The 127,536-nt window shown below is 38.2% G+C and overlaps 1 protein-coding gene across 1 annotated transcript; it reads right to left on the bottom strand.

Annotated features, from left to right (window-relative positions):
* Positions 1-41,291: 41,291 nt before the first annotated feature.
* On the bottom strand, positions 41,292-114,807 carry ablim1a (actin binding LIM protein 1a). Its single transcript, XM_036575087.1, is given in 24 exon segments — positions 41,292-41,466; positions 43,376-43,456; positions 45,550-45,624; positions 46,137-46,144; positions 46,610-46,670; positions 47,479-47,540; positions 49,095-49,200; positions 49,632-49,670; positions 49,672-49,718; positions 51,795-51,923; positions 55,917-55,964; positions 58,149-58,232; positions 59,624-59,753; positions 60,451-60,486; positions 64,151-64,309; positions 67,197-67,274; positions 71,406-71,464; positions 72,614-72,701; positions 77,916-78,009; positions 78,522-78,648; positions 79,488-79,600; positions 81,465-81,648; positions 91,229-91,363; positions 114,485-114,807. Coding segments are annotated over 24 exon segments (2,145 nt in total). The 5' UTR covers positions 114,573-114,807; the 3' UTR covers positions 41,292-41,352.
* Positions 114,808-127,536: the final 12,729 nt, after the last annotated feature.

The raw sequence follows: 127,536 nt of genomic DNA, 5'->3' as shown, positions 1-127,536 counted from the left end.
TTTTTTTACAATACCTTTCCTTTTAGTATTAATTTAGGCTACTCTACCCATTTCTGTATTCAATATGCTATTTACCATGTCGTGTAATATTCACGTCTCATTCAAGTCTCATTGGTTTGATAGAATTCCCGAATTGCTTTTTCATGCATCAGTGTTTTCTCACTACAGTACCCAACATACATTGATCAAACACACCAAACAACCACTCACATACATATTGCTTTCTGAACTGACACTGAGGTACGAGCCTTCATATTGCCGGGTATCGGACTGGAAAGAAAATGATTTGTTCCACTCTGTAAAAAATGATGCAGCTTTTAAATAAGTCAGAAACCAAAAACGTTGAGTTTACTAAACTTTCAAATAATAAGTTAGCAAATGTAAAACACAAATTATTCTTCTGTTAACTTAATATTACAAGCTCTATGACCTCACAAGTTCAAGGTAACAGACTTTTAGTTTAAAAGCTGCATCATTTTTATAGTGTAATATTCTAGCTTCATTTCTGTTTTTCCAATTTGGTTAAAACAGCAGCTGGAAACCCAACTGTAACTGTAATGTTGGCGCAGACGGCTCCAACACCGGCAACAGGATACACCTCCCCTCACACACTCACACACACACTCACACCCTGTTGCTCTTCACAGTGGGCTGAAGCTGTGGTCAGCTGGAGAGGTCAAAAGTCCAAGAAGGGACTTACAGGAGGCCTGTGGGATTCTGAGTCTAAGCAATACTTTAGTATCCACTATGTAACCCAATACAGAAGTGAGAGTGCTGAAGGGTACAGCCAACAGGTGATGAGCGACATTTAAGGTTATTTAGGGGTGAAGGAGAGAGTTTCCATCTGCTGATACACAAAGCAAAGCAATGGATTCTACACTGGGTTCGAAAACATGGCAATAAGGGTCTCCAAAAGGGGTCCTTCGGCATCACAGAGCAACCAGTTTGAGGTGACTGGGTGGTTGGATGGTTCTTTGAAGAACCTGTTTTGTAAATTAAAATTTTCAAAGCAAGGTTCTACACACATGACCAGCAAACACAGCTTTAAACAGCTGTACACACATGAAATCATAATATTTTTATTAAACTGCACAAAAGTTGCTTAATTGCAGAAAATAAGAGTTTCGGTAGTGAGAAGTCAATGTTTCATACTGATTTCCAGACTTTGGGATACATATACTTTAAAACAATGCTCACTGCTCACCATGTGGCCATGAGGGACAGGGATGCAGCCTCAATTCCTGCTCTAAAATGCAGGGGTGTGGCTAAAATAAGGCTCTGCCTATGGATTAAAACTGTTTCGGTAGTGAAAATATGGAACGGCATTTTTTGAATAAAGATTTTTTATTTAAAAACTAAACTCATTATAAATCTAAATCCACTTCCACTTTAAAACAAGTCAAAAGCATTTTAAAAAATACAAAGACGAAAACGTAAATATTATTTACACAAGTGTAAACTTAGGGGTTAATGTTTGAGACAGACACCCCCAAAGTGAAAATACCCCATAAATGATGGTATTGTATATATTTATCTTAACACTACCTCATTGTCTTGCCTTGAGTTTAAATAGATCATAACATAATCCTAGAAAAATATCCATATTTTCTCCCAAAACAGAACAAGTACCAAGAATAGTGTTTCAGTATTCAAACGCTGGCACCTCGAACAGTTAAGCAAACACTCGAGTTCCTGTGCACTGAGCATGGAGCTGAAAATAGCAGCCAAGAGTCATTTGCTCTGGCACTTCAGAATGAAGAATATGCTTCATGTAGGTAGATTCTATTAGTTTGTGCTGAATATAGAGCTGCCACTACACATTATGTTTGTAATCAAGTTGTCTTGATTAATTTGATGATTAATTTGATTGAGTAATCAGACTTTGTATAAAAGCCCAAACAATACAAATGGGCCTAATTAAACAATAATAAACCATACACAGCCTTTCAAAGATTCTAATTTTGTTGAAAAGTGGTGCTTTGAATTATTTACATAATTAAAGTGTGTCAAAAGATTATGCACGAACACAATACCTGCCAAAAGAAGCAAACTGAAAGACAAAAATAGGCCCTTTTCACAAGAAATCGAGGTGTGTAAACGCTGGATAAAACAAGTTCCACTACTGCCTTATAGACAGCTATTAACCCCAGAAATACAGACCTTCGTATCACTTCAGCTCACCACAGAAAGGTGTGTCACTTCATCTTTGTCATAGTTGCCAAGATTTGAATTCAAGGTTGTGTCCAGAACTGTTGGAGAACGAAACACACAACAGTGTGGGAGTCCAAACTAAATAAAGGATATAAAAGCTTTGTGGAAAAATTCGTGCACAGCTTTTTGAATAAATAACCTCACCTAACGACTAGAGTGATAAATCAACGGATAGATGAAAATAACTACAACCAAAACTCTAGATAAGCCATGTTAGCTAGAGATGTTGAAGCTTGCTAACAACCAGTGGGCAAAAAAGTAACACGCACACATGCCAGCAGTTGGGTGCTCTGGGTCGCCAGGGTCTGAGGCGCCACTGTAGGTGTTTTACACAAACACCAGCTCCAGTGAACGAACACCTACTCCCCACTGAGGACTCGCTTTCTCAGATGCCGACAGCTTTTGAGGGAGAAAATGAAAACTGTTTATCTGAAAGCGGCTGTAGCAGCAACTTTGAAGCACAAATCAATGCTAGCAGCGGTGAAATGCTAACACAGAGGTTCTTTTCCTCTATATGACAAAGTTTATTCGTTTGTTATTTGCACAAACTCATTTTTCCTCTGCTCATCATCAGCTGACAAACCACAGAAACTGATAAGTTTGTTTTTCTTCAAACTCAAACACTTGAGTAAGCTGTTCATGCTCGACTCGTCATCGTTGTTGCTTTAGCGGAAGCAGTGTTACCCTGCAACGACTACTTCCAGCAGAAAAAATTGCGGAAATGTGAAAAGGGCCTATTTTGTCAATATAATTTTGTTCACCTGCCACCGTTCAACACTTTTTTTAGTGCAGGAAGGCTTTAAAAAGACTTTATTAAAAAAAAGCGATGCATATAAATTAGAGCTTCCATCATTTTATTACTACAAGAGAACTGTGGAAGGTAAATGGTGCATTATCATCATGCAAACTGCCAACTAATCACCGCAAATTCTTTGAAGAGAAGTTTTAATCAGTGCGTTGAGCTCTCCAGTTTAGTTGATTATTCCTAAGGCCCAAGCTGAGTATAATAGATCCACATTTAAATGCTGGACTCAGCAAGTTAAACAGGTTGCAGTGCTCCAGCGGCATTTGAAGCAAACTAAACGGCCACATAAAACCATCAACAATATCAGCGATCACATTTGCGTTTGAAGGCGTATCTTTAGTGTCAGATTCACCTGTCGTTACTGCCTCATAAATTCTAACAGAGATAGCATTTTTCAGATACTTTGCTCTTGTCATAAATCCCATAAGGCATTGCCATTAGCCTGGTGTTGACATGAAGCATGTGACGCTGATGGAAGGGGCTTTAAAGCGTGACACCGAGCAACAGTTGGGCCGGTTGAAAGATGAGAGAAAGAGCAAAGGAGAAACCCAATCCTGCATATGCACCCTTAAAAGCAAAGGTGGCCCTCAGGAACCTTTCAGTGGATGGTCCTTTAAAGAAGCAGTTTTGTAGAATCACACGTCAATAATGGTTTTAATGTAAACTTTATTTTTAAAAGGAAATTCTGTCATTTTTTTCTGCCTAATTCACTTGCATTGAGATGCAAACAAAGTCATTCAGAGAGGTTTGATGTGAAATGGTTCATTGTAAGAAACTTGACTCAGATTTCCTTTCTTGATGATGGCGATAGAAACAAATATAGACATTTTATTTACTAAAGATCCAATAAGCCTACAATGACTCCTGCATTCATATATGTAATGCTAGTAAAGGTAAAAGAGTGGTATTTCCAAAAAATGTGTTTTTTTTGTGCAGTATTTTGTCTAGTAATGCCCTCCATGTACCTCTCTAACATAAATCTATTCACAAATATAAGTTTTAGGCTAAATTTTTTTATAAAACAATCTCACGTTTTGGGATCATTTCATGTAGTAAGTTGCTGAGTGGGAGAAACTTTTTGATTAGTATTTAAAGCTTTTCAGACATCTGGTTCCTATCACCACCACTGTGATCAATTCTAACTTGGTAAGTTTCTCTAGAATGGCACATTTCATATCAAACCACTCTGAATGACTTTCTTTACAGCTTAACCTTTTAATCATGCAGAATTTTTGAAAATTTTGGTGGAATTCCCTTTCAAGAGAGTCTCTTACAGCAGATAAGGACTACGTCATTGTCCCCTGATGCTGCTGATGCATATAAAAGGCAGAATTCCTCAGTGGGCCTTAACAAAAACACACAGCTCTCTTTATCTGCTCGGTGCTACCCCCTCATTATCATGCTGTAATCTCTGCTCTTATATGCTAAAGTGGCCCAGACAGGACTTATATTTATGGCCTCAGTGATAAAGGAAGCACTTGTCAAAGGAAATGGATTGTAAATTGTGAAGAGAAGAGAGATACAGTGTTGTGATACTTCAACAGATGCTTCGTAAAGATTGGGCCAGATGCTGGAACAGAGGTGCCACTGATATTTAACTACATTTTATCTCAGTTTTTTCTTTGGATCCTCCTGCTGCTCTTTACATTGATGGGAAATGTGATGAAGACATGGTTCAAAATAAAATCCTTTTGCATTAACTTCCATTGAAATTTCAGAAAGTTTTTTCCTTCTCTAAAGTGACTGTTTTGGTCATACTAGGTTATCATTATGGTAAGTTTGGATGCACGTACACATAGAGGAGTTTTTTCCTTATTTTTTCTATTTGTATAATTTTAGAATTATACCTCAAAACCTCGAAATAACACTTTTTTAATAACTCAGTGGCCAAAAGATTCCTTAAGAGGTTCCAAATTAACCCCCTCTTTGCTTTGCAGCTTCATGAGTGGATGCTTCTCCAAAAGGCTTGAAGAACACTCTTTAAAAAAATGAGCCACACATGGTTCTTTGAGCAATGCAACAGAACCATGTCTGGTTCCCTAAAGAACTAAATTCACCAACCGTTCTTAAGAAGAAATTTCTTCTTAAAACTCACTTATGCAGGTTTCACGAAGGTTCTGACGTTCACCAGTGTTCTCTTATTTGGGATTTGTTCTTAAGTAAGAACAGAATCTGCACACACTCAAGAGCACAAAGGTGAGAACAGTTCTGTGATTTAAGAACACGTGAATCTGACGTAGATGTTTTCTTAGGACCTTTCTAAAGAACACATTTAAGAAAAAACTTAGAAAGATGTTGGTGAATGAGGCCCAATGTTTAAAAAAGTGCTATATCTCTGTGAGGAACCTTTTAAAAGTTTAAAGAACATCCATTTCATGTAAAGGCTCCATACCAGTTTAAGCGTGCTTCTTAGAACCTTTACACAATTTGTTCTTTAGGGGAACAAAAGTGGTTCTTCTATGGCAGCGCCTCGGCCCTCAGAGCCCCTTAATAGTCCACATTTTTGCTCCAACATAACTTGCCAAACATGTGGATGAAGGAACAATGTGGACCATCTTGGAGACCCTGAAGATCGGATTGGGAACGACTGTTTTATGGTATCAAGAAATGAACCTTCATTTTTAATGTATCAGGTTATTCTTGTGTATAATGTAAACAGAATTCTTTCCGTTTTACTGTCACTATTCTGTATTTCCATGCACACGTTGCATGCTGGGTAGTTTACCTGTTGCTCCACCGCTTACAGCTGCAGCAGAGAGAGCACCAGTCAAATAAGATTAGAGGAGAAAACTGCTTCTTCCTCATGAAAGAGTAACTAGTTACTCAACCATAGTGATCAATTCATACGTGTTGTTAATAAGATTGTAACTATAAGATAATGTAAGGCAGAGTATTGACTTCAGCATTGAACATTACCTGAAGTTAGAATGATTAAAGCAGCTGCTAAGTTAGCAAACAAGCTAACATAGCTATATTTTTAGATTATTTTCCTGTGACTTTTAATAGCAATGTTAACTATTTAATCACTGCTTTGCCCATAAAGTAGTCATGAAAGTTCAGTCGCCTGAAAGCTAGCTAATGTTAACAGTAGGTAGTTGGCCTCTCTGATAAACATTGAATCTTTCCTGTAAAAGGTGAAGAATGTGGTGAATAGTGGCAGATATACAGGGGCAAATGCTGAAATGAGAAAACTAAGTATTTTATTGTAATGAATCTGTTTTATCTTTGATTTTTAATGATGGAGATTTCACCTCAGGTCCTTTTTTCAATGTATCACTGTGGCCAGGGTTACCCAGGGTTACCCAGGGTTACCTAGAATTCTTTGAGATTTTAGTTTCACTTAATTACCCCTTGTTTTCTTATTTTTCATACATTTTCTTCACATTAAATGTCTTTTGTGTTACAGCATGTTATCTCCATGCTAAAGTGGAGGACTGGACGCATTTACTGTGTTTGTTTTGTTCACTATGATGGTGTTTTATGTTGAAATGTTCCAGCACAGCCTGTCTTGCTGTGATAAAAGTAAACAGTTGTTCTCTCACTGGGCTCTCAGTAGGCAACCTTGTAAGGTTTTGCTCTATTGTCATGATATCACATGTTTGAACCCTGACGATGCCACAGTCCAGTTTGTTGATATCACTAAATCTGCAGGTTGTCAGTAATGGCTGATACCAGCCAATCGATACATTGGTTGGGCTCTAGTGGAGGATATAAAAGATTTTTCTTTTGTTGAAGGAAATGTATAAAGATTTTTTTTCTTCTGTAACATTATGGAATGCTCCATATATGATATGAAGGAATAGTCCTGTATGTACACAGAATATGTACCATAATTTAGCAGAATTTTCCATTAAATGAGTGATTGAATGGCCTGTTATTTTACAAAAAATGCACAGATTTTTGACTAATTGTATGTTTTCTACATTTTCTGTTTTTTTTAATTATTTATTTATTTATTTTACAGTGGGGCATTCCACATATGCTGAGACCTTTGACTTTTGGTAACAACAAAGAGACCTTGTTGACTTTTTTTTGGATGTAGACGCTTTGTAGATGCTTATCTTACTTTTAACTTATTTTTCAACTAAATATCTATTAAATTCACCTTAATTTTCCCTTAATTTAACCCTAACCTCAATCTCAGCCCAAAAACTAAGCTTAACCCTGGCCTTAAACTTAACCCTAGTACTAATCCTAACCCTTAGCCTAACACTGTTGGGAATTAACAATGAACAATGAGTTTCACCAAATAGTTTATTAATAATTTTAGCATAATAATTTTATAAATACATCAACACAAAGGCACCATCTTTACTGTTCATATTTGTCTTAGGAGTATGTAACAAGCCTTTACATCAAAATGTATTTCAATCAGGTCCAGTCAGGTCCAGACCTTTGAATCTTATTGTATATGCCATTTTACTTTTGGTTCCCTAAAAAAACTTTCAATTGATGGCTCCCTAAAAACCTTTCTATAGATGGTTCTTTAAAGAACTATTTTTGTGAATGGCATGCACATGTGATAAACCTTTCTAAAGTTGAATCAAGTTCCACACAAAGTAAATGTCCTACACCAGTTAAAGGCAAATTTTCCAACCTATGAACCAGAAATCATTCTAACTAAACTGGTTAAAGTCCTCTCACAAATGACTGCGTGTCTTATAGAATATAGAACCTTGCAGATCATTGTAAATCGCTGTATTGCTCTTGTTACTTTATGTTTATGGCCGTAGAGTTGGTGATTATAAAGTGAGAGTGAGTGAGAGAGTTGGCCTCATTACAGTCGAACCTGTCTGTTAGGTCACTCCTTTTGTTGGGGCTGGAAATCCCTGGGGCTGTGTTGGTTGGGGATTTGCACATGAAGGCCCCAGAAAAGGGGAAGGAAAAAGGGTGGGACATTCTTTGAAGTGACCGGAGCACAGAGGGGAATCACTTACATTCCAGATGGTTTAAGATGTAGGTATTTTTCTCCAAGAAACCCAGTTTAACAGCGGACACTTCATTCTAGAAGCTCAAAGATTCCACTTTGTACACAGCCTTGTCAGCCTTTTCAGCTCACCCCACAGGTTTTCCGGTCAGGGGATTGAAATGGTCATGTCAAAAGTTTGATTTTGTGGTCTATGTTTGGTGTGTTTTGGATCCTGCTAGAAGATCCAGCCATGAACCAATTTTAGCTTTTTGGCATAAACAGTCAGATCTTCATTTAAAATCTTCTTGGACTTTGTGGAATCCGTGATGTCATAGTTTGTTGGCATGGAGGGGGCATCTAATTGTAGTTTTGGGGACTTTTGCAAATCTCCAGCCGTGATCCTTTTGAAAATTCTGCCTCACTATGTATGGAGGTAAAATAACATGCGTCATCTTTCAGGCAGGTTCACTACGGCTCTGGTTGTTTTAAATCTCAATTATTGCCCTATCAGTGGAAACTGGCATTTTCCAATTTGTTGCCTTTTTCGTAGCCAAGTCAACACACTTTTATCTCATTTCATTTGTGAATAATTACCAAACATCAAACAGTGTGACTGCCAAAGCCCACACATTTTTACCCTTGTGACGACAACACCAGCTCTCAAACCTTTCAAATGTTTAAACCATTTTTGGATCAACAAAGTTCCAATATGTGCTTTTAACAATAGTTTGGAAAAGTAAACTGTCAAATCATTATTTGGCCCTAGTTTATACTAAGGAAGATGCTTTGAGGATGATGAAGCTGAGTGCTGCAAAATAGAAGCATTAGCAACTACTTATTTTGTGTTATACATAACTGGCATTTATTATTTTTTTCCTAATTGAAATACAACAGTGAAAAATTTTCATAGAAATCAACTTTTTCGTGAGTGATCTTGCTAACATTATGAATTAATACAATTTTCCTAATATAAGTAGAAGAACATGCTTCCTGTGTATCTGCTAACAAGTAGCAGCCATTTCAGTCAGTAATCTATCATGATGGCAGTTCAGCTGTAGAGCAAACTCACACAGATTCAGATAACTCTGTATCATAGTGCAGTGATAACAAAATACATCACAGAGTGGAAAACTATCCCAACATGCACATTCCCTGCAATACCAGGGTTGAATTATCATGCTAGAAAGTAGGCCAAAGTGTGACTAGCAGTGCTATTACCTCATACAGTAAAACTGCTTTAATCCAGAGAGATAAAGTACTGTGCAAAAGCCTTAAGAACCTAAGCACATTGTTTATAACCATTTATCTTCACAAGTCCATTTTTACTAGTAAACCATGTCATTAGAATAGATTCAAATAAACATAAAGTCATTAGAATTTCCTATTTTGAAAAAGTAGTTGATGTGTGGTGAGCTAGTTTGAAGAACAGTTTGGTTCCAGAAGATGCCCCCCCTCCTGCAGTCACATAGATTTGTTAAATTCCATCATTAGCACACCTGACTTAATTGATTGCTAATATGAATGTAAATATGTAAATATAAGTACTGAAGAAACAGATGAAAAGATTCAGAAATGAATATAACAAGCTTTGCACTATTTACTTATTACACATATATAATGTATACTTAAGGTAGAATATGCTGTAAATAAACATAACTTAAAAAACAAAATACATAAACAAAATAAAAATGTACAAAATCCATATTTTAGGGCATTTCAACTGTAATCCCATAATATTTGAAGAGCATGTTGTATTTTGTATCATTAGTGAGTTTAGGCTGGTAATTTCTAGCAGCTTGTCTGGTGATACTCACAGGAGGCTTGCGTGCCTGCTGATGGAACCACAAGGCCTGCATTCTGAATGCGGTTCTGTTTAAGTCCCACTCTAAACAGTTTGCCTCAGCTAATTTCAGGTCTCGCCCCATAATCAGACATTGCAACTCTGAAAACATGCACAGCTGAGATATCATTTTGTCAATTATGCTATATTAAATCAAATCTCCCCAAGCAGCAGATGTAGAGCAGACTACTCCATAAGTGCACAACTAGAAGTAGCATAAACACCCTAAACATTGCTCAGGTGGAAACAGTTGTGCCTGAATGTGCTGAATCTCTCCATCATCATTTGCTGAAGCTAATGTTAGGAGGATTACAGTTTGTATGTGTGACTTAGCATCTGCCCACACACACACACACACACACACACACACACACATACACACCCAACGTAGCATTTATTTTCCCATGAAACTCAAAGTAAACAGTAATCCTGGATGATGGCGGTAGGATGGCGTCAGACCGTCTGCTCCAAGTGAGCTTTCAGCTTCTCCTGGCATCGGGCCACCGCTCTCGCCTTTGCACAGGTGCCAGCCTGATGAGGATGGACACTGTAGGCAAACAAACATGGGAAGACAGGAAGGACCTCAGCCACCTTACAGCGTATCCGCTAGGATGGGCATCAACTGAAAACAGGTGGCAATTGAGCGTGTTATCTATTTAATACTCAGAGATTATATTGTGTACTATTTCTCTGTTGATTGAAGCTGACAGTGAATTGAGGTCGTTCATCAATTTAGACCTCCAGTGTCACTTCTGTTATTATTGGCCATCAACCAACATATCTCTGTCCAATGAAAAACAAGTATCTTTTCTACATCATTTAAACACAGCAGGTGCCCTTTACATCATGTGGTTTTTCCTGATGGATTTCATGATGAATGGACCAGTAGACTTGCTCCAAAATTAATTGAAATAAAATTTCTTTACATTAACTTACATTGAAATTTAGGAGGGTTTTTGGCCTCTCCTGTAAAGTTACTATTTTGGAGATATAGTCATACACATCCTCCATATGGGACAAACTTAAATATGCCACTTTTCTGCAAATCTTAGAGCACAATTTCTGTTTATATGCTGGATTTAACATATTTGAAACAAACAAAATATAAAATATGTGCCACAACTTTAGCACAGGCTGCATTTCTTTATTATTATTTTAACCAATATGTCAAATTCAGCAAATAAACAGTAATTGTGCATTAAAATGTGTGTTCTCTGTAGAGTTTGTGTACTTGTAACATGTAATTTGACCAGGGGCACCCACACTTTTGCATGTGTGGACTGTATATGTGGTTCTTTAATTTATATATGGTTCTTTGTGGAGTTACTGCACTTTTAACAGGCTGTGCCTTAAACATTACAAGAACAACAAAACTACAAGAACCATTCAGGGAAATACATAAATAAATAAATAAATAAATAAATAAATAAGCTTGTAGAGGACATATACATTGATTAAGCTCAACAAAACAAAAATCTGCAAAACATAGAATTTGACCAATGGGCGCGCAAACCTTTTCCATACAATTGTATGAGGGTGCTTTCTTTTGCCATGGTGATTAATATATTACATGGCAAATGTCTGGAAGCAACCACGGACAGTACTATGTATATTAACAGGACCAAAAGCTTTGACTGAATGCCTGCAGCAGTGGTGTCCAGCTCAATGATTCTTCATTAGTTTAGCTTCTGCTGATTCTCCTGCAGAACTTTATTGCAGCTCTAATCAGATCTAATTGATTCCTCCATTCAGATGTTCCTTCAGAACATTCAGAACATTCCTAAAGTGGCACTCTGGCCACAAAATAAAAAAAAATGTAACCATTGCTGCATCTGCTGTAAACATGCCCACATGCCTTTTACCGTGGTACTGCAATGGTCTCAGAAGTGAGATTTTCCAGTTTAAACACTAGCAAAACCTCCTTCTGATGATGCATCTTGAAGCTGTGGAGGAACTCTTGAAAAACTATGCGTGTTTTGCGGTAGATACTTGAGGGCGTACTGTTTGAAATATACCCCTATTCCCCCCAACTCCACCCCCTCACAGATCAGTGCATTTCTCATCGCTGTGTTTTTTTGATGTATTTGTGCAATGCATGCTGGGTGTTGTAGTGAAAGGACAGTGATGGATGAAAACACAAAAAGGATGCCCATTTAATGAAATCATTTATGAGTTTGTTAAGAGTTAAAAACAGTTCCATGGCTTTTTCCCACAGAATACACTACAGTAAGAGTGCAGCACTGCAAACCAATAGAATATTCTGAAACTGTCTTCAGTCAGCATATTGTTGTGTTGGTTATTGACAAATTGATTTAAATGTACATTTCTAAAGTATAAGTATTATAAATTAAGTATAATGTACAAAGGTTTATTATTCAGTAACTACAAGGCTGAGCTATTCTTAGATTACAGAAGAGTGTATACAACTTTGGTCTCTGCCGGTGGGCCCTGGATATTTAAAGGGTTAATGAGTCATTGCTAGCTGACACATTTGGTCTGTCTTGTTTATGTAGAATTTATTAGATAATTGTTAATTAATATATGTACGTATCAAATAAAAGGTATTATTGTAGTGTCTTTTAATAAAAGTATACAGTATACAGATTGTTTTCAGTATTCATTTTCTTCGTGTCCCAATATTAATGCAAAGTTATTGAAACATCAGGGCACACTTTGTACTAAACATCTGTTTGTAATTTCCAACAGTGTAGACGCATAATTGAGGGTAAGTGTTCCTAATTTTCTGTAGTTTCCACCATAGAACCCTAGCCTAGAGGCCAGTCTCGACCCACAGCTCAGACAGCCATGACTAGTTTATCTACTGGCTGATAAATACTGTGAACTAATCAGCAGATGGATCTCAGAGTCAGTCTCACAACAACATCTTAGCAGGCCAGCCACTGAGCTGGAGCACAGTTTATCATAATATGTGTTTACTGTCTGGTTTCTACCTAGAGCTGACAATATGTTATAATTATTATGGTAAATCACATCACAGTATGCTTTTCTAAGTATATCATGTATATAGTTTACTTTTCCGAATAGTTTATTGGTTAATTGTAGTGCTGCTGTTTTGCTGGTGCATTTTGTCCATTCCAATTTGTTCTTCAATCACAGACAAACAATATACTGCAAATGCCGTGTGCATTGTGGCTTGTGTTTTATGCTTCATGCAACTTTAGTTGCTTGAAACCTGCATGAAACTACATTGCACTTGAGTTGCATAATATAAACCATCCTGCAACTCACTTGACACTCGAAGAACCACAGATAGTTGAAAGACGGATATATGGATATTGAAAAAAATCAATGGTGATGTCACCTGGAAAAAATACTACAAAAACGATAAAAGTGCTGAAGATATGTAAATTACTCCTGGCACATGACTTTAAAGCAAGAATGATATAGTATATCAGAGCTGCTAATTTGGCTAACTAGTGGAGTAACTGAATGTGTTGCATGCAACTTTGTTTTTTTAAAATGCTTATTTGTAGTCAAGTTGCATAGAAATCATGTTGCAGGTAACTTACAACATATGACTAGCTGCATGAAAGTTTCACAACGTAAAGCCAGACTAAGACAATGCTAAATTCTAACCTTGGCAATCGCAGTTCACTTCCTGTGCCACTTTCTTCCAGTCACTGAACCAGTGGTGAGGTGACTATAATGAGATTTACAGGTTTTTGCGAATCCAGTGTGAGATTCTTAATTTAGCATTATCCATTGTTACACTGCTGATAGTCATTAGCATGTAGACCCGTGGTTCTCAGACCAGCTCGCTCACTGCTCACAACACAACGGAGAGAAAACTCACTCAGTGCCCAGTCCAATTTCTTCATTCTTAGAGTTTCTGCAATACCTACCTTGTCTAGCAGCACTTAGGAAGCCAATTATAAACCAGGAGCATCACAGCAAGAGCGACAAACCTGAACCGCTCCCAAGAATCACGTTAGAGAAAAAGCTTTAGTCTACATTTGTGCTTGATAATCATTTATTATTTACAGACAGTTTTTTTCCGTTAAATTACGCTAACATGTGCTGCCACTAAGAGCCGTTGATATAAGGAATTATCCATTTTGGAAACGATGTCATCATACAGACAGAACTCAAACAGTCACAGGCTGCCATGAGATTTCTTTGCAAAACATGACAGCTTCAGAAAACACCCAAAACTGAGTAACCCTGTCTTGAACTCATTAAAAAATAAGAGACTCTATTTAAGATGTGTTTTATATATATATATATATATATATATATATATATATATATATATATATATATATATATATATGGAGGCTCTATTTATGAGAAGGGTTCCCTTCTCCTTTGCTAAGCAAATGTTTGACCCTAACAGCTAGTGCTCCAATAGTGTCACCTCCTGCTATAATGGACTAAGCGGCTTTTGAGTCATGGGGCTTCAGCAGACTCTTCACTCTCTGTATAGGATTTGTAGGCGCTGGAGAGCCAGAAGGTCAGTAAGATTTCTCTGGGGAAGGTGATCTGACCGGGCTGATCCTGACCACTGACTAAGAGAGGATCTCATTGGTAAAGATCATTAGCTAGCAGATGAGCAATTCCCATCTCACAGTTCCCACTGACTTGAAGTTGACTGACCTACCAGGTGGAAATGATTCAAGAAGGTTTTTGTTTTCTTCTTAGAAGCAACTGTTGCTAGTACTGTCCGTAATGTACCTGCAAAACGAAGCATTTTCATTTGTGTCAAATATGCTTGTGTATGTTGGATAATTAGCAAAATATGTCGTATGTGTGCATAAATAGCAATAATAAGCAGCCAAAAACAATTAGTTTTATACTAATATACTATACTAATAAGTACTAATGGCAGGTAGAGGAGAATCACCTAGAGCAGCAGCATGTCTTAAAATAATGACTTGTTTTCTGAAAACATTGATGTACTATGAACAATGAATGTATCTCACGTGACTTATCCTCTGATAATTACTCACATTCTTGAACTGTATTCTTTAAATGTACGACTTGCATGAGTTCAGGGGTTGCACAGCTTTCGACTTTTTAAAGTTTAAAGTTATGTGTCGAAAGTCGAGTCAACGTCGATTAATCGCTGTTGACACCATGATTAAAACCTCAGGAGAAGGGAATGCTTTGTAAGAAGCAACCTTAAAATTCTGTGACGAAGCCACACTCCACAGGTCAGTACAGTGTGACATGCCCAATGAGCAGCGGATTGATTGCTAGCCTTTAGAGAACTGGAGATACGGACCCCAGAATCTCAAAAATTTGGACCCGACTTAGTTGCAACCCAGGCCTTGACAGGGCGCTTACCCATGGCAGAGATCCAGAGAAATTTAGAGCACTGTAATCTGGTGAAAATAAGAGTAACTGACTTCAAACTTTACTTACTTTTATGTTAATCCCCTCTCCAACAACATATGATTTTATTGTAATCTTTGGGAAACCATAGAAACCACTGTTCAGTATCTGGTCTTTGAACCACTATAGATCAGGGATAAAAATGGCAAATGAAGCCAAACTCCAAAGGTCAGTGGAGCGTCATGTGCCCTTTCTAATGAGCCCTTGCTTTGCTAACCTTCAGAAAACCCCAAAATCACCAGACTTCTCACTTGTTGTCTTCTCTGAGGTGTCCATGTTGTTAGCGTCATAATCACGTGATCAGCGACAAGTCGACATCAAGCTTAAAGCGTCAACGCCGAGCAGTAAAGGTGACAAATCAACTAGTCAACCTGTCTGTGTGATCCCTACAATGTAGTATATCAAGATCTCCAGAAATTGACATCATTTTTAGATGTCAAAATTTTGATAAAATTAATAATTATTTGGGAAATATGTCAATATTTTTAGAGAACAAGTCACTATGAGATATGAGATCTCTATGAGATAATGAATTAGATAATAAATCAAAATGTTGACAAACTATCTCAAAATTAATGACTTATTTTATTGATATATTGACTAATTATCTTAAAATAATTACTTTTCTCAAAATAAATGTTTTTTAAAATTTTACTTAATATGTCAAAACATATAACCGATTTTCTTACAAAATTGGCTTAGTATCTCAAAATGATGATTATGATGATTATTTTCTCCACAAAATAGTACAATGCAAAGTAAGTACTTTCTTTTTTATGTATTATGTTGACAGTGTCTCAAAAACCTGAAAGAATTAATCACTATTTCAGAAAAAAGGGCATAAACTGAAATACTTACACATTATTCCATTCATTGCTTGTTCCCTATTCAAGTCATTGCTTTTGAGTGTATTATAACAGTTCAATGTGATTTGACATATACACAATATGGCTACCTTATAGATGATAAATGTAATGAACAATGATGCTAATGCTAACCAGTTATATTTCATAAATACATTATGAATACATCACAAGACATGCATACAATTATTGTAGTATACCATCACTGCCTTCAGAGCAAGGAAATAATCCCTGGGTGATACAGTGTGGTTTTAATCCTGGCCTAATCATGCAGTAAAGCTTTCTAAGAAATACCTGACTTGACTGAAACCATTAAAATGACCCTTGTGACTGGAAATAGGATGTGTGAGATCACACTGATTAAACAGTGATCTTCAAGTTTTCAGTGAATTTCAAGTTTCTGTTTTTGGCACTGATATTTGGATCATTCAGCTAATCTGCATTATGACTTTCCACTGGCGAAGGTTATATGACAACAAAACCTGTTCCATTTGCTGATGCTAAGCTTTTGAATTCTTTTGCTGTTAGAAATTTACCAGCTGTGTTTCTGAGCCACTTTGTTGTCAGAGCACTTGCGGCTCACCAGTAGCGTTTAAAGTTATGTCCAGGCTTTGTCCTGAGGCCTCGGCTGGTCCCCACAGTAGGAAACCTTGAGGTAACGAGAGGATCTCACTTCCTGCTAAGTGTTCTATAAAGAACCATGGCAACCTACAATGGGCTTTCCAGTCCATACTGTGTACAGAGGGAATACCCACAGAGCTAAGGGCTGCTGTAGCCTTCCTGCGTGTACCGTCGTTGGGCTCTTAAGCTTCTATGTCTCATGATTTATGTTAAAGCAGTATATTTTGCAGGACTATTTAGATCTCTGCACTTGATTTGATGGGTCAGTATTTCTTAAATGTTGAGCTGCACCTTAGCCAGCCAGCGCTAGCACAGTATTAGCACAGCTCTAAATAATTGGCACGCTAAGTCAAAAGTTAGAGTCCCTCGTAATGGTTTAAGTGGATTTGGTCTCCAAGAAAGGGTCTGTATTTATAGCGACGTGCTAAGAAAAGGCCTTTATGTGCTATGCTAATCCTCCCTGGTGTTGCATGTTTATGCCTGCCAAGGCTCTGCTTTGACAGGACAGCAAAGGCAAGTTAGCGGCTAAGTGCGAAAGCTAGTGAACCCTGAAGAGCTGCCGGTCTCCACTGTGCTATCTTAATAAGATCCAGTTTACATGCCAACATTGGGTCAGTTTTGTAGCATTTAGGACGCAGAGAAAATAAACACAAGATTGATTATGAGATGCTGTCCATGCTAACTGATTAGCATGATGTTAAACACCACAAACCCCAATCTATACTGGGCGCTAATGTGGTTCTTTTGTCTTAAGTTGGAGTCTTTCTTTTGTTTTTGGTGTTGAAGACAAAGTACTGGACCAAAGCTAATGGTGGGTTTGTTGGTGGGCGCTTAGGTGCTGTTTTCACCTTATAACTTAAGCAACCTTTGTGAAAAAAAGCATAAGTGCATCAATAATGTACTTGAAGTACATAAAGAATACTACAAGCATTTTTACTGCAATACTATAATATTTTTAACATAACAAACTTAACAAAAACATATTTAATAGCATCTTAAGTATATTATTTAGAGGAATATTTAAATACAATGACTTTTTAAGTACCCTTTAGACCATTCAAATATGAGTATCAAAGAATATACATTTAAAATGTTTCAAGTCTAGTTAAATTCGTGTTTTACCAATTGCTTAAGATCATTTCAGTGCAACATAAGTTGTTCCAATTTAGAGACAGAAGAGCTTGTAAGAATAGGTGTACTTCAACATTACTTAAGTATATTTATTAAGTATGTATATGTTGTTTTTAGTTATTCCTAAGTGCATACTTAACTGAGCTTTATAAAAATATCTCTAAATATATTTTATACGCTGTATGTTTAAGTTCATTTTAGATATTGAAATCTTATTTAAGATGCATTAAGCACATTCTAGTTGCAGTATAACTCTATTAGTAGTAAGTAGTGCTGAAGTGTATCAGTACATCCAACATTATATTTATAATATAATCCATTTGAAATAACAGTTACATCTAAATATTTCATATTTAAATCTACTTATGTGCAACTTAAGTTGCTTAAAATATTTATTAAAACTTAACTATCTACCTATGTTATCACAGCTTACAGTTTAAATACACTTGCCATAGTTCCAAAATAATAGATGTAGTACTTATTAAAGTATGTTTAAAGTGCAAACATATGTACTTTTCACATTAAACATACTTTTGAAAAGTACTGTAAAATACTTGAGTCTGCACCCAGGAGTGATTCCAGGCACATTTGGGAGAGGGGTTCATTATCACAGGGTTGTCATGATGAACAGGGGTCATTGCTGGGGGTGTGGTATGTCCTCCCTCATGCACAAAGACATGCTCTCGTTCCTTTAGCCATATAGCTTGTCAGGAGATGTGCTTTGTGTGATGCTCTCAGCATTTAACATTTGTGTGGTTGTCTGTACCAAAACAGCCATAATTCATTTTCACACAACCGTCTTCCACCCTCTCTGAATTCAACAGGCTGTTTTTGTTATTGCACCTTTAAGACTGAGAAATGTAACTGACCTCTGTTCTGATTGGCTGCTCTGTGATGGGCTTCATTCATTCATTCATTCAGGCTGAAACACTGCTTATAACTTCAATGTGAATAGGTGAGGCTCTGTGTTTTTCAGATTAGATTCCATGTATGGACTCATAGAATGAACAGTATGTTTTTAAACTTTTTACAATGTTTACACACTACATCAAACTTTTATTTAAGAAATTCAGTTTTGCATGATATGGGCCCTTTGATGAAGCAAATCATGAATTTGATAAAGGAAATCATGCATTTACTGAAGAACGGAAATAAGAATAAGAAAAATAAAAGTAATTAATTCATGATTAATTAAAACATTATAGGATGCAGAGGGCTGGGACTATGCAAAAGTGTGTGCCCCTGGTCAAACCATGTTTTGTTGATTGAGGTGAGCCCTAGAAGACTGTTTTCAGGAGGACCCAGGATTGTATGTACCAAACTCTCAGGTGAAACAGGTTCAAGTCTGGGAAGAAGCTCTAGCGTGATGGTTTCTGTCTGATTATCCGAGGCCATGATTCATGTTGTGAGTACAGCTTTGAGACAATGGGGTCCATTATGCTTCAAAATCTTATTGTCTATTCATCGGTTTAGAAGTAGATTATCCAGTATATATGTCTGTACCATTATAAATCTGTGCTACCAGCATCAGCCCAGCATTCAGTTTACCATACAACATTGTGTACATTGGGTTTGCATTGCTGTGCTGATCCAGAGACCCTTGAGCTCACGTAAACAACCTCTCTGTTCTTCCTCTCTCATCCATTTTTAGTTCCCAAATAAACATATTTTCAAAGATTAACCATTATTTTATCTTTACAAGCATTACATAGATATATAAATCACAGTGTAGGGTAAAGGGGAATTCCACCGTTATTTCTAAATTTCTGAATAATTCAGTCCTTGAAATGTAAACAGAGTCCTTCAGAGTGGTTTGGTGTGAAATGGTTAATTGAACAGACTCAGACTAACTTTCTATGTATCCCACCACCATGAATGGATGAAAGTACATTTTGAGAAGAAACTTTATAATAAAACTGTTGTAAAACAGACATCAGTTTGCGTATATCGAACTACTTCATGAGGGAGCTTTTAGAGGCACTAAACTCTTGCGTCTGGTTCCTATCACAACCACTGTGAACAATTCTGACTCTGTAAGTTTCTCTAGAACAGAGCATTTCACACCAAACCACTCTGAATGACTTTGTTTACATCGCCACCATGTATATATGTAGATTTTTTGTAAAATCGGTAGTGTTCCCCCTTTAAGTGGTCATTTTGGACATTAAACACAATTCACCATTTCAGACCAAGCCACTATGAATGACTTTGTTTACATCTCACTGACTAATTTATGCATACGTTTTGAAAAGTGGTGGATTTCCCCTCTAACGGTTAAATAAATTACAGTGAACCTATTTTTTAAAGAGTGAATGTATTCAGGTCCTCTCTCTGCTGGAGGGTTTGTTTAGCTCAGCTTCAGGCAGACATTTTCACACAGTGACTCAAACACTTCCACTGTCATTAAGGCATTAACTTTAAAAAGACCCCACAGTGCCCCTCCCAGCCTGGCCACAACTCAGAAGGCATTTTAAAGAGACCACATCCCGCATTTGTTTGTGTGTGTTTACGTACCAAAACATTTTCAAACCTCTCTTTAAGACTCATATTTGTAAATGACCTTTGTTCTGATGTTTGTAGATGACCTCTGGCTGCCCTGTATTGTGGTGCAGAATTCAGTGGTTAAGATGTAAACAGTCATTCAGGGAATTTGTATGAAAAATGGTTCACTGTAGAGAAACTTACTGACTCAAATTTCTTTATAGTGGTGATGAATGAAACCAGTGGTTATGATGTCTGCAGCACAAATATAGTCCTTTTATTTACTATCCAAAAAAAAAACACTACACATGGGTTTTTGTATGGAATGTTGATGATGAAAAAAAATTTTCAGACCAAATATTTCTCAGAAATATTGTGAAACAGTGTCTCGGACATCAGGCAGCCTATTAATAATCAATTAATGTAATAACTTTCTTTGAGGGAGCTTTAAGAGGTGGATGTCTGGTTCCCATCACCACCACTGGTGACTTTGTTTTTTAGATTGCTGTCCATCTTATGGAATTATGCAATTTTTTGTTTTGTTTTTTTTAAAATTGGTGTTATTCCCCTTTACATCTTCCACGTTTATTTTCAATTATCCAACCAGACATCACTGCTTTCATATTCACAATAAGAAAACACTACATTTTTTCATTTTGGACCCAAAATTTGTCAAGTTTTTGGAGAATAATCCATGTGTGTACACTGCATTCTTAAAAAACGATGGTTCTTTTATAAAGGGAATAGTTCTATTTAGAGCCATTTCATGCTTAAATGGTTCTTTGCATGGTGAAATGGTTCTTCAGATAGATGGAGAATGTGTTGTATATGGTTTTATATAGAACATTTTGAAAAGGCTCTATATAGCACCAGAAACAATTCTGCTATTGTTATGTGGTCAAGCTTGTAACAGTAGAAGAACCCTTTTTAGTGCTACATAGAACCATATACAACACATTCTCCATCAATCTGAACAATCATTTCACCATACAAACAGCCCTTTAAGCATGAAATGGTTCTACACACTTAAAAAAGATGAATCTTCAAGGGTTCTTTAGTGAAGAAAATGGTTTCATGTAGAACCATGAACACTCAAAGAACCCTTTGCATCGTAAAAGTGCTCTTCAGATTAATGGAGAATGTGTTGTGTATGGTTCTATGTAGCACCAAAAAGGGTCCTGCTATTGTTACCAGCTTGACATCGTAACAATAGAAGAACGCTTTTTGGTGCTATATAGAACCCTTTTTTAAAAAGGATCTATATGGCACCATCTTCAGCACATACTCCATTGATCTTTTTTAAGTGTGTACACAGAATTCATCATTCTAAATAGAACCATTCTCTTTACTAAAGAACACTTGAAGAACCATATTGTACCAGTGTGGAAAGTGAACAGTATGTTTTGAAACTTTAGCTTTTACAAATTACTTCAAACTTTTTTGTTATAAAAGGGGACGTAAATTAAAGTTTCTAAAGGCCCTTTAACATCACATGTAAATAAGCCAAGTAAGCCAAGGCTGGAATTCCAAAGTGCATTCCGACACTTATTTATATGGCAACGCAGACATGCTTACTTCCGGTGCTTCACAGGCAGTCTGCATAACTCGAACTTGACTTAGCATAACTTGATTTGGTTTCATTATGCAGGCCTACACTGTTCTTCAGGGTTCATTAAGCTGGCAGCACAGCCAGGTCCTCCTCATCCCTTCGCACTCTGAAAACTGTGGACGGAGTCTGTTTTTTATGTGAGGTGTTGGGGGGGCTGTTTATCAGTCTGCCCCACAGTGAGGTGCAAAGGGCAAACATGGGCTTTTTCCAGCACCCCCAGCAGACTGTGCAGGAGGCCTCCAGGTTACCACGTAACTGGAATGAAGGAACTGTAAATGTTCACTCACCCCCCACAGTGCACACACTCAAACACACACGTACATGCAGGAGATCTTTATATATAAAACATTTGCAGGCCTCGTGGACAGACACTCATCCAGAAGACAAGAAAAAGTAAATGGCAGGAAATAAATATAAGACGCTTTTGTTTTTTGTTATTTATATACGTCCAGTGCTTATGTCCACTTCAATATTACACAAATGACTTTGTGCTTTTACATCTGAACAAAAAAGCCTGTAAAATGTGTTTAAAAACAAAGTTGATAGTTGAATAAAGTATTCAAACACCACAAATGAAGAACATTAGTACTTTGTGGCAAAGCAGATGTTGGCAATTACAGCTTTGAGACGCCTGCAGTAAGAAGTAATTAGCTTTTGCAGCCTTGTGGTTCGATTTTGGTCCATTTCCCTTGGCACACCATCTTAAATAGCCCGAGTTTGCGGGAGGGTCCTGCTGATCGACTGACAGTTTCAAAATCCTCCATAATACTCAAGTCGAGAGTTTGGCTGGGCCATGCAAGCGCCTTCTCTTTTAGAATGCAGTTATGAATGAGTTATTTCAGCTGTGTGTTTGGTGTTACTGTCTTGTTGAAATGTTCATCTCCTCCCCAAATTCAGTTTCCTGACTGATGAGTGACATTGTGCAGAAATATTGTGAAATGGTGTCTCAGACATCAGGCAGCCTATTAATAATCAATTAGTGTAATAACTTTCTTTGAGGGAGCTTTAAGAGGTGGATGTCTGGTTCCCATCACCACCACTGGTGACTTTGTTCTTAGGTTGTCCATCTTAACAATGGAATTATGAAGTTTTTTTGTTTTTTTGTTTTTTTGTTTTTTTAATTGGTGTAATTCCCCTTTACATCTTCCAGGTTTACTTTAAATTATCCAACCATGCTTTTATATTCAGAATAAGAAAACACTACAAATACATGTTTGGTGTTGCTGTCTTGTTGAAATATTAATCTTCTCCCTAAATTCAGTTTCCTGACTGATGAGATTACATTATCCACTACTATCTCTTGGTTCATCATTGCATTCATGTGTCCTTCAATGACATGTAATGCCCCACCATCATCATTTTCACAGAAGCAGCCCCTGTCATGATGCTCCCACCTTCATGCTTCACTGTGGGTGTTCTTGGGATCATGCACGCAACCCTTCTTTCTCCAAACATGATGAGCTGAATTATTGCCAGAGTTCAGTTTTTGTTTTGTCTGTGCAGAGTACTTTGCCCCAAAAGAGTTTTGATATGTCAAAATGCTCTTGTGCAAGTTTTAAATGTGCATCTCTTTGTTTCTCTTTCATAGGGGTGGGAATCTTTAGGCACCTCACGATTTGATTCGATTACGATTCAGAGGGCTGCAATGCGATTATAAAACGATTATCGATTTTTCTTTTTTTTTCGCGGAAGACTGCAGGTCACGTAGCAGCGAGGTTTCGCCGAGCTACTAGCAAACGAAAAAGGAAAAGAGAAAGACAGACGGCATCTCAGTCAGAATTTAAGGTGGAACCGGAAAGTTCAGCAAGAAGCTGGTGAATGACAAGCAACTTCAGCCTCGTAAAACAACTGAAAGCTGAAAGACATTTTACACAAAACTGTTCAACTTTTGAGAAAAAGTTTTCTGGCGGAGATGGGAGGAAAGCGGCTATAGCTGAGCTGAAGCTTAAAGCAGAGCAGAGTAAGTCTGTGTTTTCGTTTATATTGTTTAGCCTAAACTAGGACATCAACACATACTGAGACATGCTGGACATTAAAAGTTGTGGCTCCCAAGCTGGTTTGATCTTTGTTGAAAGGACAAAATGGCTCTTCTTATCATTTGGGTTGACCTGTCCTGACCTGGCTTTAATGCAGAGGGAGCCGGTCGGATTTCTCACTCATCCCGCTGTGTTTTTGTTATATGCTGCCACAGACTGTCCGGGCGCTGCACTTACCCACTTCCAAGTTCCGCCCTTTGCGTTCTGTCAACACTACATTATAAATTAAATATTTAGAAAATCGATTTTTGACATTTGTGAGTCGATTCAGAATCGTTCAGTTCTGCATCGTGATGCAAGAATCAATTTTTTCCCGCACCCCTACTTTTTCAGCAGAGGAGTTTTGCATGATCCACATGTCTGTGCAATTATGCCACGAACTTTCCAAATGCATATTATGTACTGACAGGAATGATTAAGGTCAGCACAATAGATACTTTGGCTTGGGTTGCCAGCTAATCTAGCTGAAGTTTTAGCAAGTTACAGATTATATTACTTTAAATCTTACTAAAGCCATAGCTGGATTAGCTATTAGGCTAGCATATGCACTCACCGAACACTTTATTAGGAACACATCCTTGAATCTACACTCATTTTATCAGCTCCACTTACCATATAGGTGTACCTTGTAGTTTTACAGTAGTTACAGACAAAATTTGACAAATGTAAGAACAAGAATTACCCTTTAACATGACTGCTACTACTGTTTTTAGCTTTGAAAGAGACTACATGATAACTTTTGTCCATTTTCACAGTTTGTTTTTGTATATTTTCACAGTATTCAGAGTTGGGATGTAACAGAATTAAGGGGCCACAGTTAGTGGCTTCTTTACAAACACTGAAGTTTCTACTAAAGCCTGAGTAGACTGATAAACCAATGTGATGAGCCAGATAGTAATATCAGTTTTATTGAGCTCTTTTGAGGGATGAACAAACTAATAATCTCCTCAATAGTGGACATGTTTGTGAGTGCTGCATCAGTGTTAGCCCCCTTTCACCCTGTTGTTGCTGTGTCTGATCCACTTGTACCAGCGCAACACACACTGACACACCACCTCCACATCCGTGTCACTGCTGTGACCCACAACCCATCCTGTGGGGGTCCTGATCATTGAAGAACAGGGGACAGTGGGGCTAACAAAGTATGCAGAGCAACAGATGGACTACAGTCTGTAATCGTAGAACTACAAAGTGCACTTATATGGTAAGTGGAGCTGAAGAGTGTAGAAACAAGGATTTTGTTTTAATGTTCTGGCTGATCTTCAAAAGTCTATGGAGTTTTGCAGTGCTAAACTGTTAGCTACACAGTTCATTTACTTCTTAGATACATTAGCCTTGTGGTTAGTGTAAAAAATAAATATGAATAAAAAATAAAGAAACATGTCTTGGCTGATTGACTATGTTTGGGGTAAGAAGTGAAACTGTGTAAATTTGATTTCTGGCCAGATCTCCACTTTGACATGCAATAAGCTAATCCCAGTTCACTGTATTGTTATCTGTGCTGCTCAGCTGCTCGTGTGCAAACAGCAGTCATGCTTCACGTGTTTTGCTTTAGTGAACATCCTCCATTCGTTCCAGATGAGCAGGGTGGATACATCACTGTCTGGTGGAAGATCTTTGTGAATAAAGCGCTTATGTGGATGATTACCTATTCAGCGATGTCTGAATGTGATGACAGCCTTCTTTCAGCCTGACATGCACTGTGAGAATTTACAATGTGCTACAATGCCCAAGTTTCTTTCTCAACCTGTATCTCAATTCATTACCGAAAACCCACTGATGAGGTCATACACCTGTTAGTAATTATGTTTAGCAAGAGTGGAGACCAGCTCAAGTGTGGTGGTGCGTTATAGTCCATAGAGAATTACATTTTCAGCTTTATTTCTCCAGACATTTTGCGAATGTTTGAATCTACATGGCTTTTATAGCTAGCAAATAATGGAAGCTTACCTAAACAAGTTAGCATCATGCAGCAGGCAAATTGCATGCTTAAATGTAATGCTGTAATCTGAAATGGACTTGCTTACTTGTTCCTGATATTGCATGACATACTGGGTATAAAATTTGTCAAGTGTACAAACAAAATTGACCCTTTAACATGACTGCTACTACTGTAGCTTTGGCTTTGAAACTTTGAAGCTTTAGCTTTGAAACATACTTTTGTCCATTTTCACAGTTTATTTTTGTCCATTTTCACAGTATTCAGAGTTTGGATGTAACATAATTGAGGGCCCCAGTAAATGGAAAATACTGAAGTTCCTACTAAAGCCTGAGTAGACTGATAAACCAATGTGATGAGCCAGATAGTAATATCAGTTTTATTAAGCTCTTTTGAGGGATGAACAAACTAATAATCTCCTCAAAAGTGGACATGTTTGTGAGTGTTGCATCAGTGTTGTACTGTGCTGCTCGGAGGATTGTGGGAGCAGCAGTGGAGAGAGAAGAAAATGAATGATAAGCTAATTTTTCATGATATTAACACAATAAGTACATGAAGAAAACTGCCAACCAGTGACAATGTGTCACTTTTTTATGTAATAAAATATGTTACTGAATACATTTAGGACAGTATTCAGCCATCATTACTTTTTTAAAGTATTTTGCCCAACGTTGACAAAATATCAGATGTTGACAAACCATATAAGCAAGACTATTTGAGATTACTTAACACCTCAATACAGTTTAAGGAGTCTGATGATCTTGACATGGAGTTTTCATGATGTCAACTGGTGTAAAGAAGCTTACTTGCTAGCTACATTAGCCTCCAGTGAAAAACTACAGAAGCAAACCTGCGGTAATGGAAAAAAATGTTTACTTCAGGTTTTCCCCCAAACGACTTGTTTATTTGCTTTTTCGTAGCTCTTTGTATCCTGGTTTTCACAGTGCAATAGAAACTTGTCGTTTTATAGACACTGGGTTGTAAAAGTCCTCTTTAGCTATAATCAGCAAGTGGTGCGAGCTAAAGTCAGGCTAGAGGCAGCTACCCTTTCTATCAGCAGAGTTATTAAAACAGACTCATTATCCAGTGTAAGGCAATGTTTACTGAACCTCTGACACCCAGTCTCAAACACAATGCCGCTCAGGTCAGCAGGTTCAGCACTCGCAGGTGCAGAAGAGTGAAGAAACGAGAGGGTTACTGAAAAGAACAGGGGGCACAATGAAAAGCGAGAAAAAGGACTCCTTATGTATTCACTGAAATAAGTGATGCATTGAATTTAGCCAAGAGCGATCCTCAGGGCCTTCCCTTACCCTAAATGGACAAAAGCATGGACAAAATTCAGGCTTCAAGATGGCTGCTACTGCTGTGTTTAGCTGTGTAATATACTTATGTCCATTTTTGTACAACCACATTTCCAAAAAAGTTGGGACACTTTGCAAAATGTAAATAGAAACAAAATGCAATGATGTGCAAATCATTCAAACCCTATTTTGCATTGAAAATAGTACATATTTTCAAATGTTGAAACTGAGAAATTTTATTGTTTTTTGAAAAACATTTGCCCATTTTGAATTTGATGCCAACAACATGTTCCAAAAAAGTTGGGACAGGGGCAACAAAACTGAACAATGCTGAATGATATGTACATGTTTTGGCAACATATGCTGCCATCCAGATGACTTCTTTATCAGGAAAGACCTTGCTTATTTAAGCAAGACACATGTAATACATATTCTGAATGTATTACAACAGCATTGCTCCTTATTAAGAGTCCAGGTGCTAAATTGGCCAGCATGCAGTCCACACCTGTCACCACTGAAAACATTTGGCGCATTATGAAATGAAAAATATGACAAACGAGACCCTGAACTGTTGAACAGCTGAAATCCCATATCAAACAAGAATGAGAAAACATTTCACTTTCTAAACTACAGCAGTGTCTCCTCAGTTCCCAAACACTTACAGGGTGTCGTTAAAAGAAGAAGTGATGAAACACCGTGGTAAACAGGCCCCCGTCCCAACTTTTTTGCAACTTCTTGTTGGCAACAAATTCAAAATGGTTAAATATTTTTTCAAAAAACTATAAAATTTCAACATTTGATGTGTTGTCTTTGTAGTATTTTAAATTTAATATAGGGTTTCAATTATTTGCACATCATTGCATTTTGATTTTATTTACATTTTGCACAGCATCCCAACGTTTTTGGAACAGGGGTTACATAACAGTACATAGCAATATGACATACAGTTTCAGAAACCACAACTATATTAGAGACTAATTAACAACGTGACACAGTTGAAAGAAGTGTGCGATGATTAAGGCATGCAGGTAAAACATGCTAATTGGCAGTTAGCGACATTAGCTTCATAGCTCCAGTGCAAAACTAAATTTCAGTCACTAAACCTGCCTTTGGCTGATTGACTACATTTGGGATAAAAGCCCAGTTGTATTTGTGTGTGACAAAATGACCTTGTTTTCAATGGAATTCAGTGCATTTAGCGTGTTAGCATCATAAACTTCTGGGGCGAGTAAATTGCATGTTCAAAATTTTGTGTGAAGTTCAACTTTGGTGAACTTTGACATGCGAATACATGTCCTCCACCAGTAGCACTACTGCTTTGACCGCATTGACCTATGAAAGGGTGCCTCTTCACATAGCAGCCCTGAATGTTCTTATTTGTTCCCAATAAAAAAGAGAGACTACATGATATACAGTCAGTTGAGAGACTGTATTGTGGAATTACTGTTTGTTTTGCACAAGTCAGCAGGCTTGCTAACTGTGGTGTTAGCTCCTTGGCTAACTGCAGCTGCACACAAGCCACCCCACACCAGGTTATCTATTTATATTTGCTACAGATCAGTGTGTAGCACTATTCTCTCATGAGTATATAATTATCAGATGTAATTCTGTTCACTTTTGTGTTCTTATTGTTTGGCTAACTGTACCAACTGCTATCATTGCCAATCTTCCATTGGCTCATATAACACATGATAGACACCAGCAGATAAACAAGGTGTCAGAGCAAAACAATAAGGAAATGCTAAAGGTGATGAAAGATGAAGGAGTATAATAATTCAGGATTATATAACGACTGCAAGAGCAATTTCATTACTTCCTTACTGTTCTTTCCAAAGTAGATGGGGCTGCACAACATCGACATCACAAGCAACAATATACAAATGTGTGCTCCACTAAATTGAAATAGGGGCACTCACTGACTGTTGATTAGTACTTTATGTCACAAATGCAAAATATAGGTGTATCATTAAAATTAGAGAATTATCATTCTTAGTGAGTGTTAGTGGGATATAACTGTCTTCTTGAGTTAACCAGAATATTGAACTACTGTTTTGATTCAGCTTCTTGCATCTTTTTCATTGCAAGAGTAATAATTAGCTCAATCTGGCTAATTTTTGTTCTCCTTTTTTCATTTGTATTATAAAAATCTAAAGCCATATTTATGACAGTACTGCACGGCAAACTACAAACAAAAACATGGTCAAGGTTCAGGTGGAGGTTAAAGGATCCTCTGTGGGGCTCCTGTTGCACTGACCAAGGCTGCTTTTCAATCCCAGTGAGAGCTCTGGTTTGCTCCCTTTGAAAAGGTCAAGGTAAGTGACCTCTGAAAGAGCGTCTAGTGGCTCTGAGTCCTCAGGGCACGTTAAATCACAGGAGGGAATAAAGATGTCTCTGCCTTTTCCTGCTGTGTCCCTCCTGCCTGGACTGTGTAACAAGAAAAACACTAAAGTCTAAGGGGCAGGGGTCAGCGATGACTCATACTGTGTGACTGGGAGTAAATGCCCATGGGAGTGGTACAGGGAGTGAGAGAGAGAGTAGATTGATATTCTTAGCTCTTCACTGAGCACAGCGTGGTCATGTCCCACATACTTTCCAAAATACAGCTGTCATATTCCAAGTGATGAAAAAGGGATGCACCAAAAATTTGGCCACTGAAACCTTTCAGTGCCACTTACTTTTTTGGTCATTGGCATGATCAGAGGAAAAATAATACATTCAAATTAGTCTAAACTATCCAAGAGGAGAAGTTCTGTGATGAAAGGATAATCTACTCTGTTGGAACTAACCAGTAACAACAAAATTACAGTTTTCTATAAATGCATTATCAGAAAAATGTGTTTAAATATGTTTTAAGTGTTTTGAGGTATACACATGAACATTAGCTGTTGCCATACAGAACTTGATACTGTTGACCCCAATGGTAAGCTATCTCATACAGCTGAAGTTAAAGCTAGATAGGTATAGCTACTAACTTCCATTGTATGAATAATCACTACACTACATGTATGAAATTGTGTGAACAATAACATAGGGCAAAAAGATCAAATACAGAAAATGTCCAATGTTAGCTGTCTATCATACTGTGTGTAAATATTGTAGGATCATACCAATAAACCTGACTACGTTAGCTGAGCTGAGAGAGAGAGAGAGAGAGAGAGAGAGAGAGAGAGAGAGAGAGAGAGAGAGAGACATGTTGTGTCCCTTGGGGTTAATATAGTTAAAACTAGGCCATATATGCAAAGAGCCAGCAGGAGTTTAATGAAAGACAGGGCTGTTAACTCAGGCCAGCGCTATTAACACAGCATGAGAGGAGTCAGGGAATTGATCACTGTCTGCTACTTTTAAACACATAAACATGTACAAAACACATGGTGCTGTTTAATAAAAAGCTAGTTTATGACAGATTGATGTCACATTTTATCAGTAGGACAAATCAGCGTTACCTCACAACAGCGAAGGACCTACTTCCTTGGATAACGCCGGTAGTGCCGCACTGGTACAACAGGATGTTGTTCAGTTATTTAACCAAGATATTGGAAAAACAGAAAGCTTTCATAAACTGATCTTCCCAGGCTGATAATCCCAAGACTGTGCGATTCATTTTTATATAACCATAAACATGAACCAGTTACACATTTCATTCCAGGCTTCAGTAAAAAAACATTCACTTTATAAGGGATGTAATTCCCACATTCAAAAACAAGAACTGACCCAAACATGACCCAGTGGAGATCATGGTTTTAGTTTTAGCTATAGTTTATAAGATACAGGAAGAACTGTCCACGATTAATGATTTAATGGTCTTTTTGGTCATTTTATGTCACTCTAACATGTCTCACTGGGGTAATTAGCTAGTATCTTGCTAGCTAGTTTAACTTACTGGGCTCTGTCAGGTGTAAAAATATTGTTCTGTGGCGTCTAGCACATATGCTGATAGCGTTAACTTCTTTTATGCCTTTTTCTAAAATGGCAAACTCCTCTACAACGAGATCATTCTAAAAAAGGCAATCAACACATCAGCTTAACATCCTACTGTACATTCTGGTGCTCTTATTGGTCATGTAGGTCTTCAGTGGTTCTTTAGTAAAGGTGATGGTTCTTATTTAGAACCATGCTTAAATGGTTCTTTGCTTTGTGAATCGTTCTTCAGATTGATGGAGAATGTGTTGTGCGTGGTTCTATTTAGCACCAACAAGAGTTCTTCTACTGTTACAAGATTGACATTAGAACGGTTTCAAAAAGGGTTATATATAGAGCCATATACAACACATTCTCCAACAATCTGAAGAACCATTTCACCATGCAAAGAGCCTTTTAAGCATCAAATGGTTCTATCTAGAACTCATGGTTTTACATAAAACCATTGCCTTTACTAAAAACCCTTGGAGAACCATCTCAAGTGTGTTGTGCTTGCCAAATTCATTTTCATCTGAAAGATGGTCTAGATTATCCTTGGCTTCAACTGTTACTGTTATCAAAGACAGAGGATCTGAGTGGGATTAATATTCGACATATTTATAGCAGCTCTTCATGCTTTTGAAAACTGGAAAATTGAAAAAATGTAAGTACGAGACATTATGTATTTGGGTACATTTGAAATTACAGCCTGAAATACAACAAGACTTCACCATTATTGCCAATGGTTTTTTCTGTCGTGTTTATTTTTACTGGAAATTGTACCATGCTGTGTTTCCATGCTATGTGGATATGAGTTATCCACCCTGAAATAAGACCAATCTTTAGATTCACAATCATTCTGAATTCATCTTTAGGGCAACAAACAAACAAAAAAAATAATATTTTGATAACTGGTCACCCAGAAATCCACTAAGACATATTTGGTGTCTAAAGTTGATTCCTTTAGTTTTGCATTGGAGCTATGAGGCTAATGCAGCTAACAAGTAATCAAAATTCATAGCGCACCAATTAGTAGCTGTTAATAATCTCAGACTTGCTTATGTGTTTTTTTGCACTGTATATCAGACTGTTGTCTAAAAAATAGACAAAAATATACCATATAGCTAAAAACAGTAGCAGACATGGCGATGTCTGGGTTTTGTCTGTACCTGTTGTTCATTTAGGCTCATGTCTCCCAGTCTGAACCATCTGTGTACACTGCAGCCCATCCCTGTAAAACAAGCAGGGTCTGTCTGTGTGTTTGAGTGGATTTATGGGCTGTGAAGCTGTAAAGCAGCAGAGCAACTTTAACCTGCTCTGCACCTTGCTGCCTTTATGGCCCTGTCTGCCTGTTCTCCACCAGACAGCCATGACAGCCGTACCTGTCTGCCATCACATCCGTCTCTTAACAGGAATCTCTCTCACTCTGTAGCTTTAGACAGAAAAATACTCTCTAGCACAAAACTTGTAGGCCTACTGATTCCATAAGTTTTGGTTCCTCTCAGTGACTCTTCTGCAGGCTATTAGGGAGGTTTTCCTGCCACTGTCTCCCTCTGTGATGTTTATTAGGGAGTCTAGACCCAGATTTTCTGAAAGCTGCTTTGGGACAATATCTGCAAAAAAAGAAGTATAAAAATGAATTTAATTAAATAATGCAATAAATTATTAATGGCTGAAAAAGGTAAGCATCTCCTGTCTCGAGAGACCTTTTTAAATATTACTTTAAAAAATGCTCTGACAATTACGGCTTAGTGTCTAAAGGCAACATAGGAATTTGGCAGAGAGGAAAGTAGCTAACAAGCCACACTTAGAATGGAGTATACAGAGAGACAACAGCAAAGCATCCCTACACCATCAAAACTACCACCACCATGTTTGACTGTTGGTATGATGTCCTTATAGTGAAATGTTGTGTCAGTGTAATGCTTTACGCCAGATGTCTTCCGAAACTTCCACCTTCTACTCAACGGTCCACAGAACATTATTCCAAAAGGTTTCGGTCATCAAGGTGGTAAATTTGAGACAAGACTTTATGTTTCTCTTGGTTAGTAGTGGTTTTAGCCTAGCAACTCTCCCATAGATTACCATTTTGATTCATTCTAATGAAGAAATCGTGAATGCTGACTTTATCTGAGGCAAGCAAGGCCTGCAGCTATTTAGACGTGCTTCTGGGTTCTTTTGTGACTTCCTGAAAGAGTCATCACCCTGCTCTTGGGGGAATTTTGGTGGGATGGCCATTTCTGGGAAGACTGACCACTGTTTCAAGTTTCTTCCATTTGGAGATAAATGCTCTCACTGTGCTGGGAAAAGTTCAGTTTAAGTGCTGTTTAAATAGAGCAGAGCTATTAGTAATAAATTTAGGATTTGTCTAGTTTAATTGATCCCAATTATCAAATCAATTTGGTTAATTTGTTGACTGAGTAAATATAGGGGGCCATTACTTTTTCACACTGGGCCAGTTGGTGTTGAGTAACTTTGTTCCTTCAATAAATTAAATGATCATTTAAAACTTGTATTACTCAGGTTGTCTTTGTCTTATATCTGATTTTGTTTGAAAAAAAAAAGTTTGACCTAATTGACCAAAAATGGAACAACTACGTGTGAGAAATATGTAAATATCAAGGAAATCAGGAGGGGTCAAATACATTTTCACAGTACTGTATAGCAGCTATAAAATGACGTGCAAGTTACAGAATTTGTCCGGCTGTTTCAACCCACAGGACTCTTTTAAAGGCCACTGTGGCTTAATCCAAACTAACTAAACAAGCCTTACAGCGCCCTCTGCTGTTTGAAAAAAGTATGTTCTAAAACAAAGCCTTCTTGGACTGAACGGAGAGATATGGTGCCAAGTATTAATCATATAGTTAAAATTAGTATTATAATTCAAAGTGCTATGGCTAAACAATATTAAAAATAATAAACGTTTTTTTTTTTTTTTAATATGTACAGTATATATGCAAAATTTGGCCACCCTAGTCAAATTACATTTTATTGATGTTCTAAGTGTGTTCCTCTACAGAGAACACACTTTTTTGCACATTTTAATGCACATTTACTGTTTATTTGCTGAATTTAACATATTATGGAAATATAGAAAACATAAAATGTGGCTTGTGCAAATGCTATGGCACATCTTATATTTTATATGATTTTTCAAAATTTTTGCAGAAAATTGCCATATTTAAGTGTGTTCCCTGTAGAAGATTAAGCATTCTTTTTTTTTTTTTACTTAAAAAATCAACTAAACATGCTCAAGTCTTTGCATACGACAGTATTAAATATTGAATGTTAAATAAAAAATAGAAATACAGTGTAGGTATGAATATATTGCCATCCCTCACTGTTCAATAATAATAATAATAGTAACAATAACACTGAAAAACAAAGTTTAATTCATACGACGTCTTCCTCATACCTAAGGAAGCTTACAGAGGTAATAAAAGATCATGGCACAGCGTCACTTAGCTGGCCAGGAAAGAGTTCTTGAGGGATAGGGTCTCGCTCAGCCCAGGAGGCCTCATGACTGAAGTGTATGATGGCGATGGGTGGAGAGGTGGTATCACACAAGCAGCCAGCCCAAGGTGCCTGTGAGCCACGTGGGAAAGTCACAAGATTCTCTTACTCTGTCCAAACGATTAAAAATATCTATCGCCCACTTGTGGATGACCTGAGAATGACCTTCCTGGAAAAAGCACGTGTACCATTTGCCAACATACAGACCCTGATTTCCCTCTGACACCTTTGCCACTGAGACAGAACTGTAAGTTAGACCAGGTCTGATCTGTGGGTGGAGTGTAATCACTGCATTAACACTGTAGAGCGTTCACGATGACACCAGAGAGAGAGAGGCTTTTCTGCTGCCTATTCTTCTTAGCATTTTATTCACATCCAACTGAGCTGCATTCCAAACTAGAGGTACAAATACATTTAGCAAACAGGCAGGAAATGATAAAGGACTGTTGAGGTGACTTTGTAAAGCTCACAAGTTAATTTTCATAGTACTTCATCTATTTCTGAAGGAAGCGAAAGGGACTAGTGTTGTGTGTAATCAGGCTGAGAGTTGTTAACTTGACAGCTTTATGAACTTTGATTTAACACCCTCAATATGTCGATTTTTACCACCAGGCCATGAAATTAAGATAAAGTATGCAGGGTCAAAGGTTCAGGTTAAGATATTGATTTCATGAATTTTTCAAAAGGGAGCTGCAATCAAGGGGGCAAATCACTTACAGAGGCACTCTGACCAAAAAGAAAAATGCAATTATTGCTTCATCTGTTGTAAACATGCCTACCTGCCTCCTACAATGGTGCCACTGTAGTCTAGAGAGTGAGAGGTTTTGGTTTAAAGAGTAGAAAAACCTCCTTCTGATGTATCTTGAAGCTGGGAGGAACATTTATTTTGGGGCAGATATTTCGATTTTTTTTAATGTTCACTAAAAGGTTAATGCAATTAAAGAGAAGATAGTTAACGTTGCTGTTAGGAGGCTGAATATTACGTCTGCATTAATCAGCCTCTACATCAGTGGCTATATGAGCAGTCAGGATTTCTTTTTCACAGTGTTGGAGATCCCAATACTTGTATGATGTTTATGCGTAATGCATGCTGGGTATTGAAGTGAGAGAACAGTGATTGGAGAAAACACAAAAAGATTGTAAATTCTGTCAAACAGAGATGCAATGCTGCTACGACATAATACACAACATGGCAAATAACACTGAATGCTAGTTTCAGATAAACAGAACATTTCTCTGTAAAATCAGTATCAAAAGATGTGTTGCAAACTTAAAACCACACTACTGTAACCTTAAATTCTTAAATCTTACCATTTATAAACCATATAAGCCAAAATCTCTAGACGCCCCTTCTTCTTAGTGAGTTCAGCAACTTTAACTGTGTCAACAGCTGTTCGGCTAATGTTTTTTCTGAAATCAAGGGTATTAATATTTGAGTTTGCTGCAGTAACAGCCTCTGCTCTTCTGGGAAGGCTTTACACTAGATGTATGAACATTGCTGTGAGGATACTGATAGTAAAATTATATTAATTTTAACAATAGGATTAATATTTAGTGCTATTTTCCTCCATTCAGCAGAAGAGTTTTTTGCAATGAAATCACAATTACAAGTTTTTACCGCTGTTCGAGCTTCACCATAGCTTCCACACACTGTTAGTACAGCACAGGAGCTATGTATGTGATTTGTATGTGATTTGACTGGCTGTCTATTGAATTTTGGATTTACTCACAAAAAAAATAAAATTGTCTCTACACATAAAAAACATGTCAGGTCCAAAATTTGACGAATGTACAAATTCATATACTGTCCAGTGCAATCAGTGTCGACTGAAGAGCTGATTTACAATGGAAAATGGAAGCATATCTCTTTTGTTAGAGAATCAGTTTTAGATGACTAAAAATGCTTCAGAAACACATCCAGTTTGAACTGACTGTAAAGAAATAAAATGTGCAGGCTTTTGCATGATTCCCAAGGTAGCACTTTTGCCAAGTCTTCCATCGGTTTTGTGTTTCTTGCTGTTTCTTTATAGTGTAGTGGTGCCTTTTTCATGCAAAATCAGAGAAAGGGACAGAAATGTGTCTGAATTGCTGCTTTTTATTATCCAGAAGCTTCTTACATCATTAAAATATTTCATTTGAAAGACAAAGATGGGGCGTGGTAGTTTGTCAAAACTCAGATCCCTGCTTTTTAGAGATGAAATCAGTCATAACCAACTGAAATCAGTGTGCGTATCTTATAGCAGTTGGGCTGTGTCCTTTTTGAATCCATTAAACATGAGAGAATGCGGCAAATTATTTCATAGTTTGAATGTTTTAACAACACATCTGCAATGTTTATGGGTTTAAATGGATGAGAGAGATAGAGAGAGAGAGAGAGAGAGAGAGAGAGAGAGGCATTTCTTGACCTGTCTTTGATCCAATTCTAGAGTAAAGGCTGCACTGACTTTGATGGACGATAATGAATGAGTGGTTGATTTGGTCCTTTTGAGCACTCAGTAGAAAAATCCTCATAAACATTCAGTGTTTGAGCTTCGATTTGCACGACGAGCTGATATAAAGTGAGATGCCAGTTCATTTGAAACACTTCCATTGTAACTACACTCATTGGCCATTTTATCAGAAACACCTCTCATATACTGTAGATGCAGCAACAGTAGGAATTTTGGGCCCCTTGCATCACTTTATTTCCCTCAACAGATTAAAACACTAAAGCATGCCATAATTTTCACAGTCCAACCCTTTAATTTGTAGTAGCTCTATAATTCTCTTACTTAGCATGCAGCAAGCTATGAACATGAATATAAGCAACATGACTTCATACCAATGTACAGTAAGCAGAATTCTAATGTTTGTTGCTTCTCAAAAGTGTTGCATCTTGGCTGTTGAAGCAAAACAACAAACTAGTACAGGACATAAACATCATTCAAAACCCAATACTCATTTATCCAGCTATAGATCATCAAATTCAGTCGTGGAACTGGACTTTTTTCTACTTCACTTCACTTCCAAGCTAAACTTCTTACAGTGGTCAAGAGAACCACAAAAATGTTTATCACAGGAACAGAGGGTACTTTGATTCATTCTAATGAAGAAATCGTGAATGGCATTATTGATTTATGAGGGAAAAACTGCAAAACACTACTGACTTCAGTATAAGTTTCCCTTCTATTGACAGATAAACAGTCATTTGATAAGCCATCTCTACCTCTGAAAAACTGGGTGATATAGCTTAGTCTTAAAGGGCCACTCTGGTCAAAAGTAAAAATGAAAAAGTATTGCTTTAACTGTCCCACAATGGTGCCACCATAGTCTAATGTCAGAGTTTCTGGTTTGAAGGCTAGGAAATGTGTTTCCGATGCATTTTGGAAGTGGGAGGAACATTTGGAGGAGTGACAGAATGTAAGATGCATTGGTGTTGGCCCTGTATATAAAAACTACTCTTTAATTGTTAATTAAAGGATGAAGTGTTTCCATTAAGAATCATTCAGTAAGCCTAAATCACATGCGAAAAAGTGGCCCTTGTCTCTTTGGGTCCCTTGGAACTGCCACCACCCCACACCCCCTGCCAGCACCACACACTACCAAGCCACCCAAGGATGGATCATAGTCATGAACATTTATAAGGTCATAAACAAATTTGACCCATAATGAATATTAATAGAAAGTTAAAATACTTATATTTGAAATAAAACAGCTTGAATATGACTTTAATAGTTATGAAGATCAATAATAGACTAGACTACAAGCTGTACCACTGCTGAAAACCAACACACACAGGGCCTCGGACAGAATACCAAACACCACATTTATTTTGTTTTTGGCCACACTTTGATTTCTTTGGTTATTCTCATTCACACTGATTTCATTGTCTATTTTCACTCACACTTCATTGGCAAACATAATTACACAGCAACTTGGCCTGTTTTCCTCCACAGTTTTGTTTCTGCAGATGTTTTGGTGTTAGGGAGCTTTTAATTATTTAAAATAATCATAATACAAAATACAAAGTAGGTTATATGAAAAAAGTGTACATAGTTATTTATGCAGGGCTGAGGAGCAGGGCGGTTTCTGGACTGGCCAAGTTTAGTGGGCAGAGTATAGGTTCAGGGGCCTGAAGATAAAGCACATTTCTTCATTTGGTCATTCATACATATTCAAGGGCTGTTTGTTCAGTTATTATTCATATCTGCAGTGGATTGTCTCAAGGGTTTAGGCCACCTCAGGCCTTGTGGTCAGGCCCTCGCAGTCAGGCACTGGCGTTGAGAATAGGCCACCACCCAAATAATATCTGGACAGTGGTGGATCTATAGTAGTCTGCTTCAGTTAATGGACTGGGAAGAGGAGGGCTGATAAACTGTGCAACAGCCAACGAGTCACAGTCTCTAACTGTAAACCTCAAAGAGCACCTGTATGGTAGGTGTTTTTGAAAAAATGGCAAAAAATGTACCTACAAGGTAAGTGTTTCCAATAAAGTGGCAACTCTGTGCATATCTGTTGGGGACGTAAGTCATGTCCATGCCTTCAATGTTGCTGAGGATCACACAGTTTATTGATGATTTCACCGATCATTTCACTCATAGATAACAATAAATGGCAGTGTGGGTTCGATACAGCTTGTTCATACATTGTATTACTTTTATGATGTTGAGTATACGGTTTTAATATACCAGTCTGTAGAGAAAGTCAATGAAGTAAATGAAAACAAACCTGTTAAGAAATCATAACTTTTTCTCGGAGCCAGGAGGAACTGAAGCCAGGGGTTTGATTAAAAAAATGGAATATGGAATAAGAGACTTCACGAGTGGTTCAAAAAGTCAGGCATAAAGACATACAAGCATACATACTGTACACTACAATATCTACATTCAACTCTTTGTATGATGTAACAGCTCACGCTGAAGAGCAAGCCCAACTGTTTATGTGTATGGACTTCAATCAATATTGACAAGAAATGATATGTAACATATTGTCTGCCTGCATGGAATTACAGAATGAATGAGGAGCAGAATAACAAAGAAGTGAGTTGAAGAGGGAAGAAACAGAACCATAAGGGAGGAAAAACAAGCACAAGAGACATTAACATACACTACAGGCCAAAAGTCTGGAAGCAAGCAGGGCTTTTATTTTAGGACTTTGCTTGCCACTCACTGCTCGCTCACTCACTCAGGTTTAGCAGGCTTATGATACTCCACTATAAAACTGATGCAATTAGGACCAAACAATGAGCCTGACTGTAGTCCATCATGCTTTGGTAGTCTCCTTTCACCCTGTTCTTCAATGGCCAGGACCCCCACAGGACCACCACCAAGTAGGTTTTATTTGGGTAGTGGATCATTCTCAGCACTGCAGTGACGCTGACATGGTGGTGGTGTGTTAGTGTGTGTTGCGCTGGTCTGAGTGGATCAGACACAGCAGTGCTGCTGGAGTTTTTAAACACCTCAGTCTCACTGCCGGACTGAGAATAGTCCACCAACCAAAAACTATCCAGCCAACAGTGTCCTGTGGGCAGCGTCCTGTAACCACTGATGAAGGATGAGAGGACGACCTACACAAACTGTGCAACGACAGATGAGCTACTGTCTGTGACTTTACATCTACAGAGTAGACCAAAAAGATAGGAGTGTGTCATAGTGGACAGTGAGTGGACACAGTGTTTAAAAACTCCAGCAGCACTGCTGTGTCTGATCCACTCGCTCCAGCGGAACACACACTAACACACCACCACCACGTCAGTGTTACTGCAGTGCTGAGAATGACCCACCACCCAAATAATACATGCTCTGTGGTGGTCCTGTGGGGGCCCTGACCATTGAAGAACAGGGTAAAAGGGGGCTAACAAAGCATGCAGAGAAACAGATGGACTACAGTCTGTAATTGAACTACAAAGTGCATCTTTATGGTAAGTGGAGCTGATAAAATAGGCAATAAGTGTAGAAACAAGGAGGTGTTAAATGAAAATAGAATAAAATGCTTGGTGAGTGTATTTGCAAGAACTACAGACTAACCAACCATTTCTACTTTTTCTTTACCTTTACATTACTGCATTTACTGATTTATTAAAATAAAGTCTTGTTATTAGAAGCCCTGTCGAACCTAACAGTGTTTTAATAGGAGTTATTTTTGAACAATAAAATACCTGCCAACCATGAGAGAAAGCCTAAATTCTCCACTAAAGACCCCAGAGACTATAGACTCGCCTCATATTTACATGAAAAGACTTGTAAACATCTCTGCTGGACACTATTGCTGCAGAAATTTAGTGTACTTATAAACATATTACTGTCTGTGAAAAAAATAAAATATTTACAACGTTAGCAATGCTTTTATGCGTATACTGCCATACTTTTGGCCTGTAGAGTAAATTTTAAACAGCACATCTGCAACGGCGGCCACTGTTAAAAAACGAAACAAAAGGATGGAACAATCTTAAAAATAAAGATGCTGAAAAGAGTTCCACAGAAGAACCACTTTTGGTTTCATAAAGAACCTTTCAATGGAATGATAGTTCTCCAATGTAATGAATGGAGTGGATATGACATACATTTCATTTTAAATTTCTTCACACTTGCATGGAAGTTACAGCAATGATTCCTGAGAGGTTCTTTAAGCTTTTTGGTTCTTTTGTGCTGTTGCTCCAAAACCTCCTTTTGGCACCTTTATTTCAAAGAGTGTAACATGATGTTCTGTGGTGATCTACATGGTGTTTTGGAGACCGATGGAGTCCTTTCGCCTTTGCCTCCTTTGGGAGAGCCATGAGAAAAGAAAGGTATTACGAGTGAGCTGTATGGCTACGTTAGATGAGCGAGGGGGTACTGGGGTCTCTTATGGAGGTACGGCAGCACGGTTAGAAGAGTCTGGCTTTCTTCTTCATGTCGTTTCGCTTCCACAGAGGCAACCTGTCAAACTCTTCAATCTCCATCCCAAAGATGTCAAAGAACGTCTCAGGAGCCAGGTGGCGCTAGAGAGGGCACGGGACGCAGACAAAGTAGAAGAGGGAGAAGCAAAGAAAGGAGGAAAGTTAAGAAGGAAAATGACAGGAAGCGACAGAAAAGTGAGATAGAAATATATGCAACACTTCTAATTTGAACTGATTGGTAGAGGTGGGAATCACTACAGGCCTTATGATAGTTATTATCATGATACTCAATGCATGATGTGATTCTATTGCAACGGTGATATACTATACATTGTAATATGACATGATCTATCAGTTTATTATTATGCTTCCATTTTATAGACTAAGACAAACATATACTATATGGCCAAAAGTATGTGGACACTTCCTAATTATTGAGTTTACATGTTTCAGCCACACCCACCACTAACAGCTGTATAAAATCAAGCACATAGCCATGCAGTCTGCATAGAAAAACACTGACAGTAGAATGCCACCTTTTCCAAAAGTCAGTTTGTGACATTTTTGCCCTGCTAGATTTGCCCCAGTCAACCGTAAGTGCTACTATTGTGGAAACAGAATTGTCTAGGAGCGACAACGGCTCAACTACGAAGCAGCAGACCATGCAATCTCACAGAGTGGGGCTGCAGAATGCCGAACCAAACTGCCAGCATATCCAAAATCAGGAGTGCATCAGGAGCTTCAAGAACCCCTTAAAATCTCAGGCCTGTTACATGGACTTCAACGCAAACTGGCTGAGCTATTCTTATGTTATAGAAGTGTGCAATAAAAACTCAGACCCGTCGGTGTGCACCGGCCATTAAAGCAGCTGCACACAAGCCTAAATCACTATGTGAAATGCCAAGCATCAGCTGGAGTGGTGTAAAGCACACTGTCACTGGACTTTGGAGCAGTGGAAACGTGTTCTCTGTAGTCTGGGTTAGGCGGACGCCAAGAGAATGATACATACTGGAATGAGTGTAGCAGTAAAGTTTGGTGGAGGAGGGATAATGGTCTGGAGCTGTTTTTCAGAGTTTGGGCTCAGACCCTTAGTTCCTGTGTAATGTTAATACGACAGCATACAAAGACATTTTAGACAATTATATGCTTGAGGGAGACCCTTTCCTGTTCCAGCATGACTGCGCCCCTGTGCAAAAAGTGAGGTCCATAATGACCTCAAGTTTTGGCGTGTAGAAACTCCAGTGGCCTGCACAGAGCCCTAATCTCAACCCCACAGAACACATTTGGAATGAACTGGAATGTTGAATGTGAGATCAGTGCCTGACCTCACAAATACTCTTTAGACTGAATGGGCACAAATTCCCATAGACACACTCCAAAATCTTGTGGAAAACCTTCCCAGAAGAGTGGAGGCTGTTATAGTCACAAAGGGAGCGGCAATTCCATGTCAATTGCAATGGGATGTCTAACAAGCTCATAGGTCAGGTGCCCACATACTTCTGGCTAGTGTAGATTTTAATATCCTATTTGTTTATCAGTATTGTCTTTGTCTACTGTTCTTAAAAGGGAAATCTTTCAAAATTTCTGCATAATTAAATGTTTACTATGTAAACAAAGGCATTCTGAGAAATTTTCAACAATTGAACTATGCAGAATAAAAAAATATATATATGGATTTCCCTTTAATACACATAAAAAATATTCATAATTAAATAGTAATAAAACATCTATACTTGAACCTCAGTACCAGCGCTACTTCTAAACCTAAAATGTCACAATACTATATTGTGTTCATTTTTTTCTCCCACCCCTACTGATTTATACATTTCTAGAAAACAGCATGATAATGGATCATGACGGGACCTGGACATGACAGGGGAAAATTTCAGGATTTTTCTCATTGGAAGGTGTGTATACTGACACTACTGCGGTATCTACAGCACATACCGTCCTAAGTGACTATGCAAGTCATATCATCTTCCTACACAGACACATGCAGAACCGTTTTTACCTCAAGTCGGGTTCTATCCACGTCTCTAGGCAGCTTAGTGCGGCCACGGCTGGTTACCATGAGCATTTCGTACGGATATACCTTCAAAAGAGACACCTATCAGTCACGGACGTGTCGATTCCATTTGCACACCATGCAAATGTTTGAGAGTCTGTAGTGTCATTCTAACCGAGGCTCAACCCCAACAAGCTGAATTACTCTAGGTACCATGTACTGATAGGAAAATTACTCTGCTAGCCCCAGCAGAGCACCACGGCTATGTTGAGCCAGTATGTGCAGTCTGTTAGCTTATCATGAGCGCCCCCTGGCTGCCTGAGGGAAGACTCATAGGAGAAGGTAAGTGGATGGACAGGGCAGCACCAAGGGTTCTGTCTGTATGGGTGAAAGCTGAGAAGATGGAAGATGATAGCGTGAAGTAAACCCACTTTATTCCACAATCTGAAGACCACCAGTCAACTGATCTCAACAAAATCTAACACTTTAGCTTTTTTATTGTAAACAGCATAAATGTACTGAAAAAGTGCAAAGTTTACTTTGACATTTAAGATTTTATTTGGAGTTTCACTCTTTCTGTTAAAGGGTCTGTGAACTTTTAGCTTTACGCCATTTCGTTCTTTGCATTTTTTGGATTTGAGTTAAACGGGACAATACTGGAAGTTACCGATGTCAAGGATCCCTCAAATCAGAAGTAGAGCAGATTTTTCATCACTGGTTTAAAGTAAAAGGTAATACCTTTCTGCATTATTTGTTGGCTAGCCTCGGCTGACAAATGCTCATGTTGTTTTAATGATTTATTGCTTATCAACCTCACCACAGTACTGTACACAGTACCAAACAGTGTTTGGCTGATCGGCCAAATTCGTACTTCCATTTATCACCAGCGCTCACCACTGCAGTTACTGATATGTACAGACTCCTGGTTGTACATAATGTTTCTTTTATAATGTGATAAGTCTGACCTCTGCCAGAAAATAAAAGCTTAAAAAAGGGGGAAAAAGTCTGCTGCCATAGTGTTGTTTATGCTGCTATGGCTAAACCACTTTCGATAACTGGCCAGTTTGAAGCGCCCATTCAGTCTTAGCCAAGCAGAGAGTTCAAGGTTGTTGTTTTTTTTTACTGTTTACTCCATTTGAAATGCTGCTTAGGATATTTTTTTTAATCTGATGTAATAATCATTAAGTCATAAACCTTTATGTTCAATGAGAATCAAAGTGTTAATCTGGACAAAAACTGAATTGATACAATTATCCCCTAACCACAGTGTAGTACAGCCACGACATGATGTCTGAAGTCAGCTTAGTTTTCCACTAGTGCTACAAGGCTAATGTAGCTACTGAGTAATGGAAGCCTAAACCACACCAATTAGCTTTTGCAAAGTGCACGGCTAAATCATTGCATACTTGCATCAAAACCAAGTTGTTGACTCGTTAAGTCATCTCAAATAGACATACTTGTATGGTTTCTAACACTATATATGACGTCAAAGCCTGGATTTTGTCTTTACTTGAAAATTGTCTTTCTAAAAATTGCGCAAAACTGATTTTTTATCAATCTATTTCTTTAAGAGAAAGTAACAGAATAGCATAGCCTACTGAAACTTCAATTTAACTGTGTTTTTATTAGTGATAACAGTAGTATTATCAGCAGTAGTAGTCATTTAAGTAAAAACACTGTAACTTTAACTCTACAGGCAAACTAGCACAGTTTTATGCAATGAGTATGGATGCTAGCATGCTTAATCAACAACATGGTAGATCAGCTATGTCACCCTGACCTGCAAAGCATGGTGGAGGCTGGTACAATGAAGCAGGTGAGCTATTCATGCCAGCAAGAAGCCAGAAACAGACTTCCTCTGCCAAGACAGTGGATCATGTATGGGTGAAGCTAGCTATTACCTTTACAAATGCTATGCTAAAAATAAGAACTGAAGGTTGAGGTAACTGAAGTGCATGAACTGAGTTGACTGCTGAGCTGTACTGTTAATGGCAAGCAGTGTTAGTGGTGTGAGATCACAGTATGTCAATCTGCTTATGATAATGAGGTTTGAGATAAGTTATGGCTGCTTCCCTCTGAGGCAGAACCATCACATAATTTGGTGTCTGGCAGTTAGTTTTTTTTCTATTACCACGTGTACAGAAAGGGCAGTAACAAATGGTTAGAGGGTGGATACTTGCTTTTGGTTCCAACATATTAGGCATAGAAACTCCCCTGTCCATTCTGTTGACTGACCGATGGCCATCCTGCAAGGGCTATGAACACAGAGCAAAGACACAGAGAGTGCAAACGGACTAACGTCCCAAAAATCACGTTTTTACCACGTACTTCACATTAATTCACAATGAAAACTGGTGTCTTGTAAAACTTTAATGATCCAATATATCGTCAATGTCAATCATTTTAGCATATAAAGCAGTAAGCCACATGATTATAGTTCCAAAACAACAATGTTGATACAGACATTAGTCTGACAGTGATTACGACGTTAGCCAAATGAGTCTGCATATGGAGTGGAGAGAAAAGCAAAAAATGACAAAAATCCTCTGAATTAGAAGGTTAGCAGAAGTCTGAAGGTGAAAATTAGCATTTGGCTAACTTTCAAGGGAACATGCAGGTTCTGTAGCAATGGCTGCATTCACAGATGAGGCTGGAGGGGCAGTGTAGAGGGGAAAATTGGATGAAATAAACAAAGGATAATGCAACAGAAAAATGTAAGATGTAAGGTGAAGTGCACATCATGGTCATCTAGTGATATGACACTTACCTGAAACTCTGCAAGCAAGAAAAAAACAGCATAAATTAAATCCCCAGTAAGCAAAATAAATTCTAAGATTTGAAAATGTGTCAACTTATTAGATTTATTAATTATTAGGGGTGTAAAAATGCACTAGTTCTTTGTGATGCATTGATCTGAAGGTGGTAATTCAACTGTATCTGTACCTGAATGTTAAAGGGGCATTTTGGCCTAAAACTACAGTTTAACATGTTATTTTTTGTGTTATGTTGTTTTCTGTAGCACAGAAAACCAACTTGTCAACCAACCCTGATGGTTAGCCTAGTCACTGATCTATAGGGATTGTAGTCAAGTTGTATCATGAGCTTAGATATTTACACCTCTACTAATTATTAATTCACTGATGTCTAGTGGAGGATGATGTGAGGTTTTCGCTGGATAATAATAATATACAGTTACACTGAGCAATATCACTGTGTGAACTTTCAAGCAGTATGACTGACCTCGCATTCCGCCACACACGTCCACGTAACTGTTATACTGTGTAAAGTCAGTGGACTGAGGCTGTGAAAAAAATGAGGGAAGGAAAAGAAGACATCCAGTCACATTCGTTCAGCAAAGACAAACAGTGCAGTGGACTGCACACCCAACAGCCACAAAATAACCACGTTTTACTTTTTAGCTCACAGTTAACAAGTTGCAATGAAAACTGATAACTTGCAAAAAGTTAAATTAACCAATAAACTGTCAAATATTTCCTGCCATTCATAAAAAATAAAGAATGAAAAAAAGCAATCATACAATCTAATAGTCTAAAAATATGTAACACTACAAAGGCTGAGGCGGTTATTTTGACCGTTATGAAATTTTGAGACATGATCAATTTGACACAACAAAACCTCAATTTCTATTGATCCTTGACTTTTACTACATTTGGGTATATTTTAGTCTGACGTTGTTATGAGGTCAGTACTACAAAGTACAAAAAAGTTTTGAGTATTTCTACCTCGCACGGCCTTTAAAAGTCGTTCTGACCGTATACATCAGGCTGCCTTTCGTCTCTGTGTGCTGGCTATTGCTTCCCACTACTCCAGAGAGTTGGACGTTATTTTAGCAACACCTATTCAGTAGCCAACATGCCTCATTTGATTTACCTCACAAAATATCTGGAAAGAACTGTCAAACAAGGATGATCTAGAGAATGATCTAGAACAGAATGAAACCAAACGAATAGAATGGATTAGGCAATACAGACTATGGAAAAGTAAAACGCAAGATTTTCCCTGCAAAAAGCTGTCACTATGCAACAGAAACACTGCTTTTATGTATAACTATTCTTTGTGTAAGTAACAAGATTGCTTGTCTAGCTCACCCGATGTAGACCATTTCGCCCATATCCAGGTAGGGAGCCTGTTTTGGAAGGAGAGTTTGGATCTGCAATTTCAAGAACATGTACATATTAGGGAACAAGTCATCGCAGGTTTGGGAGAAAGGCTGCAGCACCTTCTGTATTTTTTTTAATGTTTGGCAGAGTTTTGGCCACCATGCTAAAGCCACACAAAAATATGAACCACTTCATATGTATGAAAGTCAATTGACCCTAGGATTTGACAAAAGCACACTGTGATAGCAAAACATGCTGTAAATTTGTAGTATTAATTTCTCACCCAGCTCAGTAAAATGAAGAGAAATTATGCTGAAAGTGCAGATTCTAAACTTTTAGATTTTTGTGCTTGTAAGCAGAAGAGGAGATATAATAAAGGACAGTTCCAGATTGGCTGAGTCTAAGCTATTGTAGAATAATCAATATGCACACATCTATGAACACTTCACAATAAATAAATTCTGTACTAATGCACAGTTATGTTTCGTGCATAAGCCACTGAGCACACTGATAGATGGGAGCAGGTATCATTGTGTTTATGAAGTAAATAGCCCAACAGTAATAAACAGTGCTTACATAAGAACTTGGTTTTGTTCAAACATATAGCACTGAGCAAAAGTCAGAAACCCTTCATTTATTTCATTTCCAGTCAAAACCGCCATTAAGTACAAGTTATTCATATTCCAGCATCAATAGAAGCAGAAAATACCTATTTAACACAGAAGCCTCAACAATTAAATATAAAATCAGTTTTTCAGTATTTCGTGTGTCCAGTGTTTGCCTTTATTACAGCTTACATTCTTTTCAGGAGACTCACTTTCAGTTTTTTCAAAGAAATCTTCAGGGATATTTCAAAGAAATCAGAAACACATTCAATGATGTCCAGATCTGGACTTTGGTATGGTCAATCCATTATTTGAGGACACCATTAGCTTCTTTTTTTGTCTATTTGTTAGGATCATTTTGTGCCTTTGAGGTAACATTTACACTGTTATCTGAATAGTACCCTTTTTTTCTGACAGTATAGCACTGAGTTGTCTTCTCACAGTGGAAGGATGGACAGTGGATTTTTCCAGAGCTGAAGCAAAAGTGGAGCTTGATTTTCTCCTCTCTCCAAAATGAATGCTTTAAGTGCTGTTTATCTGAGGGGGGCAGTTTTGGTGGGCTAGCAGGTATTGCATGGTTGTTAGGAGTCCCAATTCCTATGTAGTTTTTGATCATTTATTTTAACTTCAGTGTTGGAAACTGTAAATTGTACTTAATTGCTGTTTTGATTGGAAATAAATGCCTGGAAAGGTGGTCTCTGACTTGTGCACAGTACTGTATTTTCTTAACAGTGAGAACTAGGCCTCATCAAGTCTGCTGATGTTAACATTAAACATTAGGCTTTGAACTGAAGTAGTTACTGAATGTTTCACTGTAGAACTGCAACATAGAAAATAAGGAAATGTTATTCGAATGTCATAAATACTTCAAACATCCGTGATTTAGTCTGACCTGCCATAAACAGAATTAAACCCAGTGTAGGAAAGTGAATGTGTGGCACTGGTAAAGATAATGCAAACTCTGTTGTTTGGGCGTGAGGGCAGTGAGCTGGTGAGCACCTGCGCTTGCGTGCCGTTGTGCAGACAGACTCCGTGCATGACGCTCTCGGATCAGCTGCTTCTCCTTCTCCTCCTTCAAGATGAGCTTTCCGAGGCCAGACTGCATCTGTAATCACAATGATGTATAGTGCTCAAATGTAGGGGACACTTCTATCATCATTTGTTTTTTTAATTTGTTAATATTTTCTTTAATCTTTACGTATAAAGATTATCACAAGTACACAAAAGATTCATGTTGGCTATGCAACATGTTGGCTATGCAAACTTTAGTCCATACAGTGTGAGAAACCATATAAGCACGTCTAAACAACTCAACATGATTTGAGGCAAGTGTGATATAGTTTGCACAATGCTAATTTGTGGCCTCCATTACTTAGCTACATCAGCCTCACAGCACTAGTGCAAAACTGAAGAAACAAACTTCAGACCAAAACATGTCGTCGCTGATCAATTGATACATTTAGTGGTAAAAAAATATGGAAATTAATCTTTTTTCTTTCAAGCTTTGAATGTTTCTCTGTTAGTATGTGCTGTTACTTTGGTGAGATGCTCTTCTTGGAGTTGTCTTCGCTTTCTGAAGTTCCTCCTCATCTTCCTCTCTTGACCTCCTCCTTCCATCGGACCCTGAAGTAATTATGCACAGGCCATACACGCTCACTTTTTCATTATGCTTAATGATCTCACAGAAGCTAGAACACAAGACTACAAGAGCACCATCAGAATGAAGAACGAATGAAGACACCACAGGTGAGCAATAAAGCAGCCTGGCAGACAGCAAAACATAAGAGGACAATGGATGGTTTAACAAAGTGTTCTAAAGCTGCTGTAGCTAGCAGTGCAGTAATGTCTTTCACAGTAATTGGCATAAATGTTGTTCTATTGAAGTATTTTGAAAACTGTTACAATTAGAATTTACGTTTTAAGTGAGCACCATCTTAAATCTCACGTATTTACTCTGTAACTGTCATTTCAGAATACTGGAAAAAAGTGATGCACTGAATGTATTTATTTCAAACCTGTACATCATTTTCCACGTGAATAAAATACATGGCATCACCCTAGTTTTGCTGTTCAGTTTATTCGTCATGGTTTCCTTGGTCTGGCTCTGCCCCTCTGTCTCCACCCTTCTTGTGTCTCCATTTGGCCCTAGCCCTGCCCCCTTCCTATCACAGTCACCAGTGTTTTGTTTGTAACCCTTCCTTGAGAAATCTCACTTCTCAAGTGATGTCTAAGGCAATGTACACTTAACATGAATCCTGGGTAATCCGATCATACATGGACAATGCTAACTAAAGGTGTGAAAAGGGTACAATGAGTCTTGGAGATCACTCAAACCACCTTCGGAGGTTTGAGTGATCTCCTCGACCATCTGTTTACGAGTCGCAAGCGGTTCATGTGGTCTAAACATTTGTAACAGTCCTTTCATTTACATGAAAATGGACTTCTGGTATATTTTTGTCTGACAACAAACACAGTGATATTTAGTAAATGTGGGTAGTACCATTCCACCAGTCGTGAAATCCAATCACTGGGGACACATTTGAGACACATGGCAGTGCCAGGGGTAAATCACTACATCTAACTGTCCACTTACGACAGTCCCTTAATGTCTTATTCAGTCTCTATGTACGTGTAGCTCTTCCTTTGTTCCTTGTCTGTGGTCTGACTTACAAAGCATGTTCAACCTAGACAGATATCCTGACAATTTTCTCTGTCAACGCAAGTCTAGATACATGCTCAAACTATGATTAATCCTTGTGCCACTGGCATTAAATATGAGAAGGAGTCAAGTGGCTTATACATTTAAGAAATAAAGGTACGAAACTGTCACTGGGGCAGTACCCCTCTTCTCACTGAGGGGGACACCCCAAGGGTACAGTGAAGTTACATTTTCTAAGTTGTATTGACTCCACACAGCCGTCTCGTCTCGGCTTCTTATCGTATTGTTCTCTTTTAAAACAACAGGTCATGAAAAGGTACTAATATGTACTTTCACCTGGGAAAAACTCATTAAATGTACACAGGTGGACCTTAAAACTACCTGCACGGAACCTTTATTTCTAACAGTGTATGTATAGACACTTGTATATGAGTGTGACAATACTCGTTTTGCTTATTTTATCTATATATTCATTGTTTTCAACTCGAGCAAGTATCCTGCATCTGTGCCTATCACTTACTTTAATAATTATCTTGAAGTAATAGATTTTATTTATGTGGAAAAGATGCACAAATTTGATTGAATTAAATTTGGTGTGCTACTTTTTTTGCCTGGGTTGCTTTTGTAATGATATATAATGTAATATATTATTAATAAAATATTGACAAAATATCAAGTTTAAACTCTGGATCTGGACCAAAGTAGACCTGGGTATATAAAAGTTGCTTTTTATTTATTACTTCTCACAAATTACAAATGACTTTATTTCTTCACCATATGGGCCAAAAGGATGCCTGTTGATTTTGTTCTGCAGCTTCTTAAAGAATACAGAATTAATAGAATGCTAATAAAGAGCTTGAGGTCTATCTGGCTTGTAGCTAAAGTTCACATAACTAGTGAAAGGCTAACAAGTTCAACAAAAAAGAGCAAAAGGTTCATAGCACTGATCCACCAGAACCAGAAACAGGCTAGGAAAGCAGGAGCAGCAAGCTGAGAGGGATGGGTGGGGCTTAAAGCGACCCAGCGCAGGCGTACAGTACCTAGGGTGGTCCTGGCAGGCGGACATGGCCAGTAGTCAGTCTCTATCTTAGGTGCATCGTCTTGACTGGGGGCGAACGCCGAGGGAAATTTGGCAGATTTGATGATGTCATCTGCAGACTTGCTTTGGGCTGTAAAGGCAGCCGAGTCTGGATTGGTAAAGTGGGGAACTGCTCTACAGTAACAAGTGCTAAGCTACAGGTCAAGCCAGACAAGGTTTCATAATCGCCACATAGGTTAAAAGGCCTATGTGGCAGTGGGATGAGGGCAGGTCTACTCTAAACCAGTATTGCCAGTCCTAAATTTCATGAGTGCAAGTTACAGGAGGGTTTGGGGGTCCTTGATTCCCCTAATTAAGATTTTAAGCGCTTATGGGGAGATACATGAAGTCTGTTTGGAATGTTTACATTTTTCCTGTTAGCTGGCTAAGAGATAGCTAACCTTACTGCAAAGGAAGGTGAATATCATATTCTTATTTATTACCCTCTACATTAGAGAGATGTTCAGTGCTTATTTTGTGCAATGCATACTGGGTAGTGTAGTGTGAGAACTCTACAGAATGTTACATAACATAACGACTAACATATTGTAGTTTTAGGCCGGAATGCTCCTTTAACTCAGGCTTGACTAAAGGGCAAATGTAATTATCAAGGAAAAACCTTTTTGTGAATCAACTTAGTCTTGTAATTTGAACGACAGTCTGATAACTGCTGATCTTTGTAGTTTAGGTTGCCAATTTTGCCTGGTGAACTTACCAGCTAGCTAACCACTTATCCCAGATGTGGTAGATCAGCCAAGACATATTTGGTGACCAAATTTTGCTTCTTTAGTTTAGTGCTGGAGCTAACATTGCAAACAAACAATAGAAGTCAATAGTCACCCAAATGTTTTCCATAAAATTTATGCCCAAAACTTCTCTGAAGTGCTCAAACTGCTTCCAGATGTTCATTAAGATGTTTATTGAGACAAAGAACAACAAGACTTGATGTGGTTTAGGACACAGTATGATATTGTGAAGTATAAAAAACAAACAAGGCGTCATTCACGTGTTATTCATTTCTTATATCTCATAGTAAGTCGTACTGTATCCTAAACCACACAACTACTTAAAACTGATGAAGATCTGGATGTGGTTTAAGAGAAATTTTGGGGATATATTTATGGAAAAGATTTGGGTGACTATTGACTTCTAGTGTTTATTAGCAATGTTAGACTCACAGCTCCAGTATAAAACTAAAGAAAATTGGGTGCATTTGATTTTTGCCAAACTACTCCTTCAAAAGTGAAGTTACCATCAGGGTTTTTTGGCACAATGACATATAAGACCTAATTTTGGTTCCCAAAAGTTTAAAGAAGCTCTACTGTGCATAATGTAAAGGTTCTATATCAATTAAAGACTTAACTATATGTCTAAGCCAAGAACCATTTAGGAACTTTTTTCAAGAGTGTATTAGAACATCTAACATCTTTCTACCCAGAAAATTGAATTAATATTGGAGTTCAGTTCACTGAATCACAGGCCTTTATATTAATAAGCTAAGATCCTCTGCGATCACTGTGGGGAGAAAAGCTGACCCCCAAACCTCACTGAATAATTCACACTTTGACTACGACACTGAAAACATGCTGCACAGTGTAGTTAGTGCAGTTTTATTGCATGCTGTTGTAAAGTGTAGGTAGGCGAACTGGATCAGTCAGCATTCAGCCATGCACAAGACCTGGCCTGTTCTCTTCTCTCTCAATGCAAAGTCTTTGGTGACCATTTAACTACAAATTTATAATATTACTTTATCAAATCAATCAGCGTATTAATATTTCAACTTTTCAATTTGTTGTATCTGCAACAGAATAAGGGCTGTAATGTTTATAAAGTGATTTGGGGGCATTAAAGCATAAGGTCTCCTTAGTGACTGAAAATTTGCATCCATGTGCAAAATTTTAATATGTATTAAAATATTTATTCTCTTAAAATCTATTCATCAAATACACGTGAAACTGTTTTACTTTCTTGAAATTGACTAAGTAATGCATGGAAATCACTGTCATACAGTGAAGCGATAATGAAGTTAAATGGTACATTGATAGAGTCGTGTGCAAAGGTTTCGGCACCCCTGGTTTTTTCTTTTTCTTCTTCAGTACATAAAAAGAAATTGTGTACTAAAATTATGTAAAATAATTTTGACTATGGGTACAAATTTTTTGCACACCACTGTAAATGGTGATGGAGTAGACAGCCATTTATGACAGACTTCGCAACAAAAACAAACAGATGCAAAGGGATGGTAAAATGAAACACACAACATCAAGAGGTAAAACACTACAGCAGGTCTGAAAATGATTAGTATGATTTAGTATTATTTTTATGATGATGGTTATTTTTGCCTGTGCATTACTGTAAGAGATACACAAGAGCTGAATACAAATCCTGCAGCTGCAGTTTTTTGCCTCTTGATTTACCAGCATGAATAGCCTTCATCACAGCTACACAAAGACACACAGCACCAGCCAAAACTTAGGACACATCTACACATCTGCTTATGCATTTCTGTTTTTATTTACGTATTAGAATAACAGTGAAGATACCAAAATAGTAAAGCTACTGTAAAGTAATAGTGAAGATATGTTGGATTCTTTAGTAGCCCCCTTTGCATTGATGCAGCTTTTGGACACTTTTAGCATTCTCTCAAGCAGCTTCATGAGGTACCTGAGATGCCTCCCCAACAGGACTGAAGTAATTCCACACATGCTGAGCACTTTTTGGCTGCTAAAGAAACCCTTCAATGTTATATTTGAGCATAAATTCATATGTATAACCTCAGTTTAACATTTAAGCATAAGCTTTCAGGTCTAAATGTAATACACACATTCAGTCAGCTGTGTCCAAACTTTTGACATTCTAATATTGATTATTAGTCAAGTTAAAGGGGAATTTCACAGATGTTTCAAAAATTCCAACATAATTAAATGGTTAAGACATTAACAAAGACATTAAGCATGTTTGATGTGAAACGTGTCGTTCTCAAGTCAGAATTGTTCACAGTGGTGGTGATAGGAACCAGACGTCTGAAGAGTTTGCTGACTCTAAACGCTCCCTCATAGAAAGCTATTACATAAATGGTTATGAATACGCTGCCTGAGGCATTGCTTTAGAATAATTTTGAGAAGGTTTCAGCCTAAAATATTTTTAAAATGTGTAAAATGTGTAATGTGTAAATTCACTGGTTGTTTGGGATAAACAGAATAGATATATTTGTGCTGTAGATATTGCGACCCCTGGTTCCTGTCACCACCACTAAAGAAATCTGAGTCTCTAAGTTTCTATACAATGAAGCATTTCACATCAAACCGCTCTGAATGACTTTCTTTACATCACAGTGACTGAATTACACAGAAATTAGAAAACTGTTGGTTGAGAAACACAAATAACACAAACAACATCATTTAGTCATGTTTTACTGAAAAATGTTGTCCTCATAAGCATTTAAGGATTAAAGTGAAATTTGATAGATTTTTCCAAATTTCTGCATACTTATATCATTAAAATGTAACAAAAGTCATTCAGAGTGGTTTGGTGTGAAATACTCCATTCTAAAGTCAGAATTGTTTACAGTGGTGGTGATAGGAACCAGACGTCTGAAGAGTTTAATGCCTCCCTCACAGAAATAGTTACAAGTACATTGTCTGATGTCTGAGACATCATTCTATGGTTGTTATCCAGTAAAGGTTTGACCCAAAACTTATTTTTTTAACACATTTATGTTGTTGGGGTACATGTAGGATCCTGTCTGGCAAAACAGATTTCAACATATGAACACCAAAAGACACATGCATGCAGGTTTTGGAGAGTAAATAAAATGGCTATATTTGTGTTGCTGACATCCCAACCCAGGTTCCTATCACCTCTACTGCATGAAATCTGAGTCTGTAAGTTTCTCTGAAATTAACCATTTCACATCAAACCACTCTGGAAGCTTTGTTTAGATCTCAGTGGCTGAATTACGTAGAAATTAAAAAAAAAAGGTGGGAATCTCTTTTAAGCCACTATGAGCCAAAAACATTCTTTGCTTTTCGTAATACTATGGTCTTTTCACATTTTTGCACATTTTAAACTGATCTGTCCCTACCGTGCTGTTTGTAGATGGGGGGCTTCCTGTAGATGTTCTCACTTTGATCTGAAAGAGAGAGACAATATGGTCTTTGGTTGTTCTAAATAACTTGGAATGATATTATCCTGTATTAGAAAAAAATCATATAGTTAAAAAATAGGATAAAATTGATCATATATTAAAATATGTACAAGATAAAAAAGATCCTTTATTTAAAAATACAAAAACTAAGAAAAAATAGAATAAACTTAGACATAAGCCTCTGAACAAAATAGGTTGGACAGTAATATATAATTATTATAATGTGAAAACAGCACTGGTGATCACGAAATAGACAACATTTTCTCCTCAATCAGCTCTTGTTGAAAAGTCAAAAATGTCCTGTGAATCAGAGCAAAACTACCCAAAAAGATTACAAGACCAGGACGAATTCACTGAGTTCCAAAGCTTACAAGAAGACTAAACCGACATGTCCATGAATACATCAATCAAATGTAGCACAGAAGACACTGAAGTCAAAACCCTTGGGAAACGCTGACAGATGTCATGACTGTTTCTGTGTGACATGTAAAAATGAACAAAGGTGAGGTTTAGTCTTATTTTCTGCTGGTGTATGGAAAGTGAGGGACTGACTGACAGACAGAAACAAAAATATGAAGAAGCAGCAACCAAAGAGAAGACATACATAAGATATTAAAGCCATCACCAGAAACGACTGCAGTAAGTAGGCCAGCACAGAGACACATCATAATCTCTGCTTTTAAAGTGATGGTTTAGCTAAAAATCCACCCTTCCGAAGGTCGTTGATCAGGTAAGACATTTTTAGTTTTGTGCTGAAGCTCTGAGGCTAAAGTAGCTAGCAAGTAACGGATGAGGATGTGCATTCTGACTTATTTTGAAATTCTATTCGTAAGAGTCAATCAATGGATACGTGGTTAAACAACAGCAAAAGGGGAAAAATAGATTTTGGCAAGAAATTGGCTTTTTTTTTTAGATGACAGTGCCAGAGTAAGGAGGCTAAAATCTAAAAACATGCTTTATTATTCAGTAAAGCCAAGAGAAATGAGTAGGTTTTTGAGCTGAATGACCAGCAGATGCTGCCTCTTCAGATGAGTTAATGAGCTAACACTACAGCTAACTGGTGCAACGTTAAATGCTGATGGGGACAGGGTTTTCTACGAGGCCTTTTCTCCTCAGTGGACAATGTGCCAAAATGAGAGCTTGTCAGAGAAGTATATATTCACTGTTATTGCACTGAGCTAACGTCAGCTTTAGCCTAATTAGCCTAGTCAGACAGCTGCACTATCTCTGCCTTTTTAGTCACATTCTCGGCAACTTCCTTGGCGGCGTCCTTGGTGGACTACAGCCACCAGTTAGCACTGTGTAAACTGCACAACTAAACAATGTTTAAATAAATATAAATAATGACAAATATGAAAGTATGTTGCATAAAAAAGCTTTTTAGGTGTTCTTTAGTAAAGACAATGGCTCAATATAGAACCATGAACACTCAAAGAACTATTTGCATACTTAAATGGTTCTCTGTATGGTGAAATTGTTATTCAGATTGATGTAAAATGTGTTGTAAATGGTTCTATAAAAACCTTTTTGAAAATGGTTCTGCTATTGCTACATTATCAACAATAGATGAAAATTTTTGGTGCTGTATAAAACCATTTTCAAAAAGGTTCTGTTTACAACCATACATAACACATTCTCCTTTATCCTGAAGAACCTTGTCACCATTTAAACACCATTTCTTTACTAAAGAACCTCTAAAGAATCATCTTTTTAAGAGTGTAGCTAAAAACAGTAGTAGAAACCATCTTAAGGCCTGAATTTTGTCTGTACTTTTGTTTATTTTTATAACAACTCAAAGTGTCAGGAACTACATAATCAAGCCAGTTTGAAATTACAACTTAATGTGATTTTAGGCAAGAATATGATGGCATATGCATGCAGTTTGCTCAGTGCTGGCTAAGCTTATATGACTTGTTAGCTTCAGACAATAGACATGTCTTGGCTGAGTGGTTACATCTAGATGAAGGGAAAAAGTTTTGGCTGAACCATGACTTTAAATTGAAAACGAACACTGGGACAGGCACTGTGCTGTTTCTGCAGTCCTCATTAACAGCTTTAATAGACACATGAACATTTTAATATGGAGAAGAACGCCAGGGCTTGGAAAAAGAGAGTGGCATGCTGACGTGGACAGTTGGGACAGGAGGAGCAGGGAGGCTCCCTCAGTACCTGGCAGATGGAAATGTTTAGGGGTCGGGGGGACAGAAGAAGAGCTGGCCCCAGGGGAGCTCCGGCCACTGGACGGCTCAGTGCCTCGAATCAAAAACAACCAAGGCCAAAAGTCAACGAGGATGAAAGGTCGACATTAAGGCTGGAGCTGTATGTACATTGATAGAGAGATGCTGTTGCCAATGCAAGTGAAAGAATATAACCTGGTGGCCGGTAGGAGCAGAGCCTGCGCTTATGATTTTAACTGCTGCTCTTATTAAATTAAAGGACGTAATGGAGCTTTTCAAACTGAAGAGAATTGTCTAATGGAGGGTGAAATGTCAGCAAGGTATGATATGGAAGAAAATTTAGTTGAAGGCAAAGTGCTTTATGGTAGGGCTGGGCGATATGGCCAAAAATCAATATTTGTTTTTGCATATAATTCAATAATGATAATTATTAATGTGTTCTAAAGGTACATTTTTCAATCTGAACAGTGTTTTGAACAAAAGGTTTATTCTAGTGTAATGTATAAAACAGCCAGCTATATGTAAACTATTTTAATATGAGACACGTGAAATGTGTTCCTGAACAAATTACATGTTTTTTCCGCACATTTTAATGCACAATTACTGTTTATTTACTGAATTTTGAATATTGGGGAAAAATAACAAACATAATGGAGCCTGTCCAAAAGTCATGACATTTTTCATATTTTCAACTTGATAAACAGAAATCATGCCCTAAAATTAGCAAAAAAAGTTTCTTTCCTGTAGACGATGTGTTAACTTATTTGCGCTTAGAAACTCAACAAAACGTAATTAAACCAGGGGTGTTTCAACTTTTCATGTGACTGTATATGAAATGAGTTCTGGAGAAACCTAACAAGTCAGAATTGTTCACAGTGGTGGCGATAGGAACCCAGAAGTCTGAAGAGTTTAATGCCTCCAAAAGCTCCCTCACAGAAAGTTATTACAGGAAATAGTTACAAATCCTGCTTGATGTCTGTGACATTGTTTTACAATAGATAAGCTTTTGCCCTAAAACATTTTGCTAAAAATGCGGTCATTGCAAAAAGGTACAGGATGTTGTAAATCAAACTAGTACATAACGAAAACATTTTTTTTTTCAGATTTTCCATTATCAGCACATAAAAACTGTAGGTTCACTGGTCATGTTTGAGTTGTAGACATTGTAACCCCTGGTTCCTATCACCACCACGGTAAAGACAATCTGAGTCAGGAAGTTTCCCAATAAACCATTTTACATCAAACCACTCTGAATGACTTTGTTTACATCTCAGCTACTGAACTATGCAGAAATTATGAAAAATGGATGGAATTGTACTTCAACCCCACTAACTGTCAGTCTGGTTTGAATAGCATGGTAATTTTAGATCATTTTAATCAGCGCTGTTTTATCACCCAGGCCTACTCCAGGGGAAATAGCAAGCTGAACCTGCTGTTTGGGTAAAAGAAGGCGCCATAGTGTCTCACCTGGCCTGTGAAAGTGCTGTGGTGAGCGTGACATTGTTGGTGTGTAACTATGGCGACTGTAGATGGGTGATCCAATGGAGCCTTGGCTTGTAGACCTCTGGAGGATGTGCCCCCTCATGTCGTAATAACTCTGAAAAAAAAAAAAAACATTTCTCTCAGAAGTGATATTTTAACGCACAGATGTAGCCCATTACAAAACAGACTCAATAAATTCTTTTAGCACAAACCTGCTGCATCACAATTTACTAAAATAACAAAAGCAAACTGAATTTTTTATTTCATATAAACAGCACTGAATAGTGCCAGATATACTTTTTACCTTATCAATTACACATATATACATTCATTTTGTTTTAAAAGAAACTATGAAGTATTACAGAAATGTATGCATATGTAATAAAGTAAGTAAGCAAACAAATAAAAAACAACAACAACAGCAACTTATTAAGCTTATATGGTTATTAAGTTAAAGGAAATTTGTAATTGATTTATTTTTATTTCTGCATAATACAACTCATGCACTGTTCCCTTTAAAAACTATCATAAACAGTGTCACATAGTGTGTTCATAACCATTTCATGTAATAACTTTCTATGAGGGAGCTTTTAAATACTTTGAACGTCTGGTTCCATTCACCACCACTGTGAACAATTCTGACTCAGTAAGTTACTCCAGAATGGCGCATTTCACACCAAACCACTCTGAATGACTGTGTTTACATCTCAACAATTAAATTATGCATTTTTTAATTAATTTTGTAAAATCAGTGGAGTTTCCCTTTAATTATGCTTAATGAACTCAATCCATAAAGATCAAACTGCACTTACATCTGCAGATGGAGTTGGTGACATGGTTCTTGGTGTCTGAAAGAATAAAAATAAAAAACAAATTTAGGCGTTAATCACAGCTGAGACCAAAGAATTTTCAGAGATCTCAAACATAAGCTACAGGTGTTCGTTTGACTCTAAGCCATCACGTTTAACTGCATTAAAGCCTGGAAGTGCTGATTAAATGGTGGACTGGAGATGGAGCTGTTGTTAGATGCTATGAAAGCACAGAGGAGCAGAAAAGAAATTTACACTCACATATAAACGTTTTAACACAAAGGCCTACATTCACACTCATGCACGTGCACACCCCACCCACTCAGCCTGTGCACTCACATACAGAGATGGAACAAAGTGACCCTACAGTGAGAGTGACCGTGACTGGTGAAAGATCAGATGGAGCGTCTTATGAGTTGTGAGGTGAATGTAGGGCTGAACGATATTGGAATATTGAAGAAAAAGGCACATTGCGATATTTGAAATACTGAGATATTTGAAATATTGAGATATTTGAAATATTGAGATATTTAAATATATATATATATATATTTGGGTTTTGAAATTTGATATTTGAAATTCCAAAATGAAGCTAATTCACTCTAGAAATGGAAAGGGTGTGCTAAAAGGTGTGTTAAGGTTCAGTATTCTTAGGGTTTCCTATGACTATATGGCCAAAATACCATTTTGCAGTTATACTGTGGCTTATTGTGACTGCGAGATACACCAAATATCCAAAAGACTCCTGCTAATCATGTTTTTTTTTCCAAGAGTATTAACAGGAAGTAGGAGAGAGTATTTAAATGTAATACTTTCATGGTATCAAAAAACACAAAGTTTCAATCTAGACTGATGACTGGCTGTCTAAATTGCATTGCACATAGATGTTACTAACATCAGAGCTGGGTGATTAGTCCCAAAAATACCATCACTTTCAGCACCTCAGACTCATTTCTAATTTAATCCATGGCCACTTTTGATTGGCAATTTGAAAGAAGGAATCTAAAAAGCTATCATTTAGAAATTGGTATCAAAATCAAGATAGCAATAGTGAAAAAAACTGTGAACAATAAACAGGCCAAAAAGGAGACTGTCCCTCTTTTGCTGCAGTAATTTATCTGCTAGAAAGGCTTTACACTAGATGTTGGAGCATTGCTGTGAGAATCTGACTGCATGCAGCCACAAGAGTATTAATGAGGTGAGGTTCTGATGTTGGATGACTGTTGTGGATCACACACGCCACTCAAACCAAACCCAAAGGTATTTGGATAGAGCTACAACACTCCAGAGAACACAGTCCAATGCGTGGAGGCTTTATACCCCTCTAGACTACACAGTGGGCATAGTGACCTAAAGCTCATGTGCAGCTGCTCCATTCTATTGGTCAATGCTTTTCTATGGAGATTATACTAGTTGGGTACGTCCAATTGAACATTTTAATAGCAGTGGGTGCACCTTGAATTGAATGAATGGATGCTTTTGGACATATAGTGTACCTTCCAGTACATCAATGAACCCTTCATGTGATCTGTACAACTGACCAGCATTATTTTTCAATGTTCATTTGTAAAATGATTTATGTTTATCGAGCTCATTGGTTGAAAGCCTTGATTCATCCCAAACCTCATCTGTGATTGGTCACGATACTCAAAATAAAACATCCAGTGACTGAAGGCTCATTTACATATCGCACACCACTGCAACATCAGTATTGCGAAGGCTGATGTGGTGACAATGAAAAAGGAAGGATATATTGTGCAGCCCTAGGTGAAAGGCTAAAGGCCATGTGTCTAGGCCGTATAGACACATGCCCTTTAACCTTTAAGGCCTATTTGTACACAGGGGCGTGACTTACTCTGTCGTCTGGCATGGGGGAGCGTTCTCGCCTTGACATCTGAAGCTGTTAACAAAGAGGGGTCATGTTGCCATGGTAATAAAGCTTTTGCCTTCAACGTGAACTTCAATATGGCAGCAGTTCAGCACTTAGCTGGCTTGTGTGGACCATTGCTGGAGTTTCAGCACTGCTTCTATACTGCGTGATATACTTACATTAAATTCAGGGGTGGGGCGGGGGTGTTGTTTATGACATGCTATAGATTTCGAAGTCGTGTGTCATTTTGTAGTGGATGGCATGGCTATATATGATTTGTCCTGTATACACTTTTCTCCTGAAAGTAACTGGATTACAAGGTCGTTAAGCAGCTGAAATATGAAATATGAATATCGCCAAAAACAAACAAGCTGCACATTGAAATGATTAAAGTAAGTCTAATTCAACTTCATTCTGTAAAATCTGATGATCACTGTCTACTACTGCCAAAGCAACTTAACCACCACATGGTAAAGCTTCCGTGGGGTATTTTGGTTGCCAGCTTGTGATGTAAATTAAATGTTCAGCAGTGTCAGCTTGCATGTAGCAATGTTCATATTCTGACTACCTAATGACCTCATAAATCAGAGGATTTGGTGATATTCTGATGAAAAATGTACAGAGGAAATACAAGTGAACTTTTGAACATTTGTATCACAGAGAAAAATAGGAGATTTTTGAAAAGACATTCATTTTTCCCATAAAGAAAAATGGCTCAGGCACATCTACCACTATAACATGATGACACGACTTCAGAAATCCATTGAAATCTTTTAGCTATTTCTCATACACACTCTCGCACCCTCATAAACACTCCCATACAGTCAAAAGTTTGGGGACACACTGCCTTCTTTTGAAATAATCACTGTTCCCTTTAGTATACTCACATAAAACAGCTATTTGCTAAATGTAGGTATAGACACTCAGCTTCAATCATCACAAAACTCCAAGAAAGTTTCACAGTATTTGTTTTTTCAGTCATCTGATCATTTGGGAATAGAGAAAAAAGAACCAACAGTGCTACATTTAAAAAAAAAAATAAATTGTATCAGAAACTGTAAACACAGTGATTTTTATTTAGCATTTGGCAATAAATCCAGTTAAATGGAACTAATTTTGCTCTTTTTATAAGAAAAACATGCAGTTGGTTAGTGTTCTGTACTGATGATAGCCACAGTATGTTCAGAAAAGCATATCATATTGTATTGTGACATAATTTATCATGAAATAAATAATGACAGTTTTCTGAATAATGATTTGAGAGCTTTCTTTTCCAAACTACTTTTAATAGCACACACAGGTGGTTTAAACACCTGAAAGGTCTGATATTTTGATATTACTTCCAATGTAGGACTTTTGTGCTTCTTCTCAGTTTGGTAGTTTTTGCAAAGAAAAATCTACAGCTTTCTATTTAAAGTCAATTCGAACGCATTTTCCTTCCATACCGTGACGCATTCCTAAGGCAATGATAGGTGGGGGTGTTGACAGGGGAAGTGAAACATGATTTTATTGGTTAATATTATTTTTCTCCACCTACTTCTGCACAGTGATGTAATCAAAACTCAAGAATTTTCAAAAACAAGAATTTTATCGTTTAAATAGTTATATACTGATATGACAAACTGTGCTTAATATGATGAACTAGCAAGGCGCAATGTTGATCTCAGATTGCCTTTAATATGCTGAGTTATTGCAAACTGATAGTGATGCTCATTTAGTAAAAAAACATTTTAATATGTCTACACACTTTTGACAGGGAGTGTATTCACATATACAACACTTTCATGCACATTTCCACACACAAAAACCCACAGTGGGATATTGGAGCTTTACCTCTCCCACACTCTCTCTCTCCTCAAGAGACTCATCAAGGGAAGTGGTGTAAAGTGGCTCGTAGTTGATAAGATCTGGACGCTCAATGTCATAAATGGCTTTGACTTTGGGAATGGCAGCTAGATCCCTGTAATCAAGGATCTCATTGTCTACTTTTGCCTAGAGGGAAACACAAGACAACACACCCAGATACAGACACAGCCAGGGAATTACCATACAGAGCTAGCAGTACAACCACAGAGCTAAAACAACCAGGTATATTAAATCAATACATAACATCTTATCGCTTAAGTTGCAAAACACAAGCAGAGTCATTTACAGTTTTAACTAATTTTACATGAGAAGCCAATACAGGCTTGAAGTACAAATGGGACAAAAAGGACAAAGTAAATGCACTTAAGGGGCCCTTTTTGTCTAATCATTGATTTTCTGCCCTTTAATGTAGCAAAAGGCAACTCATGCTTCATTCCTTACACGTTATCAAAAACTCGTTTCATATCACGGATTACAGAAGTATCACCTTGTGACATTTTTCACTTTGTATTATTAAAAATGTTGATTTGCAATTTTTGAAACATGGACTGTGAAGTAAGAAGGGAAGTGTTTCCCAACTCCAATCTAGAATGCAAGCCTGTAGGAAGAATAGATTCCCAAACAGTTCTTCAAGCTTAAAGGGCCCATAACCCACACGTTCCTCCATGCTGTTTGTGTTACTGTGCCTTTACAACTGATGTATGTAAGTTAGCCTGTATTGTGCCTCATTCAAAACAGTCCAGGTGGAAACACTGCTTATAACTACTGCATGAATAGGTAGGACTGATGTAGGCTGAATGGTTGGGGCTGACCTGCTGTTGGCTGAATGGGTGGGGCTAAACTGCTGTAGGCTGAATGGTCAGGGCTAAGCTGCTGTAGGCAGAAACCAGCTTGGTGTGATAGGGCCCTTAGAGCAAGAAAAACATAAACTGTGCAAGGCATGGTAGTCTCTATGGCTGGAGTTGGGAAATGCTGGATTAGGATAAGGATGGTTAAACAAGTGATTTCTATAAAGGAGTTTTATTGTCTATTGGTGTATTTTCACCAAAAGAGAAGCTAAATAGACCTCTAGATTAACCTCTTAAATGTCCAGGGCCCACTGATTAGTAAGCTTTAGTATGTAATAAGACTGGGATTTAAGTGGTTAATCGGGATCATTTATAACATTGTGGTGCCCAGTTATCCAACGAAAGATCAGTTCGACTTTTTTCTAGTTTAGTCAAAGCGTCTCCTAACCTACATATTTTGTTTGAACTTACTCCAAAAAAAAAAATTAAAAATAAATAACTACAGTGACCGTTGTTTTTTTAATTAGCTTAATCTTGAACGGTTTTGTCGACTTAATTGAGATGCAGTACTAAAAAAAAATATTTTTGGCTACAAAATTATGAAACTTCACAAAGCTATGCGAAATTTTGACATGACTTAATTTTGTACAGTGCAGGCTAAAGAGGTGACACTTTGCCAAATAGAGAGCTTGTGGGTCGGTCTCCTCTGAAATTTATGTCATACGTGTTACCATAATGTAGAGATCACATCTTTCTACTGAATTCACAGGTTTTCTCAGTACATTTGGAAAAAAAAAGTGATTTGTGGGGTGCAAAGTAGCAGTTTAGTGTACAAATGTTCAAATGAGCTCGAATCTTTCACAGTCCAATATACTAAAATATGCTAATGACAGGATTATTATGTTGCGAACTGAAACTTGTTCAAATGCTGCCTTCAAGTTGTGTCGGAAATATCGTATTTACAAGATGGATGCACATAAATGGCACCACAATGTCGTATTTACTAGTGGGAAACTGATTTTTTATTGAGCCCAGAGTTTCCGAGTTGGGGGTGTGTCAACAAAAAAACAAAGACAGCAGCTGATAAACTGGCCGTATTTCAGTTATTCATCAGCCACAACATTAACACTGCAGGCTGAAACCATCCACACATGGAAGTACATGTATATACAAAGACTCTCTTTAATAACAGAAAAATAAAAGTAAACCAAAAAAATAATTTCCACTTTTTTTCCCACCAAAACCACTCGAACACAAATCAAGTCATGCTTAACATCCGAAGTCGTAAGCAGGAACTTCCGAGGAGGACTTGAAGGCAGCAAAAACCACAGAACACGTCTGTGCTAACGTAAAAAACATGCCTGTGCTAATGTAGCTTACTTGTTTGAAATGTTTGGACTGTGCAGTAAGATCTTAAAATAGACAAATGATATTGGTGTTAACAATCATGACAGTGTCATATTTATCTTCAACATCGACCTAATAAACTGTAAAATGTGATGTTTAGAGCCGTTCTACTAGCAGGTAGCATTCTACTGCAGTAGCTTAGCGTGCTACAGCTTAACAGGACAGATGCAGTCCAGCTTCAGTTCGAGGATAAAGACTAAAATCTGAGCAGGTTAACCTATGCTGTTAATGTGTGAAGCTGCGAGCTCAAGCTATTGCTTCAACATCCTTATTAGTGCTAGAAGTTAGTGTTAGCTTAGCATGAATCACTAAACAGCTTTACACACAACCACACAGGTTCATTCCAGCTCAGTGAAGCCTCATAAATGCAAGTTTAGAGAACAAAGGCTAAAATCTGAGCGGGTAAACCTGTGTTTTATGTGTGTGGACTGTTAGCTTAAGCTTATTTTGCTTCAAGGTCCTCATTAGCACTAGAAGCTAGCGTTAGCATATTGTGAATGCCTGAAGGCTATAACAGATACACACAATCACAGATGTCTTCACTGATGCTGTGCTGAGACAAAGGGCCGAAGGGTGTTTTACAATTTGCATAATCATGCATATTCATAGATCTTTACATTCTTAATGACTGTTAAGGTTTAGGGACTCTTCTATGCCATTTTAGAGTAGTTTCTTGGGCATAATACTAATACATAAAAAGAACAATTCAACATTTTTTGTTTTAAATTATGTTGGTAAAGTAAGATTTGACTGTAGCTGCTGTATGGGAACGCAAGATATACCCCCATGAACAAGTGTTAGCATGTGACAGCACTTACATATATGGTGTGACCCGGTGAGCCAGGTACGCTTGAACCAGGTCTGGAACACATACTCTCGGACGACGAGCGTGTCGGCTGTGGAGCGAACACAAGTTTAGAACTAGCAACCAACATCTACACACACCAGCAGGCCAAAGGCTCTCCGCCAGCTTTGCTTAGATTGCTAGACACTGTACATACAATGTAATCCCACCATCTGGGTGATACAGCATCAGACTGCACAAAATATGATTAATTAGTGAAAAAAGTCTAGACACACTCTACTTACTCATTCACTCAGATGTGAATGGCTAATGAGGGATGACTTTAGACCCTTTCTGTCATTCCATAAAACTAGGTATGCTTCAGGTAATGGTTATGTTTATGAGACAGGTAGAACAGGGCTTAGAAGTAGGATTGGTGGCTTATGGAGGATGAATCCAAACCTGTTATGTCTTTTATTCTAGGTAAATAGGCTTGTGAATGCTATGATTATGATTGGATGACAGATAAATCATGGATTAGACAGAGGAAAAGGTTCTCACAAACATCTACTTGGGTGGTGCCTGAAGCATGACATCATAGTTGCCCAAACATGGCCTAACAGCAGGTTTGTTGATGACTCAGCTGCTCACTTAGTGGCCACTTTACTGGAAACACTTTGTAGTTTGTAGCTCCACCTCACTGGTGTACAGTTACAGACTTGTAGCTCATCTGCACAGTTTGTGTTAGCCAGCTTCTAATCCTTCATCAATTTCTGACCACAGAGCTGCTCTTGGCCATAAAAGTTTAGAAGGTGGACCATTCTAAGCTTAGCATTGACACTGACATGTGCAACAGCAGCATTGCTGTGTCTCATACACTCAAATTCATACCAGGCCACTACCATATCAGTGTTACTGCTGTGTTGAGAACGAGCCAGCACTCAAATAATATCTGGTCAACAGAGGTCCTGTAGTCACAAAGTGACCAATGACAAATGGACCAATGGTGACAGCTTGTGCATTAGAACAGATGGACTGCAGTTGACATACACTCACCAGCCACTTTATTAGGAACACCCGCTCAGTCATGCAATTATCCAATCAGCCAATCATGTTACAGCAGCACAGTGCCTCAAATCATGCAAGAGCTTCAGTAAAGTTCACATCAAACCTCAGAATGAGGAACAAATGTGATCTAAGTGACGTTGATTGTGGTTGTTGGTGCCAGACAGGGTGGTCTGAGTATTTCATCAAATGCTGAACTTTTGGAATTTTCATTTTCTGGGGGGAATCCATGGACCCAAACTGCTTTGTCATCAGTTCAAGCTTGGGGTTTTAACTGAGCACCCTAATACCAATCGAGCATTATTTGAATGCCATATGCATCCCTTTATGGCCGCAGTTTACCCGTCTGCTAATGGCTAAGTCAGGCATGATAAGCCATGTCACAAAGCACATCATCTCAAACTGATTCCAATGAGTTCAGTGTACATCAGTGGCCTCTTCAGTCACCAGATCTGAATCCAATAGAGCCCTTTGGGATGTGACAGAACAGGAGATTTATAGCATAAATTTGCAGCTGACAGAATCTGCAGTGATGCAATCATGTCAACATGGACCACAATATCTTAAAGAATGTTTCTAGCACCTTGTTGAATCAATGACACAAAGAAATCAGGTTGGTTTGAGAGCAACCCAGTATTAGAGTGGAGCTCCTAATAAAGTGACCAGTGAGTGTACATACAGGACTGATAAAACGGGCTGAGAGTGGAAGTAAAAGGCAAGATGTTCTTAAAAAAGTGGATGGACATCAAACAGCAATACTGTGTGTATATCGCGGAACAAAACCTCGTATCTCCAAAATGGTACAGGAGAAGGAAAAAACATACTTCACTTTTTAATGTAAGTCAATGGAACCAGACTTTTTTCCAAGTCATATTGGGTCATTTCTTTTGGTCCATTCATCATGAAATTTACACACAATGTAATGGGCAATAAGTATTTTCAAAATATGTCAAAAACTGAAAAACGTCAAAAATGGACATATGAGTTTTTGTTCCGGTAACAGTGATATACACACTGTATTGCTGTTCAATATATTATATAACATATAATAGGTTAACACATCCTTTACAGACAGCACATTTAAATATTACATAAATAATTTCTGCAAAATTTTAGTGCACAATTTCTGTTTATTTGCTTATCTGCTTATTAGGTTTAACACATTGGAAAAAAACATAAACTACACTATGTAAAAAATTCAGTAAATAAACAGCAATTGTGCACCAAAATGAGCAGAAGTGTGTTCTCTGTAGAGAAAACTTCGCTTAGAAAATCAACAAAGCATGTCATCTGAGCAGAGATGTGCAAACTTTTGCATACGACTGTATCTGCTTGGCCAAATGATGTCATGACTTCATATACAGCTGCAAAAATCTATGATGGTTATCATGCCTTTGGCATATGAATTTTACACTAAGACAGTTGCCAACTTGATTGACAGCATAAAGCACTACTGAAAACACTGCATAAGGCCACTGAAATGGTTTGTGTGTCATCACCGCTTACAGGCTGTTCAAAAATCTAATATCTACAGCTATGATAAATTCACACGACCTGAGACATTTCCAGCCAACAGCGGTGACAACCATACAAAGCAATGAGCTTCTCATGGCCTCTGTGACTCTGTCAGTAAGTCCATAGTTTATTATGTTGATCTACCGCTGCTTCAACTATGCTGAGCGAGATGTTAATGGCGGTTCATGGTCCTACGTGGCTGCGGATCGAATGCAGGCGTTCTGATTGAAAATGAGTCTGCGGTACGCTCGGAGGGAGGCGGCACTGCAGCCGGGCCGCCTCCAAGGGGCAGCGCATGGTCGTGTGATGCCATGGCACAGCCGATAGCAAATACAGTACCTGCCTTTCTGTTTTGGCGAGGAGCGCTAGTGACGTGGGCAACAGCTGTGGAGGAAGGCAGAGGGGAGGTTGGAGAACACACCTGATTCTATACGTATCAAAACAGCCTATATACGGAACCGGACTTGTCTTTATTCTCTAAGGTTCGGAGATACCAACAATCCTTGAGAGAGGACACTGGGGATGGGGTGGGACATGCCACCCCACTTTTTCCAAATTAGTCCCCAAACTTTCAGAATTAGCTAAAGGTTGTAGGGGAAAACTCTACAAATAGGACAGGTCTACTCTTACGGTCCAGGTGTCATAATCTAGATGGTAAAAACAGAATAACACTGGCTCACTATAGGCTATTCCATCTATAGGCCTATTTCCATGGTAATGCTACACCCATTTACTTAGTTGCAATACACTTCCATTTCTATGGTTCAACTATACTGCAAAAATAAAATCTTGACAAGCAAAATCATCTTAAATATAGTCTTTATATCTAATATTTCTCATTTTGAGATTGTTGTATAAATATTATTAGAATATTCGGTAGCAATTATTTGTAGGTTAGCTGCACATGTATAAGCAATGAATGATGTACTTTTTAAGCAGTATGTGAATTTATAGAAACAGCTCATGCCAGAAATCATATTATGACTTAAAAACATTAAATGACATGAATGACATTGTAATGATAGATATTTTACCATGCATAGCACTGTTATGAAGCATTATTCCCAAGTAATGGAACTTATGAGGCCTTATCAGGCCTAGTTAAGAGCACCACATATTAGTTCTATGGAAAATTTTGATTCATTTTGAATGATGAGTGATCATTTTCCTACATAATTTCCTTTATAAGATGCCTCCAAATAAAGTTACTGAAAATTCAGACATTTTTCACAAGTAATTTTATCTAATTGATTTTTACTCCATTGGCAGATCACTTTTTCAAAGATTACTTCTTGAAAGAAGCAAATCTGGCAATGGAATAACAATTTTACTAGATTGAATGACTAAAACAAGTAACAATGTCTAGAAATAGGTTAAATAAATCTTACAATATTTTATGACAATCTTAAAATGATAAATATTATATATATTCTGTAGATTTAAGATGATTTCAATTGTTGAGATATATTTTTTTGTAGTGTGTGCCTATTTTATGTTAATGCTACACCCATTTTCATAGTTATGTTCCAACTTGATAGTGTCCCTCCAACTTCTGAAACCAATGCTACGCCCTTAATTCTCGACATAGAAAAGTGTAGGCAGTAAGACAAGATGCACAGCTTCACCGTGTCAAAACATGTGAAGACAGGAAGGACAGCCTTACCCTGTGTCTCTCTTCTGTTCTGGTGGAGCTCTTGCAGCCTGGATGCCAAACGGTTGATCCTGAACAAACACAGAAAATGCGAATTGAAACAATCTCCCCAACACAGTAAGAGCTTAAAGAACGTCAGCGACAGCTGGTTCAATACATGCTCACAGTAGGCTGGGACCTTAGGAAACAATGAGAGGAAAAAGTTATTCATTTTTCAGGAGATGTTTCTGAGAAGTTTAGATGTGAGATAATCCACTTGCATAAGGAAGGGAAAAATCAAAAAGAAAGTTACAAAAAAAAATAAGTTTCCAAAACTGAACTTCAAAAAATGATTAAGAGATAGAGAGAAAATGTGAAGACTCAACACGAGGATGTGTAGCTGTCAGGAAGCCGTTACTGAGAAAAGGAAATAGACAAAAGAGAAGAAAATCTGCAAATCAAACAAAGAAGCTGCTGGTGTTCTCAAAACAATGGACTGACCGCCCCAGAGTCCAGTCCTCAATATCAGGTTTTGGTTTGGGGGCTGGGGGTTTCAAAGATTTCTTTGAAAAACTGAAAGCGAGTCTCCTGAAGAGAAAGAAAACTGCAGTAAATACTAAACACTAAACAGCAAATACTGAAATTTTTGATATTACGTTTAGCTGTTGTGCGATCTTTTAAACATGTTTTCTGCTATTTTGTCCTGATGCTGATAAATTAACATTTTGAATGGAAATTAATGAATGAAAGGTGGTCTTTGACTTTGCGTAGTACAGTAAACTACAGTATTTGTAATGCAACAGTACCTAACACCCATTGCACATCTTGTGCAACACCAAGCAAACACAAATGTACACAAATTTCTCTTCATTCCAAAAAGTTGATGTGGAAAGACACTGAAAAAGTACTGCAGCATGAATTCTGTCTGTACTTATTCTATTTTTATAGATAACAGTATGTGATAGAAAGAAGAACAAACAAAAAGTGTCAGAAAAAACAAATGCAAGTCTATTTGAGATTACTTAGTTTGCACAGCACTAATTGGTGAGGCATAATTTTCTATTGTCATCTACACTAACATCATAACATCATAGCTCCAAAGCAAAACTGAGAAAGACGCCAAATATTTGGGTTAACAGGAGAAAACTGTGTAAACATGGCTAAAGTATCGCTTTAAGGAGGAACGAACTAAATTGGCTTTTGCTTTGTGCAAAGCATCATAGTTTCTGCTGTGGTCTCACCTTGCAGGTACATTTCCTCTCCTTCAGTGAACATCTGATTACATCTGCTACAGCGAGCACAGCTGGGGTGGTAGTGCTTATCCCCTGCCTGCAGATCACACCCACACACACACACACACACACACACACACACACACACACATTCATGAATTATCACACTGTGAAGGTCCTTAGTAGTCTAAAACTAATAGTAATTTATTTATATTTATATATTTATATACATTTATTTATACAATTCGTACTTTATTTGGACTCTTTACGCTCTGCATTCCATCCTCTGTAAGAGGTGCAAGCTTCCAGCACAGGAGAGCTTCATGACAAAACTGATTTGCATGAACACTTTCTAATGAGACAGACAGCTGCTAAGCAAATAAAGTCATCATACAGTGTGGTTGACACAGCCTCTTGTATGATCCCATTTAAAGACAGTTATTTGCATTCTCTGCCTGGATGATCTCCATGCACTAAAAAGATATACAGTCCATATTGCTTCCTTAAACCTGCTGTCAGCTTTCACACCATGCTGAGTTTTGCACATGCAGAGAAAATAGATTAAAAGTCGGGGGTATAATACGATGATAATACAATGTTATTGTGATGAATTACAACTCAAATCTTCTTTTTTTGGGTATATCATTTGTATAGTACTTCTGAAACTGAACAACAGCAGGTTTCATAAAAAAGACAGAACTCGACCAGCCTGTAAACAACAACCAATGTGCAACCCCGTTTCCAAAAAAGCTGGGAGACTGTGCAAAATTGAAATAAAAATAGAATGTAATGATGTGCAAATCATTTAAACTACATATTTAATTGAAAATAGTACAAATGCAACAAATGTTGAAACTGAGAAATTCTATTTGTAAATATTTACATGGTTTTTGAAAAATACATGCCCATTTTGAATTTGATGTCAGCAACACGTTTCAAAAAAGTTGGGGTGGGTGAATTTTTACAACACTCTGCATGTGTTTGAGAACTGAGGAGATCAACTGCTGTAGTTCTGAAAGTGAAATGTTTTCCCACTCTTGTTTGTTATAGGATTTCAGCTGTTCAACAGTTCGGGGGCTCATTTGTTGTATTTTTCATTTCATAATGCAGCATTTGTTTTCAAACGGATGACAGGTCTGGACTGCAGGCAGGCCAGTTTAGCATTCGGACTCTTTAACAACAGAACCGTGCTGTTGTAATACATGTAGAATGTGCTTTAGCATTGTCTTGCTGAAATAAGCAAGGCCTTCTCTGAAAAACAGGTCATGTGGGTGGCAGCATATGTTGCTTCAAAACCTTGCATATATTGTTCAGCATTAAAGGTGCCATCTATACCATGTGCACTAATGCAGACCATCACAGATGCCAGCTTTTGAACTGTGATCTGCTGATAACAAGCCGAACTGTCCCAGAGGACGCAACGTCCAAGTTTTCCAAAAAGAATTTTGATTCGTCAGACCACAGGGCGCTTTTCCACTTCACCTTTGTCTATCTTAAATGAGCCTGGGCCCAGAGAAGGTGGCAGCATTTCTGGATCCTGTTTATATATGGTTTCTTCTTTGCATGGTAGAGTTTTAACTTGCATTTGTGGATGCAGCGACAAACTGTGTTCACAGACAGTGGTTTTCAGAAGTGTTCCTGAGCCCATGTAGTGATTTCCACTAGAGAATCGTGTCTGTTTTTAATGCAGTGCCGCCTGAGGACCCGAAGATCACGGCCAGCAAATATTAGTTTTCAACCTTGTCCCTTACATAGGGAGAGATAACTGATATTATATAATGTAGATGATGAAATACCCAAGTTCTTTGCTATTTTACACTGCAAAACTTTATTCTTGAATTATTGCATTTTGTTTTGTTTTTTTAGCTTTTTACAACCTTACCTGTCGTTTATTGCCTCCGTCCCAACTTCTTTGAAATGTGCTGCTGGCATCAAATTCAAAATGGGCATATACTTTCTAAAAAACAATCAAATTTCTCAGTTTCAAGACGTTATGTTGTCACTGCACTATTTTCAATTAAATATGGAGTTTAAATGATTTGCATATCTCTGCATTCTATTTTTATTTCCATTTTACACAGCATCCCTACTGTTTTAGAAATAAGGTTGTATAGTAACTACACATACAGTTCACCAAGAAGTAGCTGATTGGATGTCAGTCTATCATGATATCACCACATGTTAATTTATTTTTGATGTACCTTCCTAGATTATTTCTGCAAACGTTTAATTAAAAACAGCACTCATAATGTCCACAGTCTTTAAATGTGGCGCTGTTGTGTTGGTGGTGCGTTCTGTCCATACCAATTCGTTCACGAACCACAGAAAAACTAAACATGATACATACATATTGTGTATTGTAAATATGCCTCCTACTCTATTGTGTTGTATATTTTTGCCATTTTTCCCGCACACTATTTAGACGGAAACTGTTTTACATAGAGAAGTGGGGTCAAGTAATTCTACCACAGGACGTCTGTATGTTTATGACTGCATGGGATAATAAATCAATAAATCAATATAAATTACAGAAATGGGAGCAGCTAATTGATAAACTGCCTGCTGTCACACCAAAACACCAAAACGTTCAGCTGCTCACAAGTAGAAAAAATGTCCACAAATTTTATTCAATAGCAATTTTATTTACCCTAACCATCTACCTAGCTGACTTGAGTGAATGCAATGTGTCATTAGAATAAGAATTCACAGCCAATAGTCAACATCAGTGCATAAAATACAACTTAATTTGATATGTTTTAATGATTGTACACTTGAGAGCAATACATATTACTTTGACTTGAGCCTGAGAATATAAACAACGCATATTTGACTCAAAATCCACAAAAACTCCTTTTCCACATGTGGAAAATAAACAGTTAGAAGGTTTAACCAAGTTGAGTGTATTTTTTCCTTTTGTGCAATCATTTTAAGATGGTTCCTAACATTGAACCGGATGCAGAAAAAAAACAGTGATTGAGTGCGAGTTGATTTTTAATCTTTGTCAAATAAGAGAACACGAACAAAAAAGAGAACAAAAACTGCAGTTCAGTAAAAGTTGTGGTTGTAGTATATTGTCATCTTTTTTATCAATTAATCTAACATGAATGCAGAGAGTTTGTGGCCGCTTAGCTTAGCTATTTGTCTTCTTCTATGAAGGCATTTCACCTGAGGCTGTTTAAAATTACCCATTTCGCCTGATAAACAAGAGCCGAGACATGTTTTTACTTGTGTTTTTCGTAATTCCAAAGTCATTTTTTAGTCTGAAACCTGACACAGTTATGTGAGGATGCCCTAAGATGGCTTTTGTTATGGGCATGATATGTGTCTGGAAGTGTTGTTTAAGCAGCACAGGTGCATTTCTAGAACAACCTTTCTATGTTTGATTTAATAAATGTTGTATTAATGTAGGATATCACATCACTCAATGTTTTGAGTGCATGTGATGTTTACATGTGGAAAGACTGCTGTCTTTCTCAGATTTACATGAAATAAATCAATAAATTAACATTTTTTTTAATTGGCGGTAAATTATTTTTTACCGTCGCTGGGAGCTGTTACCATGGTAACTCGATTATCCGTCACTGGGCACAGGCCTACAAGAGGTTAATGTAACCTGAGGTTATTTCTACAGTATGTTTTAAAGCAGGTAAAGCACTCAGTCTGTAAAAATTACTGACATGGTGGATTTGGACAGTAATAAAACCACTGAGAGTCAAAAGCCTATACTGCACATGCTCACTTCCCTATACTAAAGTGCCCACCTGCCTGCCATGCCTTAGGGTCCACTACACACTACTGAAATGGAGTGCACTCTAAAGAACATAAGGAACTCTGCTGTAGGACAGTGAATTCACCAAACTACCACCTTAAGCCATTTACAGAAGCACCATGCTCTCAGACAGAAGTTCACTTCATTCAGAGGCCTTTCAAAAAGCTCTTAGATGAGTAAATGCCTCTACAGCGTGACCCTTCTGCACCCTCTGCCTCTTACGATGCAAAAGGCTCATAGGACCTCATTAGACTCATCTAATAACAGCTCTTCAGCAAAGTGCTGAAAGAAAACATCCTCTACAATCATTCATAACGACAAACTAAGGGTGGGTAATATTTCAAAATATAACGCAACAATATGAAGGGAATTCCACTAGGTTTTTAAAATTTCTGTATAATTAAATGGCTAAGATGCAAACAAAGTAATTCAGAGTGGTTTGATGTGAAATGTGCCATTGTAGAGAAATTCAGAGTCAGAATCTTTCACAGTGGTGGTGATAGGAACCAGACATCTAAAGCATTAAATGTCTCTAAAAGCTCCCTATTTCAAAGCTATAACATAAAAACCTATGAATACACTGTCTGATGCCTGAGGTTTTGGCCTAAATTGTGTTTTTATTCATTTCATGACAGAGGGGCACATGCAGGGTGTTGTAAGTCAAAACACTCTCGAAAGAAATGTATTTTTCCAATTAGCCCCTAAATTACCACTATTAACACTACATATATAAACTCAGAAGACATGTGTAGGTTCACTGGTCGATTTGGTTCATAAATACAATCACTGTATTTGCATGGTATACATTGTGACCCTTGTTTCTTGTCACCATCACTGTAAAGACATCTCAATTAACCATTTCTCATCAATGATTAAACTATACATTTGTAAAAAATAAATGGATTAAGTAAGATGATGTCATAATGCCCTGACATTCAATCAGCTACTTGTTACTATGCAGTTACTATACGCTGATTGTTTTTTTACAGGTTTTTATAATAAGACTAAATCTATAATTGCTGTTTTTTATAATGCATGCATCATAAAAGATCAATACATATTGTTCAGTGTTCATGTAAGGACAATACCAAAGATTTTCTCAAAAAATCATATCACAATAATGCTAATATATCACCAATTTGCCCACCGCTGTGACACAGACACATACTCACACCCTCACTTGCTCTGTTACCCACAAAGGACTTTCAAAATCTAAAAAAAGCGTCTTACTAAAAGTCAGTCCAGATGCATTCCTGCAGTCCAGTTCAACCATGAATAAAGCCGTTAAACACCACACAGTCTGCGCTGCATGTAACTGCACCCTTCTGCAAATCTACACACCCACTCAGTAGATTACGATATGCAAATAGTGCTGAAGGGTGGAGCTATTTTCTTTTGAGAACCAGTCAAGGAGTGGCAATCTTCAGAAACGTGTCTGTCAACATGTGTTGTAGCACAGCTAGCCAAGGAAGTGCAACTGACCAGAGCCAGGCTGATGGTAAAAAGGAGCTATACTTTAGAGCCAAGCAGAAGTCGCAGTACCTCCAGAACTTTGCCTGTGATAAACTGGTGGCATGCCTCACACTTCACTCCAAAATGGATCTGGTAATCTTTCTCACAGTAGGGGGCGCCATCTCTGTACAAAGAGAAAGAAATGGAAGAATGAAAAGGTCATAATGAATTTATAAGTGTAAAAGTAAATATAAGTCTTTTTATCAAATACATTTTTTAATGTATAGAAAAGTCCAAAAAGTGGTGCAGTGTTTGAAATACATTTTTGAATTAAACAATGTATTTAAAATGTACTCATTTTTATATATAGTACATAACATTCAGCAGCCAAGGTCTGTAGTATTGTAATGAAAAGAGGGGGCAAAAGTAAACGATTTTATGAGTGTTCAGCTTATATATATATTTATATACACACAATTTTGGGCCATTTCTTTTGGTAGAAATATGTCAAAAACAGAAAAATGTCAAAAAAGGATTTACAAGGTTTTCTTCCAACAGCAGATATACATACATACATACATACATATATATATATATATAATATATATATATATATATATATGTGTAGGACATATACTATGTCCTCATAGAGCATTAAGCAAGATCTGTTTGTATGTGTGTGTGTGTCTGACTTACTTGCTGATGTATTCTCCGGTCAGTACTTTGCCACAGGCTTTACATTTGAAGCAGCCCAAGTGCCACTGTTTGTCCAAGGCTAGCAGTGCCTGGCCATTCTTAATGTCCCTACCACAACCAGCACACGCTGAAACACACACACACACACACACACACACACACACACACACACACACACACACACAGAGAGAAAGGAGTAATAATTTATACTGCACATAAAGATGCACATAAATGCATCTGTGTTGAGACGCAGAGAGGGGGGTCACTGAAAGTGTAGCTGGGAGAGGCTTGGAGAGGCCACAGTGTGCACACCTCCAAAATCTCTCAGAGTTGTGCGAGTCTATGGAGCTTGCATCAAGCAAATGCTGACTGGCTACCTGGTAGAGCTTAGGCAGTTTTAAAGTTTAATATACATTCTGGTTTGGACGCTGCCCTTTGGCGAACATGTTCATTTCATGTGCGAGCGTGCTGATAGACACCTGTGTGAATGCCCGCGCATGTTCACAGACACCCAGACGCAGAACTATTTGGCCTGTGAGACTGTACTACTCAGAAATATCCCAGTCTCAACTGAATTAGACATTCCACTCCACTAGGTGGCGTCAGAGATTCATACACTCTTCAGAATACCTATTATATGAGATCTTGAAGGAACATTGCGATTTAAATATAGTCAAATACAAAAGCAGCAATAATTATTCAAAACTCCACAAAAATGCAAAAGACTGATCTTCACACAGATCACACAACCTAATACTCTGCTTTTTAAATAATATGCTGTACAATAAAACCCTGTTGCTATGCAGACTTCATCAAAAGGTAGCTATAAAGAATATTTACTCTTTGTTCTCACAGGTGGAAATGCTAGGGTTCAGTAGCTGGAACTGTAAGGTAGAAGGTAATAAGCTCAGAGTGGTGTAGTTTGCAGCAGTAATAGCACATGATGAGGGTTTGTAGGAAACTCACTGCTAGGCCCAGTGATGTCCTTGGTGGGGCCAGGAGACATGGGTTCGGCGCAGTACTGACACAGGCAGTCCTTTCCATTAAACGTCACTCTGTCTCCAGCAGGAAACGGCCGCCTGTGAACCATAAAAGAAATTATCACCTTCAAAATTCCTTTTCGACTTCCCCAGACAGTAAACCTTTAAATACATAATTATTATAACTATTTATAATAGTTAGTGTTTTAAAGAAATAGCCACAAAACCAAATTAACGTTCTAAGTGTCACCCCATTTTTACCTGAAACAGCACATCCAAAGAAAAAGGAGTGCTGTTCCCATGTACTCTGGGCTACAATCATGATCTTGGTCTCATTCGAAAGGGAACAAACCCCTTTTTCCCAACTGTCAGAATAATTATATGAATTACTGACACAGAGTAACAGAGACTGGAATGGAGGAGTTTCTAAACTGACCTCTGACTCTTGCCATGTTATCAAGACTACATTTTGGTTTGTAATGTCTGAATCCTGAGATGTCAACCTTCCTAACAGTCTAATTCATCATCATATTCCTGGACGATGTGATGCATAAAAATGACGTATGAAAAAACGGAAGTGTGCTGGTACAGTGATCTAGAAAAGGTTTACAGTTTTCCTCTCATGCCAAATATAGCTGAACAAATCTAGACATGTTTGGTGTCCAAAATTTCCTTCTTTAGCTCTGCACTGAAGCTATGAGGCTAATGCAGCTAATAGGTGACAGAAGCTCATATCCATAAATTAGCTTTGTGCAAACTACATGCTTAAATCATCACACATTTGCCTCTATACATGTCAAGTTGTTCGGAGCTGCTTATGTGGTTTATAACAATCTGAGTGGGACATAAAGTAGAATATTTTAGCTTTTCGCTAAATAATTTAAAAAGTATTATAGGTTAAAGGGATTATAGATGGTTGGTTGGTATAGAGTAGTGGGTAACACCACTGCCTTCCATTTTAAATATGAATAGGTTTAGATTAGTATAGATTGCTGTTATTAATACAATACGTTTTAATGTTTGTTTGTTATCAATGCAACACTTGCGCATCTGCACATCTTTACCACCGAATGAAAAGATAAATGTTGTTTCCAGCACTGAACACTTCAGACAAAAGCAGCGTAAGTGCAAATGATACAATTTACCCCATATTTGGGCTTAATGGTAACAGACTGAGGGGCTAGCTGTACTAGCAGCTATGAAGTCTGGCAAAATGATGCAAACTACAACTACTTAAATGAAAATGTATTGATTATTTTTTAAAATATATTTTATTTACATCACATGTAGTACATTTCTGACTAATCAGTGCATGATAACTTCCAAAAATGAAGTCTTTGGAATTTGTATGGGGGATATGAATTTTGATTTGGTAGGCTTAGTTAGCTAGTTAAGCCTGTCACGTGGAGGCTGTGCTTTAGTCTGGCTAGCTTTAACTGTGAGTTTGTTCTATGCTTCAAAATGGTATTATAAACACTAAGAACATGATTAAAATAATATAGGGAACTTGGTTACTCATAGTAAGTAATCAAAAAAGCATGTACTATGAAAACGTTGCTTTTATTGTACAAAAAGTTCCAGGTGAACCTTGAGAAACATCTGCCCAATTTCTGTTGAAAATTCAGAGGACAGAGATATGGGAATATGAAATGACCAAAGACACATTCTGCTTTCATGTTACATCATCCTGCTCTCCTGTACTGTTGTTTAGAAAAAAGGACAGAAGTACAGAACAAATTCAGGACTCTAGAGGGCTACAGAGGGCTATATTACTATAGATTTAGAGTTATTCTTGTAATGTTCATATAATAAGCATTCCGGAAGGAATATTTTGAGGTGTTGAGGTGATAATTTTTGTAATCTGTACACACAGAACTCTGTGAGATACCTGAATATGCTGCAGATATTACAATATTCAGCTATTATAGTGTGTATCAAGTATTACTCCTATTTGCTGTCTTACTTGCAGATGGTGCAGACGAAGCAGGCTGGGTGGTAGGTCTTCCCCAGGGCAGTGACCACCTCCCCCTCCACAAACTCCCCGCAGGTGTTACAGCGGGTGCCATGGATACGCTGGTAGTCCAGAGTGCAGAGGTAATCTCCATTCTTCATGAAGAACCCTCCCTGCGCCAGGTCGCATCCACACACTACAGCAAAACACACAAACACAAGAACAGCACAGATAGAGGGCATCCCAGTGTGAGCACTCTCTCTCTTTAGCAGTGGGTTCAGCTGCTTGAGCTGATGAATATAGAACAAATTTCTATGTAGTGTTAGTGCTGTAATTGGAGTGCAGTGACTGAAGTTTGCGAGAAAGGCCACACCTCAAATGTAATATAACACATAAACTAATACACATAAACTACACCATAGGAAAAAGTTAACTTTAACTGTGAAAATCAAACTTTTATAGCAGACATGTTAAATAATATACACTGTTCATTAGTAAAATGGATCTCACAATATTTTTCACAGTAAAATTCTGTATTCATCATTTTATTGAACTCATCTTAAGATATTTTCTGTAATAACACATCAGATTCCTGTGAAGTTGATGTTGAGCTGTATCACACAGCACTATGAGACATTACAGCAACTGAGAGTTAAAGACTTTTAAAGGTTTTTTGGTATTGCCAGAGTACTGGCCATGTTTATGCAAATTATAAGCAAAGACCAAAAAGGTAATAATATGTTAAGTGAGATTTGTATGTGTTTTTTTAATAACATATTCATAGGTCTGGTAAAAGTTGCTACTGAGTAGCCTTACTTTCATAGTTGTTACACAAAATACAGGAGATTACTGTATTTTAAATGTAGCAAATTGCTGTAAGTGCATAGCAGAATAACTGCTACATTACAGTGATCATGTGGAGCAGGTAACTGTGGAAGCACAGTATGAAGTCGCTATTTTACTGTTATTCACTGTTAATATGGTACAGAAAACTGCTGGGAAAGTAATGCAACTAGTAGCCCGTAATTTACTGTAATTATGTAGTAAAATATTTTACAGTGTAGTTTTGCCCTGATGTCTTTAGCAATAGTGTACAACTAACCGATTCTTAATGACTTTGAGTTTTACTGCAGCTCTAAACAGATCCACCCGATTCCCTCATTCAGAAGCTTCCAAAGACTTTAAGAAGTGAAACATCAGTGCTAAATTTTCCATGAAAAAAGGACCACAAAAAAATACACCAAAATTACTTGGTATAAAATTTCGCTACATTAACTTACATTAAAGTTAAGAACATTTTTGCCTTTTAGTGAAGATATTCCTACTTGCTACTCCGGCTCTACGCACATTTTCCCACCTCCCTGTCCTCCATCATTCCTATTCTCCATATTTGGATCTTGAGCATGTGAGCTTCAGCCTTCTAGCACAAGACAGAAGCAGCCCAGACTGAGCTCTGCGTCAGGTTCCACGTTCTTTCTTTCTTTTTTGACAACTACGTGATCACTCCTGAAAACACAATGGACTAATAGTCTGCATGCACAAATGAAGTATTATTCAACTTCCCTTCCTCCCACAGTAGAAAAGTATATTAATAAACCTGCACAATGGAATTCAACAACAGGCTTAAAAACACTTGATCTGTTCACTTCTGTTATCTACAGGACCAGCAAGGTTAAAACGCATTTAGCATTTACTATGTTTAGCTAAAGGAAGCTTGGTTCCACTGTCCCTGACACTGTCCCCAAGGCCAGCAGGGCCTAGCAACTCTTACAGGGGAATTCCACTGCTTTTTTAAAAATTCGGTGCAATTAAATGTCTAACTTAAGATGTAAACAAAGTAATTCAGAGTGGTTTGATGTAAAAGGTGCCATTCTAGAGAAACCGAGTCAGAATTGTTCACAGTGGTGATGATAGGAACCAGACGTCTGAAGAGTGTAATGCCCCTAATATCTCCATCAAAGAAAGTTATTACATGAAATGCTTATGAATATGCCAACTGATGCCTGAGACATTGCTTTACAATAGTTTTGAGAGAGAATGTTTTGGCCTAAAATTAATTTGTTTAAATCTATTCATGGTAGAGAGGTACCTGCAAGGTGTGTGAGGCAAAATAACTTACAACTTAGATTAACCACAATTTTACTATTATCATATTACATAACACATGCAGGTTCACTGGTTATTTTGGATGAAAAAATAAAATTGCTAATTTGTTTTCTTTGTAGACATCACGATTTGTATCACCATCACTGTAAAGAAATCTGAGTTTGTACGTTTCTCTACAATGGCAATTTCATACAAACCACTCTGAATTACTTTTTTAAAATCACAATTATAGAATTATGCGGAAATTTAGAAAAATCAGACGACTTTTTGACGTACATGGGTACACCAATGTGAGTTAGTGTGAGTGAGAGAGAGTGTGTGTTTGTGTGGGAGAGAGAGAAAGAGAGAGAGAGAGAGAGAGACAGACAGAGAGAGACAGAGACAGAGAGAGAGAGGGAGAGAGACCGAGAGAGAGATTACATTAGGCTTTCAGCACAGGCTGTGATTTAGTTAATGAGTTTATACAGGGATGACTGAGGAAAGGTGTTGAGAGCAGGCCATGTCGTGACACCTGCTCGTAAGTTTCACTCTCAGACACAGTGACTCAACCACTCCTTCTTTTGTTGGTGATTATACAGTATCTCACAACTCTAACATGAAAGTTTAGGGTTTGAAGTGCATAAATACTTGAGAAAACAGTCGCCAAGTTGAGTTTAGGGCTGGGTATCACCAGTACCTATATATATATGTGTGTGTGTGTATTATTATTATTTTTTGTTTTTTTTAACTGTGGTAATATCTGTGTCAGTGATATCTGTGCCTTATCACAACATAAAGCTAGTGTCTCTTTCTCTCCCACTCTCGCTCTTTTTTTCTCTCAAACGTTGACAGTCACTCCAAATGTAGAAGAAGATATATATAGGGTGCTGGAGCCTATCCCAGCAGTCACTGGGTGGAAGGCAGGAACCATTTTGGACAGGCCGCCAGTCCATCACAGGGCAGACACATAGATATACACATTCATACACACCTAGGAGCAATTTAGCATATCCAATCAGTCTGACTGCATGTCTTTGGACTGTGGGAGAAAACCAGAGAACCCAGAGGAAACCCACGCAGACACAGGGGAGAACATGCAAACTCCACACAGAAAGGACCCTGGTCACCAAGCCAGGAATCGAACCCAGGCCCTTCTTGTCGTGAGGCGACAGCGCTACCCACTGCACATGGTGTTATAATGTTATAACACACATAAAGTAGGACCTGAAGCCTCTCCCCTGCAGGATTCACTGGAACAAAGTGACACGGTTCCAACAGTACAGGAGAGTCAAGCTGACTTCATAGCCAGTGATGATAATATGGCTTTGGTCAATGAATGCGATAAAAGAGACAAAAAACTGCCCTCTCAGCTCTTAGAAAAGGTTCCTCGAGCTGTGCCTTCTGCGATATCAAATATCACTCAATTGCCTTTGAAACCGGGCCATGTTTTTGAGCAGCTCTCCTTTGCAGAACCAGGGAAGCCTCTGAGGCTGCACACTGTGCCTGATGACTCTGCATGTCACATTCCATAAATTAGCGACCTGTCATTCAGGCTGCAATCAGACAGACTTGACAGAGTGACACTGATGGACAGTGCAGAAGTCAGAGAAGGTACTCAGCCTGTTGCTGTTAATCTGGAGGCACTCCGGCCTGTGTCTGGTGTAACTCTCACCATCAGAGCCGGAATGAGTGGCTTAGCGTAACAGTTCCAGTCTACGGTTCGGCTCATAGTGTACGTACAATGTGAACCACGATTGTTTTTGGCTCACAGAAAAACACTATATAACTTTCAATTCGGTCCCTGGAGTAAACCCAATATATTAACAAAAGAGTACAGTCATGAAGCTGAAAGAAACGATTACTGCCCATACTTTGACGTCCTCTTACCCAAAATGAATCATCTCTCATTTCAGTGCAAAATCCTTTTTGTGTGGCCCCAAGCCAGTGCCCATTAGCATCACCCTCCAACTTGACAAACAGTTCATATAGTGCTCAAATTCAATGTAATTACATGTCCAGAATAAAGAAGAAGCTGTAGAAGAGTCTTAAATGACTGAGCTGACTTGAATGGCTGTATAACATCAATAGCTGAGAGCGACTCTTGTATCAAACTGGAATAGTGTTGTTGGCTGCTGAAACTGCAAAAGCTGGCTTCTTGATCAGCAGAGTCAGTCATGCCTGTTCCAGAATTCTGGGAGCATATGATTCAGCATCCCCAATGAGTTTCTGAGCTCTCAAGCAGGGCTCAAGATACATATATGCATACATAGAGCCCTATATATTTCTGCAAATTTTAGTGCACAATTTCTCTTTATTTACTGAATATAAAGTATTAGAAAACAATCATAAAATATAAAATGTGCTGGAACCTTTGCGCAGGGCATATTCTATGTTTTATTTTACCCAATACTTTAAATTCAGCAAACAAACAGTAATTGTGCCTTAAAATGTGCAGAAGTGTGCTCTCTGTAGGGGATGTGTTTACTTTGTTTCACTTCAACAAAACGTTATCTGACCAAGGGCGGCCAAACTTTTGCATACGATTGTGTAAATACACAATCGTACGAAAATAAGTTAATATGTCCTCTACAGAGGACACACTTCTGAACATTTTAACATGTTTATTTGTTGAATTTACACATATTGAACAAAACCAAACATATATTTTAAATTAAGGCACATATCGCTGCTATCCAAAGAAAAGCATGCTTTCAATTCATTTCAACACACCAGCTGTCCTTTACGTTGTGTGAAGATTGCGTGATGATTGCATGACCAATAGAAATACTCTAAAATCAATTGGAATTAAATCTCTTTACACTGACTTAAACTGAAAGGTAAGTGTTTTTGCCTTCTCCTGTAAGTTTTATTTAAATTCAGAAATTCAGTGCATTCCCTGTAGAGGATATGTTGTCTTATGTACACTTAGAAAATCAACAATGTATGTAAACTGACCAGGGGAGCCCAAACTTTTGCTGCGTACAGCTGTGTGAACAGACTCCGACGACCGTCAGTTGACTTACGATTTAGCAGCCACTATGAAATATTCGGTTACTACTATGAAACTAATGCCTAAGTTATGTAGTTATGAAAGTGTGGAGCTGAAATTTGGGTTCACATACAGGCCTTGGCAGTTGTTAACAAGGTTTTTTCACAATGCGACAATGAACTTTACAATGAACGTATCTCTCCGTAGAGGGTTCAGAGATATAGTTCTCATAGATCATCAAATTTTATGAACCGTACCTTTGGTAGACTTTGTGACTCTGTATCTATAGATTGCTTTCAGGTAGTGGAAAACCACAGCATGGGAGGATATGCATCGCCATGGAAAATCAATATTCTGCAGCCCTAAAGTGTTTTAAAGGCTCAAGACTGCAGATTACTCTTTACAGGAGAGTCCAGAGGGAAAAAGCCAGTATAGTCCGTTGGGATAGATCACTGTGTCTATCCTACAGAACCTATGGCTTTTTCGCTCTGGACTATTTTATGGTGATTATATACTGAATATTGTACATATTATCTGTCTATAAAATCCTTATTGATTATCTTTCACATTGCTATTAGAAAATTATAAAGCCAGGCTCTTCTAAATTTCAGCATTTAATATGACATCATTTTACCAGAACCTGATGCTTATATGAATATTTAGTAACTTATGCTATTAATTCAGTGATATTGACATACCATGACATTGTTTTTCAAATGTATCAATATTTATATGAGTATATCTGAAAATTAATTAGCACTATGTCTATGACATAATTACCATAAAACAGTCCTGAGCCATACATTACATAGGACAGACACAGTGATCTATTCCGACAGACTATTAACTGAACTTGAAAGTGGTTCTAGACCCATCATAGCAATAGATTCAGACTACTTTTATAAAATTATGAATTCAGGCTCTTCTAACTTAAATTAAAATCATTTTACCAGGATCTGATGCATACATGAATATCTAATAGTTTTGGTAGAATTTCTCTTGTACGCACCCCCACCAGACAAACTGGCTTTCATCTCTGAAAGCCTCAGACACAAAAGAATACATTAAGTTTGGTTTCACATGTTAGATATTGGGGGGTATTGTAGATCAAGGCATGCAGAATATGTGTCACATAAATCACATAAATTCAATAACAGGTTAGTTTGTACTTTTGAGCTCAATCGATGCACCAAAATGCCCAGTTTTGTATGAAACTGAAGTTAAATGTGAGGAAGCCCAGCAAGATGCATTACATATAGCTGTTTGGTCACCCCTGGCCAAATGACTTACATTGTAAAATTAAAAACACACAACCTCAAATTGCTAATTTGTTTTGCAAATGTTAATGCAAAACTGCATTATGTTTGATAGCTTAAAATAAAATAGTAACTGTGGCATGGTCAAATGTTCAGATATCCTCTCAAGTCAGTACTTAGTGACAGCCCCGTTCAGCAGATATCACAGCTTGCTAATGCTTTTTGTGGCCTGCTAGGATTATTTCCATTATTCTTTTAAGAATTTCACCCACTTTTCCTTACAGAACGCTTCTGGTTCTGCAATATTCTTGGGCTGTCTTGCATCCACAGCATGTTTACGGTCTACTCACAGATTTTCAATAAAGTCAGGGGACCATGAGAAACTTCAGCTTGCATCTCTTAAAGTAGTTTATGTTGGATTTTGAGGAATGGATTTTTGTTCTTTTTCAGTCTGTTCTTTACAACAAACGCTGCTCCTTGTTTCCCCAAAATATGCATTGTGTGATTCAGTTTTTACTTTATCAGTACATGGCACTTCTTTTCAAAATGCATCTGACTTAACTAGATGTTGTTTCGCATACTTCATTTGTTGACTTTGCAGTTTCAGGCAGAAGTTCTTTCTGATGACCCTTCTATGCAGAACCTATTTGTGCAAGTAATGTTGCACAGTATTATGGGGCAGCCCCACTTTTGTGTCAAGTAAACCTTCCTGAAGGTCCTTTGCTTTCATATGGGGGTTTTGCTTTGCCTTTCTGGCCTACATATGAGTAGTTCCATCTGAGAGTTGCCTTGGCCTTCTAGATCTTGCCTTGATTTTCAGAATTCTCTTAACTGCCATTTCCTAATGACATTTCAGACAATGGAAATTAGCTAGTACAAGGTTTGAAGAGTCAGAGAGTCAGTCATTTATTACACTCAGGAATTGTCAGCTGATGACAATTCCTAATGACAATTCTTGACCTGTGTGACCAGTCCTAATGAGTCAATTAAGGCCTAAAGAGATAATTAAGTTCTGAGACTTCACAACTGGAAGGGAATTCAATCATCTGCACATGCCACAACTACATGTTTTAGGCTTATCAACGGTGCATCAACATTTGCATAAAAAAATTATTTTAAGAAAAAAATGCTGCAGAGGTTGTGTTTACTTCTTTCCACTGAACAAATTCTGTAATTTGCTGACGAACAACAGTAAATAAGCAATTTGTATTGCTGAAATATCATCCTTCATTATGCATTTCTTGTAAATGACAGCAGGTATGCTGTCACTAAGAGCTTAGCATCAACATTTAATCAAACATTTACCAGCACAAATGAGTCATTTTGTGACTCAGAAAACTGCATCATACAACTTCTCTCCACAAATGTGTACTAATGCAGTCTTATATAACGATATTCTCTCAGCAAATAAGGTAGTGTGGACAGAAAGTTCATTCAATAAGGGTTCAGACATGCTAGCATGACAAGATTTACTTCTTAACCTGGGACTGCATTAAATTCAGAGTTCTGCCAGATGAGTCCAGTTTCATCAAATGACTGCCTGTGTAATCTCAGCTGATTGTAAAGAGCAAGGTGAGATGAGTGTTTTGAAACAGGATTCTCATTTTTTGGAGAAAACAGTGAGCTAATAAACTAATTTCTCTTGTGCTCCATTATGAGACATCAAGCATAGGATCTTTATCTCTTATAAACATTCTATCTCGAATCACAACATGCAGTCGCCTCATCTAACCTAACTGAATCTACAAGGTCATAATGCGCTTAATCTCAGAAGGAACACAGGGGTGTACAGTGCTTGACCTATTTGGGATCCTGATCCTGAGCGGTACAACCTAAAACTGTCTAGCCAGATAAGCTATTACCTTTAATGACCTCAACAGAGGAAAACATAGCTCTGTGGATGAATGTGAAAACCTTTATGGAGAAGACACTCCCATCAATATAAAACTGCAGGGCTGCATATAGAGAAGGAGTTAAGTGTCTATTATGGCTGGGCCATATATTGTCTATACTAGTATACTGTAACATTCACATAGTGTAAAACACTATGTGGGCAAATGTATGTGGACACCTGACCATCACACCTTTAAGACTTTGTTGAACATCCCATTCCGAAAATATTGGCATTAACATAGAGTTGCCCCTCCCCCCGCCCCCACCCTCCACAGCTATTACAGAAATAGGACCACTCTTATGAGGAGGCTTTCCACAAAAAACTGCAGTGTGTTTGTGATATTTTGTGCCCATTCAGTCAAATTTGCATTTGTGAGGTCAGTCACTGATGTTGGATGAGAAGGCCTGGCTCACAATCAATGTTCCAGTTTACCCTAAAGCTGTTTAGTAAGGTCAGGGCTCTGTGCTGGACACTGGATTTCTTCAGCACCAAACTCGTCAAACTATGTCTTTGTTGAGCTCATGTTTTGCACTGGGGCACAGTCATACTGGGACAGGATAGGGGCTTCTATAAATTGTAGCCACAAAGTTGGAAGCATCTAATTGTCTAAAATGTCTTTTTTATGCTGTAGAATTAACATTACCCTTCACTGGAACGAAGAGGCTGAGCTCAAACAATGAAAACTAGCCCCAGACAATTATACCTCCTCAGCCAAACTTTACTGTTGGCACTATGCATTCCACTAGGATGTGTTCTTCCGGCATCCACCAAAATCAGATGTAGCCATCAGACTGCCAGTTAGTAAAGCATGATTCATCACTCTACAGAACATGTCTCCATTGCTCCAGAGTCCAGAGTCGGTGTGTTTTACACTACTCCAGCCGACGCTTGGCATTGTGCATAGTGATTGCAATAAGCTTGTGTGCAGCTGCTCGGCCTTAGAAACCAATTTGATTTCATGAAGCTCCCCATGCACACTTCTTGAGCTGCTGTTGCTTCCAGTGGCAGTGTGGAACCCTGTACTGAGTGATGCAGCAAAGGATAGGTTATTTTTACACACTACTCACTTCAACACTCAGTGGCCCCACTCTGTGAGTTTGCATGGTCTATCACTTTGTGGCTGAGCTGTTGTTGCTCCTCGACGCTTCCATTTCACAATAATAGCACTTACAGTTGGTCAGGGCAGATTTAGCAGGAGGGAAATTTCAAGAACTGACTTGAGGCAAAGGTGGAGCCATATGGCAGTGCCACGTTTGAAGTCACTGAGCTCTTCAGTACGACCCATATTTGTCTATGGAGACTTTATGGCTATGTGCTTGATTTTATATACCTATTATCAGTGGGTGTGGCTGAAACACCTGTACTCAATATTTAAGATGGGTGTCCACATACATTTGACAATAGTGTTTTAGGTATGGAACTGGTCAACTGACAGATTTTTGATCCAAACACGCAGTTCGCCAATTTATTACTTTGATTTTTGGCCTATGTATGCTGCAAAAAACGTGAGCCAGGTGCCACACGCACTCGCCCTGTATTTGAATGTACATACCTTTGCATGTGAAACACTTGATGTGGAAGTGCTTGTTCTGCACTCGTAACACCTCGCCCTTGCATGCTTCCCCACACTTATAGCACTGGATCAGAGGCTTGTCCGAATGGTGGTGAGCGTCCTGCGTATGTGCCACTGTTAAAAAACACAGAAAAGCTGGGTTAGGATGTGCTGTTGTGTCTTGACCAGGCTGACAGATCTCAGAGAACTGGACTTAAGATTTGAGTAAGCATTTACCTTGAGTTATGATTTAGCTTGGCTTGAATATACTACCTTTAGAGACATACTTATAATGACATGAGACTTTACAATGCCCAAATCTGAACTACTATTTTTTTGGGGTCACTTTTGTCAGTCGTCCTTCCATTTTGCAGTTTTTTGCAAAGAAAATGTCAAAATCTACACAGCTTTCTAATTAATATGTTAAGCTATTGCAAAACAACAAGGGTCATTCAGTGCCAAATTTCAATACCTCAGTCATATTAGCATCCATGAGTCAACGGGTATGCTTGTAACAAAATCCAGACAGCTTATTGGCTGTCTAAATTACATTTTGTATGCACGTTATTAACGGTCATGCTGTTTGATTGGTCTGCAATCCACTGCAGTCAGTAAATGTACCCACTTCCAGGATCTCACACCCATTTCTGCTTTAAGCCACACCCTTTTCCTTTTTGTAATTTAAAAGAAGGCCTTGAAAACGTATTGTTCAGAAATTGGTATCTAAGTCAAGGTATCCGTATTGGCGCTGATATGTTTTTTTAACAATATCCAGCCCTAGTCAGGATGTTGAAAAGGTGCATACAAATATTTAAGCCTCTCTGACATATAAGATTCTCTACCTAACGAACAGCAAGTTTTTCTTTGGACAGCACTGATGGCTTAGAAAGCTTATGGTTGCGTGTAGTTCTTTAAATCTAAAACCGCACTGCTGCTGGTATTGTCGCTATTTGCTATTCCTTTTTCTACTCCTTTTCTCTTTCGCTGAGACCCTCTCAAAGGACGACAGCCTTGACACAGAACAAGCATAAAAAATTAATGAGAATGGCCTTGCCATTTAAAGTGGAGGGAGTGCAAGAAGGCACGACGCTGGCAGACTAAGCAGGCCTACAATTGCGGCACGATGTATTGAAAATCCAATGCTTGTTCTGTGCTACAACTTGCAGAACACTGGAATACTATGTACATTCAGTTCTTTATCTAAATAGGCTAACACTATGAGGACATCGCATTCAGCCTATAGGTGAAACAAATTTTAAACGAATTTCACTCAGATCAGCATCCTTTAGCATGTAAAACATACAGGTAACAAGTTTAATCACATTAGTGAACTTACAATAGAAACAATTAACATTAGAATGAATCATAGGTTATGTTGAACGCAGGCTTGTTTAAATGATGTAGTTATTTGATTTATTCATAGAATGCTGTTTTGATGAAAAAGACAGAATTTGAAAATCAGACGTTAATTAAACTGAAACTACTGTTTCAGTATTGTTCTCTTTTTTACTTAGTTTTCTTTAATGCATTAATAAACAATCAACACTTTGGATATTGAAAATTAGGCATGGGCACTTTGATGGTAAGTTGACAGAAGAGACAAACTACGTCACAATGCGATTTTCCAAGTATATCTAGAACATTTCTAGAACTCTAAACAACTGCATATATTATATAAAAAAGATCTAGGCCAATTACAGAAGAGAGAAACAACAATCAGTACATAGTAGGTGCATGTACTGCATAGTACTGGTTTATCCGCTGCCACATATACACACATTAATTTGCAACTATCTGGGGTACCATAGCAATGGCCTAGAAACACCCTATAAACCACTTGGGATACCACAGCAAAGGCATAGCAATACCTGAACAACCTTTTGAGACAATACTGCAAGGACCTACCAACATTTTAACAACCACCTAGGATAACATAGCGATAGTCTAGCAACACCTAAGCAACCACCTGGGATACAATAGCAACAGCCTAGCAACAACTTAGCAATCACCTCGGATTCTACAGCAATGGCCTAGCAAGATCTTAGCAACCATCTGGCATAGCATAGCAACATCTTAGCAACCACCTGAGGTAACATAGTAACACCTTAGCAACCACCTGAGGTAACATAGTAACACCTTAGCAACCACCTGAGATTTCAAAGCAAGAGCTTTGTTATGTCAACTTAAAGTTTTCCCTTCTGGTTTAATTTACCTTTTTTTTTTACCAAATGTTTGATTTTTTTTTTTTCATCTGGTGCCTTCTCAAATAAATAATTTTTTAATTTAACGTTTGCAAAAATAATCACTGAATTCACAGCATTTTATAAATGAAGCTATAAAATATATCATGAATATCATGTATATCATGAAAATGCTTTACAGCAGCGGTGCCCAATCCTGGTCCTGGAGATCTACCACCCTGCTGAGTTTAGCTCCAACCCTAATCTAGCACCTCTGATCCAGGTAATGAAGGTCTTCAGGAGCATCTGAATATTAGAGTCAGATGTGTGGGATAGATCTAACCTCTCCAGGGTGGTAGATCTCCAGGACCATGATTGAGCTCCCTGCCCTACAGTATCATGATTTTATTTTTGTAGTATTGCTCATCGAGCATTGTGATAATAAGCCTGGTATTGGTAAGAAAGTCAAAACTGTGGTATCGTCATAACCCTAACTTGCACAACAAAGATCCTATGATGTAGCACTAAGAGGGGTTTAGGTCATCTAGCCCTTCGCTCTATAATGTAATCAGCAACAAAAGATGCTGATTCTGCGAGGGAAACTGATGAGGACTAGCTATCATCCCCCCCAGGGACAGATTTCAGGGTTACGCATGCATGGCCTGTGCAAATAACAATGCGTTTTAATACTGATAAGAGGATTAACTATTGACAGTTTTTGTGTACACATATACACACACTACAATACACAACCAGGCACAATGATAATCATGCATTAACTCACAACACTGCACGGTGCACAACAAACGGTGGGGCAAACAAGCGCTGTTGCACATGTGTGGCGTGTGTTCTCTGGGGATTGCGATACTATTCACCAGACAGACATAACAGGGGCTTCTGAAGCCTTGATTCATGAATATTTATCAGATTCAGTTCCCCTGTCTAAGCCACACCCCCCGTTCCATTTCATCTCAGCTTGAACAAAGGCTCCTCATGGAGGGTAAAGAGAGATCAGGACCCTATCTCCCTCTGCCAGAGAGAGGCAGCTGTCTATTAAACGCCCAACCATATACTGTGGCTACACTTTGAAATATAAAAATGTAATATACAGTCAGCTCCATAATTAATGGCACCCTCAGTAAAGATGGATAAAAAGGTCATGAAAAATGTCTTTATGGTTAATTAGCTCAATCTCGCACTGAAGGCTACAAGAAAAAAATGAATATCCTTTAATTGAAGCAAATTCACTCTAAACCCTTTTGAAAAATGCATATGAGGTTTTGTTACAGATACTTTTAGTAAGTGTTTTGGATTTCTTAGACTACATTTACGTCTATTAAGCGGTTCTAATAATAGCAGTATGAGGCTGAGCGTGTGCAAAAGCCTGTCAAATTAAAAAAAATATATTATGGTGAAAATACTTTGACATATACACAATTTAGTACACAATTGTGTTTAGAAAAACATAAAACAAGGCCCATGCAAAAGAAGTGTCTATATTGTGTCTATATTAGTCTATATTATATTTCTTGTTTAATTTTCTTATGTGTTAAATTCAATAAATAAATATAAATTGTGCACTAAAATTAGCAGAAAAATGCTAGATTTAAGTTTTTTCCCTGTACACTTTCAGAAAAAAAGGTACAAAACTATCACTGGGGCAGTACCCCTCAGCACCCCTCTTGTCAGTGGGGTGGTCCCCTCAAGGGTACATCTCATTACCTTTAGTCAGGGAACATAACTGTTCCTTAATCCATCGAAATTATATTTTCTAAGTTGTACTGAATCCACACACCCCGTCTCGTCTCCAGGCTTTTATTTTATTGTTCTGTTTTAAAACATTTGGTTATGAAAAGGTACAAATACGTACTTTTCACCTGGGAAAAACTTACTAAAGGAACACAATCGGACCTTAAAACCACTGTTGTACCTTTGAGGGAACATTTACACTGTTTGTACCTTGATGAACGGAAAACCTACCTGCACGGTACCTTTATTTCTAACAGTGCACATGAGCAAGTAACTAAATAAATAACAATAAAATCACTTTGTAGGGGATACATACAATGATTAAGCAAATAATACGGAAAAAAGTTGTTTATTACAGCTGTAATGCGATTTAGTAACACCTACCTACCTACAAGAATCTATCAACCTGTAAATACCTGCAAGACATAAGAGCCCTATCACAGTGTAATAAATGATATAAGAGCTATTCCTGAAAATCTGATATGTCAGCATTACCTGTAACAGACTGAACATAGATGCAGGAACAAAGCCATCACCAGCTATGGAGCATAAAGCTCTATAAATACCAGCTGAAGCCTAAACAGCACTCAGGGATGTTCTCTGAAAGACAGATGGAGGGAGGGAAGGACAGCAGAACACAGAGACAGAGAGAGTGGAAAGAAAAAGACCAACTGCAAATTGACTTACGCTTAGGCCTTATTTAATTGATGTCTGCTGGCATGCTTTACTAATGAAACACACACACACACACACACACACACACTTGTGTGGTTAAGACGGGAGTCCCAACAAGATTTTAAGATTTAGAGGAATGACCAGACTGATTAATCCCCCATTAGTACATCTACCACACACAGAGCTGTTCCTGTGTCACTAGAACACCTTCATCTGACGCAGTAAAGAGCCGCCAGGATTACTCGACTAAATTTGACTAAAAATAATCAACAGAAATATAAACATTCTCGGTGAAGCAGCACTGAGGAGTTGCTGATCTGCATTAATAAACTGTACCCCATATTGAGGCTGGTTGGCACAAATGCACAACACAAATTTGGCAGGGCTGCAACTATCGCGTATGTTACCAAACATTCGAATATTCAATATGAATAAGAAAAGCTAATTTATGTTTCACCTTAATGATTAACCCTTTAAGATCCCAGGCTTATTACATACTAAGGCTTATTATTCAGTAACTGCAGGCACTTCAATGCAAACTGATTACGTTATAGAAGTGTGTAATAAAACTTTGGGCCTGCTGGTGCCATTTAAGGGGTTATATGAAAAATGATTAATAAGTTTATAATAAGCTAATATGGTTCACTTTCGATAGGTTACTTTCTGCTCTGGACAGCCAGCATGCTGTTGTTTATTCTCTGCAAAAAATGCAGCAGAGAGGAGTAGCAAAAGCATCTGGTCTGCACTGGGTCATTAATACTGACATTACAGCACAAAAGAGTTTTTAGTCCACAGAGTTTTAGTTCCATAGGTGGAGCCTTATTTTTAGAGAAGAAAGGGTGGCTGCATTCCCATCCCTGATGGCCACATGGTGAGTAGTTAAATCCCAATGTTTTGAATTAAATGTGTCCCAAATCTGAAAATCAGTGTGGAACATTAAGAATTGTCATCAGCAAATCACACATTTTCCGCAATTAACTAAAGTTTTTTATGTTTTAATGTAAAATATTATGGTTTTATGTGTGTACAACTGTTCAAAGCTATGCTTGTCATATACTGGCCAGTGTTTTTGAGTTCTGCTAAAAATTAGCTAAAATTGTTACCAAAAACACTTCCTACTGAAACACTGGGTAAAGTTTCAGTAGTGTTATGACTGTTTTGGTAGAGACAAAATGGAATGTTCAATCACATTTTAATAAAATAAACATAATTAAGATATGGGGTTACTCCAAGCAAAAGGATTTTAGTCTAAAGTCCAAGTCAAATAATGTTTTCAACTGTGACTTGGAACCAGCTGGTAGAATGATCTATATAAGTGTTAACTCATGCAACTTTACTGTCCCAAAAGCATTTCGGATTCTATACCTTTTTTATATTGATGGCAGAAAAGCATCAGAAGCCTTGCAAAGATTCAGCTGCCTTATATTAAACATCATCTGTGAGTAAATATACATGGTACATGCACTTGGTGGATATTGATCATATTATATTATATTGGTTATTTGAGACAGTACAAGCATAGTTCATTTGTTAAGACCAATATAATGCAAGGTAACCACCAAATGGTTAATGAAATGAAACAGACACACCTTCTCTTCTCAACAATAAGAACAACTGTTCTATAATCTCGGAAAATAACACTGAGTAACAAAATAAACAGCTACTGTTCCATCTGCCGGCCATTAACACTATTATAGTATTATAATATTAGCTATTTTATAAGCTATTGATGTTTTTTGGGACCCAAAATAATTTATACAGTAGTGACTATGCACTTATATTAAAAGGTGCATGAGTCAAAATGAAAGAAACGTGAACCTTAAGCAGTTAGACAGGTGAACTAAACAACACTGGAACTTTTTTTACTCTTTGGATTCATCATCCATTCCCACCCAACAACAGAATGCCTGTATAATCAAAGGTGCTCATTGTTAAGTTCATTTAGAGTTTGCCAGCATTACAAAGAACTGTCATGACTTTCTAGCGATGAGGTAGGCTGTTTATTAAGCGTATTGCATTACTTTGTTTTATATATAGATGATCAGTGTGTGGAATTATGGTAACATTGTTTGAGAGGAGACTGAAGCATTCAATACAGCCAATACAGTATACTGAGCGCAGACCTTTTTCATAGCTAAACCAACAATTGCACAAGACATTAACAACAGTCATTACCATGGCGATAGGCTTATTTATCTCAGGTTTGTTGTGCTTGCTTTCAGGAACCTAGGTAAAAGATATACGCATCAAGAGAGGGCCACAACACTGCTCTCCCTTTGGCAAAGTACTAAGTTATTCCACTTGTTAAATTATGTTAACATACATTTCACTTATTCAGAGAGACTTTTCAACTAGTTATGCTATGCGAGTGCTCAGCGTTTGAGCAGGTCACAAAATCCTGTGTCTCTTTTGTCCAGGTGATTGCGAATTTTCAAGGTTATAAACAGTTGGCATTAGATTTGCAGCTCGAGAATAGTCAAGAATGTCCTGTTTTTCTATGTAATGAGCTGTGATGAGGCAAACATCACCTCTACAGCCGCACTTAAGGTGCAATAGAAAGTTTGAAAAAGTTGGAAAAGCCAATTTGAGCCCCGTCCAGTTTGATGCAGTTGACTAGTATCACATAAATCTCTATGAAGGTGGTTTATCCAACTCATAAATATATCATTACCAGCTCTCTATGTGATAAAGATTTATCTACTTGATTTGTTATGTATCGTCAACCATTCAAACACCTGTCCAGGTGTTAACCAAACACCTGTCCAGGTGTTAACCTGCTTTGCATGCAATAGTTTGTGTTTTAAAAAGCACTTCCAGTGTTGATTTATGTTTCAGCAAATTTCTTGTTGTTAAGTTTTTATGCTGCACAACGTGCTTTTTCCCCCCACAGCACTAGAACCGGCCAGGGCAGGCGTGAACCAGATTCTGGCATGTCTTCTTATATAAATAAAGATGGGGGGTAATGTGGTGTAAAAGAGGGTCTTATTAAGTCACTAGATGGAAGTCAGTCTTATAAAATGACTGACAGGAAATCAGTCTAGTAAACTGACTGACAGGACATCAGTGTAAGCTCAGACAAGCCTTCCACTCTGCCCCACAGTTTTCCAAATGGGGTTTTCAGGCATGTAATACACTTGTGCTGATGGCTGTGCAAAAACCGATTATTTCTTTTTTCATGTTCTACATATTTTACAGGTTATTTGTACTGGTGAGGAAAGAGGTAACGCATCATCAAATATTATTTAATTTGAATGCGGTTTTAGATTTATTTTAGGATCTTGGTTTTCGAACCCCCCCCACCCTTGGCTATGACAATGATGATGACCACACTTTCACCATATTAACCTAATGGCTCCTAAAGGCACAATGCAGTCTATTAAAAAAGACGCAACAAGAAGCTCAGATCCAACTTAACTTTGCTCTTGTCGTGCTCCTGTTTCCAGACTGCAGCTACAGCACCCTACTGAGTCATCCTCAGAGAGCTGGATCTATTAACTCTGGTACACAGAGTGCGTCGGAGGTGCGTCGTGTAGTGGCACACTTTCACGAACAGATGCAGTTTTAATGAACAAACTCAACCTCTCCAGGCTCCAGTCTTCAAACAAAGTGCAGATCAACAGAGTACCCGTCACTCACAGTCACTAGACCTTCAAAACTCTCTTGTTACAGCATTCTGTAGAAATGGTTAAATCTGCACATATGAGAAAAGTTTTATCTGTAAATAGTGTGTATATATATATATATATATATATATATATATATATATATATACATATATTCGTCTTCTAATGAGTTGAATCAGCTACTTTAAGGTGCAGCCACTCACACAGGTGTTCAACTGTGCATTCAGAGCATGACCAATAGAATGGTACATTCTGGAGAGCCGTACTCAATGCCCAGCGTTGGCTAGAGGGGTATACAGCCCCCAGCTTTGGGCTGTGGAACAGCGGCACTGCATTCTCTGGAGTAATGGAGCTCCATCCAGTACCTTTGAGATGAGTTAGAGTGGTTTGTGATCCAGAACTATTCATCCAATATCAGTACCTGACCTCACTAATGCTCTTGTGGCTGAATGCAATCAAATCCTCACAGCAATGTTCCAACATCTAGTGTAAAGCCTTCCCAGAATAGTAGAGGATGTTACTGCAATAAAATGGTGCCAACACCCAACTAATACCACAGATTTTGGAAGAATCGTTGGAGGAGTGGTGTCTAAAAGTGACTTTTACACATTATTGTATATGTAATTGTAAGAAACAGAAGATCTAACCAACTTTGAAGACTGAACTTTGAACATCCCTGTAGATTTCTTTGAAAAACTGAAAACAAATAATCCGAAATGAATGGAAGCTATAAGGTAGTGGACACGTAGAAGTGTGGACACACTAAATACTGAAAAAAATATATTTATTTGTTACGGCTTCTGTGTAATTTTCTATTAAAATACATTTTCTGCTTTCTTTCCTGATGATGCTGCCAAATGAATGCTTTTAGAGCCATTCTGACTGGAAATTAACTAAACTAAGGGTGGTCTGACTTCTGTACTGTCTATTTGCTTTATTTGCTGGCCGCTGTGTTTGTCTCTACTGCTGAGACAAATTCTTCATAAGTAAGATGCATTAAGTGAAAGAGGCCACCACAGGACAGCCAACAATGGACCATACCTCTTAATGTGGGTTACCATGGTTACAGCTGCAGGCTGCCCGTGGGTCTACCCCGTGCGAGTGTACGTCCCATTTAAAACTGCAGTACCGCAACACAGAGACAGACTTAGGCTTCCAACAACCAGTCAATCAGTCAGTCAGTGAATCAGTCAGTCAGTGAATCAGTCAATCTAACTGTTTATCAATGTTCGACAGCCAGCAACTCAAACAGATCACATGCAGTTAAATATGACTCATTGCCTTATATAACCAGTCTCTTATTCCTGAAGCAGAAACAGCTCGCACCCCGTGTTTCCCACAATGACCCACGATTATAGAGCCACATCATGAACGCCACTGCAGTGCGTGTTTATGCTGTATGCGACTGCAGACTTCTGCACGCGGCTGTAAGTTCTGCAGAAATGTGTTACCGCCTCAAAAAGGACTTTCAAACACGTGTCCAGAAGCCTGTGACCCATCTCAAAAGTAAATAAGACTAAGAAAGATGGACGAACAATGCAAACATATGTTCACGACAGCCTGATTGAATAAAAGGCATTCTTAACTATTATTCACTCAAAAATATGAAAGTGTTGCTTTTTTAATTTTGTATTAAGACTATTCGTTATGGAACATAGAAAAAAGGGCTCAACATAGAACCAAAACAAAATGGTTCTATTACTTTTTGGTGCTATTAAGTACACGTTTACAATAGAAAGGGCCAGCAATGCTTTTTTGAACCCTCAAAGAACCCTCAAAGAACCACTAAGGGTGCATGTTTATGCAACGTAGCCTGAAGGGGAAGCTCGCACCCTTAAAAAAGTGGTTTAGGGGTTCTTTAGCAAAAGCAATGGTTACATATAGAATCGTGAATTATTTGAAAAGATAAATGGTTTCTTTGTATGGTGACACAGTTCTTTTCCATGACGGAGAACATGATATCTACGTTTCTTTAGAGAACTGTTCTAAAAATGGTTGTATATAGCATGTGAAAGGGTTCTGCTATTGTCAAAAGCCATTATTTCTGTCCTATATAGAACCCTTTCGGCATTTTTAAATGTTCACAAAACACTTTTTCTGTTACAGCGACTTCATCAGACCCACAGACTCCCTCTCTACCTCTCTCGCTCTCTCTCTCACATGCAAGCACATCACCTTTCTTCTTGACCATGACCATCAGCAGTGAGATGAAGCCTGGCTGTTTATCTGTCCTGCTGCTGCTGCTGCTGCTGCTGCTGCTGCAGGAGATGCTGTATAGAAAGCTCCAGAAAGAACAAGAGACGGCGGCTCAAAGCAGCACAAACGACAACAAAAAGAAAGAAAGAAAGCAGTGAGGCGGTCCGGCGCGTGTCTACTCCCTGTGCTTCCCTTTCTCTTTCTCTCTTCTCCTCCTCTCCCCTTCCCTTTCCCTCCCTCCGTCCCCTCCCCCTCCTTTTCTCTCTCTATCTCTCTCTCTCTCTCTCTCCCTCACACGTCCCGCTGTGGGCTCACCCATCTCTCGCTGCAGTATGGAGGTTGCAGGGGCTGCCATGTGACAACAGCAGAATATGTTAGTCAAGTGGGCTTCTCTTAAAGTGCACCTGCATGCGCACCCACACATGGGACTTGCCCAAAAGGCACCCTTAAATCAGAGATATATGGGTACATTATATGTCCAAAAGGTTGTAGACAGCTGCTCATCCACCGTTTCTACTGAAATCCAGGGTATTAATAGGGAGTTTCCCTCCTCGTTGCGGCAGTTAATGGGCTTTACACTAGATGTTGGAACATTGCTGTGAGGATTTGATTGCATTCAGCCGCAAGAGAATTAGTGAGGTCACGCACTGATGTTGAATGATTAGTTCTGGATCACTTCAACTCATCCCAAAGGTATTGGATGGGGCCCCATTATTCCAGAGAATGCAGTCCTACTGCTGCCCAAAGCTGGGGGGCTTTATAGCCCTCGTGTGCGGCAGATCCAGACCATCCCATTCTATTGGTCAATGCTATTCTATGCTGTGTGCGCAACTGAACTGACCAATTATAAAGGGCGTCTGGATACTTTTGGACATATAGTATACCTATACATTAACTTTGCTTATGAACACATACCAACTGTGCATTATTAATCATAATGACCATAAAAATACACAAAACCACACACAAAATAAGATACAATTAGCAAAAGTCAAGTGTTAGCAGTATTTAACACTCTTAAAAACGGTTCTTCATGGGTTCTTTAGTAAAGGCAATGGTTCTATACTGAACTATGAACACTCAAAGAATCATTTGAATGCATAAATGCTTCTTTGCATGGCCAAATGGTTCTTCTCTATGATAAAAACCCATTTGTGAAGGGTTCTTTAAAGAACCCTTTTTAAAATTGTTCTATATAGCACCAAAAAGGGTTCCACTGCACATTTAAAAAAAGATGGTTCTTCAAGGGTATTTTAGTAAAGAAAATGGTTCTATATAGAACCAATAACACTCAAAGAACCCTTTGCATGATTAAAGTGTTCTTTGCATGGTTCTTTGCATCTTCAGACTGATGGAAAATGTGCTGTAGATGGTTCTATATAGCACCAAAAAGGGTTCTGCTTTTGTTACGATATCAAGCTTATAACAATATAGCACCCAAAAGGGTTCTTCTACTGTTGCCCTTTTCAAAAAGGCTCTATACAGAACCATCTACAGCACCTTTTCCATCAGTCTGAAGAATCATTCACCATGCAAAGAACCTTTTAAGCATGTAAATGGTTCTTTGCGTGTTTATGGTTCTATATAGAACCATATTCTTTACTAAAGAAACCCTTGAGGAACCACCTTTTTTTGCTAGGTTTTGGTAAATAAATACCATTAGCTAAGCATTAGCATTAGTGAGTACATGCTGATTTGTCATACATTAGACTTCAGTGACTAAAATTGGCCAAAAAAGAAGTGACTAATTGTGGAGCAGCACTGACTGTTCAGTTAAGTTGCAAAAAATGTAGGCACCCTGTTGATTTTCTAAGTGAAAATAAGTGAACACATCCTCTACAGTGAACACACTTCTGCACCTTTTAATGTTTCTGCACATTTCACATGTTATATATTGTGCATTAAAATTTTAATGTGTTCTCTGTGGAGCATGTGTTCACTTTTTCACTTAGAAAATCAACAAAACAACATTTCACCAGGGCTGCTCAAACTTTCATATACGACTGTAACTGTTAAATTATTATTCATCACTGTTTACATAACATGAGAGCTCTTTGGAACAAGGACTCCAAAACGATTCCATTAGCAAAAGGCAAAATGTCAGGCTGACTTTTTCACCTTTACTGTTATACAGAGCTTAAAACCTTTAAATGATCTCATCAGTCACTGTGTCCCCTCCACACAGCCCAGCTTCTGCAGAGCTAAAGCAGCGACTGCACACGCGCTGCAAGAGAAACAAAGAACCTGCTCTGAGGTCTCAAAATTATCAGGACAAACGACAACTAGCTGGACAATGTGGCAAAAAGCACCTGCTACATCACGATGAGCCTCATGATGACCAGTCTTGAAGCACTATGGGGCAAATTTCTGGTCATGTATTAAAAGGGAGTTGCACCAATTCTGCCAAATATCTGCAAAATTCAATTGTTGAGATGCCATTCAAAGTCTTTACTTTACAGTAGTGGTGATGGGGACCAGTGATCATCTACAGTGCAAATATATGAATGCAATACAAAGGTTTGGTATCCAAAATGACCAATGAACCTAAACTTGTCTGAGTTTTCATATGTAATGCTGAATGTAAAGTTAAAATTACTATACTGTTTTACTTCACAATGCCCTACACATGCGCTACGTTTTTAAAAAAATGTTTTAGGCCAAGACCTTTTCTCAGAACTATCATAAAACAATGTTTTAGGCATCAAGCAAACATTTCATATGAAAGCTTTCTGTAATGTTGCTTTTGGAGGTATTAAACTGTTTGGATGTCTGGTTCCTATCACCACCACTATCAACAATTCTCGACTCTCTAACACGGGACATTTAACATCAAATCTCTCAGAATGACTTTGTTTACATCTTAAAAGAACAATATGTAATAATGACAGCAAGCGTTAACAATGGGTACTGCAGTCCAAATTCAAAATACGGGACAGAGTTGTCCCCCCTTGGTCTCAAAAGCCTGAAAATATTTTTATTGTAGTTTTAGAGTTTTTTGGTCTGGGTGTTTGTAGTTGTCTTTTCAGAAAACTGTCAATCATGGCACTTTTTCAATTTTGGCCATAACTTTATTAATGTCAATTTGTGAGTCAGTAATATTTTACAGTAGTGCCATACACTCTTACAAAAAATGTGTCAGCTAATTTGTATTTAAGAAAAATAATGCTAAATAGGTTTAAGGAGAAGTTGATTATGAGATCTGTAATGAAAATGCCAGGGCTAAATAGAGACCTTGATTTATTTGCAACAAGCAGTCAAAAGTACTGTTGTGGGCAACACGCTTGAGTGGTTTTGTTCTTTCAGGTGAAGCTCTTTCAGAAGTTAAGCTTCTAAGAAATGTTCTCTTAATTTTTATTTATGCAGGAAAAGCAAATGTAAGCATTTATTGGTTGATTATAAAAATCCATGAATGGAAAGGCCATTTAAAGTGTATTTTAATGTGAACATGCAGCAGAAATAGGCCTTTTAGGATGGGTTGTCACAAAAAAACAATTACAAATTACAAAATTAAACAAATTTCTAAGGTTCCCCAGTACAACCTGGCTATTTCCACTTCTGCAATATAATTCAACTATATACTAGGCCAAAAGTATTTTAGCAGAGCTTTTAAAGTTTTGTCATTGATACATTCAGAGACTTTGGCTTGTTACGTTGGAGTGCGCTGCTCGTCCACACTGGTCACAGTAAAATGGATCAGCATATGGAGCTTTCTGTTTGCTACTGTGTTGTCTTTCACTGTATAAAGCTCCATGCTGTATAGAAGCTCCGTGCTGTCTTTATTGTTGGCTGCACTGTTATTATCTCTGAGTGAGCATGTTCACACATCCAGCACGTTCAGGCACACATTCAGTTTGGTAATCTGAATTAATGCAACAACAGCACTGATTGAAGGCTTCGTGAATGCTGTTAAGCAAACATATTTAGTACCTCATGCATTAGCTTATAGAAAGAAACTGATTAGGAAGAAATTCATTCTACAGCAAGAAAACAAACTTAAGCTGAGAAGATCTTACAACATCAAACAAAGCGGCTGCGTCAGAACAACGGCCTGACCACCACAAAGTCCAGACCTCAACATCACTGAATGTAGGATTACTTGGAATGCGAGAAGCAGAAAATGCAACCAACTTCTAAGACTGAACTTTGGAGGTGTGGAAAAACATCCCTGCAGATTTCTTAAAAACTCAAAGCAGGCTTTTTTTCCTGACACTGAAAAATGAACTCATTTGCCTTTTTGAATGGAAATCAAATCAACCATTTACGTAATCTTGCAAAGAAAGCAAATGTGCTAAAAAACAGCCCTGTCCCAACGTATAACTGCATGTTCCTGTCCACATGCACATCTTTTAGCATGGTAATACCAACTTTGGACGTGCGGTTGACAAACTCTGATGGCTAAAATGCTGCTCTGTGACTGGCTGGACTTCATCTAGTCTTCCAAACCAGCAAAGACCACACTCACTCAAATAAATCTGGAGATTTGAACCGTGGCTGGAACAGTCGCTGGACGAATCAAATCTAAAATGTCATATTTACCTACTGCTCCAATGTAATCCCCTGCTGAAACACTCTGGTACTCTGCTGCTTAGTCCTCCCTTGATTAGCAGCCAGAAGCTTGCAATTATATAAGTTAGGATTTCTGGACCTCCATTAATGTTTTATTCCTGAACATAGAGTTGTAATTCTGCTTTGGCTTCTGCTTGCTGATTATGAGATTGCATAACTTATGCTCTCTCTCTCACATGCATGCACGTACACAGTGAGCCGCTATGACGTTCCCTTTATAGAGCAGCGCCTCTCAAATAGTATAATTAATCACTTCCATCCTATTAACAACGAGTAATCTCTGTTCGGCACATGATAAATTCACTTTCATAATCTCCTTGCACCCACCTGGACTCCATGGGCAAACCAAGCAGTATTAATACATGGAAAAAATAGTTTAACGTTATCAACAGTAGATCAGAAGCATGGTAAAAGACAATTCACCAGTCAGAGAGTAAAAAAAAAACGCTGTTCAAATATATCGCAGTGCTCACCAGAATGCTTCGCCAAGAGTTTAACTTTTGCCATTAAACACAGCCATGAAATAAACTGGATGTTGATGTTGGGAGCTATGAACATCAAACTTCTCACTGGTGAAGTCTAGGATCACCCAGTGGTATACAACATAAACATAAATAAATCAATTATAAATAAATGAGAATAGAGTGTCCTCCTGCCTTTTCACCTTAAATGGGGAACTGATATTGCTAAAACTTTGCTCTGATGTCACCCATTTCCGTGGTAACGCTGTCACTATGGAAACGCTTCTATTTCTGTATGCCACCTAGAGCGGGCAATATGACAACGTTATCGTTATCATCATAAATTATGTTACAATTTGCTTTGTTGAGCATATCACGGGTATCGTAAAGAAAGAACACACTAACTTCATGTTCCATTACAAAGTGAGTATAATCAGGCCAGTTTAATTGTATTTAGTGTAATGCAGTTTGTCATTATTATAGCGTTTTATATGTGGTACTACAGGTTCTATCTTGTCTGATCCAAATCTCAGAAAATCTCGTGAAAATGTCTTTAAGTGTTGTAATATAATATTTTGTCATATCACCCACCACTAATGCCGCCGTTGGACCGTCATGAGGCACTGAACGATGGTATTTTCAACACGAACATGTGACTGCAGCACTACAGTGAGCAGTGAACATTTCACATTATTTTGTATTTGTATTTTCAAAATTAATATGTCCAATTCCGTCTGGCATAACTTATCTCCCAAGAAGTGAGTTGTCGGAAGAAAACCTTGTATCTCCAAAATGAGAACTTTACAGGAGAAGGAAAAAACCTACTTTACTTTCAATGTAAGTCAATGGAACCAGACTTTTTTCTGAGTTGTTTTGGGCCATTTCTTTTGGTCCATTCATCATAAAATTTACACAAAATGCAACAGGTCTTTTCAAATTATGAAAAACTGAAAAACAACAAAAATTGAGATACAAGGTTTTCTTCCACCATCAGCAATATGTTGATATATCGCCCAGTTTGATATGATATGTCTCCCAAGCAGAGCATGAATTTGCTAGACGTTTTAGAAGACCTGTTACCTTAACTCAAACAGATACCCTCAAGAAGTTACTGAGCTCCCCTACCTAAACCCATCCCCCACTGTACCTGGCACCAGACTCTCCGTTAGGTAGTAGTCATCAGGGTTGATGAAGGGCAGCTGCTGCATCATGGACTGCTTGGGGATGAGGTAGAGCACCTCTGCCACACGCCCATCCTCAATAACGGACATCCGTTTGACTGAGTTCTTGCGCTTGATGCGGCTGCGGTCCACTTGCTGGCTGCGTCCGGAGCCGCATAGCTTGCCCAGGCTGTTCAGAGTGGGCAGAGAGGGCATGACTGCGGTCCACTCTTGCTTGACCCAAAGTTCTTATCCACACCTGCTTTGGTGCCTCTGGGACTACTCTTGCTCTTGGATAATGGATGCCAATGTGTTCGTCCTCCTGAGAAACTTCTGACCCAAGAGTCACCAGTGACCAACTGAAGCGATGAACTTGCAGTGATGAAAATCTCAAATTTTCACAGCAGGTTTCAAGCAAACCATCAGCAGCCTTGGGATTTAGCCTTGCAATCTTCTACGGCAAATGGCCAACCTTGGACGTAGATCACCAACTTCACTTGATCATCTTGAAGATCTTGATCTTCGACCAAATCTGGATGCTCAGTTGTCAAGTCTTGTGATCTTCCATGCGATATCTCCACTCTAGCTAGAAACTTCATATGAAAGCCAGTCTACCACATCTCATTGTCTGGGATGCACCAGGTAGGATGGTCTAAGCCCAGAGTGAGATCCACAGACTTCAGCCAGAGCAGAGGGCAAGAGGCAGCTTATGGTGTGAGATCCGCCCTAGGCTACACCATGAGCTCCTTGCCTTCCCCTAAGAGGATTAGGCCTGACGTCCACTTCGCCGATTATCTCTAAGGGTGTGATTAGGTGACGCTGGCACCATATGACACTTGACTACAGCAGTGTTGACACTAAAAAAACCTCTCTGCTCCGTAATCCGCAAATAAGAAAAGGATCATGCCTCTAAGAATATTACCAGATACCTTAACTTGTCTTTTTTTACTTCTCAGTCTTTGCCTATAAATACAGCTTGAACTGAATGTACTTGAGGCTATACTGTGATTATTACAAGTGATTGCAGTAAGCAATTACAAGCAAGACATTAGGACTATTCCTGGTTTGCGTCTCTGATTCAGGTCATACTTTGACTTGTCCAGCCTAGAACAACTATCTGATACTACTCTATTAGCTCCACACCAGCTGAGAAACATTAACTCTGACAAATCAATCTCTCTCTCACCCTTTCAAATCCTGTTGAAAGTCAGAATGTTAATAATTTTGGGGAAACATTCTGTACAGATGTGTACATGGATAGGTATGCCACACCTTGTCCTTCCATGGCTCATTAGAAGACCTGCCAGTGTTTGGACAGAGACTGTTTCGAAGTCTTCCAACACTGAGAGGCTCTGCTCACCTCCATCAACACTGCAACGACCAGCAATTGTGATCTTTTAAGGAATTTGAATCTGTCTCTGATTTAATTTAAATATTGGCTTCTCAGAACTAATTCTGAACAACACTCCCACATACAGGCCCGATCTAGTACTGAAGATATGCATTCCCGTTACACATCTGATTGGTGTGCTTAATAATAAAGTGTCATGCACTTATTGTGATAGCAGTTGCGTTCCAGCCTGAACGAGTTGATGTTCTCCACTTTCTTCACCATGTTAAGCTGTGCAGTCGGCATCCTGTATTGGCAAATGAGCAGTTAAATCTGCGTTCTCCGTGGACTTGTTTGAGAATTGGATTATGGCATACTCTATCTGCTCCCACTCTAGACATGCACACACATTCACACAAATGTCTAAAGCTATCCACAATCATGTGTAAAGTCCAGCAAATGTCCCGTTCTCTCTTGAGAGTATAAAAATAAAAGTGAAAGTCACTCGTTCTCTCACTACGATCAAATATGCTAATATCACTAGCATTATAGCTTTGAAGTTAGCTCACATTACATTGGCAAACTCTCTACAAAATGATCATTCTAAAAATAAAGATCAACACCAAAAATACTACTAACACTTAGTGTGTGCACACATGTACAAGCACTTGATGACTTCATCATCACCTTGAACATTAAAAAAACATGAAATAACACTGCTTATGCTGCAAAGTGAGAATTTCCATCAGACACAGCCTAAGTGCAAACATACTGCACCTTTTATTAATTAAAGCCTTGGCTTTGTGAGACTCATGTACATGCACGTTTCAACAACGGGTATCAGTCACTCAGTCGGTGAGTAAGTGAGACCAGCCACGCTTGTGGAGGACAGGTATGCTATGTCTCCAATGTTGGCAGAATGGCTGCATGGACCTCATCCAAGCACTAAGAGCTCTTATTTTCTGAGAGGCTCTGATTGTCTCCATCTATACTTTTGTGTGCATTTCAATCATCAAACCGATTGAAGGCAGCTGATCACTTTAATGCTCCTGCTGAAGTACCACAGCAGCTGCAGAGTTATGATAAACCACACAATTAAAAAAAGTGGTCAAATGTGATTCATTATATGAACTGTTTTATCAGAAGCCTTACTGTACACAGCAGAAGTATCACAGCGTGTGATAACAGAGAGCACAAGACTGCACCGCTCAGCAGGCCACAGCCCTTGGGACAGGCGAACTGACTGCAACACTGCACACTTGCGTGCACCGAGTAGGATTGGGTGTTTAAGCAGGATTAGGAAGATATGAACTATGTTGAGTTTTAATCTTCAAGATATCAAACATTTTCCCAAAATGATTAACATGCTGACTTTCAAAAGGATTTAGAAGAGTGTGTGTGTGTGTGTGTGTGTGTGTGAGTGAGAGAGAGAGAGAGAGAGAGAGAGAGAGATTTGTCAGAGTTAATGTTTCTCAGCTGGTGTGGAGCTTTATGAATAATAGAGCTGTTCTTCGGCCTCAGCCATGAAGCACTCTGTCTTTCTCCGACAGAGATCATTTTTTATTTATTTATTTAAAAAGAAACCCTTAGCACCTTCAGTATATGAGAGGCACTCTCTGAAAGACCCAGCAAATTCAGGCCAGCTCAAAAGTATAATCCATGCAGAGGTCCTTAATCCCACTGATTTACATTCATAATGGGTGTGGTATGGCACAGCAGTGGGAGCCCCAGGCTAACGCCAGCAAAAATACAGCTATTTGACACTGACTACTGAGAGCATGTTCACTGCTGTGCTGTTATGAAAGCCACTCGTACAGTACTGGGCAAAGGTCAGAGACCACCCTTCATTTATTTAATTTCATTTTTTAGCATCAGGGGAAAATACAGAACATTTAATCAGCAGAAAATGACACAAAAGCCTCAAAGACTACACTTTTGTTACTGCTTCCATTCTTTTCGGGAGACTCGCTTTCAGTTTTTTTCCAAGAAATCTGCTGGGATACTTTTCCACACCTCCAAAGTTCAGTCCTAGAGGTTGGTTTCATTTTCTGCTTTTCACAATCCAAGTACTTTCAATGATGTTGAGGTCTGGAGAAGGGAAAAGGAGCGGAGCAGATCTTCATGGGTGGTGTTATGGGCAGGACAATCAGTCCCCAGTTAAACATCACATTTAAGAGAAAGATAAAAAAATAGCATTTATTGCGCTTCTTTTCGGAGGAGAAAGACGAGGAGAAAAAGTCCTCCAGGTTTAATTCTTCCTAAACAGCCTATGTGAACATTAGCAATTAGCAACATTAGCAAGTGCCTTGAACACTACAACAAGCAAGCAAGCTACAGTGGTCAGGGGTACTCGACGTCCACTCCTTAAAGTTTTTTAACATCTGTGATCACAATGTAAAGGATGGTTTATATGCCAGTGAGTTAATATTTACCTTCGAGCTGAATATGCTTTAAATCGTAAATGCGAGCAAACATTTCCTCCTGTACAATCCCGTGTTCACTCTCTGGTTTACTTTTATTTGCCCTCTTTTTTGATTGGTTACCTTGTGAAAAGTGACACACGACCTCTCAATCCAAGAGGATCCACGTTGGAAAAACCAGCAAAAAATCGAAACAGTCCTCAGAGTTGTCGAGCGTTGGCACATGTCGCTGTGGAATGTCACCGCTGGTTCATGTAGCTTCATTAAAATGACTGATTCTAATTTTTGGATGCTGCCTGACGCAATGTGGCGCATCTGGTGTTCGGTGGCCTTTCACATAACAATAGCTGTGGTCACACCAGACTTGGAGCAATAATTAGGCAGTCATGCATCAGCAACAAGTGACATTACGTTGAATGAGGAGCAGTTTCTACGTTCTGTCATTTCAGAAATTAAAACACAGCAGCCTGCCCCCCTTGTTTTCTTTCAGCTCACGCTTCCAAGGTCCACTAATTCACCTAGATCAATCTCAATAGTGAAATTAGCTGCTACCGAAAGCAAATTTCTTTTTTGCAATCCTGCATCTTTTCCCTCTCAGAATGAATCCCTTTTTTTCGCCTGGGAAGTTTTGTTCAGTCTTACCACAGCTTATGAAATATGCAAAGGCACCAAATTCCAGCACCCTACTGAGTGACAGACTACAGACATTCTCACTCATCTTCTTTGCAATCTGACTGGTGATTAAAGCTGCACCATGTAAGATTTTTTGTTAAAATTTTAAAAAGTAGCGTTACTGAGTCAGGAGGAAAAAACGTGGTGGCTAAAACATGGTGAGCATGTGCTGTTATGAGTCGCCCTATAAAGCCTGAAACAATCATTTAAAATCTGAGGCGTCAGGCTGGATTTCGTGGGAGTTTTTTGGACCTCATCATGCGTCTTTATGTATTAACTTCACATACACAGGCTCAAAAAGAAGGTCCGATGTTTAAGTCTCAGCTGCAAAATCAACATTATACTAATAAAGATATGATGACAATAGTAGATAATTCACCTGCATCTTCGGAAGACACGTCCTTCACCAAGTTTTGTCTGAGTTCTCTTTGAATTCTCTTTCAGTCAGATTCATCCTCTTGGGGAAGGGTTCTGAAGCACAACCGATGCCACAAAATGTTCTTCCACACGTTGCATGCAATTACACATTTCCACCACAGAGGTCTCCAAATCCCCAAAATGACATAGTGTAGCTTTAAGTTTCCGTAGTGATTGATGTGTAATGAATTAAAAAGGTATGTAAACGTGCTCACTGAGGCTTTGGATATATCACATTAACGCTATACTCATTCATAGCATAAAATGTGGCAAAAATGCAAATTCTACAATTTCAATCGATACTATGTTACTGTAATTATTGTTGCAATTTGAATTTGATGAAAACCATCCCTAACATTTCTGTTTTTGTCATAGTTTGTCATTAAAACTAACAGAAAGAAAGAACAGACTCCTATGTGTTGATACTGAATGTAAACTGAAAGTATTTCCTTTCATAACTATGTAATCCATCTCATAATTATGTGTATATTACGTTTAAATTTGAGTATATTAAATTTAAATAGTAGATTTTGGCAAAATGTGAATAATTACTGTAGATTTCTAAGGGTTGTGGACCACGTACTGATCGCAAAACCATTCTGAAGGAGAAAATCTTTTCATAAAACAGACAGCTCAGTTTAATGAGGAATTCCATCATTCTATTTTTATTATTATTATTTTTTAATTCTGCCTAATTCCAGAATCCTATGTAAATTGGTGCATTGTATAGAAACGTTACTTTACAATGGTGGTGATGGGAACCAAGCGTCACAATGTTTACAAAAACATAACCATTTTGTTTTCCAGTGAACTTCTTACATATGTTGTAAGTTGATGATTAGTGGTAAATCTGAAAAAAATAAGGTTTTGGGGGACTATTTTGTCTTACAACAGCCTCGATGTACCTCTCTTAAAAATGCATTCATTTTAGGCCAAAAGCTGATAACAAAACTATCATAAAACAAAGTCTCAAGTGTCAAGCAACATGTTTGGGAGGTTTTTGAGAAACATTAAAAAACATTGATGTCTGGTTCCTATCACCACCCCCGATATCAAGTCTGACACGGTAGGTTTCTCTAGAAGGCTGCATTTCAAACCACTCTGAACGACTTTGTTTACACCTAACTGACATATACAGAAAGTTTGAAAAATTGTTGGAATTCCCTTTAATGTGCCATCAATCCTCGCTGTTCATTATCATTCACCACAGACTTGTACAACATCTGGACCATCCAATGCAATGAATAACCCGAGCAGGACTCTGTGCTCTGTCCTAATGTGAGTGAACAGGGCGGGGTTCAGGTTGTTTTTCATGTTTTCTGCCACATTAGCTGTCCTTAGGGGGCACACCGAGTCAAGAGAGCGGGGGTTTAGCATGCACGCTGCATCCATTCGTCTTCTGTAAATGTTGCACCCTTTTTGCTCTCAGACTGTGGCATGCTAGGCACCTCTGCTGTGCTATAAAAACCCCAGTCAGGTGTAATATTAACGCGCCGCTAATAAACAGTGAGATCGCAACGGGAAAAGACTACCGAGCGGATAAGGACAAAGCCTTTACGAGCGTGCTCCTGTTTCACCTCAGCTCCACTCCAGACTCACTAAGCCCATTCAGTCAGCTAGCATCAATCCCACTGCAGAGGCTTTGGGACAACTCCCAAGCAGAAGGGAGTACATTCACCAGCCTGAAACCAAGCTACACACGCACGACACCACACAGCATGGGCAGACAGTCATGCCAAGGACAGGCACAAAGAAAATCCGACCAGCTAGAAAGCTTCTCCAGTGAGCCAGGGAGTTTGCATCTTACCGTCCAGTCCGAAGCAGGAGGTGATTTTCTGGGCATAGTTGCACAGGCCGTCGTATTGAGGCTGCTGCGCTGCACTCCTTTCCCCCATCTCTGCTGACACCCACCCTCACTCGCTCTCACACGCTCACAGGACGGCCCTGCCAGGTCATTCCAAGGATCCGCGCTCATCAATAATGCAGCCGCATGCACTGTTTCTTGCACATGCATGCGTGCACTTTGAAAAAGTGCTGAGGCGGAGGGTCCTTGCCGTCCGCGTGTGAGCTCTAGTGCCCGAAACTGGGAGGAGGAGACAGACTTAGTTTACCGCAGCAATGGTAAAGACAAGAGAGTGAAGATGCAGCAGTCTTACAGGTAGAGTCCGGCAGCCCTTTACAGGAGGAGGGCGGGGCCTTTACAGGAAACACAGTGCTAATGCTACACTATTGACCCACCTTCACAGACACACAGTGTGAAATATGGGAAATGGATGTAAGCATTAGTGACTCCTGAAGGAACCTGACTCTGTCTGACTGGCACAAAAGCCACCACAGTCTTGTTTAAAGAACCTCTAATGGTAAGTGGTGGTAATCCTACCTCGTGGTCAATACCTATATGGATCATTCTACTGAAATAGTTTAAACTGGTCCCCCAAAAACAATAAATAAATACAACCCCAATTACAAAAAAGTTGGGATGCTGTGTAAAATGTAAATAAATATAAATAAAAACAGAATGCAATGATTTGCAAATCTCATAGACCTATATTTTATTCACAGTAGAACATAGAACACGTATCAGATGTTGAAAGTGAGACATTTTACCATTTCATGAAAAATATTAACTCATTTAGAACTTGATGGCAGCAACGCATCTCAAAAAAGTTGGGACAGCGCCGTGTCTACCATTGTGTAGCATCCCCTCTTCTTTTAACAACAGGCCAGTTCAGCACCCGGACTCTTCTTCTGCGAAGCCATGCTGTTGTGATGGATTCAGTATGTGGTTTAGCATTGTCTTGCTGAAATATTTAAGGCCTTCCCTGAAAAAGACGTTCTCTGGACGAGAGCATATGTTGTTCTAAAACATCTATATACTGTTCAGCATTGATAGAGCCTTTCCAGATGTGTAAGCTGCCCACGTCATAGGCACCAATGCAACCTCATACCATCAGAGATGAAGGTCCCTCTCCTCTTGAGTCTGCAGGACACGGCATCCGTGGTTTATAAAAAGAATTTCAAGTTTTGATTCATCTGACCACAGAACAGTTTTCCAATTCACCTCAGTCGGTTTTAAATGAGCTTTGGCCCACAGAAGACGGCAGCGTTTCTGGATCGTGTTGACATATGTCTTCTTCTTTGCATGATACAGCTTTAACTTGCATTTGTGGATTGCACGGCGAACTGTGTTCACAGACAATGATTTCTGGAAGTGTTCCTGAGCCCATGCAGTGATTTCCAGTACAGAATCATGCCTGTTTTTAATGCAATGTCGCTTGAGGGCCCGAAGATCATGAGCATCCAATACTGACCATCGGCCTTGTCCCTTGTGTCAGGGATTTCTCCAGATTCTCTGAATCTTTTGATGATATTATGTACTGTAGATGGTGGGATATCCAAAGTCTTTGCAATTTTACGTGAGGAAAATTTTTCTGAAATTGTTCCACAATTTTTCTACGCAGTTTATTGCAGATTGGTGACCCTCTCCCCACCTTTGCTTCTTTACTTTTTTGAGCTGCGTTTTTGCCATCAAGTTCTAAATACGTTAATAATCCGGGTGCTGAACTGGCCTGTTGTTAAAAGAAGAGGGGATGCTACACAATGGTAGACACGGCGCTGTCCCAACTTTTTTGAGATGCGTTGCTGCCATCAAGTTCTAAATGAGTTAATATTTTTCATGAAATGGTAAAATGTCTCACTTTCAACATCTGATACGTGTTCTATGTTCTACTGTGAATAAAATATGGGTCTATGAGATTTGCAAATCATTGCATTCTGTTTTTATTTACATTTTACATATTTAATTGGGGTTGTAAATAAAAAGGCATGAACAAAGTATTCAGACATTAGATATATTACTATTTAAAACCAAGAAATAAACTGAGACAGTAATAAGATAAATATTTACAAAACCATCATTTACAGGTTACTTTCTATTGGTGCTGGCATTTCCAAACCCTAACCACTAAATTTACACCTGTGAAAATAATTCCTAAACTTGTTCAATATTTTTATACTTTTTAAATGTTTTTTTAAGATCTCTCTAATTTTCTAATTTCTAATTTATTTATAAGGTGAGGTTGAAAGATAAACATAAGTTTGACGCAACCAGACTGGTCAGACACGTGGTTAAAATAGACTCCAATAGACTTTCAAAAGAGACAGAGTCGAAAAACAGGCCAGGTCAAAACCAGAAACATCCAAATGAACATAACAGAGATAATTCAAGCAAACAAATGAAAAGGCTAAAGACAAAATGGTAAAGTCTAAAAATACAGGAAACCGGTGCAGCACACAGTATAACAAAATCAAGAAATAACACTCTATTTAAAGTCCCTAAACAGGTCATAATAATCAGACACAGGTGCTACACATCAATACTATAGCAAGGAAGTACAGTGACTGGTTGGTGCTGGTGGTGAGACTTTCACCTGTCCTGGGGGAGGCATGTGATCTCCCAGGGGGTTCTGGGAAGTCCTTAACGAAAGCAAGGTCTGAGGGATGCGTGACAATGAGTATAATTTTTAAATAAAAAACTTCATGTCGCTACCGAAACACAAAGAGTTTTAGAGCTTATTTTAGCCACACCCCTACATTTTACAGCAGGAAGTGAGGCTGCATCCCTGTCCCTCATGGCCACATGGTGAGCAGTTAAATCCTATTGTTTTGACGGAAATGCGTGCCAAAGTCTGTAAATCAGTATGGAACATTAGAACTGTCACTACCAAAACACATTTTCAGCAATTAAGTAAACTTTTTTGTGTTTTAATAAAAATTATTATAATTTTATGTGTCTACAACTGTTCAAAGCTGCGTTTGATAGTCATGTACTGGCTAGCATTTTTGAGTTTTACTTAAAAAATAGCTAAAATTGTCACTACCGAAACAGCCACTCCAGAAACATTTGGCTAAGTTTCAGTAGTGTTATGATTGTTGTGTTAAATATAAACATCATTAAGGTATAGAGTGGGGGCTGGAGAGCTCCTAATAAGCTAGCTAATACTTAGCTAATAATTTTAGCTTAAGTACTAAATGCTAATAAATAAGTAAAACCTACTAAAATACTAAATAAAAAACACTTGGCCTCTCAGTGCTCCAACTCACAGTACATCTTCCCTCTGCAGAAACAAATCTGACTAAATGAATAAAGGAAACTCAATAAAATGGAAGGTCAAAGTAAGAGGTTTTGTTATTACAAACAGGTTCTGGTCAGCAGTTTTATAGCTTTGCTCATGGCTTTTATGGCTTTGATCATCTGGAACACTTTACAGCACACACAAAACGGTAATATCAAGCAACTCTGGCAAAAGGCTATGCAATTAATAACGTGCCCTAGAGCAGGGTTTCTCAAACTGTGCTCCTCGGACCACCAGTGAGCCGTGAAGCACCCTCTGACTGTACACAGGGGGAGGCAGCAGTTCATAGTGGGCCAGTAACATCACTTTGTCATAAAAACATAAGTGGAAAAAAGTTTAACTTAATAACTAAAAATCTAAGAATCAAATTATAACCGTTATAATATTAATAGAGACGTACAAATACGCAGATATCAAGTAAGATCGATTATTGTTGCTGACTGTGACAGCACTAATCCAAAAGCCCAGTTGAGCGGAGTGTGGTTAGTGTTCAGATGAGGCACTAAAACCCTCAAAACTAAAGAGATCAAATGATTCCTCCTTTGGGGAAAGCCAGTGGAGTATTTTCAGTGAAAATATGATGGACTGCAGCTCCAGATATTAGTCCACATCTATATTTCTATTCTTTTTTTCTTTTCTTTTTTAATATCACTACAGCCATATGTTTTTTAAACAGTGTTTTTTTAACATAACCGCAAATATTGCAACTCTACTGACAACCACAATAGATGATCTGATCTTTTCAGGCCTTAATTCTCAGGTTTTCAGTGTTAGCACTGAAGAAAAGGTTGGGAACCCCTGCCCCACAGCGTCAACAGAACGTTCTTTATGCTTTTAGTTTTTTGTTTTTTTTCCAGCAGAAGCCGAACAGTCTGATAGCAGCCACGACACTTCCTTTCAGAAGGTGAGTAAGTGCTGATAATCACGGCCCTCATGCTCTTCTCAGGTTGTCAATTCTGCACCACTAGACATCGATTTGTGATCCACAAATGTGCCCTCAAACTGCCCTCCGGAAATAAACAACTGTCTCTGTTTCGACTGCAGTCCTCTCTGGCTCCCTGCATTTGCTTTACATCTCTACCATCAGCACCTTGTCCGTCTCAGTCCAGCAGCCAGACGGTTACAGGACTGCATCATCTGAGCAGTTGTGTGGTGTGACAGACCTCAGGCTTAGATCTAAGTGATTAGATCAAGGTGATTAAGCCTGCAGATCCAGGGGTGGGGAACGGGGGCTGGAGTTGATAAGTTTCTCTACAATGAACCATTTAACTTCACAAAATACTCTCAATGACTTTGTTTACATCCCATTGATTGAATTATTATTATTATTATTATTATTGTTATGTGGTTTTGTGAAACTGAGCCTTATGAATGATTTCAAATTCTGTGAAAGACAAAATCACAAGTGCCAAATGTGACAAATTAGCCATTGCAGCTTCTACGAAAGTGTCCATCTGCACCCTGAAGAAGGCGTTGCTGCTGCTACTGTGCTGTGGCCTGTATGCCCATCACTATATGGATCAGTTGTTTTTCTTTTGAGAGTTTCTATGCAGAAAATAAAGCAGGTTGTGACTTTTGGACATTAGAGTGCTTTGTTTTTTCTGGTTCAACCACTGCATTACTCTGTAGCAAAGAGCACCTTCACTATTTATTACATTTGGTGGTAATGCTTTGTTTTACAGTCTCTTAAGTCCTAGATATTAACCAGGTAAGTGTGAGGTACAGAGTCCATGGTCCTTGGTAATTAGTTTGGGCAACATAATAGTGAGTTCCAAAACAGTCTGGCCACTAAAATGCCCAACAGGTTCTAGATATTAACTGGATAAGCATGTGGTACAAACTCCACAGCACTGTGTAATTATTCTGGGTAAAAAAGTCTCGGCTAGTTATATAGCGTAAAAAGACTGTATACAAATAAAGTACAGGGCAATTGTATCTACTTGTTTATTACCTATAAAGGATTCTGAATCAGGGCTGTAAAAGAAGGCAATAAGTATTACTGTGGTTTAGTGAGTTCCTATCATTTATTTCAGAAAACTATGTCTCTCTTTTACGGCATAAAACTTACCACTACTTGAAAGTAGAGGTGGGCAATACGGCAAAAATATTACATCATGATGCTTCAAGACATTTTAAAGATACATGATATGCATCTCGACATTTAGTGTTTCTAAGAAGTTTGAACAGACAAAATAGAACCTGTAGTACCACACTCTCAGAAAAAAATGTCACTGGGCCAGGACCCCTCCTGTCACTGGGGTGGGACCCTGAAGGGTACATCTCAGTACCTTTAGTGAGGGAACATAAGTTGTATTGACTCCACACACCCCGTCTCGTCTCCAGGCTTTTTATTTTATTGTTCTGTTTTAAATTATTTGGTTATGAAAAGGTACTAATATGTACTTTTCACCTGGAAAAACTCATTTAAGGTTCACAACTGGACCTTAAAACCACTGTTTTACAAACATTTACATTGTTTGTATCTTGATAAACGAAAAACGTACCTGGACAGAACCTTTATTTCTAACAGTGCACATATAAAAATATAATAATAAGAAGAAAAAGAATAATAAACATAATGACTTTAATCAATGTTTTACAAATTGCACTGCACTAAATGCAATGAAACAGGTTTAATTATACTCACTTTATAATGAAACATGCAGTTAGTGTGTTCTTTACGTACTGATGATACCCATGATATACCCAGAAAAGCATACAGTGACTGAATTTATCACGATAACGATTATTATCATCATATTGCCCTCTCCTCTGATTTACTTTCTTGCTTAAAGATTACAGTGAAATTTAGTGAGTATGTTTATACTGACCACCTTTTTATTCCAAGTATGAGATATTTTGCGATGTCCTTTATCAGTTTAATACATAGAATCTGTTACACATTCAAATGTAATTTAGTCTTGGTACTTATCATCATTTCACCCATAATAAACACAAAGCACTCCACACTTACCTAGTTAATATCTACAACCTGCAAGGCATTTCAGTGCAATTTAGCTAAACTGCCACAGAACTTATCATTATGTTACCCAAAATAATTATCTAGTACTTTAGAGTTTGTACACTCAAATGGATAATACCTAGAACTGTGGACTGTAAAAGTAACCCATATGTTACAACCAAACAATATGGGTAACAACATATATGTTTAGACTGTAAGAGTCATAAGATACGGGTGTACAGCAAATATATTACAATATTTCAAGGCATTTTCACCATACACAATATGCATCACCATATTTAGCTCTTCTGAGATTTAATAAGTTGGAACAAACAAGATAGAGCCTGTAAATATATATAATAATATAACATATATAAAAAACTAAAATAATAATAAAAAATAATAATAATAATAATCTTATAACTACAATGATTTTTATTCAACTGCACTGTATGAAATCCAGTTAAACAGGCCTAATTATGCTCACTTCGTAATGAAAGTCAGAGTTCTTTAAATACTGATGATATCCACGACATACAGTAACAGTAAAATACCGTCATATTGCCCACCTTTACTGTAACATTTCTGCATCTATTCATGGATCTAAATGAGGATAAAGCATTAGCTGCACTCTCTGCTAACTTGCTGGCAGAGCTCTGAGGCACACCCTTATCACAGTGATGAACTGGCTTCTAACACTCATAACCTTTGCTCGCTCTCCCATGCGCTCTCTCTCTCTCTGTCTCCTCTAACAGGGGGTGACAACTATTTAGTACCATCCAGATCATGGGGTGTGAGTGGAGGGAGAGTCCAGTTGTCTTAGCTCAAACAGAGATGAGTGAAAACTAAGTGAACTGCTGCTACGACGAGCCGGGCAGATCGTGTGCGCTGAGCTCCACTAAATAAAGTGCCATGCAGACTATGAGAGCGGGGCTGTATGAAAGAGACTTTTACTGAGGCGAAACATGCAAAGCTCCTAAAGATCTGTAGTGCATCACCCCCAAGCTATTTACCCCCAAACTAGCAAATTAGTGCTGGATGGTATTTCATCTATACTGGCAAGAAGCTGCATGGCTAAAGTCCTGGTCTTCATGATCTAAAAATATTTACTCATTTTATTCAGTTATTCCATCGAAAACAGTCAAACTGATCTCATCACGAAAACATTTAGATCGGGATTTACAGTTAGTCAGACGTGTGTGCACATCTTCATTGTGTTGTTTTGGCAACTTACAAGCTGTTGGGCTGATTGTCTTGTCGTGTCTTGTCTCTTTGCTACCTTTTTTTTAAATGGATATATGTGCTGCTGTTCGGTTCCTCAGCTATAGATGCTGTTTTAACTTACCCGCTCCCACAAGATTTCATCCCGCTCCTGGCTGCTCCTGCAAGATTTCAACCTGCTCCTGGCTGCTCTTGCAAGATTTCATCCCATTTCTGGGCGCTCCCGCAAAATTTCATTCCGCTCCTGCAAGACTTCAGCCCGCTCCCGGCCACTACTGCAAGATTTTTATCCCACTTTCAGGGTAGTTTGATCTGAAATGGTTCATTTGTAGAGAAACCTACAGACTCCTACACGTGTCTTTTGAGTTTTTAGATCTAACGTTTATGGTGGTAAAATAGTGGGAAATCTGGGAAAAAAAAGAGTTTCGTTGGGGACTATTTTGCCTTAGAACACCCTTCATGTATCCCTCCACCATGAATGGATTAAAATAAATTGCTTAAAACGTTTCAGGCCACAGCTGTACAAAACTACCATCAGGCAGCGTATTAATAACTATTTTGTTTAACTCTCTGTGAGGGAGCTTTTAGAGGTGGACGTCTGGTTCCTATCGCCACCACTGTGAACATACCAAACCACTCTGAATGACTTTGGATACAATTTAACCATTTAATTATGCAGAAATTTTGAAAAATCAGCGGAGATTTCTTTTGGTTCGATTATTTTGGTCTGATCCAGAGTTCCACAGAGACAAGTGTCTGGAGGAACTACTCACCAACAGTGGAATACAGACAGAATAAACATGTTCTTTTCATTTCTCCGCTACAGCACAACGCATAAGGTCCTGTGAGAGCATGCCGTCCTATTGGCTAATTCAAACAGCGCCATCTGCAGGTTCTACACAGATGGTAAAAATCCACGCAGCAGCAGGTGAGCAGCACCATCTGGGCTAGAAGACGCTCATCACTGCCATTAGCTGTTGCCATTATCAGTCTAGGCTGAATGACACGATAAAAATGACTGTTGGTATCAAAGCAGCTCTGAATATCCAGCTTGTGTCCTGAATTCCCATCTTAAGCTATTCTATAACCAAGCCGGGCGTAGTTTACCACTTTTTAATGACCACAGTTCGAGGTACGAACAATATGGTTCTCTTTTTTAATTCAGAGGATTAGATTTAGTCAGCTGTGTGGATGTGACGTGTTTCCACGTTAATTTCCACGTTTAACAACACTTTAATTAAGACTGAGTCAAGTGAAAGACAGCAATTTTAATTTGAGCAGTTATTTTCAGCACATGGAGGCAAACTAGACACTTCTTTCAGACTGCTCACAACGTATGTGCGGGAAAAAATACAATTCCCATAATTCCCATAAAGCTTTGCTATTAATGTAAACTTTTTTCCTCAATTTTTTTTTTTTTTTTTGAATGTTGGTTCAGGGTTTTCTATTACTCTGTTATTATCTATTATTCTATTACTATAAACATTACAACGCTAAAAAAAAACGCTTTAAAACATTAAAAAAATACAGGACAGTATACAGGACAAATAAGCTGATCTTACGCAGCTAATTTAACCCCTCGTGAAGGGTTTGTTGATAATATGTTGAATTTGTTTCAGGTGTGTCAGAGCAGGAAAAACACTAAAACGTGCTGTAGACAATCCAGGTCCCGTCAAGATCGAGTAAACAGTGATGCAGAGTGTCGCAGTGAGCATCAAACACTCACCTCTCGCAGACATAGCAGGAGCTCCGAGACGGTTAACAGGACTGGAGATTCCCCGCCGGAGCTAAGCTGTGTCCCCGCGTGTCCGCGGTAACGTTACTTCTCCACGGACGTTCATAGCGAAAGTGCCAACCTGACATTTCAACAAGCCGAGGCAACGATGCTTGGGCGTGTCCTCGCAAGCGCTCCTGGGAAATGAAGTTCGCGCAAGCAGCCAGGACTCCGTTGCAGCGATAGCCAAAGCAACAGCTGGAATGAGGTTTTATGGGACAGCAGTGACCCAAAAATAGAAAGTGGTTCAATGTCAAGAGCGTCGCCCCCTCAAGTCCCTCCTGTTGGCAATGAGCATGTTAGCCTGCATGTCAGAAAATGCTTGAAGGAACAGCCAGCTGAAAGAAAAAGTTTTTCTTTTATTGTTTTTTTTTTTTTTATATAGGCTGTATCTGATATATGGCCATATATATGCACGTATATCATGTCCAGTCATGTATTTCAAAAATAAACGAAATGTATTGTGTACGTTTAGTGGACATTTGTGCTTAATATCTGTTGTTAGGTGAGTGAACACATATGTATAAAACCTGTAGCCACAGTTCTAATTGTTACTATTTTACCTGTTTGCTTTTAAATATTAATTTATTGAAATTTTTCAGTGAACGATATTTTCATTTATTTCATGCTGAATGTTTTTATCGCATTTTATACTAGCTTTTACTTTAGGAAGTGCGTGGAAGAAAGAAGAAGCATGTCTAAATATTCTTATTTTAAAAATATGACAAAAGTTAAACATATTTCATATCTGTTGAGCTATTTACCTGAGTAATATATCTCATCCATATGTGAATGTTTTCTATCAAATATTGTTAAATACATGTGTTACACAAATGTATGTTGATATATGGCTGAAATACATGCTCAATATCTGAAAATGGCCAATTTCAAATAATTTGGCATGTATGTCACATATATGTCCATATGTGACAAATACGGGTTGGATATAAGGAAAATCCATTAATGCTAATATATGTCATAAATGTGAAATCCATATATTGCCATACTGTATATCAGATTTGAAAATGGCTTCTAGGAACTCTAAAATATTGCTGATAAGAAGAAAATATGTCATTATGGATGGAAGCATCTTACAATAAGACCTGATAAGGAGCTCAATGCACAAAGTCTTATAACTTGCTGTAACTATTTTTCTGCTCTGCGCTCGGTGGACTGTTGTGGGTGTGATGAGTCTATACAAACTCATTAGGCCGTTCAATCCCATTAAAATTTCAAGAGTTGATTCAGCACAATAATCACAATTCCAAAAACCAAGACATAGATGAGGGCATATGGCAAAAATGTACAATATTTTGTGCAACATTACTTTATCAGGGAAGTTTGGAGCACTAATGCTAGCTACACTAGCTGAACAATGTGCTAGCTATAAACTCAAGTGCACTTATTTTAGTGAGTAGAACAAACTCAAAAACACAAGCAATGGGAGAATACGGGGCAGAGTTACCCAGAATTCCTAGCAAATTGGTTGACTTCTGTTTTTTATATCTTATTTTTCCTTCAGATGTTGTTTTGGAAGAAACAACACATTCACATGTTATATATGGGCTCAATGCAAGTTTGGGTGCACTTTACATGTTTTAGGTATGTTAACTATAAAATGGGTCTCTGCTGAGTTCTCAGTGTGGTTGTAACATAACAAAATAATGATGCAGTAACTGCCAACTCGTTTTTTCTGAACACAGTTGTTGGAGTGTGTAACTTTGAAGAAATTTTCTTTTACATTACAGCTCGTGATCATTAAAATTATGTGAATGTCATGGAAATTCAGACATTAAATATTGATGTAGTTACTTGTGCAACAGTGCACTTATACTTTGTTAAACTTAAGAGTCTGAGTGTATTTAACTCCATGTATAATTTCAGACAACTTTAAATACTGAGTTTGAGAACTTACTTCATTTGAGGCAACGAGTTACCTCTAATATTTTGAGTAAACATAATTTATCAGGGTTTACAGTGTTTGACTAAAAGCAAATTTTTCCTTTTACTTTGTCTAAAGTCTCCCAGTCCTAGTATAGCCAGAGTACTAGCTGATTGGCGAATAGATAAATAACAATTTAATGAATCTTAAATATTCCTTCATAATTTACACAACCTCATACATGTAATTGTTTTTATGTGATCTTAAAACTGACCTTTTCTTCGTCTTATTATTTCAAGTCCCTGGTCATATTAAGCCTGATTCACCACACTATAACATTTAAACAACAATAATCATGTTTTCCCTGTAATCTTTGATTGGTAGAATGATGTGCCTCTAAAACGTCATCTGATTTCTGATTACGTTCCCAGCAGGTGGGAACAATAATATTAACAAATAATATCATGTCTAACGTCCCCCTTCCTCCACTGCCGCCTCCCATTGAGAGAAAACGCTCTCTGAGAGACCCTAGTAATCCCTGATACTGTGTTTTTTGTATAGTTCAATGGTTGACATGCACGGGTCATAAGAGTGGTTTGGTTTGAAAAAGTTCACTGTGGAGAAACTTAACAGTTTACAGTTTTTTTCTACCCCTAACATCAGCCGTCCCCCAATATCGGCCACTTGCGCGTATTGCGCATGTCATCTCTCTCTCTCCGCCAATTGCTCAGGCGAAATTCAAAACACATAAGCTCGCGCCTCACAAGGGCATTTAAACTTTATTCAAGCAAAAAATCATATCTGAAAACAATATTTAAATGTCGCCAACAACGTTGTAATTCTGCGTGTGTAAAACCGCATGGAACACACAACTCATTTTCATTCCGCGATGGATATTTATCTGTGTAGAAAGTTAGCTTATCGGTTAGCTTTCTGCGCTCTGAGGTAAAGAAAAGTTTCCCGCCATGGTAGTGTTACGTATATGGCGTAGGGCTGCCCACTGAGGACAGACTGAACCTCATTGTGAAGCATTGAGTTTGGTAGGAATGATGCGTAAACGCGACTTCTCATTTGACTGGCACAATCAGGCACGCAGCAAAGAGCCGTGCTCCATACTTAGTTAAACAAGCAAATCAAGCTGAATAATAAAACAATACAATAACGTCACATTTTACTAATGAAAATATACATAAGTTTTATGTTTTTTACAGTTTTATACGCTGAATTTTAGGCTGAAAGATGAGTTACGGAAAACCGGAAGTGAGGTGGCCGATATTGGGGGACCCCCATCATTCTAGCGATACAAGTGTCAAAGTAAACAAAAACGTTATTATTGAAAAAACTGTTTTTTCAATAACTGTCTTGGACATTAAGCTACACACGTTTCTCTCCCGAAAAACATTAATTTGGGTGAGTAAAGTGCTTTCATTTATTTACAGCTAGCTTAGATTCCCGATGGTTTGCTTTGAGGTGGCCGATACCTACGCTACCAACTTAGACTTCGTCGCTGTGGTGGTGACGGGAACCAGGGGCCGTATTACAGAAAATTCTTATATTTTTGTCTTAAGATTTGACAGGTCAAGATAAGATTTTTTTACAAATTCGTATTACAGAAGCAAAACTTAATTTAAGAATCTTATCTTATCTTACAGCATCTTCCCTTACCTCAAGTTAGGAAATCTTAACTTACTCGATTGAAGTCGACAATCAACTGTCGTGTCTGTTGCCTAGCAACCGACCATACTCGCACAGCTGAATCTAGTAAACACGTAATCAAGTTAGTTAGCCAGACAGCTAACATTGGCTGCCGTTACTGGCGTAGAGAAGGTCAAATAAAACTAAGCGCGATAAACTGAGAGTTAAGAATATTGTTTCAGCTCTTCGT

Source organism: Colossoma macropomum, unplaced genomic scaffold (genome assembly GCF_904425465.1).
Source record: "Colossoma macropomum unplaced genomic scaffold, Colossoma_macropomum, whole genome shotgun sequence".
Classification (NCBI taxonomy): Eukaryota; Metazoa; Chordata; class Actinopteri; order Characiformes; family Serrasalmidae; genus Colossoma; species Colossoma macropomum.
Note: the sequence above shows the minus strand (reverse complement) of the source record. Positions and strands in the feature narration are given on the sequence as shown.